The sequence below is a fragment of the Macaca mulatta genome, chromosome 13 (genome assembly GCF_049350105.2).
Source record: "Macaca mulatta isolate MMU2019108-1 chromosome 13, T2T-MMU8v2.0, whole genome shotgun sequence".
Classification (NCBI taxonomy): domain Eukaryota; kingdom Metazoa; phylum Chordata; class Mammalia; order Primates; family Cercopithecidae; genus Macaca; species Macaca mulatta.
Window position 1 is genome coordinate 88,716,064 of NC_133418.1, and position 144,179 is coordinate 88,860,242.

Consider the following 144,179-nt stretch of genomic DNA (forward strand, 5'->3'; position numbering starts at 1 on the left):
CCAGAGGCGGAACCACGCAGGAAGGCCGACATCTAGAAGTCCGAGATGGCTTCTCAGAGTGAGTGCAGAGAGACTCTGACGAAAATCTGGAATCTTCCTTCTCTTCATATTTAATTTTCTAGGGTGGATCTCACCCAAAGAAAATTCTGTACATGAGAAAAATGTTTCTGGAAAGCACTGGTGCAGGCTCTGTCAGGTACGGTTTTTTTGGTAGGCCATATTTCTTAAGTATAACTTTAGTTTTCCTCATACCACAAATTTAGGTATCTCTAGGATCTTATCTACGTGGATGCTCTCTCATTGACTGAAATGTGTTTTTCTAGCCATGAGCAGGGCACAGGTAAAATGGTAGAGGATGAGTGACGATTTTGCAATTATTGGAAACAGATGTGCACACATATTTTGATATCGTTGGAAGTATTTCTTCAGTGTAAATTCCTAGAAGAGAGATTGCTGGGTTCAGATGCAAACGAATACTCTATGTAGTTTTGTTAGGCATTGCCAAATTCCCCTCCATTAAGATCACATCAGTTTGCATCCTCACTATAAATGTATGAGAGTTCTTGTATCCCCTGCTGCCTCACCAACAGAATGTATTGTCATACTTTTAAATTTTTGCCAATCTGACAGGTAAGAAATGGTATCTCGGTGTGGTTTTCATGGGTATTAGTCTTGTTATGAGGAGGATCATTTTTTCATGTGTCAAACAGCCATTTGCACAATGTGTGTGTGTGTGTGTGTGTGTGTGTATGAATTGTGTTGTTTTTTGCCAATTGTGCTGTTGGCTTACCGAAATCCTTTTGTTTTCCTTATTCTCCTGTCAATAGCCACATAACCTGAGGAAGGGAACCTAAACATTACATGCAGGCAGAAGCTCCCAAGTGCTTGATTTGGGTTTGGAACCAGGCTGGTTGCTTAGGAATTAGCTAGGTAATACAGATTAACTATATCTACCTTCAGGTTTCTGATTCAAAATGACCAGGGTGGTCCCAAGATCCTGTGTTTTGAAAAAAATTTTTATTATTATTATTTTCTATTATTATACTTTAAGTTCTAGGGTACATGTGCACAACATGCAGGTTTGTTACATATGTATACATGTGCCATGTTGGTGTGCTGTACCCATTAACTCATCATTTACATTAGGTATATCTCCTAATGCTATCCCTGCCACCTGTCCCCTCCCCACCATAGGCCCCGGTGTGTGATGTTCCCCTTCCTGTGTCCAAGTGTTCTCATTGTTCAATTCCCACCTATGAGTGAGAACATGCGGTGTTTGGTTTTCTGTTCTTGTGATAATTTGCTGAGAATGATGATCCTGTGTTTTTAGCAACTAATCCTGGTGGTTTTGGTGCCCAGCCATGTGTGGGAATTATTGATAAGACTGCATTTCCTGTAAGAACACCAGCTTCAGGGTCCCTAACTGGGAAGAGAAAGAATGTACTAGAGGAGAATGAGCTAGAGGTGGCTGAGGAAGGCTGTTCATACTTCAGGAATGCATCAGAACATTTTAACTTACTTTTACCTGTCAACTCTGTCCTACCTGGGGAGAATGGAGGTGCTGTTCAATCCATTCCTGATCCTCCAAATGCACTTGGATCTGCATTTGTTATTACTCATTCCTGGAGTCTCATCTTTGCAAATGTATTGCAAATGTGTTATCTTTAATGTTTTCTGGAGGCATATTCACCTTTTGTGTCATTTTGGAAATACTATTGTGAAATTAGCATGACATTGTTAATTAGATAGAACTGATAGTTTGGTCATTTTATGTTCAAAAACAGGAAAGAATAAAAATAAATTCTTATATTTTAGTTAGTATATTACAATCAGGCCTATCATATGGAAACAAAATACTGACATTTAGTTTGTAGAAGCCACTGATTCTTGCCCTCTTATTCTTCATTTTTTCATGAGGTTAAACTGAGGGTGCTGTATGAAAAAAAGATGTACCCCAAAAGCAAAGTCATTTGAATTTGCTTCAAGGAAGTCCTGTAGTTGACCTTGAGAATCTTTTTAGATATGAGAAAATTGAGCTCATAAGGACCTCCAAATTTTGAGTCAAATTCAGCAATATGTAACAAAAGAAGTCTTTAACTTAGGAAGCACTTAGTAAGAGGTGGCCGTGTAAGAAAGGAGGTGTTGCTTTTCTTAACTCATTTCAGAAAGATTATTTTTAATTTCCACTGAATAAAGAACAGGAGGGGATGTGGTTAGGTTCGATGACAGAAAGAGTTTCCTTCTGGGTAGAATTTCTTTTGTGGTTATGAGCTCTCTTTTCCATGCAGGAAGTGGTTTTTAGAGTGTAGAGGCAACTGCAATTTTTCTTCAGGTGATTTAAATGCTGCTTTACCTATACTATGAAAATGTTTGTATTTTCCATTCTACTGTGTGTAAATAATTTACTTGCAATAAAAAAATTTAAAATTCCAGTAAAATTCTGGGAGCTAATAAGTAGAAAATATGGGATAGAAGACCTATAGGGTCTTTGAAATCTTTGATGACCCCAGTGATGTCATGGTGCAAAATAAGATGGAAAATCTTCCTAAAGTGATTCAATTTCTGCCGCAAAGTGAGATTATAAGATGGATTTTAAAAAGGTTATTTTATTTGTAATGAAATTCAATAGAAGTAAAACTATGTATAATATATATAAAGTTTAGTCAAAATCCTTTTCTCAGTTGTTATGTGATTCTCCATGGTGGGACCTAGGACTAGAGTTCACTGGTGGCTCAATTTCTTCAAGTACTGTGTCCCACCTTGCTGAAAAAGTCTGAGTGACGAAGATCCAAGGGTAGCCCATATCTGCTTTGTCTGTTATCTAATAGTTTAGAACAAAAATATGAACCAGTATGGTTTTCTCAGTTGTTTCTTTGAACTAAGAAACATGAAGGGAAGTTGCCAGTTGGTCGTGGAACCTAAGGTCAAAGAGTCAGGATACTGAGTGTTGTAGCAAATTTATGAGCCAGTATAAACCATGACAGCTTAAGAGTCTCTTTAGTGAAAAGCTGACAATGGAACAAGAATCCAGAGAGAAATTGAGAGGCCCCAAGAGAGGGATTATAGGGCTTCCTTGCTGCTAGGTTCTCGAAATCTCCAGAAAATTCTCCACCAGTTCTGAGATCCAAGATGTCTTTTGTATTCTTAAAATACATTTCACTTTTCTTGCAATGTTATTTATTCTCCTTTAGTCAAAGTAACCACACTAATCAGTTATACCCAGACATAAATAATTTTTGCAGAAGTCATCAAGAAGCTTCATCTTACTTCTTCAATGAATGTATTTTTTTGAAATGTAGTATTTATTATTAATGTGAATATTTTAAAGGATATGTTAGTGACATTTTTGGAAAACTGAAAATAAAGTACATTGAATTTTTTTTAAATCAAACCAATCCATTAAAATCAATTTTTATTTTAGGCACTTCAGTATATGCTATGTGCTCTTCTCTAGTTATAATAAGTCATATTCAATGATTAACAGAAGGACGATGACAAACAATTTGATGAAAGGGGAAAAATGCCAATTATCTTGATAATTGTTGAAGTAACCAAGCATTTGATGCAACTTTTAGGTTTCTACGTGTATAAGCAATCCTGCTACTGGGTATCTATCCAAAGGGAAAGAAATCATGATATCAAGAAGATACCTCAGCTGGGCACAGTGGCTCATGCCTGTAATCCCAGCACTTTGGGAGGCCAAGGCAGGCAGATCACTTGAGGTCAGGAGATTGAGGCCATCCTGGTTAACATGGTGAAACCCTGTCTCTACTAAAAATACAAAAATTAGCGGGCGTAGTGGCAGGCACCTGTAGTCCCAGCTGCTTGGGAGGCCGAGCCAGGAGAATCGCTGCAACCCAGGAGGCAGAGGTTTCAGTGAGCCAAGATTGCACCACTGCACGCCAGCTTGGGCAAAAGAGCAAGACTCCATCTCAAAAAGGAGAAGAAGAAAAAAAGAAGTTACCTGTACTCATATGCTTATCACAGCACTATTCACAATAGTAAAGGTATGGAATCAACCTATGTCCCTAAATGGAGGATTAGATACAGAAAATTTGGCATATGTATACCATGGAATAGTACTCAGCCATAAAAAAGAATGAAGTGTCTTCAGCAGCTGTATGGATGGAACTGCAGACTATTATGCTAAGTGAAATAACTCAGAAACCGGAAGTCAAATACCCCATGTTCTCACTTGTAAGTGGGAACACATGGACATACAGAATGGAATAATAGACATTAGCGACTCTAAAATGTGGGATAGTGGGAGTGAGGAAAGGGCTGATAAATTACCTTTGGGTACAATGTTCACTATTCAGGTGATGGATACACAAAAGGCCCAGAATTCACCACTATGCAATGTATGCATGTTAGAAATCTGTACTTGTACCCCCTAAATATATAAAAATTACAGAAAAATTAAAATAAGCTTATATGCACGTAGGTAGCAACTAATTGACCTATACAAGAAATTATTTTGTTTTATGAAATAATGACCACTAGTTGGAGACTGAAATGTGTTTATTTAAAAAGCTTTACTATTAATCTCAATCAAATCTCATCTTCTCCTCAGCTGTTGCCATGGAAGCGGGATGTAAAGGAGGTGGGGGCTGAGGCCTGGTGCTGAGTCCCCTCTCCCCTGAGTCCTTTCCTAGGCATTGACTTCTATGGTGTGGTAGGCAAGATGGAAGCAAGCATATGGGGAGGCAGAAGTGTTTTTACTTGACTGCCCATGTGTGGTGGTTTCATATCTTCCCTTAAGCCAATCTGGTTCCAGCTGAGGATGTTGATAGTGTCTGCTGGCATTAAGGTTTCTAGCCGGATAGTGTGCTTGGTCTTCCCTGGGTGGCATTTATCATTGCCCCAGCCTTCTCTGTCATTGAAACGTTCCCTTAAGGAATAACCATGTCTCCCTTCACTTCTCTAGCAGTACACTTCTTTGGATTAGACATCCTATCTATTGGCTCAGAAACTGCCGGAATATTCTCAGCTCATTTCTGTACTCTATGAAAGTGGAATGCTTTTCCACGTGCTCTGAGGGCTGTGAAGAGCTGGGAAAGGCTGCCTAGGAATGCCAAACCCTTTAATTTCCATTGGCATGGGCTGCTCCAGTGGTCTCTATCCCTTATAAATCTCTAAGCCAGAAATAGGCAGCCTTCTTTATATTCAAGAATGACCTATAAACTTTGAGATAAACCTCTGAAGCACTTACTTCCTCCTCTCCACAATTGGGAAAACAGAGCAAAAAATAACACCAACATACCTTCAGAGTTCCAGAACTCTCTCCTAAGGATCCCTTAGCATGCTTCTCCCTGGGGCATTGCCAGCATGGACCTAGGGGTTCTACAGCTCAGCAAGCCCCCAGCCTGGGAACCAGTTGTCAGTAACTCCATCTTTCTGGAATCTCCAGGCTTCACAAATAATTATCTTGGCTTCTCACAGGGGAAGCATCTCTTATTCCTTTATCTTTTTTTCATAAACACTGTAGTACCCACCTCATCTGGCCCCACGGTTCACTTTTTTTGATGTGGGAATGGGTGGAGGGTTGAACAGTTGGTGGAAATTCTGCACTGGGCCTCTCAACAAGTCCTTCAAGGAGGTGTTGGTCCCAGTTCCAACTGAGAACAACTTCTTGTCATTATGGGATAACTTTTGCCTTTTCTTCAAAACAGCATGCAAAATCTCACTCTACCTATAAATCAGAGACTATATTTGTCCTTAATCCTCAATATTTTATTCAATGCTTTTCAAATAATAGAAACTCAACAAACGTTTGTTAAAGAAGAAAGACAAGAGCAGTTTGAGTAAGTTTAAATCTTATTTTCAAAAAAATTTAAGAAGCTTCTAAGAGGGATGGAAAATTTCTGACAGAAAGGAAGGCTATATAGAGGTTAGGATGGATTTACGAGAAAAAATCTGGTCCAAGTAATCTGACATAATTCTTTGCTGACACTCTCTGATGAAAATTAATGATTGGAAGATGATGTATTAAGATATTGTATGCAATTTAACTCAGGCAAAGTTGTGTATTATATAAAATAGTAGAGAAAAGGGATTTGAGAATCAGTATTAAAGGAAACAGCAAATAAAGAGAAATAAATAGGTTTTATACTGCGCATATAAAGGATGAAGATAGCAACCATTTCAGTTCGTGTCTGTTTGTCTTTTAAAAACTCATCTGACTTTTTATTTGACTGACCTGACCAAATTTACATGTTGTTTTGGAGCCATGGAAACAGAGTCATGATGTGCTATTGAATGAAACCAAATAAATACAGACGGGCTTAGGTGTTAATGAAATTTTTTATGTTTCATATGATTATTTGTGGGATTCACTTGTATAATATAATTACTAGTTCACATTTCCTTTAACGTTTCTCTCGTGATATTTTTTTCAGATGGAGAATCATACTTAGAGTACGGTAGATTTTAGAAAAATTTGTAAAGAAAGAGTTATCAGCTTCTGCTTACTGTAGATACCTATGCCCTTCTAAATTTGGAGAGATACTCACTCCATTTCAGAAGCATTCCCTTCTGAAATTGTCATGTATTGACTCTTCAGTCTCTCCCGGTAGACATGGTAAGCTGCTTAAAGACGACATCCCCTTTGTCTTTGAGTTAGCAGCAATGATCACAGAGTGTAGGACGTAATAGGTACACAATAATAGTTTAATGCATGAATGAATAGTTATCAGGAGCCCCTGCACCAGTCTTACAATCCTAGCCCTGGTATTTCATATACTGGTGTAAAATCTTAGTTACCCAAATGCTCCTGAAATTGCTTGTTTCTCCCTAACCCATGATAAGATTACTCAGTTCTTTGCTGATAGATGACTTCCCAATTTCCATTAGGATTTTCTCTGAAATGCATCTTGCTTGCTGGGGCACTACTAACTTCCAGGCCTTGCCAGTCAATTATCCAGAGACTAAACCTTGCTCCCACAGAGACCTCCATGACTAGCCCGAACTCTCTGGGGTTAAATAACCCTTCAGATCATGTTCCAGCGTTATTAGTGATCCGAAAGTCTAAGCAAGTACTCTTCATTTATTTTCCTCCAATCCTGCCTACATTTATCTAACAACTAGAAAATATTATTCTTTCCTTTTGCCCATTTGGAAGATCCACCAGGAAGAATTTAATAGATATTAGACTGGGGTTCATCCTTTAACAACATAATATTTATTTCTTCACCTCAAGGTTAAGAAGGTTTAATCTTTAGAAAGAACTCTTAGTTTCTGCCTCCTGCAGTACAGTTGGGAAGAGCTTTTAATTCTAATCTGGAAAAGTTAAATGATGGGAATGGGTGCTGGTCATATTTCTTTAAGGATGGGCTAAGGGACTTATGCAGGAAAAAAAAGTCTCATAAAAGTAGGTTAGAGTTCCAAGTGTTGCAGCTCTTTCAACATATGTGATGCTGCTGCCTGGGCACATATCCTTCTGATATCAAAACTGATATTGATGTCAAAGATACAATGTGTTTTTGTGGAGGAGAACAGTGAGTGAGGTTTGGGTAACAGGTGTAGGGATTCAAGTCAGAGGGATAAGAGAATGCCACTTAAGCTGTAGCCCCAGCTTAGTAATAATCTCCTCTGTGTGTGTGTGTGTGTGTGTGTGTGTGTGTATCCATAATTTGAACAGTCCCAGGGTGTGCTGTGGCTTTCTTGGCCCTTCTCTTGAGGTTAAGAGCTGTTGCAGAGCTGCTGGCCTCAGATAATATTCTGACCCGGGAGACAGAGAGGACCTTCTGCTTTCACACCCAGGATCTCATTTGGAGAGTAATGTTCAGTTTTACCCCAACAACATGCTCATTGCTGCGATTTCCAGCACTGTTAATATTAAGGAACTTGTGTTTGGGGGTGGGGTTGAAAAGGGAGGAAAATAATTGGCAGGCTCAATATGCTGATCTTTTCACACACTCCTCTTTTGCTTCCCCTCTGTGGCTGCAGTTGGGTTTGCTTGCTGTCTCCACCGAGCTGACGTGTGATGTCTGCAGCGCGTGTCAAAGCCGCCTCGCACAGGCAGACGCTTTCCCTGCCTTGACATCTCATCCCTCATCCTTACTCAGATCTCGTCAACCTACACGGTCTGCTCCTCCAACAGCTAATAGCGAAATGACTGCGGGGAAGGCAATGACAGCAATCGCTGTTCGGCATTTATTTTACCTTTGATTTTTTGCTGCACATAAAATTCCAGGCCTGAGCTGCAGGGCAGACATAGAGGAGAGTGCAAGGGCTTGGAGGAAGGTGGGACTCTGAAATCTGCCCCTCCTCCCCCTTCAGTACAATGTAATGTAAGCTGAGTGGTCTCTGGCAATGATTTAATGCCTCCTTTGGACATTTGCCGGTTAACATAGCAGGATTGACAGTTGCATTGTGAGTTGTATGTAGTTACTGAGGCTCAGAGGCTGTATATTTCCTTATCCTGCATGTCATTCCTGAGACCTTTTATAAATTCAGAGGCAGGACAGCGAGCTAGGCTCCTACCATCATATGTGTTCTTGCTTCTTTATTGTTCTCAGTACCAAATGACATTCCACAGCACCTGCTCATACTGCTTAGTGCTATATAAGGAAAACCAGATAGGAACACAAGCTGCCCTGCCCTCCAGGAACTTGCAGTTTAAGGCAAATGCCCAGAGACAAATGTTATTTCTGAATCTTTTTCCTGTCTGTTACTTGGCAGCAGCAAGTGATATGGTTTGGCTCTGTGTCCCCACCCAAATCTCATCTTGAATTGTAGCTCCCATAATACCCTTGTGTTATGGGAGGGACCTGGTGGGAGATAATTGAATCATGGGGGCAGTTTCCCCCATACTGTTCTCATGGTAGTGAATAAGTCTCATGAGATCTGATGGTTTTATAAGGGGTTTCCCTTTTTGCTTTGCTCTCATTCTCTCTTGTCTGCCGCCATGTAAGATGTGCCTTTTGCCTTCCACTATGATTGTGAGGCCTCCCCAGCCACATGGAACTACGAGTCCATGAAACTTCTTCTTCTTTATAAATTACCCAGTGTCAGGTATGTCTTTATTAGCAACGTGAAGATGGACTAATACAGCTGGCATAGTGGACATGTTACACAAACTTTATACTCAAGAGCTTCATTCCAGTCCTGTCTTGGTCATTTAATGGCTTTGTGACTTTGGGCAACTCATTTAACCCTTTTGAGTCTCAACTTCTTTATCCGTAAAGCTGGTACAGCAATGAAGCCTGGGTGTAGCTGCCAGATTAGACATAGTATTTAAAAACCAAGCTGGCCTACAGTAAGAGTATAATTTCTGGTAGTTGTTGACATTTTGGAGAGTGAATCTAGTGATATGTGCGTGGACAGCATCACATTTCCCGTGACGTGTATGGATGGATTCAGGGCTCTGAATAAGTACAAAGGAATTATTTTTGAAACCTGTCACTTCACATTACCAGTTCTCTTTTCCTCCTCATCTGTATTTTTTTTCTGTTATTGAACCAATTTATGGAAGTAGCATGGGATTCCTATTAACTTACCCCACATAGATATGACGTTATCTGGATAGGCTAGCCTGAACATAATTTCTCAATTAATTAAATTCTGCTTCTAGGCAATTTGCAGCATAGTGGTCTTTTCATTCATTCCCTTCAACTTGGGGTAGTAATGGATGCAGTTATTGCATTGAGCACTCATGGAGAGTGGTCTACATGGATACCATTTTTCTTTTAACAAATAATGTGCCTTTAAATATAATGTTCTATGGTGCAGTTATGTATGTAATAATTTGTTGATAATTTTTTATTCATATATACTAGGATCATTCATTACAAACTAATTGAAAAACACTGTTACAGATTAAATGACAATTATGTTTGATCCTTTTGTTTAACCAGTTAGTATAAGCATAGCTTATACTGGATCTAGTTCATATGGAATGATTGATAGGTGAGATGAGATTATTTTATATCAAATCTTGTAACCAATCTTGTAACTCCACAGGTCAATTTTCTATTACAGGCTTGGGTAGATGCTCCTGCAAATTTTTTTCTGAGAAGAAAATGATCTTCTTGATGTTGTCTTTTTGTTCCTGCCTTTAGACAATAATCTAACAGTTTCTTATACTCATATAGCTCTTTGTATTTTTCCAAGTCCTTTCTCTTGGATTCCATGATATGGATCCCATTTCTGGTTTCCATCTCCTTACCTCCATATATAAAGATAAATGCCAAATGCCCAATGATGTGAGGGAAAAATGGGGATAATTCTTTGGAATGTTAAGCATTATTCCTTCAGGGCTTGACAATCCAGTGTACTGTGAAAGCATAGGGCCATTTTTGGAAGAAGAGAAAGGAAGATGGAATTTACAGTCTTGGAATCCTTTCAGCATTCCACAGTGTAAAGTGTGTGTGTGTGTGTGTGTGTGTGTGGGTGGGTGGGTGGGTGCCTGGACACACATGTGGGAGGGACTTCTTGGTTACATTAATAATTTACTACATCCTGTGTTATTTGCCATTTGATTTATGAGTTACTACAACAAGATTATAAGCAACTTGAGGTCAAAGAATCTTTTTTAGAGCTTTAGAGGTCTCAAAATGCTTAGCATAGTTCAGGGAAATTGTAAGTATACTGTGGATTCTTGCTGAATGGAATTGAAAGGTACTTTCTGCTTCTCACGCCAACCTAACATTAGATTGCATGAAGTCAGCACAAGGAGAATTGCTCATTATGCCTGCTCTGTGGATAGTAAGGCAAATGCTTACTAGAAGGAGGGTCAATAAGATACAAACAAATTCAGGTTGGAATAAATGGACCATGCCCTTTTTTGATACCTAATGACTCCAAATTACTTTTAGCGATGAAAGCTCATTAACTTTTTCACAAAGTGGTAATGTGAAACCTGTTCCAAAATATGTGAATTGCTTTAAAATAATGTCTCATAGAAGTTAAACTGAAAACAAGAAAAATTCCTGAGACAGAGCTGATATCTGTTGCATGGTAGTACAGAGCCATTTGGGGGCTATTTTAAGAATGGAGACGCTCCAAACCAAAGTCAGGGTTTGGGATAAATGGAACTGGCAGTCACCCATGTATATGCTCAAGAAACACACCGTGCAACTGAGATTTGAGAATTTTTGCCGCAGCCGTACCACTGCTGATGCTAGCCCTTAGTGACTAAAGGGTGCTGATAAGCAAGGTGCTGTAGGAGAAGAGATGGACCAAGAATTTGAAAATAAACACAATAGCTCATTACTAAATATATCATGTCCCTACTTATTGGGTCAAATTCTCCTCTTTGAGCCAGGGATGGTCATGGAAATTCTGGTTTCTCTTGAGGTCAGGTGATTTGTTCATTTGGTGCTTCTTGAGTTTCTCTGAGGTTGTCTGGGATAAGCCTGATCACCTAGTAGGATTTTCTTGAAGCAGTTGTCATGGAGTGAACAATGGACATATGGATTAGTTGCCTGTTTCAGTGGGTTTAGTAGGAAATGGCAACATCATTGATACTTGGTTCTTGGTTCTACCTCTCCTGATGCTTTTCTCATGACTAAATAATGGAAGACTTGCTTTTCTGACACTGTTTACCAACACCTAACTGCCAGGCAGACAGATTCTGCTCTTGTATGAGGAAAGAGTGTAGTTATGGAGGTTGGTGCAAAACAGTAAAATGTGACGTGTTTATGAATAAAAACACATGTTGGCAATGCCATCTCCAGAGTGGGAAAGTTTTATTTTATAATTTCCACAATTCAAAAGACTGGTGATTTTTACTCTAAGTTTTAATTTATTGTGGCTCTACACCTGTTTGTTAAATGCTGACCCTCTGGGAAGTATACTTTGATGCCTCCAGATAGCTATCAACCAGAATTCATAATTTTCTAACTAGAGTCTTAAAACCCCTATATTTATAACAGTCTTATGATGAAACAATATACTGAAGTAATCAAGGACTTTGTGACTTCAGGAATGGGGAATTTCAATGAAGGTTTAGGAATGCTATAAAATAGAGCCCTTTTGTTGGGATCTCTTTATTTGCTTGTTCATCTCTGCACGTGCATTTGGCAAAATTTGCCTCTTTAGCTTAAATATTGTCTCAGCATACATTTAAAAAATTGTGTACTCTTGGACCTCATTATAAATACCAAATTTGGGAGCGGTTTCAAGATGGCCGAATAGGAACAGTTCCAGGCTACAGCTCCCAGCATGACCAACACAGAAGACGGGTGATTTCTGCATTTCCATCTGAGGTACTGGGTTCATCTCACTGGAGCGTGTCAGACAGTGGGTGCAGGACAGTGGGTGCAGCCCACAGAGCAAGAGCCGAATCAGGGTGAGGCATCGCCTCACCTGGGAAGCTCAAAGGGTAAGGGAATTCCCTTTCCTAGCCAAGGGAAACCATGACACACAGCACCTGGAAAATGGGGTCACTCCCACCCTAATACTGTGTTTTCCAAGGGTCTTAGGAAATAGCATGCGATGGGATTATATCCCACACCTGGCTGGGAGGGTCCCATGCCCATAGGGCCTCCCTCATTGATAGCACAGCAGTCTGAGCTCTAACCGCAAGGTGGCAGCGAGGCTGGGGGAGGGGCACCCGCCATTGCTGAGACTTGAGTAGGTAAACAAAGCAGCCTGGAAGCTAGAACTGGGTGGAGCCCAACACAGCTCAAGGAAGCCTGCCTGCCTCTGTAGACTCCACCTCTGGGGACAGGGCATAGCCAAACAAAAGGCAGCAGAAATCTCTGCAGATTTAAATTTCTCTGTCTGACAGCTTTGAAGAGAGTAGTGGTTCTCCCAGCACGGAGTCTGAGATCAGAGAATGGACAGACTCCCTCCTCAAGTGGGTCCCTGACCCCCGAGTAGCCTAACCAGGAGGCACCCCCCAGTAGGGGCAGACTGACACCTCACATGGCTGGGTACCTCTCTGAGATGAAGTTTCCAGAGGAATGATCAGGCAGCAACATTTTCTGTTCAGCAATATTCGCTGTTCTGCAGCCTCCGCTGCTGATACCCAGGCAAACAGGGTCTGGAGTGGACCTCGAGCAAACTCCAACAGACCTGCAGCTTAGGGTCCTGACTGTTAGAAGGAAAACTAACAAACAGAAAGGACATCCACACCAAAACCCCATCTGTACGTCACCATCATCAAAGACCAAAGGTAGATAAAACCACAAAGATGGGGAAAAAACAGAGCAGAAAAGCTGAAAATTCTAAAACTCAGAGCACCTCTCCCCCTCCAAAGGGATACAGCTCCTTGCCAGCAATGGAACAAAGCTAGGTGGAGAATGACTTTGACGAGTTGAGAGAAGAAGGCTTCAGATGATCAAACTTCTCTGAGCTAAAGGAGGAAGTTCGAGCCCATCGCAAAGAAGCTAAAAACCTTGAAAAAAGATTAGACAAATGGCTAACAAGAATAAGTAATGTAGAGAAGTCCTTAAATGACCTGATAGAGCTGAAAACCATGGCATGAGAACTACGTGAAAAATGCACAAGCTTCAGTAACTGATTCGATCAACTGGTAGAAAGGGTATCAGTGATTGAAGATCAAATGAGTGAAATGAAGTGAGAAGAGAAGTTTAGAGAAAAAAGAGCAAAAAGAAATAAACAAAGTCTCCAAGAAATATGGGACTATGTGAAAACACCAAATCTACATCTGATTGGTGTACCTGAAAGTGACGGGGAGAATGGAACCAAGTTGGAAAACACTCTTCAGGATATTATCCAGGAGAACTTCCCCAACCTAGCAAGGCAGGCCAACATTCAAATTCAGGAAATACAGAGAATGCCACGAAGATACTCCTCAAGAAAAGCAACTCCAAGACACATAATTGTCAGATTTACCAAAGTTGAAAGGAAAAAATGTTAAGGGTAGCCAGAGAGAAAGGTAAGGTTACCCACAAAGGGAAGCCCAACAGACTAACAGTGCATCTCTTGGCAGAAACTCTACAAGTCAGAAGAGAGTGGGGGCCAATATTCAACATTCTTAAAGAAAAGAATTTTCAACCCAGAATTTCATATCCAGCCAAACTAAGTTTCATAAGTGAAGGAGAAATAAAATCATTTACAGACAAGCAAATGCTGAGAGATTTTCTCACCACCAGGCCTGCCTTACAAGAGACCCTGAAGGAAGCACTAAACATGGAAAGGAACAACTGGTACCAGCCACTGCAAAAAACATGCCAGAATGTAAAGACTATTGATGCTAGTAAGAAACTGCATCAACTAACAAGCAAAATAACCAGCTAACATCAAAATGACAGGATCAAAATCACACATAACAATATTAACCTTAAATGTAAATGGGCTAAATTCTCCAATTAAAAGACACAGACTGGCAAATTGGATTAGAGTCAAGACCCATCAGTGTGCTATATTCAGGAGACCCATCTCACGTGCAGAGACAGACATAGGCTCAAAATAAAGGGATGGAGGAAGATCTACCAAGCAAATGGAAAACAAAAAAAGGCAGAAGTTGCAATCCTAGTCTTTCATAAAACAGACCTTAAACCATCAAAGATCAAAAGAGACAAAAAAGGCCGTTACATAATGGTAAAGGGATCAATTCAACAAGAAGAGCTAACTATCCTAAATATATATGCACCCAATATAGGAGCACCCAGACACATAAAGCAAGTCCTTAGAGACTTACAAAGACACTTAGACTCCCACACAATAATAATGGGAGAATTTAACACCCCACTGTCAACATTAGACAGATCAACGAGACAGAAAGTTAACAAGGATATCCAGGAAATGAACTCAGCTCTGCACCAAGAGGACCTAATAGACATCTACTGAACTCGCCACCCCAAGTCAACAGAATATACATTCTTCTCAGCACCAGAGCAACTTATTCTAAAACTGACCACATAGTTGGAAGTAAAGCACTCCTCAGCAAATGTAAAAGAATAGAAATTATAACAAACTGTCTGTCAGACCACAGTGCAATCAAACTAGAACTCAGGATTAAGAAACTCACTTAAAACCACTCAACTACATGGAAACTGAACAACCTGCTCCTGAATGACTACTGGGTACATAACGAAATGAAGGCAGAAATAAAGATGTTCTTTGAAACCAATAAGAACAAAGATACAACATACCAGAATCTCTGGGACACATTTAAAGCACTATGTAGAGGGAAATTTATAGCACTGAATGCGCACAAGAGAAAGCAGGAAAGATCTAAAATTGACACCCTAACATCACAATTAAAAGAACTAGAACAGCAAGAGCAAACACATTCAAAAGCTAGCAGAAGGCAAGAAATAACTAAGATTGGAGCAGAACTAAAGGAGATAGAGACACAAAAAACCCTTCAAAAAATCAGTGAATCCAGGAGCTGGTTTCTCGAAAAGATCAACAAAATTGATAGACTGCTAGCAAGACTAATAGAGAAGAAAAGAGAGAAGAATCAAATAGACACAATAAAAAAATGATAAAGGGGATATCACCACTGACCCCACAGAAATACAAACTACCATCAGAGGATACTATCAACATCTCTACGCAAATAACCTAGAAAACCTAGAGGAAATGGATAAACTCTCACAAGACTAAACCAGGAAGAAGTTGAATCCCTGAATAGATCAATAACAGGCTCTGAAATTGAGGCAATAATTAATAGCCTACCAACCAAAAAGAGTCCAGGACCAGAAGGATTCACAGCCGAATTCTACCAGAGGAGGAGCGGGTACCATTCCTTTTGAAACTATTCCAATCAATAGAAAAAGAGGGAATCCTCCCTAACTCATTTTGTGAGGCCAACATCATCCTGATACCAAAGCTGGCAGAGACACAACAAAAAAAGAGAATTTTAGACCAATATCCCTGATGAACATCGATGCAAAAATCCTCAATAAAATACTGGTAAGCCAAATCCAGCAGCACATCAAAAAGCTTATCCACCATGATCAAGTGGGCTTCATTCCTGGAATGCAAGGCTGGTTCAACATACACAAATCAATAAACATAATCCAGCATATAAACAGAACCAAAGAAAAAACCACATGATTATCTCAACAGATGCAGAAAAGGCCTTTGACAAAATTCAGCAGTCCTTCATGCTAAAAACTCTAAATTCGGTATTGATGGAGTGTATCTCAAAATAACAAGAGCTATTTATGACAAACCCATAGCCAATATCATACTGAATGGGCAAAAACTAGAAGCATTCCCTTTGAAAACTGGTACAAGACAGGGATGCGCTCTCTCACCACTCCTATTCAACATAGTGTTGGAAGTTCTGGCCAGGGCAATCAGGCAAGAGAAAGAAATCAAGGGTATTCAATTAGGAAAAGAGGAAGTCAAATTGTCCCTGTTTGCAGATAACATGATTGTATATTTAGAAAACCCCATTGTCTCAGCCCCAAATCTCCTTAAGCTGATAAGCAACTTCAGCAAAGTCTCAGGATACAAAATCAATGTGCAAAAATCACAAGCATTCTTATACACCAATAACAGACAAACAGAGAGCCAAATCATGAGTGAACTCCCATTCACAATTGCTTCAAAGAGAATAAAATACTTAGAAATCTAACTTACAAGGGATGTGAAGGACCTCTTCAAGGAGAACTACAAACCACTGCTCAATGAAATAAAAGAGGACACAAACAAATGGAAGAACATTCCATGCTCATAGATAGGAAGAATCAATATCGTGAAAATGGCCATACTGCCCAAGGTAATTTATAGATTCAATGCCATCCCCATTAAGCTACCAATGACTTTCTTGACAGAATTGGAAAAAACTACTTTAAAGTTCATATGGAACCAAAAAAGATCCCGCATTGCCAAGACAATCCTAAGCCAAAAGAACAAAGCTGGAGGCATCACGCTACCTGACTTCAAACTATACTACAAGGCTACAGTAACCAAAACAGCATGGTACTGGTACCAAACAGAGATATAGACCAATGGAACAGAACAGAGCCCTCAGAAATAATACCACACATCTACAACCATCTGATCTTTGACAAACCTGAGAAAAATAAGAAATGGGGAAAGGATTCCGTGTTTGATAAATGGTGCTGGGAAAACTGGCTAGCCATATGTAGAAAGCTGAAACTGGATCCCTTCCTTACACCCTATACAAAAATTAATTCAAGATGGATTAGAGACTTAAATGTTAGACATTGTGCACATGTACCCTAGAACTTAAAGTATAATAAAAAATTATGTAAAAAAAGTTGGAGAGTCAGCCCAGGGGCCAGGCTGTGTTAAAAAAAAAAAAAGAAAACATTTCCAGCTGGAGTTGGAATATAAATGATAAAAATCAATGAGCAAGAGAGGTGATTCTGACTGGAAAAAGTGCAGGTGATGAAAGAAAAGATATAAGAGTGAGAGAACAGTAGGTGGTGGTGGGCTTAAAAATTTAAAAAGATGGTACCCAATAAAGTACATTTAATTAAAAAAAAATATATATATCTCTCTGAGACCCTCAGGCACTTCTCTCTATGGTTGGCTTGATTCTCCAATTTTACCTTCTACTTTCTAAGGTGGAACCTGAGGTTTTCCCTCCACTCCTTAACTTCACTCCTGTACTTCTAAGTCGAGCTTGTACCCAGACTTTCAGGGCTACTGTACTAGCTTTTGAGCTGCTACAGATGCTACCCTCTCAGATCCCAAAGACCAGGTTTCCCAAATCAGCCGGTGTTTTGACCTGAATGCTTTATTGTCACTGCTTGAATCAACTGAGCTTGGAGTTTGGATGTGATCTCTGTCCCAGTTTCACTAAGCTCCATCATAGCAGGGCCTGGCTCCTTTTCAATGCAGTCTAGCACTTTCAGAAGTTAGCTGGGGAAAGCAGAGGAAGCTTCCAAAGGAATGCTAAAGTGAAAACTTGAGTACAGTTGATAATACCCACACATTTTCTTAGTCTTTAGTTTTCATACCTCCTATTGGGTTTACTTAATGGAGTTTTCTAATTTTTTTCTAGGATTTAATTTGCAGAACAAAATAAGACATTCTTACTCTTCATATTTTTTGAAAAGAATGGAATACAGTGGTTGAATTAAAAGAAAAAAAAAAGAATCATTGTGAAGTAACCCAGCTATTTGAAGATATGTAGCTTTGATTGAAGCCCAGTTTGAAAGAGGATGACTCACTGAGTACTATAAGCAAATCCTATCAGTGGACATTTTATTAATTTTATTCATAAAAAAAGAGTCAATCAGCATCACACCTCAGGGAATATTCATATAAAATCAGATTCAAACATAGATAATTAAAAGGAATTTTAAGAGTAACCTAGCATAATGCCAAAGCAAAGAGCAAAAGCACCTGAGGAGCTATAAGCAGTAATAGAAGCTTAGAGCTTCTTCAGGAAGAAGCTGTGGTTCCCTTGGGGAATGAGACAAAAGGCCAGACATCAGAATCAAGAATAGGTAGATGGGGCTGGGCGAGGTGGCTTACGCCTGTAATCCCAGCACTTTGGGAGGCTGAGGTGGGCAGATCACTTGAGGTCAGGAGTTTGAGACCAGCCTGGACGACATGGTGAAACCCCATCTCTACTAAAAATACAAAAATTAGCCAGACATAATGGCGGGTGCCTGTAATTTTAGCTCCTCAGGAGGCTGAGGCAGGAAAATGGCTTGAACCTGGGAGGCGGACGTTGCAGTGAGCCAAGATGGTGCCACTGCACTGTAGCCTAGGTGATAGAATGAGACTGCCTCTCCAAAAAAAAAAAAAAAAAAAAAAAAAGAGAGATGGATTACAAAATTCCCAAGGACAGATTGAGAAATCAAGAAGAATAAAAGAAAGATATGTGAAAAGTGTTCCAGGTATGTGAGTCCTGCTTGTGTAACTGACTTGGTGGGACCTGTCTGGGGGTTATATGGGAGGGAAGGATTGGAAGCTGCTAAGGGCCAGATGCGGAGAGAGCGGTGAACATGTAGCCAGCAGAGGAATCTTAGACTGCAAGCTGAGAGAGCTGGGTTAACTGACAAGCTGGCAGGACCAGGAGAAAATATAAACATTGGCTGGGCATCAATGTTAGTAGTTAGAGGGGTTGAAAAATGTAGGTTGAAGTTTGGGTGAACTCTGGGGTGAATCCTGAAGGAGCCATACAGAACTCCAAGCATGAACGTCGTGAGTGAAAAGTGGATATACCAGTTCTGTGCACAGATGTGTTTTGAGCATCTACTTTGTAATGTGCACCATATTTGACAATCTGAAGGAATATGCAGAGGTGACTGAAACATATCTCTTGTCCCTAAGTCACTCATGATGATCAAGGTATAGCCCAGCACCTAACAGGCACGTAAGACGTATTTTTTGACTGTCTGTTTTTGTGTCTTGTTCACAGTGGAGTACTGGAAGCAGCCATATAACCAGCCAGTGAGAGCCATTAGTTAGCATCTCTTCCCAATTCCACGTGCAGATTATGTTGGAAGCATTAACCATGGTGCAAGTATTTTCATCACAGAAATCTGCAACACTACAAATCAAGGGCTTTTTCTGCCCTCTACCTCTCTACCCCGGTTCTTAAATTTTTATTAACATACTGACACTGGATCAATTTAATCTATCAGTTAATTTTAACAAATATTAATTGAGCGCTTCATAAATGTAAACTCTATTCTTAGCACTTATCATCTTGTTTTCAAAAGACGTTTTCTCATTTGCAATAACTTGATTATTTAGGTGGTTTGAAGCTTTCCTTATTTAACTGGTGCCATACTTTAGAGTATTGATTTGCTTCCACTGTGCTATAGAATGAGAATGCAAAGCCAACTCAAACTTGTGAGTTTTCTCCCTGGATCTGCAGTGTTAGCGATATGTACAATGGATATACCAGGGAAGACCTTCTAATTCTCTACTAGGGATTCAGCTCCTGATAGGAGTAAACTTACCTTAATAAAGCTGAAAAATAGTGATCTGGTGCTATTCTTTGATTGGCTATTCTCACAATGATGCAGGATGGATGTTTGGGATTATAATTATCTAGGGCATATGGATGACCCTTTTGTTATTTTTCCTATGTAAAGTAGAAGCACTGTTTTTTTTTTTTTCCCCTCCTTGGTAAGCCTATAAGCTGTTCCCTCCGTAAGAATATTCGAACTTGGTCTCAGGCCATCACTTTTGAGGTTAGATGCTCAGGGTCATTTTATATCTACAATTTTAGATACACTAATTCATTAACATTGAGATTACATTGGAAATCACCTCAGTGCTCTGTTAATGCCAATTACCTCTGAAACAGCCAGACTGGAGACAGATAAGAGTCCCCTGATGACTGATTAAAATATGGTATCTTGAAAACTAAGTGTCTAGTTTTGAGTGCAGATTTAGCACAAAGATTTGTTATCTCAATTGATTCAGATTGAATGCTAACATTGGGAAAATTCGCCAGGAATAATGTAACTGTTATACCCTCACAGTAGGAATAAAAAGGAAAAAATTTCACACTTCTGGGGAGTGTTAAAATCAGAGAAAATGGGATTGAAATCTTTTATAATGAGCTTTTAAGTCTTAAAGTCTACCAATAAGAGGACAGAAGTCAAAATAGCAGAACTAAGGAAAATGTAAAAATTGATATGATAGTATCCCTTTAGTCTAATTTTACCATTTGATTTGTGCTTTTAAAATAGTATTACATATAACTCAAAATTTCCATAAGGGAGCAAAAGAGCTTTCTTGCAGTGGGTTCATTTAATTAATTTTGGCCAATATTTCCGTCTCTAGGTGCCTTCCAGAATTTAGATAATGACTTCTTTTTGAGGTATAAAATTGGAAAAGATTTTAAGAGATTAGAAAATGACTGATTTAATAGAACTAATAACACACTCAAAGGTAGACTTTAAACGATCCAAGTCCTATTATGGTTAATGAAAAATTAACATATGGATAATGTTGAGGAATGGAATAAAGAGGTAGGAAAGAAATTTTTGAAATTTTTGTTATTTTAAAAAGCTAAATAAAAGATGATAAAAGTAGGAATTATCTTAGTTCCTGAAGGTTATGTTGATATCAAATACATTTATTTATTTTTAAAAATAATGCTTTATTTTTATATTTTAAATTTAGAAAGGTAAAAAGAACAAAATAAGATAAGCAAAATCATTATTCTCAGAAAAACTCCATGCATTTAAAAAATAAAGTTGTTTGTATATGCATTTGAGTATACACACACAGATACAGGTATTTAATTAAAAAAAACTTTAGTTTTTAAATATACAGTTTTGCTTGATATGTATATGTGTATGTATATATTAGGAAATTCAAACAAGTTTTTGTGGTTTCTGTAAAATGGAAGACTAAGATAATGCAGAATTAAATTTTGATCTGAACCCATAAGAAAGAAAATTAAATCCTTGGTCACCAGAAACAGATACAGGTTTATGAAAACCAGAACTCTAAGATGTTCTGATGTCATACCATTTTATGTTTCCACCATGAGTATGAGTGACCTAGTGTCTCTACTGCCACACTATCATTTGTTGCTATCATACTTTCTATTTTAGTCACTCTTATAGTTGTGTTGTGACATCTCATTGTAATCTTAATTTGCATTTTCCTAATAATGGCTAATCATGTTGAAAATCTTATGTGCTTATTTGTTAGCTCTATATTCTCTTCAGTGAAATGTCTGTTCAAGTCTTTTGCCCATTTTCTAACTGAATTGTTTATTGTTGACTGTTCATAATCCATTTGGGTTAGATTTTGTATAAGATGTAAGTTTAGGTGGCGGTAGTTCATTTTTTTTTTTGCAATGAATGCTAAAAAGCTCCAGCACCATTTGTTGCCTTAATTTTAAACCTTTGTTTAAAAATCAGTTAGGCATATTTGTGTAGGTCTATTTCTGGATTTCTTATTCTCATCTCATTGCTATGTCTATCAGTATGCCAATACCATACAGTCTTAAGCGCCGTAGCTACATAGCAAGACCCAACAGCATGTAGTGATTCCTTCTACTTAATTCTTTTTTTGAAAAATTGTTTTTAGCTATTCTAGGTCTTTTGCCTTTCCACATAAAATTTAAAATAAACTTGTCTATTGTACAAAAGCTCTGCTAGGATTTTAATAGAAATTGCATTGAAATTATAGATCAATTTAGAGAGAATTGATATCTTTGTGGAGTCTTCTAATCAATGAACCACACAACTTCTTTTCATTTATTTAGGTCTTCTTCGATTACTTTGATCAGCATTTTGTGATTTTCAGCATGCAGATTCTGTGCATTTTAAAAAAGATTTATATCCAAGTATTTCATTTTATTTGTAATAGTTAAAAATGGTATTGTGTTTTTAATTTTGGTCTCTGCATTATCATTGTTAATATCATTGTCAAAAGCCCATCTGATGTTCATGTGTTCACTTTTTATTCTGAAACTTTGCTAAACTCATTTAGTACCAAGAGGATTAATTAATTAATTAATTATTATTATTATTATACTTTAAGTTCTAGGGTACATGTGCATAACGTGCAGGTTTGTTACATATGTATACTTGTGCCATGTTGCTGTGCTGCACCCATCAACTCGTCAGCACCCATCAACTCGTCCTTTACATCAGGTATAACTCCCAATGCAATCCCTCCCCCCTCCCCCCTCCCCATGATAGGCCCCAACCCAAATGTCCATCAGTGACAGACTGGATTAAGAAAATGTGGCACATATACACCATGGAATACTATGCAGCCATAAAAAAGGATGAGTTTGTGTCCTTTGTAGGGACATGGATGCAGCTGGAAACCATCATTCTCAGCAAACTATCGCAAGAACAGAAAACCAAACACCGCATGTTCTCACTCATAGGTGGGAACTGAACAATGAGATCACTTGGACTCGGCAAGAGGATTTATTTATTCATTTATTGAATGATTGCTTGAGATTTTCTATGTAGGCCATCATATCATTTGCAAATAGAAAGGGCTTTTTATTTCTTCCTTTTCAATCTATATGCCTGTTATTTTTTATTTTCTTTCATTTTTTTCCTTATGTGCTGGCTAAAAATCTCGGTGATATGTTGAGTAGGAGCAGTGAGAGTAGACATCCTTGATCTTTTCCTAATCTTAGAAAACATTCAATCTTTCACCATTAAGTATGATGTTAGCTGTAGGTTTTTTTCTTAAATGATTTTTATCAAGGTGTGGAAATTCTCCTCTACTTCTGGTTTGCTGAGAGTTTTTGTCATCAGTAGGTATCGGATTTTGTCAAATGCTCTTTCTGCATCCACTGATATGACCATATGTTTTTTCTTTTTATCCTGTGATATGATATATAAAAATGATATTCAAATGATGAAACTGCTTTGCATACCTGGAATAACTCTAACTTGGTCATGGAGCATAATTCTTTTCACACATTTGTGGATTTTATTTGTGAACATTTCATTTTTGCTTTTTATTGATACACAATATTTATACATATTTAACTTTTACATCTGATATTCTGACACAGAATATGATATGTTTGCATCTGACACAGAATATCATATGTAAATGCAAACATATCATACACAAACAATGTGTAATGATCAAATCAGGGTATTTAGTATATTCGTCAACTTAAATATTTATCATTTAATTATGTTGGGAACATTTTAAATGTTCTCTTCTAGTTATTTTTAAATATATAATCTATTGTTGTTAACTGTAGTCACCCTACCAGGCTGTCAAATACTGGAACTGTTTTCTTTAAATATTATTTTTAACTTCGCTTTTTTTTTTCAATCTCGACTCCTTCTTTTCTGCTTATTGGACTCCAAAAATAAAACATTAGATGTTAGGATCTCATCCTATAAGTCCCCAAGGCTCTGGGGTTTTGTTTGTTTATTTGCAGTTAATTTTTTTCTCTGTTGTTCGAATGAGCAATTTCTATTGATTTGACTTCAGTTTCCCTGGTTCTTTTCTCTGTTGTCTTAAATCTGGTATATTTTAACCTTTTTGAAAACTTAGTATTTTTAATTGTGGCTAAATACATGTAAAATTTACCATGTTAACCATTTTTAAGTGTACAGTGAGTAGCATTAAATATATTTAAATTGTTTTGCAACCAATCTCCAGAACTTTTTCATCTTGCGAAGTTGAAATTCTATACCTATTAAACAACAACTTTCTATTTCTCCATTATGGGATGAATTGAGTCACTCCAAAATTTACATGTTGAGGTTCTAACCCCTGTATTTTAGAATATGACTGTAGTTGGAAATAGGGTCTTTAAAGAGATGATTATGTTTAAATGAGGCTGTTAGGGTGGGCCTTAATCCAATTTGACTGGTGTCTTTATAAGAAGAGGTAAATTGGACACAAAAAGAGACATAAGAAATGCATGCATACACACAGAAAAGACCATGTGAGGACACAGCCAGAAGGCAGTCACCTGCAAGCCAAGAAAAGAGGCTTCAGCAGAGAGCAAACCTACCTCCTTGTTCTTTGACTTCTAGCCTCCAGAACTGTGAGAAAATAAATTCTGATATTTAAGCAAGTCAGTTTTTGGTATTTTGTTATGGCAGCCGTAGTAAACTAATATATCGCTTTCTCTAGCCCTTGGCAACCAACTATTCAACTTTCTGTCTCTATGAATTTGACTATTCTAGATACTTCATATTAATGCAATCATATAGTTTTTGTCTTATTGTGACTAGCTTATTTAACTGAACAGAATTTTCTTGAGGTTCATCTGTGTTATTGCATGTGGTCAGAACTTTCTTCTTAAGGCTGAATTATAGTCCATTGTACGTATTACCACTTTTTTTATTCATTCATCTGTTGATGGACAGTTTATCCACTTATACATCCTGCCCCCACATGCATAACCTTCCTCATTAACATACTACATTTGTTATAACAAATGAACCTGTCTTGATGCATCATTATCACCACAAATCCATAATTTACATTGGAGTTACATTTGGTGTTGTACCTTCTATGGGTTTTGACAAATGTATTGTGATACGTATCTACCATTGTAGTATCACACAGAGTAGTATATCTGCCCTAGAAATCCTCTGTGCTCTGCAATTCATCTCTCCCTCTCCCTTAACCCCTGGAAATCACTGATCTTTTTATGTCTCCATAGCTTTGCCTTTTCCAGAATGTCAAATAGTTGGAATCATGCAGTATGTATCCTTCTCAGATTGGCTTTGTTCAGTTGGTAATATGCATTTAAAGTTTCTCCATGTCTTTTCATGGCTTGATAGTTCATATTGTCTAGTGTAAATAAAATTCCATTGTGTATATCACAGTGTTGTATCCATTCTTCTACTGAGAGATATCTTGGTTGCTTCCAAGTTTGGGCAATTATGAATAAAGCTGTTGTAAACACTGGTGTGTGCACTTTTGTGTGAACACAAGTTGTCAACTCCCTTGTGTAAATACTAAGGAGTATGGTTGCTGGATCATATGTGGAGTATCTTCAGTTTTGTAAGAAGCTGTTAAACTGCCTTCAAAGTAGCTGTACAATTTGCATTTTCACGAGCAATGGCTGAGAATTCCTGTTACTGCACATCCTCACCAGCATTTGGTGGTACTGGTATTTCAGATTTTAGCCATTTTAGTAGGTATATAGTAGTGTCTCATTGCTGTTTTAATTTGCAGTTCCCTAATATTGATGAAGTTGAGCATGTTTTCATATGCTTATTTGCCATCTGTATGTCTTTTTTTGGTGAGCTGTCGGTTCAGATGTTTTGCATCCTCACCTTTTTTTTTTCTTTTTGAGACAAGGTCTCACACTCTTCCAGGCAGACAGATAATTGTTCAAGCAATCCATGCACAATTGCCCATTTTTAAATCATGTTGCTTTGTTTTCTTATTGGTGAGTTTTAAATGTTCTTTATATATTTTGGGTAATAATTCTATATCAGGTAAAGGATAAATAATTTTGCAAATATTTTCTTCTAGTCTGTGACTTGTCATCTCATTCTGTTAATAATGTCTTTTGTAGAGCAGATGTTTTCAATTTTAATGAAGTCTAGCTTATCAATTGTTTTGTTCATGGATTGTGCCTTTGGTGTTATATCTAAACAGTCATTGCCATATTCTAAAACATCTAGATTTTCTCCCATGTTATCTTCTACTAGTTGAGTTTTAAAGTTTTGTGTTTTACATTTAGGTTTATGATCAATTTTGAGCTTGTTGCGAAGGATTTAAGGTCTGTGTCTAGATTCATTGAATGTTTAGTTATTGCAGTATCATTTGTTAAAAAGATGATGATAATGATGATGATTATCATTATTTTGAGATGGAGTCTTGCTCTGTCACCTAGGCTGGAGTGCAGTGGCATGATCTCGGCTCACTGCAACCTCTGCCTCCCAGGTTCAAATGATTCTCCTGCCTCAACCTCCCAAGTAGCTGGGATTAGAGGCACAGGCCACCACACCAGGCTAATTTTTGTGTTTTTAGTAGAGACGGGGTTTCACCATGTTGACCAGGGTGGTCTTAAACTCCTAACCTCAGATGATCCTCTTGGCCTATAAAGATTATCTTTTCTCCATTGTATTGCTTTTGCTTCTTTATCAAAGATCAGTTGATTATATGTGGGTCTGTCTTTGTAGTCTCCATTTGGTTTCATTGATCTATTTATTTTTTCACTAATATCATATTGTCTGGATTACTGTAGCTTTGTAGTAAATTTTGAAGTTTTGTAGTGCCAGTCTTCTGACTTTGGTCTTCTTCAATATAGTGTTAGCTATTCTGAGTCTTTTGTCTATCTATATAGAATTTTAAATCAGTTTGTTAATATTTATGAAATAATTGCTGGGATTTTGACTGGGGTTGCACTGACTCTGTAGATAAACTTGGGAAAAACTGATATCTTGACACTGATGAGTCTTCTTATCCATAAATACAAAATGTCTCTCCATTTGTTTAGTTTTAAATTTCTTTCATTAGACTTGTAGTTTTCCAAATATAGATCTTATACATATTTTATTAGGTTTATGTAAATGGCATTGTGTTTTTAATTTCAAACTCCACCTGCTCATTGCTGGTATGTAGGAAAATGATCAGCTGCTGTACATCAGCTTTGTATCCTGCAACCTGGCTGTAATTGTGTATTAGTCCAGATTTTTTTGTGTGAATTCTTTTGAATTTTTCTACATAGACAATTTTGCCAACTGCAAACAAAGAAAGTTTTATTTTTTTCTTCCCTTTCAATATATCTTTTGTTTTCTCTTCTTGTCTTATTACATTGGCTAGGACTTCCATTACAATGTTGAAAATCTGTGATGAGAAGGGACATTCTTGCCTTGTTCCTGATCATAGTGGGAAAAGTTATGTTTCTCACTATTTAGTATGAAGTTAGATGTAGGGTTTTATAAAATTTTTTAAAGACTTTTTTGTCCAGTTGAGAAAGTTCCTCTCTCTTCCTAGTTTGTTGAGAGATTTTTATCATGAGTAGGTATTGAATTTGTCCAATTCTTTTTCCTGTATCTATTGATATGGTTAAGGGAATTTTCTTCTTAGCCTGTTCATTTTATGGATTACCTTGATTGATTTTGGACATTGAACCCCTATTGCATATCTAGGATAAATCCCGTTTGGTTATGTTGTTTAATTCTTTTTATAACTGGTAGGTTTCAATTTGTTAATTTTTTTTCAGGATATTTGCATCTATATTCATGAGACATTTTAGTCTGTAGGTTTTTTTCCTTGTAATATCTTTGTCTGGCTTTGGTATAAGGCTAATGCTGGTCTCATAGAGTGGGTTAGAAAGTATTCCCTTTGCTTCTATCTTCTGGAAGAGATTGTAGAAAATTGGTTTAATTTCTTCCTTAAATGTTTGGTAGAATTCACCAGTTAACCTATCTAGGTCCGGTTCTTTCTGTTTTGGAAGGTTCTATTTACTGATTCAATTTCTTTACTAGATATTGGGCTATTTAAATTGTTTATTTTTTCTTTTGTGAGTTTTGGCAGATTGTGTCTTTCAATAAATTGGTCTATTTCATCTAGGTTATAAAATTTGTGGGCATAGAGTTGTTCAGAATATTTCTTTATTATCCATTTAATGTCCATGGGACTTGTAGTGATGTCCCTCTTTCATCTCTGATATTGGCAATTTGTGTCATCTCTCTTTTTAATCGTAATTAACCTAGCTAGAGGCATATCAATTTTATTGATCATTTCAAAGAATCATCTTTTGTTTTGTTGATTTTTGGTATTAATTTTCTGTTTTCAAATTCACTGAGTTCATGTCCCGTTCTGATAGTGACAATATTGCAGATTCAGTCAACAAACCAGATGACAGTTTGTTCCTGTTCTTGACCTTGAGGTCAGATCTGTCTCCTTTAGATACACGGGTTTACATAAATTATGGCCCCAGGTAGTTTTTAGGTACAGGGGTTTTCAGGCTCCTTTCACAGGTGTTAGAGTCTTATTCCAGTCTCAGCTTTGAACAGTAAGGCTTACATTGATCTGGTATTCATGGAGCACTTCTGTTCCTTTTACTCACTAAGATCCAAAGCAAATGGCTGCCTTTGCTAACTTCTAGTCCAGGAACTCTGCAAATCTGTAGATTCTCTGTCTTTCTGTCTCTCTCTGTCTCGATCTCTCTCTCTCTCTCTCTCTCACACACACACACACACACACACACACACACACACACACACACGACACCAATAGATAAGATACGAGTAGGGATACACATTTATATTTGAACACTATTTTGATCTTTTTCTTTTCTTTTTATCATTTTTTCTTTCTCTGATATATTTTCAGAATTGTGGGGTCTATTTGGTGAAGACTCGAAGTGTGAAATTACAAGACCACATTCATTTGACATCAGTCTCTCTGCAAACCATTCTCTTGACTATTAACTCCTTGAAGGCAAGATGTCTTACTCATCTATAAATCCCTAGCAGCTCTTAGCAGTGTGCGTGGCATCAAGTAGCTACATATGAAATATTTATAAGATTGAGGTTGATTGTCCTTGGTTACTAACTTATCACAGAAAAATTTAAACTTTATTGTTTTCCAAATGAACTTTTTCTTTATTGAGCCCTGTAATTCTATGTTTACCTAAAATTATACTGAAGCAAATATAATTTTATGAAGATAAATTTACTTTTATATTGGCAATCCAAACTCTGATCTTGGCCTTAAATGAATTAAAATGTTTGTTCTAGATTTTTAAGATTTTAAACAAGACTCTGAAAGAATCAATAAAAGTATTAAATAGCACACTTGCAGGGTAAAATTTCATTGTGTGAAGACATAAAACAATATTTGTTTAGAAAATTATTTTGATAAATTGACACTAATCTGTTAGTAGCTAGTGATCAGACTTCTGAAAACCTCAAAAATATGGTAAATATCAATAAACTCATTGAAAGCTAGGCAAAATGCTGTTAAAAAAGGAAAATGATACTTGTGAAGTCATAAACTTTACCCCACATAGAAGACATAGTGCCACTTGCTGTCTAATATTGATTTAAAGCAAATCTAGTTTTAAACTTTAAATATGTGGAGCTTTGTATTTAATAAATCTAAGGAAAAAACAGATTAGAAAAGTTGAGGAAAGGAAAGGTCATAAGACACTTCGACTCTTAAATAATTTGTGATGCATTAATTTGTCTTGAATGAATGAATTATAAAAGTAACATATTTATCAGTGATAGTGTCAGAAAAGAGCAAATACTTCCATTGCAATTATTACTGCAGTGTAGCCTGGAGTGAATTAGAAATTCTCCATATGCTAAGAGTCATGAGGACATGACTATATTAAAATCGAATATACTGTTATGTTTCCCACGAGTGTTATTAACAAATAACCACAAACTTAGTTGTTTAAAACAACAGAAATTTATTCTCTCACAGGTCTGGAAGCCAGAGGTTGGTGGGACCATGCTCCCCCCAGATCCTCTGGAGGAAATTCTCTTCCTTGCCTTTTCCAGCTTCTAATGGCTGTGGGCTTTCTTTGGCAGATCTCTTCACACTCTCTTTTCTTCTGTGTGTCTTTAAATTCCACCTGTTTCTCACTTATAAAGATACTTGTAATGGCATTTGGAGCTCACTCATATTATCTTGGATCTGCTTTTCTCCCTGCTAAGATCTTTAACATAATCACGTCTTTGCCATATAAAGTACTATTCACTCCTTTGTTATGTAAGGTATTATTTGCAGGTTTCAGAAGTTAAGACATTGTATTAGTTTGCTCAGGCTGCCATAACAAAAGACCACAGAATGAGGGTTTAATCATCAGAAATTTATTTTCTCATAGTCCTAAAGGCTAGAAGTTAAAGAACAAAGTGTAGGCAGGTTTGATTTCTTCCGAAGTCTGTCTTCTTGGCTTGCGGATGACCACATTCTTTGCGTGTGAGAACATGTGCTTTGCATATGAGAACATGGTCTTTGCTCTGTGTGTGCATGCATGCCTGATGTTTCTTTGTGTGTCCAAATTTCTTCTTCTTATAAATTTGGATTAGGGCCAGCCCTAACAGCCTCATTTTAACTCAGTCATCTCTTTATTTATTTTTATTTATTTTGAGACAGGGTCTGGCTCTGTCGCCCAAGCTGGAGTACAATGGTGTAAACTTAGCTCACTGCAACTTCTGCCTCCTGGGCTCAAGCAACTCTCCTGCTTTAGCCTTCTGAGTAGCTGGGACTACAGGTGCACACCACTGTGCCTGGCTGATTTTTGTATTTTTAGTAGAGATGGGATTTCACCATGTTGGCCAGGCTGATCTGGAGCTCCTGAGTTCCAGTGATCCATCCGCCTCAGGCGTGAGCCACCCCTCCCAACTCTGTTATCTCTTTAAATACCTTATCTCCAACTGCATTCACATTCTGAGGTACTGGGTCAAGGCTTCACAATATGAATTTTGCCGAGCCACCACTCGGCTCACTGCAAATATGTAACTTTCCATTGAAACCATGAAAATAATATTAAATATAATGTACTAAGCTTTACTCACGAATATAAGCCAGTTGAATACATTTAAGGGGTAGTCTTATAAAAATAGTTAAGATTTCAAAGAAAACAAACTCTATTATAGAGTTTCTGACAATTAACTAGAAAAATCACTTATATGGAATAGTCATTTCTCAATTAGGCAAGATTGAATGTAATGCTAGCATATTGCAAAATTTCATGCTAAAATTTATTTGGGAATATTTTTTAAAACTCTCCCTTTCACTTATGGATTTATAGATAGACTTATGAAGATTACAATAGGAAAGAATTCTTCCTTGTTTAAAGGAAAACATGTAATTTAAATGGAGGCATAATTTATACTATACACTGCAATTGTCTGACTTTAATGAGAAAATAGAGTAAATTTCAATATAGTTTCCTGGGAATCATTCCAGCTCTCAATAATTTGCGGCACTGGGATGCCAGGAAATGACTGTTCATAGAGAGATGGCCAAGAGTCCACATCTATAAACACTAATAGGTTGCTTTCTTGGTAGCATTATCTTTGATTACAAAGAAAGCAAACTAATATTAACATATATATGCCATGTAAATGGCATCCAATAATATTAAAATTACAGTTATAAAAAATCACACCAATTTTACAGAAGATCTTGTACTTTGCTTCAGTCTTGTACTTTGCTTCAGAAGAATCTAAAGCATAGTCATCCACACTTATTTCTGCTCCTCATCTTAAGTTCTTCTGCATCTTCCGTATACAGTACTCATACTTTCTCTTCCATTTCCAATCTCTATGGTTTTTCCATTTACCTTCAGGATTATGGGTGTAAGATTGGGCTTCAAGTACAGCGCCAAGTCACTCAGAATACAGTGTTCCAAAATTCATAATTTCAACATACACTGGATTGAATAGTGTTCCCTGCCTCAAGAAAAAATGTCCACTGGGAACCTCAGAATGTGACCTTATTTGGAAATAGGGTCTTTACAGATGGAATTGCTTAAATTAAGATACAGTTATCCTGGATTAGGACGAATTCAAATTCGATGACTGGTGTTTTTATAAGAGTAAACAGACACAGACATATGGGAGAGACGGCCATGTGAAGTCGGAGGCAGAGATCAGAGTGGTACATCTAAAAGCCAAGTCATACTAAGGTTTGACAGCAATCATCACAAGTCAGAAAAAATAGTAAGCATTCTTCCCTGGAGCCTTTGGAGGGAGCATGGCCCTGACAGCATCGTGATTCAAACTTCTAGCTCCTAAAACTGTGAATCAATACATTTCTCTTTTAAGCCACCCAGTTGGGGTAGTTTCTTATGGCAGTCCTTGGAAACTAATACAGAACATAAGCATGATAATTTGAATCTATGAAGAAAGGGTACTCCAGATAAAATTTATTAGAGAACGAGCCTAGACATTATATATTTAGTACAACACTGAAGTACAAGCGTTCTTTTCACAGCATCTTCATGGGTCACCTAGCCCCACCCAGAGATGGGGAGTTCATTACCTCACAATGACTGACTGTATTTTGGGGCAGCTGTAATTGTTAGAATTTCTGATAGTGACACAAAAATCTGCCTCCTTATACTTCCACTGATGCTGGTTATATCCTTTAAAACTTTTGACTCCTTTGCTTAATGTCATTTAAAATATTTGCAACGTCTTAATCACTCTTTGATTTATTCTTCACTGTGTTCATCAGTTCAGTTTCTTTCATCTTATGAAATAGATTTGAAACCCCTAACAATTACGGTTTTCCTTCCTTGCATACACCTTACTTTGGCAAACATTCTTCTGAGGATCAAATACATTTTTCCTGATGAGGTTTGGTGAGCTCAGTGAAGGACAGGGCTAATTCTTCCTGTAATTTGGGCATAAAATTTTTACCTTGAAGCATAAGGTGAAATTCAAAGTTCTTAACGTGCACTTTATATACTTGATTAATTAATCTTTTATTATACAATTAATACATAAAAATTATTTCTGTAAAAGTTTCATAACAAATATCTAGAATAAAATAAGAGACTCTTTTATTATACTCCGTCTTCCAAAACACTCCTGTTTATAGCTAAGCATTCAACAATTTAGTGCTTCTCTTTCTGATCCTGATTTCATGCATTTACACACATGCACACACACACATATGTATACATGCACATATCTATGCTCTTATAAAAATAGGAAATTGTTTTCTATGTTCTCTACATCTTAGTTTCCTTATCCCTTGCTCAGTTAGATTGTTTACCTTGAACATTTTGAAAACACATGTATTGTTATTGGAATTTTGGTACTAAATTTAAGATTTTAAAATAATTCATGAAATTTTAAAATGTCATCTTTTGTTTTTAATTCTGTGTTAGTCAGTGCTGTTTTAAATTGTAGCTTGTGTCTAACATATCTTTTTCAGTTTTGTGCCTCTTTAATTTGAAAAGGACATTTTCTGTGCCTTTGTCGAGGTCCTGAAAAGAATTTTCACCAAATATGAGTAAGGAAAGTTACCCTATTAGAGATTTACTTCTAAGTAACAAGGCAACATTAATCAACATTATTAGCATATGATTATTTAAGTAGTATTGAATCCAGATGACATGTACTTTGCTGTGTAAACTGAGGCTTCTGAGATAGTGAGATTTTATGTTTGTGAGCTCTGGTCTGTTGGGGAAGTGCAGGAGTACGTTGATTTGTATTCTTCCTTTTTAAAATATGATGCCACAACAAATTGTGAAAAATCTAGTAAGTTTTACAAATCTTTACCTGTGGCTTCCTAGAGTGAAATGAGGAAGAAGGCAAGTCAAAATGTATATCCGGGTGTGGTGGCACATGCCCATAATCCCAGCACTTTGGGAGGCCGAGGTGGGAGGATCATCTGAGGTCAGGAGCTGGAGACCAGCCTGGGCAATATGGTGAAACTCCGGCTCTACTAAAAATACAAAAATTAGCCAGGTGTGTGGTGGGCGCCTGTAATCCCAGCTACTGGGAAGGCTGAGGCAGGAGAATCGTTTGAATCCTGGAGGTGGAGGTTGCAGTAAGCCAAGATTGCACCACTGCACCCCCGCCTGGGCAACAGAGTGAGACTCCATATATACATCCATAGTATTAAATTTTTAGTTTATAAAGAATGGTTTAAAATTTGAAAAAGCAGACATGATCTGTATAGCATAATATTTATGGGAAAGTCTCAGCAGTAATGCCTCGAAGGTTGCTTTTTGAGCCATTACGTGCAGCAATTTGGCTGGGCGCGGTGGCTCACGCCTGCAATTCCAGCACTTTGGGAGGCCGAGGCAGGTGGATCACCTGAGGTCAGGAGTTCGACACCAGCCTGCGTAACATGGCGAAACCCAGTCTCTACTAAAAATACAAAAATTATCCCGGCGTGATGGTGCGCGTCTGTAGTCACAGCTACTTGGGAGGCTGAGGCAGGAGAATGCTTGATCCCGGGAGGGGGAGGTTGTAGTGAGCCGAGATCGTGCCACTGCACTCCAGCCTGGTAACAGAGCAAGACTCTGTCTAAAACACACACACACACACACACACACACACACACACACACACACACACACAAAAGCAGCAATTTTTATCTACCTCCTGAAATGTTTTTTTCATTTTGTTTTGTTTTGAGGAAGGTAAATAATATTTTTATTTGTTACCCCAACAATGAACACCCTCTGCACCCCAAGTTTTGTTGCCCAATTGGTCTATTTTGTAATAGATGGATTTTCTGTATCAGTTGTGGTTCCTGGTTGAAACCAACAGAATCAAATCTTCACTAGGGAACTTACTGGAGAGATACTGTAGGGGAGAGGAATAAAAACAAGAAATGAAGCAGATGATAGGTGGGGGTGATGTCTAAGAAGTTAGGGAGCATAGCAAGCTGTTCAGAGCCAGAATGAGCCTAGCAGAATGCCAATGTTGCTACCACCACTGCTACAACCATGAATAACCTCCGCTGTGCCTCTGCCTGGATGACTCTGGGAGTCTGTGTCTTGAGAACTGTCTTTTGATTGGTGGGGCTTAGATCACGTGCCTACTCCCCAGCTACACCTGGGAGTGTGAGGGAAGAATCTGTTCCTCTTTTCTTTAGTAGTGGGAATAAGAAAACTGGCTGTACTCTAGGGCTACCCCAGCAAAGTACCACAGACAGAGTGCCTTAAGTACACTACTTTCTTATGCTTCTAGAGGATAGAAGATCCCGATCAAGACGTCAGCAGGGCTGGTTCCTTCTCAGGGATGTGAGGGGAGGATCTGATCCACGCCTTTACCCTGAGCTTGCAGATGGCCACCTTCTGCTCCGGTGCCTTCACATGGTCCTTGCTCTGCACGTGTCTGTGTCCCAATTTCCTCTTCTCATAAGGACACCAGTCACATTGGATTAGGGCCTCCCCTGATAACCTCATTTCCACCCAGTTACCTCTTTAAAGATCCTGTCTTCAAATATGTATATATTTTGAGGTACGGGGGGTTAGAACTTTAACTTAGTATTATTATTATTTTATTATTTCGAGACACAGTTTCACTCTGTCACCCAGGCTGGAGTGCAGTGGCACGATCTCAGCTCACTGCGACCTCTACCTCCTGGATTCAAGTGATTCTTGTGCCTCAGCCTCCAGAGGAGCTGGGTTTACAGCCATGCGCCACCACACCCAGCTAGTTTCTGTATTGTTAGTAGAGACAGGGTTTCACCATATTGGCCAGGCTGGTCTTGAACTCCTGACCTCAGGTGATCCACCCACCTCGGCCTCCCAAAGTGCTGGGATTACAGGTATGAGCCACTGTGCCCGGCTTAACATAATAATTTTGTGGGGGAGGGGGAAGACACAATTTAGCCTAAATACTGGCATTTCTCTTTCATTGCCAGTACAGTGTGCAAGAGAGGTGATTCTCCCAGAAAACAAAACAAAACAAAACAAGAAAAACAGAGTGCTCTTACAGAAAGAAATGGATTCTGTGTAGTTAAAAAAAAAAAGGAAGATAAATGTCATTCTGCTGTTTTTTGTAACTATAGTTATGGAAGTTTGTATATATATATTTAAACATAAGCATATACGATGCATATTTTTATACCAGTAAACTGAACATCTGAAGAATAATACCACACCCACATATCACAATATTCAATGTTGGTAAAGGTGCAAGAAAATGAAAATGCTTTTTCTGCTGGTAGGAATGCTGGCTTTTATCCACTTCCCTGTCATTCTACTTTTCTATGCTGTTAAAGTGGAGTTGTATCACTTAAATCTCTCCTCAAGAAAGAATTTGCTATTCAGCTGCAGGGAGTGCAGTCAGCAGACCATTTGTTGCTGCAAATGCTTTCAGGGCTTGCCTCAACTTTCAAGCCAAGGCTACACTCATCTCTGGCAGCCCCCAGTCAATAACTAAGCATGGCAGGGGTGCTAGGCCCTGGTCATTCCTATCCAACAATGGCTTCCTCTACAGGCAATCTTTGCTGCAGAGCTTCCCTTTAGTTTGGCTGAGATTTGGTCAAATCTACATTGTGATCTTGTCCTCCCCAATTTGGTCAAATCTACATTGTGATATTGTCCTCCCCAATCCTACTTCCTCCTCCTTTTATCTTCTCAGGTGTTATCCTCTCAAAAACTTCTTGCACCTCCTAACTTCATCTCTGTGTCTGCATCCCAGAGTGTCCAATACCCTCCCCCACATATTTTTAATAATATTTTTCTTGTTTTTCTACTGTTTTCATTTTTCATGAGTCTTTGCTATTCCAGTTAGGAATGTGCAAACTATTGTACTTTTCAATGATGTAAACCCTGTAGTTTTAATATAATATCTTATTTCTTATTTTATCATCACATCCTTAAGGATGTTATGGAAATTTTGTCATGTATTTTCCTGAAATCTGTTAAATTATATTTATTATTGGCAGTTCACTATCTTCAAGCTGACTTAGGGGTTACTTAATTCAGTGACTCATTTAAGAGTCTAAATAGAAATTTGGATGGGAGTAGAGAGAAATAGGGAGTTATGTCTTTCTGAATATTTATACTATAGAGTATAAAACTAAGTGATTATCAGTGGTCAGGGTCTATCCTATAAATTATGAGCAGAAGAATGTCTGCGGTTAGAAAGAAGAATGAAGCAGATAGAGAAAAAAAAAAAAAAGAAATAAGTTACTGTGAGAAGAGAACTTTTTTTTTTCCTGGTTCCCTGGGAAAGGATTAATGCGCTATTTGGTCCTTCTGGGTTGGAAGATACCCCAGTCCCAGCTGTATTCCTGAGCTAGTCTGAATCCTTTATTCTGGCTTTGGTGCAACCCTTTAGAGGTTTTCCGATAAACTCCCTTGACTTTGCATATATTAGTTTAAATTCTGTTGCTATTATGTGCAACTCAGAAAGTTTTCATCCTCACAACACTTAAAGCATTTTGCATAACATAGTAGGGCATTCAGAAAATTTTAGTAATATATGCATCTTTTTGAATTTTTTAGGTGAGCCTTTTTTCTGTTTCTTCTCATTGGTAACAAAACCTCTTTTATTGTTTGAATTTGTGACACTTTAAGCTGCAGATATATGGTATTGCTAAGCAGTGTCTTCTTCAACCTGTTGTCACTTACACAATATTATGTAGAAAAAGGAATAAGAATTAGAGAGAAAGGAGGAGAAGAAGATGGAAGGTGAGGGAGAGATAGGGTGCTTACTTGCTGTTGCACCACAGAAGAAATTTTCCTACTCACTAACATAATCACTAAAACTAAAAAGAAGTTTTACTTATCTAAAGAGTCCAATTATTGGTTACTCTTTGATAGAGCCAGATTTTAAGTTTACAGCAGGGCAAGGGAACTAGACAGAAACAACTTCCTTGATTAAGCCCTGAATTTGGACTTGTCACCAGAGTTTGAATTGCCAAGGAGGAGGATGAAGATCTTTTATTTGGATGAGATTCCTAGATCATGTGGAAACATGGATTCCTACTTGTAGTCTCCAAATGGGCCCTAATATCCCATGGAGGATACTGAAGGCAAAAATTCAAAGGGTAAAAACTGGTTGATATGAATGACTCCCTTCTAACAATGATGTTTTAATGGCCCACATATACGGACTAAACTTGGGCCTCCAAGAGTAAAAGTGCTTGGTTTGACCTCAGATACCACGAAAGCAACTTCTGCCTGAGACAGCAATCCAGGGTATCATTTCAGGTGTCTCATACTCTTATGCCAACCCAGAGCCTTCATATTGATCCTTGGGGATGACCTCATCTTGCATCTGGACCAGGGAAATTGACTAGAAGTCCATGCTTTGAACATATGTCTTGGAGTCACTTTCCAAGTTTTCTGAGATGGTTCCTCTCCTCAGCAGCAATGTCTTATCCTTTTTAATCTTGTCACTCTCAGGAGTAGGGCACCAGGGTCCTGAAGCTTGGTCTCCTGATCAATTTGTTGCCATTTGGAAATGAGTGAGTTCTGCTTTTTTGCTGTTTTCTACTGTCATTTGTAATGATTCCAGATTTCCTTTCTGATCCTGTAGCCTGTGAAGGGAAAATATAAGACTATAGAGAATACAAATAGTGGTGTTTTCCAAGTATGTGTGCAGACTATATTTCGTCTATTAATTCATGATGATGGTGCCCACAAGGGCCAGACGAATCTTCACATCATCTCCAGGCCCTTTTTACAGCTGATGAAAACAAGATTTTATAAGTAACAAAAAAAGACAGGGCTTTACATATATAGCCTATACAACTTATACTGAAGGGCTCATGAGATTTCTAAAAGAGTTATGTCTCAGTTATTATATTGAAGCTACACAGCTAATGCTGTCACTTGGACATCAGTAGAAAAATGTGTACTTGACAAGATTCTTAAGTATAATGTTTAAGACAAGATAATTGCAAGCAAATCTTACTGATTCTTGATTACCTATGAATGGAAGAGAACAAATAGATGACTTATTCTGGGAAAGAAAAAGTGCAGCATCTTGCAGTGGCAATAGCTCACACAAGCAACAGGAAGTGATGATAGGCACTGGGCTTTGGAGTTTCTATCACCTGGATTTCAATTCCAGTTTGGATCCCTTCAATGGTAACCCCTTTAAATTGGCTATAGTAATACCTATCTCATAAGGTTTTTTCTGGAATTAGATGTGATTATACTTTGTAATATTATATACATCCAAATATTTATAAGATATCCAACATAATGTTTGGTGCCTCATAGACACTCATTTTTTTTCATAAAAATGTATTGAGCACTTACTAAATATATGTACTGTGCTAGGTGTTGGGGATTAAAAGATAGATAAGTCAAAGTTCTTACCTTCAAGAAGGTTATATATTGTAAGGACAATTACAGAGAGAGACATAGGAAATACAGAAGCACAGAGAAGACTCACATAACAAGCCTGGAGATGGAGGTAGGATCAGGAAAATCTCTGTGAATAGATTACATCGGAGCTGAGAATGAACCAGAAAAGAATGAATGAAGATCTGCAATGCACACATTTTCAAGACACTGTGACTTCAATATGTGTGAGTTTTCTTTACCCTTTTCCTTTCTTTTATTCACATTGAATCACCAACACTTACGTTTCTAGTCGATTATTGGTGATTCCAGGGCTCAATTTGTTGGTGACAGAAAAGGAGGAACGAAATATATGGACCATTGTGGGTTCATTATTGTGAGTTAAAATTCCTCAGTTTGGCTCTAAAAAACTGGCCACTTGGAGACTCAGAAAAAAAATACTAGAAAGGCATTAAAAGTGCAAAATATCAGGTGTTATGAAATTAGACTCTGAAAGTATAAACAAGAGGGAAAATTAAGGCAGTATATATTACTGATGTGTCCACGTGTTTTAAATCTTTCTTTCCTGAGGTGTAAGCTGCCTAGCAACAGAGCCTCCACAGGCCCTACTCCCAACAGCTGCTCAGCTCTCCAGCCTGGAGTTGCAGAGATTGGGGTTATAGCTCAGGGGGACCCTAGCTCAGAGCAGTTTAGGGAGCTAAGTCTCTGAAAGTATTAAGACATGCAGGACCCAGAAGGCTTGAGGCAGAGCTTTGGAGTCATTTAACAATGTGGAATTTTGTTGCCAGTTAAATAGTATTTTTTTGTGGACTGGCCTTAGCACTTTACCATCTTTTATATAATAACTTTATGTCTTAGCATTTTATCAGATTTTATAACTTTTTATAACCTTAATCTCAAATAAGATAAGCCCCAAGATGATTACATTGAGAAATGTTATAATCAAATTATTAAGACTTAGACAGATTTGAAACCAGCAATAGAAAAGCAAGAGAAAAACTCAACATACAACGGAACCATCACAGGGCTATCAGAAAGTTTCTCAGCAGAAACCTTGCAGGCCAGGAGAGAGTGGGATGATACATTAAAATGCTGAAAGAAAAAGAACCTTGCCAACCAACAATGCTATACAAAATTGTCCCTGAGAAATGAAGGAGAGGTACTTTCCCAGACAAACAAAAGCTGAGAGAGTTGATTACTGCTAGACCTGCCTTACAAGAAATGCTAAAGTAAGTTATTTGGGTTAAAACAGAAGGATACTAAATAGTAACATGAAAACATATAAAAGGATACAGCTCACTGGTAAAGGTAAGTATATAGTCAAATTCAGAATACTCTAATACTGTAATGGTGGTTCATAAATATCTTAAATTTAGTGTAAAAATGAAAAAGCAGAAGTATTAAACACAACTACAGCTATAGTAACTTGTTAATGGTTACACAATATAAAAGATATAAATTGTGACATCAATAAAATCTGGGGAGTATGGAGAAATAAAAGTGTAGAGTTTATGCAATTGAAGTTAAGTTGTTATAGGCTTAAAACAGACAAATATAAGATGTTTATGTAAGCCTCATGGTAACACCACATACGAAAACAAATGAAAAACAATAAAAACAATCTTGCAGTAGACACACAAAATAAGAAAAGAAATCAGTGTATACCACTATTAAAAAAACCCCATCAAATCACATAGAAAGAATAGGAAGAGGAAACAAGGGAAGTAGAAAAGAGAAAATAATTGATAAAATGTCAATAGTAAGTCCTTACTTATCAATAATTACTTCAAATATAAATGGGTCAAATTCTCCAATCGAAAGAAATAGCATGGATGAATAGATTAAAAAAAAACAATATCCAACACTATGCTTCCTATAAGAGATTCATAAACTGAAAGTGAGTAGAAAAAGGTATTCTATACAAATGGTATCAAAAGGGAGCAGAGGTGGCTATACTTATATCAGACAGAAAAGACTTTAAGTAATAAACCTGTCAAGAAGAAACAAAGAAGGTCATTTTTATAATGACAATGGAGTCAATTCATCAGTAGGATATAACAATTGTAAATATATATGCACTCAACATCAGAGCATCTAAATATATAAAGCAAATATTAACAGAACTGAAGGAAGAAATAGACAGCATCACAATGATGGTAGGGGATTTCAACATACCATTTTTAACAATGGTTAGATCATCCAGGCAGAAAATCAATAAGAAGACAGTGGACTTGAATAACACTAGAAACCAAATGGAGATACACACAGAACATTCTATCCAACAGCAGCAAAATCCACATTCTTAAGCACATGTGGAACATTCTCCAGGATAGACCATGTTCGGCCACAAAACAAGTCTTAGCAATTTGAGAAGGTTGAAATTATATCAAATTTATTTTCTGATCATATTGGTATGAAAATAAAAATCAGTAACAGGAATAATCTTGGAAAATTCACAAATATGTGGAAATTAAACAACATGCTTCTCAAGAGCCAGTGCATCAAAGAGGAACTCAAAAGAGAAACAAAAGAATATCTTGACGTAAGCAAAAATAAAAATACAACATCACAACTTATGAGATGCAGCAAAAGCAGTTCTAAGTCGGAAGTTTACAGTAATAGACACCTATTTATAATCCTTGACAAGGGTGTCAAGAACCCACAATGGGGAAAGGGCAGTCTCTTTGCTAAGTGGCGTTGGGAAAGTTAGATACCTACATGCAAAAGAATAAAATTGGACTCTTATTTCATACATACACAAATATCAACTCAAACTGGAATAAGATTTAAATGTAAGACCTGAAACTGTAAAACTTCTAGAAGAAAACATAGGGAAAAGCTTCTTGCCATAACTACAGGTAATGATTTTTTGGACATGACTCCAAAAGCACAAGAAATGAAAGCAATATTGAACAGGTGGGATTGCATTAAACTAAGGAGCTTCTGTACAGCAAAGAAAACAGTCAATAGAGTGAAGAGTCAATGTATAGAATGGGAGAAAATGTTTGCAAACCATGTATTTGATAAGGGGTTAATACTTGAAACACATAAAAATTCAAAAAACAAAATAACACAACAACACCCCCCCACAATCAACTGATTAAAAAATGAGAAAAGAACCAGAATAGAAATTTCTCCAAGAAAAACATACAAAGAACCAGCAGGAATATGAAAAAGTTCTCGACATCATTAATCAGAGAAATTCAAATCAAAATTGCAAGATATTACCTCATACATGTTAGAATGGCTATTGTAAAAAAGACAAAAGATAACAAATGTTGGTGAGGATGTGGAAAGAAGGGAAGATTTGTACACTGTTGGTGGGTATACCAGTTGGTACAGATATTATGAAGAACAGTATGGAAGTTTCCTCAAAAAAACTTTTACTGAACTATCATATGATTCAGCACTTCCACTTTTGAATATTTATCCAAAGAAAGTGAAATTAGAATCTTGAAGGGATATCTGCATGCCCATGCTCACTGCAGCACTGTTCAGAATAGACAAGATAAGAAAACAACCTAAGTATCTATGGATGCATGAATAGACAAAGAAAATCTGGCGTATATATACAGTGGAATATTATTCAGCTCAAAAAGAGGGAAATGCTGCTATTTGCAGCAACATGGATATACCCACATTATGTTTACTGCAATATTAGATAAAGATAAATGCTGTATGATCTCACTTACATCTGAAATGTAAAAAGGAGAATTCATAAAAGCAGAGAGTAGAATTGTGGTTACCAAGGGTTGGGGGTTGGGGGAAATGGAGAGATATTAATTCAAGGGTGCAAAGTTTCAGTTATGCAGGAGAGGAATAAGTTCTGGAGATCTAATGTACAACATGAGCAACACAGTTAATAATACTGTATTGTATATTTGAAATTTCCTAAGGTGGTAGGTCTTAAGTGTCCTGTTCTCTGCCTCCCACACAAATGGTAACTATGTGAGATAATGGATGTGTTAATTAGTTTAGTTGTAATCATTTCACAGTGCATACATAGAACATAGAACATCATGTACACATACATAGAACATCAATGTACACAATTTTTATTTGACAATTATATTTCAATAAAGCTGGAAAAAATGAAAAAGGATACCTAAAAACTAATAAAGGGGGGTAGTCAACTATGGCAAATATTTTATTCTGGTATAATACAGCAAAATTGATTCAATGGAAATTGAAAAGAATAAAATAAATTTAAATCTGAGACATCATCTTTAAATACTGTAATTTTCAAAGTAATGCCAAAGAAATAATTTCTTACTGATGTCAGAACACTCAGGTATTTGGGGAAAACGCCATTTTAAAAATTATGCTTCTACCATATACTGGTTATGAATTATTCAGTAAATGTATGGGGGCAGCATTGTTTACAACACATTTCCTGCCAACTTCTGTTTTTCATTAAATGTTAACAAAAAACGAACTTGAGGCAGCTTCATAATATAATCAGTAATAGAAGCAGATGGCACTTCTTTGACCCTTCATTTTAGCTTGTAGGCATTTGCAATCAGTTATATGCAAGATATAAGGACAGACAATATGCATTAAAATTAGCCCCATCTTTTTTAGCTGTCAAAAAATAGACTTGGTCATAAAATTTGAGAGTAAAGAACCCAAGAGATCATCCAGTCCAATTCCTGTATTTTATAAGTGAGAAAACTCTTGGTCAGAGAGGTAGTAAATTGACCAGCTCAAGGTCACATAGGTGGTAAACGGGAGCAGGTCTCAGGTACTTGACTTAGTGCCAGAGACTCCTTGCCCTCACTTCCAGTATCAAGGCTGTCTTTTCTATCACGGGAAGTTCGAGTATTTGTATATTATTTAAAATTATAAAACATTTCAGGCATCCTGAAAATGAACAAAAATAATACTCGCGAGTACCTTGCCACCCAGTTCTGTCAAAAGAGAAGACATTGCCATATTTGTCAGATTAAAAAAAAATCATGAGTTTAAGTGTTCTTTAATAGATCAGAAACATTACATTCAATTTACGGTGAAATAGCAGCACATTAGCCATGGATTCATTTGCAATTTTTTAAAAAGTCCATTACATAAATACTCCTAATACCCTCAAAATGATAATAATAATACAAACATTATTACCAATCATAATAAGTAACCATCATTGCTCTTATGATATAGCAGGCACCAATTATTTACATATATTGTATTATTTTATAAAAATTACATTTTTGTTATTGTCCTAGAGTTCAACTCATTTTCTTCTAGACAAACTATTACTCTTTTGTCATTGTTCTTTTTGGTTGAAATAGTAATAGTAAATGTGTCGGATAAGCCTGTTTTTCTCTGGTGAGCCCCAAAACTTCTAGTAGCCTAAATAGTTTCTTCATATAGGAAAAACCAGATGCTTTATTTGTGAGGTGTACACTGCCTTGTTTTTCAGGCTACACAACTTCAAGAGCAGAGCTGGTGCTGGATTTTAGCCTCCACTTTTCTTCCCTGTTGCACACTGTTGTTCAGGGGCAATGCGTGGCAGGTCTGATGCTCAAAAGGAGATGACTCTTCAGTCTGGTGAGTGAATACATTCAAGACATGGCCAATCTAAAATGAGAAATATTGTGAAAACATTTTAATTTGCTTTGGATGGGTTTATTGAACTTATGCTTGAATATTGGTTATATCTGATGTTCTGAAAATTCATGATCAAAGAGAATGAGGAAACCTTGCTGTGAATGAAGGCTAGACTGAGGAGAAGCTGGGAATCCATCCAGGTTTTTCTCCCAGAAATCAAACCTTCCTTGGAAGAGATCCTAAATTGAAGTGATTGGATTTCAAAGCACATTCCTCCACAGAGTAACGTTAGCTGTAAAGCTAAAGTGACAGTAAGAGTGAGTGTAATATGAGGTATAGTACAAAAGTCTCACCCGACTCCAGCTATTTCTACATCATTTTTCTCCATGATCAGAACATTTCCCACAGAGTAAAATAAAGATGGCGACTTTGTCATCCCTAAGCACCACCTCCTCCAGTTTATCTTCCACCCACTTTGTACATCCTACCTTTCCCCAAGCAGATAGAGATCTTTCACATTTCAGAACATTTGTTCATACCACATATTTCCTGGCCTAGCTTTCCTTTTCTTTTTCTATCTGGAAAACCCTTACCAGGTTAAATTTCAGGATATATATCTCAGGAACATAGGTAGTTAAAAATAGGTGCAAATCTAAAGAGAATGAGCAAAAATGTATACTTAGACTATTAGAATTTGAGTGGAATCTCAAAAGCCTAAACTTGAAAAAGGGTCTAGTACATTGTGTGTACTCAAGAAATATTATTTGAGCGAATCAAGTCAATAAGGTACATGTTAATGGTCTTGATGATTTTGCTGGGTTGAAAGATCATCTTCTGTAGCCTTTTATTCACAGGATAGCCCTTGTAAAGAGCTCCATCCACAAGCTGCCACGCTCAGTGCCTTATATGAAAGAAATTCATTGGCCTGTGGAATCACAGATTAAATATGTTACTGGGGAAGTGGTGTACCTGGGAAGAGACTTAGGCATTCATATACCTGACATGTGTTTCTTTACTCCTGTTGCACTCATTTACTCTTGTGTCCTGCCCTGAGTCTGTTTCTTGCTTTAGCATTGCAGCTCCTGGATGAGATTTGGAGTCTGCCCTGGACCCTAACACACTTAGCGGGGGCCTGGGTACACTTGGTTGTGTCTTGCTCTTCTGTGGGGGTGCAGATTCTAGCACTTTCCTATCCAGCCACTAGCTAAGGATCATGCTTCCAAAAACTGGCCACTGGGAATTGTGACACTCCTCCCTCTCCTGCATGGGTTGTTCTTATCCTGCACCACAGTGGCCATGCCCTAGAGTCAGATGCACCTCGGTTGCCTTCCAGCTCCTTTATATCTAAGTTTAGTTGAGGTTCTCAACCTCTTATTTGTAATTAGAGCTAACAATAAATCTTTATGTTGTGAAGATTAAATAATAATGTAGAAAACACACAATATGGTCTACATAGGAGTGATTAATATCTCTTTGACTTGTAAGGATAAGAACACTGGTCCAAAGCCATCTGCGCACTGGCTACTGGAATGGATATTGGTCTACCTCGATTCCGGTTACCACCATTTAGGGGTCAGATCCATTGATGAGTAGGCAGCTCTCCTTGTAGTCTGTGTTCCCTTTGTATTTCTGTTCTCCTTGAGCCAAATTCTAACAAGGAAGGAAAAAGAGGAGCACAGAAGAATCTGCTTGTCTCATAACTTTACCTTGGCCTTGGTATGCCAAAAGAAATTGATTATTTTGGAACCCAGTAATTAAACAGGAAGAATATAAACTGTCAATAATATCAGCAAAGCAATTTATTCAGCAGAATAGGTAATTTAATTAATAAATTGACTTTAAACAAAAGTTTGCCATATGTAAGCCAAAATCTTGCATTTACTGAAAGAAAAGGACAACTTGACTTTATTTTTCAAGCATTTCTAGATAATATTTATAAATGACGTGGAATATGTATTCTTGGAAATAAATTAGGATATTTATCTAGAAATTGTGACATTTACTTATTTACTTATTTATTTATTTTTGAGATAGAGTCTCGGTCTGTCGCCTAGGATGGAGTGCAGTGGCGCGATCTCGGCTCACTGCAACCTCCACCTCCCTGGTTCCAGCGATTCTCCTGCCTCAGCCTCTCGAGTAGCTGGGACTACAGGTGCATGCCACCATGCCCAGCTAATTTTTTTTGTATTTTTAGTAGAGACGTGGTTTCACCGTGTTAGCCAGGATGGTCTCGATCTCCTGACCTTGTGATATGCCCGCCTCGGCCTCCCAAAGTGCTGGGATTACAGGCGTGAACCACCGCGCCTGGCCAAATTGTGACCTTTAAAATGATGCCCAAATTCTGGGGAAATTGCATTTATGTTCAACATATTTCATTGTCTCATTCTAGTCATGTGGTAAAATGGCCATAGATTTTGGAGTCCGATGAACGTGGTTTTGAATTTCACTCTAGTTACTTAATATCATGAGCTTTAATTTTCTCTTAGATGAAATAGCTTTAGTTTCTTTTTTTCAGAGTGTCTGTACAGATTAAATACAATAATGCATGTCAAATGCCTGTGTCATGCCAGAATCAGTTTACATCCTTATCTTTTCCTTCCAAGCCTGTATGGAAGCACACTTATCTTAAATGAACTTAGCGAGAGTACACATCTTCTTGTGTGAAAACTACTCTGCATTTATCTTCTCATACAAGAAATCAATGTAATCTAATATCCTAAAACAGAACTCGACAACTCTCGGATCCTTTCTTCTTTTGGGAAGTGATAGAGGAAGTGAAGTGAGTGAATTTATCGACATGAATAAATGGAAAAAGGGTTGCTACTGAGCATGTGTTATATTATGAGTGTTACTATGAGCATGTGTCATTATTCATTACACAAATAGTTATTGGGCTCCTAGCACAAGTACAGCACTGTTCTAGGTGCAGAGGATACTATAGTGAACATAACAGTCAAGTCCCTGGCCGCATGAAACTTAAGTGCCAGTGAGGGGATACAGAAAATAAATACATCAGTTATAAATACTGCTATAGAGAGTGATCATGATGTTAAAAATAAAGCAAAATAAGAGGGAAAAGAAATGCTGGTATGGATATAGAGTTACTAATTTATATAGCTTTGATAAGGTAATGTTTGAGCAGAAATTTGAAGGGAGTGAAGGAATGTTTGGAGATTAAGGCTAAAACTGTTCCATGCAGAGAAACAGTAAGTTGTAAAAACTCGAGGAAAGAGAGAACATGGACTGTTTAAAAAAAATCCCAAGAAGATTGGTATAATTCAAGCAAAAATGAGAGTTTAAAATATGAGATCAGATAAATAAATTGTAGAGATCAGCTGGAGAACTTTGTACCTACAGTTATTGTACCGTGTACTTAAAAATTTGCTAAGAGGGTAGACCTCATGTTAAGTGTTATGACCACGGTAAAAAAATTAAAATTAAAAAAGGAAGCATGTGTTGGCTGGTTGGCTGTTGTTCCCAGAGGGGCAATTTGTAAATTTGCGGAGGATTTTTGGTTGTCAGAATGATTGGGGTGTGCTATTGTCATAATGAGTGGAGAATAGGGATGCTAAATGTACTGTAATAGGTGGGAAAGTCCTTCACAGTGAAGAATTGTCTTATATCTCATGTAACTTTCAAATATATGGATGAGTATTTGTGTACTGTAGAGATGCTACATGTAATTGTGCAGATGTGGATGGCAGAATCTTTGGAAGCGTCATTGATAGGGATCAGCTGGGAATGGTGGCCCCATGAGATTGCTTTGGGCACAATCTATACAGCTGTAAGTGGAATCCCTGAATGCAGGTGAAAAACTAAAGTTTTCTGAGTCTAGAACCTAACTGTATTTACATATAAACACAAAGGGGTTTTTTTGGTAGCATTTTATAATTACGGAATTTCTTAGCAATGCAACTACTATGCATATAAAAGAAAATGGTATTATTTTCTCAGAAACTTTACTAAGAGTTATTCACAATTTTACAAGTCAGAATCTAATCAGAAATAAATCACATGGTAATTTAAACGAGAAACATTTAATATAATTTATTATTAACTATAACATGGGATTAGAATAATAAGGGACAGATTAGAAGGAAGAGAATCTTAAAGAATACAGGAATGGCAGATATGATTACCACTATCCCTAAGGCTGAGAAAGAACATGCAAATAAGACCCACCCACCCAGGTTGGATGCATGTTGAGAGCCAGTACTTGTTGGAGAGGGCATGGCCATGGCCCATTAGATGGTAAAGAAGTCGTTGGGATTCAGCACTGAAAATCCACCCCTTGGGACGTTAAAAAAAATCAGGTGTTGGGGAAAGCCAGTCATTGGGAAACGTTTCTCAGAAATGATCTACTATAAAAGGAGTGAGAGGGCTGGGTACAGTAGCTTGTCCCTCTGATACCAGCACTTGAGGGGAGCTGAGACAGGAGGATCCTTTAGGCCAGGAGTTTGAGACTAGTCTGAGCAACATAATGAAACCTCCTCTCTACAAAAAATAAAAGAAGTCCTGTGTGGTGGCATACAGCTGTAGTCCTACCAGGTTGGGAGGCTGAGGGAGGACAACTGAGCCCAGCAGTCGGAGGCTGCAGTGAGCTATGATCACATCACTAGAATACAGCCTGGGTGACAGAGTGAGACCCCAGCTTTACACACACACACACACACACGCACACACACACACACACTCACACTGAGGGGTGTGCTGAAGGAACTATTGGCTGCTGGGTGCTGCTGACCAGTATTCGTTGCAGAGCTGGACACTGGAGAAGCGGTCATTCTGCAGGAGTCTGGTACTGGAGGAGCTACAGGCGCTTCAGGAGTTGGGTGATGAAGAAACTGCATGCACTGCAGGATCTGGATCCCAGAGAAGCAGTCATGCTGCACGAAGCACGAAGCTGACACTGAAGAAGCTGCCCATGCTGCAAGAACTATGTGCTGTAAAAGCCAAAACACTATAGGATCTTGCAAAGAGTAGCACAATGGAACCAGGAAGGAAATCCCCTACCTCCCATACCCTCTACTGACATAGGTTAACATTATAAAAAGAAAAAATATTTAAAGGACTCAGCTCTATTTTCATGCAGCAGGCAATGAAGGATAGATTTGGAACTGAAAGGCAATGAACTACTAACTGGCACAACTTTATAGGAAAAATCATGTCACTGATGGCAATCCATTTGTCTATTGCCAGTTTGTCAGTTGCCATTTAAATATGTCTGTATTTGTTTTTGTGGTTCTACATATGGGTGCAACCTTCTGACCACTTTATTTTGTCTTCATTTGTAGTTGTGCTTGAGTATTTTGAAACTGAAATTTATTTTATTACAAAAGTTTTTCTTTTATTCCTCAGGACATTATATTAACATGTTTTGAAATTATATATTTAGTTATGTTGCATAATATGTGTATTAGTCTGTTTTCATGCTGCTGATAAAGACACATCCGAGACCGGGCAATTTATGAAAGAAAGAGATTTATTGGACTTATAGTTCCACATTGCTGGGGAGGCCTCACAATCATGGTGGAAGGCAAGAAGGAGCAAGTCACATCTTACATGGATGGCAACAGGCAAAAAGAGAGCTTATGCAGGGAAACTCCCATTTTTAAAGCCATCAGATCTCGTGAGACTTATTCAGTATTATGAGAACAGCCCAGGAAAGACCTGCCCCCATGATTCAATTACCTCCCACTGGGCCCCTCCCACGACACATGGGAATTGTGGGAGTTACAATTCACAATGAGATTTGCATAGGGACACAACAAAACCATATCAATATGTGCTTTCATTTGATGACAATTAAAACATTTGTTCTATAAAGTTGTGATTGGTTAAATAAGGTTGAGATAGGGGCCATATGTCATTGTTAGGAGTCTTGGTGAGAGGAGAAGCCACTGGAGTGTGTTGAGCAAAGGAATGACATGATGCAAGCTCATGTTTTAAACTGATAACTTTTTAGGGGAAGGGCAACAGTGCAAGCAGAAAGACCAGTCTATTAGCCAGAGTCCTGATAAGAAACAGAAAGTATATTCAACTTTGATTTTAAAGGTAATTCAATAAAGGAGCAACTTACAAATGTGTGGGCAGGTTTTAGAGAACTGCTAAGGGATGTTCAAGTGCCCCAGGAAGAACAGCAACAGATAATTGTTACCGTCCTGGGACTTAAAGGAGAGGGAAAGGAATTTTTGTTACTGGAACAAGAGGCTAACTGAAGCCACAGGGAAGGAACTGGGTGGTGTATCAGAATTGATTTGCTTAGGCAGGAGAATAAATGGCCCAATCTCATCTTCTCCCACTTTATTATCTTCTGTAAGTGTCTCCCATTGGCCAAATCCAACCAGAAACCAGAGGGCAAGTGATCTTGTGTGATGCTGGCCATTGGGGTTAGCCTCCTGGCTAAGACCTCATGGATTAACCTCCCAGGATAGCCTCCTGGGTTAGACCCAGACCAGAGCAGAGAAAGACCTGGAATGGATTTGGATGGAAAGTAAATAGAAAATATAGATTTGGGGCTAGGCTTGGTGGCTCACGCCTGTAATCCCAGCACTTTGGGAGGCCGAGGTGGGAGGATCTCCTGAGGTCAGACATTTGAGACCAGCCTGGCCAACATGGTGAAACCCTGTCTCTACTAAGAATACAAAAATTAGCTGGGCGTGGTGGAAGTTGCCTGTAATCCCAGCTACTCGGGAGGCTGAGGCAGGAGAATTGCTTGAACCGGGGTGGCGGAGGTTGCAGTGAGCTGAGATCATGCCACTGCACTCCAGCCTGGGTGATAGAGTGAAACTCCATCTCCATATTATATATATTTGGTCATATATATATATATATAGTACGATTAATTCTAAAAACAATGGCAGTTACTTCAAAGTCTTTTGGCTGCTATGTTATTGCATATGAGATAACTTAACAATGGGGCTAATTTATTCTAGGACACATTTTTGAAAGGCAACCTCTTTGATCTTACATAGTTATGAAGAAACACTGGAGCAGGTCAAAAGCAATTCTGACTTGCTTATTTCCTGGGATATGCTATACTTCCTGCTTCCTAGGGTCTGTTTTCTCCTCTCCTCCCTTCATTACCCTGGTACCTGTGTTGTAGGTTATTTTTGTAGGGACCTCTAGTACCTGGGAGATGTCTAGGTCTCAATCTTCTTCCATCCACTTCATCAAAAGAATCTCATTACTACAACATGAAAACAAACTAATCTGAAGATGAGATTTCTATCAAGCCACTCAAGACTATCTTGAGAAGCAGTGAGTTCCCACTCATCAGAGGTGTTTGGCTATTAATCTTGGAGCAGATTTAAGTTTTGGATGTGTGGTTGGCCCTATTACTTTTAAAATATCCTCTCCAATGCTGGAACTATGTAATAGTCTGCAGTTGAAGGTGTTTGAAGAATGGCAGCACCCTGCTAAGCTTTGGCTTCTGCTGCTGGGTTCAACTAAAATGGAAAGGAATTGAGGCTGAGAGGAGAAAATGTGAAGAAGGAAAGGTTAGGAGGAAGAAAAGCAAGAAGAGGCATGTTTTATTGCACATTTGAAGTTGTTTTTTATTCATTTCAAGTGTAACTTTTCCTGTTGCAACTACCTTTGGAGTTGGAGCTGCTTGCTCCTCCAGATCAATAGGTTTGAGGGTTGGGAGTGAAACTCATACTTATCATGTATAGATGCTGCATCTTTGCAAAAAAGCTTCAGGTCATCTAAAGCTTGCCCATTCCAGGGTCTGACTGTCATCTGATCTTCTACCTCTTACATCACATTTTCTGGGATATTGTATTCATTTCCAATTGCTACTGGAACAAATTATATTTCTGGAGTTCAGGAGTCTGAAATGCTCTAACTACTAAAATCATGGTGTGGGCGGGACTATGTTCTTTTGGGAGGCTCTATTCAAGAATCCATTTTCTTACATTTTCCAGCTTTTAAAGATTATCTGCCTTCTTTGGATTCTAACCTTTTCCTCTCTCTTCAAAGCCAGCAGGGCAACATCTCTCAATTTCTCTCTTACTCTGACTCTGTCATCATATCTCCTTCTCTGACTCGCAGTCCTGTCTCCCTCTTCTAAGGGCTTTTATGATTACATGGGACCCACCTGGATAATTCAGGATAACCTCTCTGTCTCAAGATCCTTAATCACCCCTACAAAGTCCAATTTTGCCATAGAAGGTAACATAGTCACAGATTCTGTGGATTAGGATGTGGATATATTTGGGGGTGACATTATTCAGCTTATCATAAAAATTGATTCTTATAATCTATTCCGAGGTCAAGGAGAGGACTGAGGTCAGGTGAGGTGGCAATGCTGAGTTACTGTCTCTTGTCTATTGAATTACTGAACTGTTCAGCTACACTATAATTTCATCTCCACCCCACCCCATGCCAACCACCAAGAGCCATCTTAATGAAGTATGCATTTTGGTAGTCATTTGTGCTGTTTATGAACTATTTTTAGCTCTCCTTTTGGACACGTGGAAATATTGCACTTCACTGCCCCCATAGGGCCACATGACACGCTGTGGCTAATGAAATATGAGAAGGAATAACAAATATCCCTTGTGGGTTGAAGTTTGTTTGTTTGTTTGTTTGAGATGCAGTTTCCCTCTTGTTGCCTAGGCTGGAGTCCAATGGCATGACCTTGGCTCACTGCAATCTCTGCCTCCTGGGTTCAAGTGATTCTCCTGCCTCAGCTTCTTGAGTAGCTGGGATTACAGCCACCCAGCACCATGCCTGGCTAATTTTTGTATTTTTAGTAGAGATGGGGTTTCACCATGCTGGCCAGGTTGGTCTTGAACTCCTGACCTCAGGTGATCCGCTGCCTCGGTCTCCCAAATGCTGGGATTATAGGAGTGAGCCACCACACCCGGCCGTGGGCTGAAGTTTTAAGGGCTGGTGCATGATTTGCCACATTCTCCTATTCTTGCCATGGTGAGTGTAGCAGCACACAGAGGAAATCTACCTTGGTCGTGGTCCTTGAATGAGAGTGAATGAAGTACAGTGCCTTTTCCTGTGCTCTAGCTAACCCTCAAAGGACATATAGCCTGCATGAGAAATGAACTCTGTTGTTTTAAGTCATTCAGATCTTGGCATCGTTTTTACCACCTCATGTGTTAGCCTTCCCTGATGCAGGCATCTTCTGTAACAAATCAAATGATGGCTTGTTCCCTACTCCCGTCCTTCCCACCAGGGGCACCATATCCTGATGCTCTGTACATCTAGGAAAACTCCTGGATCCTAAGACAGCCAGGGACCACTTACATCCCAGTTTGGAGGCTGCTATTTATTTACACTTCCATTCACCTTTCCAAAATTTGCAGACTAAGGACCAGAGCAAGCATATCAACCTGATCTGAGAGGAGTACATTCAAAACTATATATTTTAAAGATCACATGACTGGTCCACTCAGCAGCCCCTGTGGATTTCACACATGAAACTCCACTGCTTTTTTTTATCTCTTGGGTATCCCTTCCAATTCTTTCTGTACCTCCTGGTTTCATCATTACTCTGGCAGTTGCTAGAATTTCAGCTCACCCTAAAGACTCTGACCTCTTTCTGCTGACACACAGACACTACCTGCCGGGGCCAAGAATGAGTGTGATGTAATTGTGGCAGCTGAGTCCATCGCTTTTCCTCATGTGCATCGTAAACTGTGGTTTACCAGCCCCTGGCCTCACTGGTAAACTGTGGTTTACCAGCCCCTGGCCTCACTGCTGAAAGCCTACCAATTCCAATAGAACCCAGTAATTCACATCTACTTCTTGGAGGCAGCTGGAATATGCTCGAAATAGTTCCTTGGATCCCATTCATCCATGACCCAGAAAGAACACAGCCTCAATAACAGTGTGAGAATGCATCTCTGATTTAGGAGTGTACTCTGGATTAGGTAAACTCAGTCCCAATAGGGGAGAGGATCTCATGGGGCAAGGTCAGCTCCAACCATGAACCTCTAAATAAATCTAGCCCATCCACACTGTACACCACTGAGGATGGATATGATCCTGTTGATGCAATTTTCCCAAACACCCTCCTTTGCTCTCTCTTTTTTCCAGGTCCCGTTTCCTACCCCAGGATCTCCTTACCTAGGTGATATGTTCAAATACATGTCTCCAATTTTAACCTGAGCCATTTTTCTTAGAATATGAGCTCATGCTGCTCCTCTGGCTCATGTACCTGCAGCTTCTGCCTCCCACGCTCACACTGGGAGATCTGTCCTTGCAGAGACCAGCTCGTGCGATCTCTCTGCCAGTGTATGGACATCAGCTCCTGGAAGTCTCTAAACTTTAACTCTTTCCTCAGTGGTGTCAGAACTGATCAGCGTTCACTAATAGGATACGACAGAATTTCTCAATTTTTTGGGTTAGCTTGACATGCATTCAAGAGTTCAGATGTGTACTAAAGCTTATACTTCGAACTATTAGCTTTTAGAAGCACTCTTTCTCGGAAAATAACCAGGGGGTTCCCCAAAAGGGGCAGGGCAGTGAGACTAATACCCTCTGAGAACATTTAGGTCACGGTGTTCATGTTCTAAATCATATCAGGACAGCCACGATTCTTACAAACTAATGACGAGGAAATTGCCCTGCTTTTCAGTGACTTTCCAGTGTATTCCTCCAGGCAAGTGTATAGAGGTAATCACGAGCAGATGGGAACCTCAGGCCTGATTGTGCATTCCTCATTTATTATAGAGCTCTGTGCAAGGAGAGGAGGAAGTGCGAGTGTGGGGAACGGGCCAGGGTTCATATCCTCATGCTGCTACCCACAAATGGGATAGAATTGCAGTTAGGACACTTGGAAATTGAACAAAGAGAGCTCATCCTCTAATATTAAAATTTGAGGTGATTTTATCACATGTGATGGGATAAAAGAAGGACATTTTGAAGATGTGGTCAGGTAGGAATATTCATATGAGGTCTTCTAGAGCAACTTCTTTAACTGGGAGATTGCCTGAGAACTTTCTAAGAAATAGCAGGATGTCTCAAAATATTGTTTTATTTTTGCCAATTTTTTTCCTGTGAAATTTATCCTACTGAAACTTTCAAAATAGATATAAAAAGAATGGGACTAGATTTTTTCTTCATTTCAGTCAGTTATTGAGACAGAAAACTGAGATTTAAATAATACTAGATTTGTAAAATGCAGAAATTCAGGAGTAATTTTATTAGGCAGGCTCAGACTATGGAGAAAAATATAAAATAATAAAATAAATTTAATTGCTAACTCCTTAATATACTTACTCTTGCTTGGTCTTGTCGTTTGCCTGTACTCCACCAAGCTAACTCCTCTCCCGTATTTTGCAGGTGTTAGTCTAGACTTTTTAAAAAAATTATGGTTATACTGACTCAAGGCCTGCAAAACAGTTCAATTTAAAACACAAAGAAAAGAGAAGATGTGAAGCTGTAGCAGGAGCAGTAACAAAAGGTATTTCCTAACAGTGCAAGTATGATACTGCATTTTATTTTGACTTCAAACAACACATTGAAAATGATCTAATTTCAGTTTACATCTCTTCACTATGCAGGGTGTAACAGAACAAATGAAGATGAGATACTTTATTCTTTGTTAAATGACTGTTTGACTAAATTATACTTCTTTATATTTACAAATAACTTGTGTGTGTGTACGTATGTATGTGTGTGTGCCTATGACATTTCTCTCTCCCCACCACCAAATTACTGTATAAGTTGGATTTTCTATTGATAACGACTTCGGTTCTAATGGAAAGAAGTGCTTGTCTGCTAAACCATGGGATATTAGGATAGCTAAATGAGTAACAGGGATTTGTAGAAAATCAGGAATAGTGGATTCAAATTCCAGCTCTAGTATTAATTGCTGCTAACATTTCACAAGTTACCAAGATCCTTAAACCTCAATTTCTTCATCTGCAAAGTAGAGGTAGTAACATTTCTTATATATGCTCTTCCTAATCCAATTGGTTCAGGCTCTCACTATCTTTCACAAGTTTGTTTTGCACTTGCTCCCCCACCCTTAGAGAACAGCCTTACCATCCTCCTGCCAGCTTCTTCCCAACAAGCTCATTCCCAGCTTGACGACACTGGTGAAACAGGTCCTCCTCCACCTCAGCATCCCACATAAACTTGGTTGTACAAATCTTAGAACCACTCCACAACTTTGCACATTCTTTGATTACAGGAGATTTTCAGACATCCTGCAAGTCTCTACGTGTTTGTCTCCTCCACTGATCCCCACCATCCTGGAGGTTAGGGACCATGCTCTACTCCTTTTTCTCCACGATGCCTAGCAAGGTGCCTGGCACTCAGTGGCACCTGATAAAATGTTTGTAGTCCTTGTCCCAGGGCTGCTGTTGGTTTCTTTGAAAATCACAAGAGAAATAGATATTTACAGAAATAATAGGAATACTTTGAAAAAAATCTTCGTTGCTTCTGAATTTGTTTCTGCTTGTACACCTGTATGGGTGGGTCATGGCAAATCTCACCATCTCTAAGTTTCAGACACATGACTCTGGTGTGTTCATGTAGTTTTTCTTTTCAGGTTAGATAACTCCCAATTCCTGTAGTCATGATTTATAGATCGCATTTTCCAACTCTTTAATCATTTTCATTGCATTTTTCTGGAACTTCTCCAAGTTCTCTATTCAGTTATGTTTCAGGCTCCAAATGACATGGTACTGAAATACTGAGTGAAAGAATTATCTTCATGTTCTTATATTCCATGTCCTTATTTATACATAAGTGCTTTTTCCCTCTAATCAGTCTACAAATATTAATGAGGCACTTATGCAATACCTGGCACTGGGCTTCAAAGTTTTTGGCAGTTTCAAATAACATGATTCTCTCGATGAAACAGGCTTTTCTTTGGTGGTATTACATGAAAATCACTATATTCATAAGCATCTGTATCGTAGTCTAAGTGAAGTGCCTTTCCATGTCAATAAACAATACTGTTATGAGGTTTGGCTTCATGAAATTAATTTAATAGTTCATCTACTACATGCATATGGCAAGTTTACTTCATTCCAAATTGTACTGTAAATTAAAGAAGCAGAAAATGATCAAGCACTTTTTTTGCATTATACACATGCAGTAAGCTCAAATTTTATTCTAATTTATAGATTTTATTCTATTTCAGGTGTACATTATGTTTTCTCTATTGTCCTTGAAAATTTTTCAGTCAATACTAAAATATTAATCACATGTAACTATTTAGACACAGTAAACTGTTTTTTTATTTTAAAAATTATATCTATGTTTATTCATCTATGTTTTTAATTTAATTAATTATTTAAAATTTCAATAGGTGTTTGGGGAACAGGCGGTGTTTGGTTACATGAATAAGCTCTTCTTCAGTGGTGATTCTGAGATTTTTGTGCACCCGTCACCCGAGCAGTGTACACCGTACCCAATGTGTAGTCTGTTATCCTTTACCTACCCTTTCTTCTGAGTCCCCAAAGTCCATTGTATTATTCTTATATCTTTTCTCAACACAGTAAATTTATATCACTATTGTATACTTCCCTTCTTTAAACCCATTTTATATATCTCTTATCTGATTTGATCCTCATATAAACCCTATTGACAAAGAAGGATGGGAATGATCACCATCAACATCCATTTGATTACTCCAAGGTATAAGTAGAGTTTAAGATCGATCATGGTATTACAAGTTAATGGGGAGCTAAGTGCTCTGACCGGGGGTCCAGGTTTTTCCACCAGAGTTTTTCTAGGCTTGAGAAAAAAGAATTGAACCATTACTATTATATAACACTTCTAGAGATTAAAACTTTTCCAGAAGCCAAAATGAGGTTTCAAAAATTGTAAGATATTATAAATATTACTTTAGTGAAAAATATTTTCAACACACATAGACCACTAACACTATATAATGTGATGTAATCACACTACCATCAATGTAATTAAAGGAGTGACAAAAACATTTATTCATAGACTATTATAAGAATTGTGATCTGGTAGAATAGCAAAAAATTAAAAATGTATATCAGTCAAGGTTCTCTAGAGAAAATAACCAATAAACAATCTCTCTATATATCCTATTGATTATTTTTATTAAAATAAAAATAATCCTATAAATAATGGCATTTAGTATAAAAAATTGGCTCACACAATTATGGAGGCTGAGATGTCTCAAGATCTGCAGTCAGTAAGTTGGAGACCCAGAAGAGGCTGTGTGTAGTTCCAGTCTGAGTCTGAAAGTCTGAGAACCAGGAGAGCCAATGGGATTGAGTTCATCTGAAAACAGGCAGCCTTGAGACTAAAAAAGAGCTGATGTTTTAGTCTGAGTCTGGACATCAGAGAAGTCCAAAGTGCCGGCTCGAGCATTCAGGCGTGATTTCCCTCTTACTTTGCCTTTTTGTTCTATTCAGATCTTAAGTTTATTGGATAGGGCCCACATACATTAGGGAGGGCAATCTGCTTTACTCAATCTACTGATTCAAATGTCAATCACATCTTGAAACACTTTCACAGACAGAGCCAGCATAATATTTGACCAAATGTCTGGCACCTTGTGGCCAAGTCCCATTGATATATAAAACCAATCATCACAAGATGCATGATGAACATTGTTTTGATCCTAACAGTGTGCTTCCATACGTCCATGACTGTGTTATAAACTCACTTGGAGGTCATGTAAAAATTCTAATTTTTAGGCCGTCTAAGAATATAAAGTGTTCTTTCTGACCTTTTACCCTGAAAGGCCCTGCTTTTTACTGTATAACCTGATGCCAACTCATTCATTTCTCAAGATAGAGGTCTAAGGAAGTTACAAAATAGTTGACATGAACCAAGTATATTTGTTAATCTGCCACTTTCTAGTGTCATTGTAGAATCAATTCTCTTTGAATTACATAACTTCTTTCAAGCGTTGCATTAAACATATTGAAATATATAAGAAATAAAAGCCAAAATTTAATTGTTGTAGTCAGTTTGTAAAAGATTAAGCTAAATATATATTCCTTTCTCTTGCCTTCTGCGAAATTACTGAAAATTTTGTCCATTTATCTGAGCAAGAATTTTTAAGTTGTATGAAAGAACACTTACATCTCCAGGTTGTTTTAAACATTTAAAAAGTCATCTTATTTTAGAATCCTGAATTGCTGTGTTTTTTAAACAAAAACAAAAGCCAGTTTTATTGTATTATAATTTGCATACCATAAAACTTACCCCACATGTACAATTTAGTGGTTTTTAATATATTCACAAAGTTGTGTAGCCATCGCCACAATACATTTTAAAACATTTTTATCCCTCCAAAAGGAAACTCTATACCTATCATGTCACTCCTTATTTCCCTCAACCCACCCTATTATGTCTTTCTATAGAGAGAGCATCTTCTGAAAATTTTGTATTAATGGAATCATACAATATGTGATCTTTTCTAGCTGGCTTCTTTACGTTAGCATAAAGTTTTCAAGGTTCATTCATGTTTCGGCATGTATAAATACTTCATTATTTTTTCTTGCTGAGTAGCATTCCAATGCATGGCTATACCAAATTTTATTTATCCATTCATCAGTTGATGAACACTTTGGATTGTTTCCAATTTGGGAATATTATACATAATATTTTTATGAACATTTGTGTACTAGTTTTTGAGTAGACATATGTTTTCATTTCCTTTAGGAATATACCTAAAATTGGAATTGCTGAGTCATATGCTAAATCCATGTTTTACACTTCAAGGAACTGCTAAACTGTTTTTCCCAAATGGCCACACCATTTTACATTTTTTGTTATAGCTATGCTAGTGAGTATAAATTGGTATCTCGTTGTGGTTTTGATTTTGGATTTCCTTATTGCTAATGATGTTGAGTATGTCTTCGTGTATTATTGGTTATTTGTATATCTTTTTTTAGAGAGCTGTCTGTTCAAATGCTTTGCCTATTTTTTATTTGGGTTATGTGCCTTTTTACTGCAGAGTGTGAGTTCTTTGTATATTATGGATGCATGTCCTTTGTCAGACATATGATTTGACAAATATTTTCTGCCTTTCATTTTCTTGATGGTGTCATTTGAAGTGCAAAAAGGTTTTTCGTTTGTTTGTTTTAGAGACTGGGTCTCATTTTTTTGCCCATTTGTGGCCCTGAACCCCTGGTCTCAACTGAGCAATCCTCCCACCTCAAAACTCACTAATTGTGATGAAGTCCAACATATTTATTTATTTTCTTTTGTTGTTTGTGCTTTTGGTGTCATAGCAAAACATACATTGTGGGCATGAATTGCTCTACTGTCTGATTCAATTAAATTCGGTCCCCTTTAACAGGGGCAGTCTTTAAGGCCAGTTTTGAGGCTTGTTTTGACACCACAAAGGCCCTTCTTAGATGTCTCTTTCCCTAGTTCTTTTTATTAAATTCACAGTGGTATAAGGTTTAGCTTGTTGCTACCATGGAGCTACCAATCCCTCTTAATTGCTTACAACCAAAATTTCCATTGTTTTAGACATTTTCCTTAGACTTGAACATTCTCATGCTCTGTTCCAAGTAAAGTCAGTCCTTTTAGGGATATCTACAGAGTGCTTTATTCTTGAGACCTTCCTCTCCAGCTGAGAAAAATATGTGCACCACTGCTTTAGAGATGGAGGTGAGAACAGTGGTCTGATATCAGAGTGATGATGCTGCTTTACAAAAGGGATATTGGATTGGAGTGATAGCATCTGGTCTTACTGGTATGGAAACTCTGCCCTGTGAATAAGCTCAGTTGAAGTTGATCAGGGCTCGCTATTCTCATTACAGCATGCCTAGGGGAGGGCTTCCGCCTTATGATCAGGGGTTGAGTTTAGGAAGGGAATCCCAGATCTCTCAGCTAGTCTGGTCTGGATTAGAGCTTCTGCAGCACAGAGCTAGGGAATATAAAAAGGCTGGTGGCTTTTCTCTTTGGGGGAGATACTGTCACCTTAGACTGGGAGCTAAGGGAAGAGGGATTCTTTGTTCTTGGGTGCATCTACCTGTGTCATGCTGGTCTGGTATGGGGAAGAACAGGTTATGGCTCAAATGTTACAGACTCACTGTTCTGATAGAGACTTAATAGATTTTCCCAGTAAATAGTTCACCATGTATTGTATGACATTAGCACTATTTGCAGAGATTCAAAATATTTTTTAAAAAGTAATTTTAGCCGGTTATGGTTGTTACACTGGGGAAAGGGTCATGGAGTCAGCATTCCAGATGATTATCCCCCCAAATTGCTCTTAACTTCAAGAAAAATTAGGAAACTTGATTGGTCTTGGGGAACAAAAGGCTGGAATAGAATTTTGGCTGTCACCCATCCTCCCAGTTTTAAAAACAACAAAATAGAATATCAACCTCATCTCAATGACGAGATGTCAGGTAGGACTTGGAAAAGCTTGCCAAGCTCTACAAGACATCTTCCCACACAAATCTTTTTGCCAATAATCATTGCAAATACATTGTTATTTTTTGTATTATCAGCTTTCTTCACTCATTATGTTATCTGCCTCATTCCTATGGGCATTTTAGTTTGCGTTTCCTGTTAATCAAACATCTTGGCGTTAACTAGAACAGTATGACTTCTTACAGTCTGTTCTGCTTACCAAACAACAGGCGCTAACCTTTTTTTGAACATCATTGCCTGTGTTGATTTTTGCTTCAGCACTTTTTGCTTAATTTCATTTTACCAAAAATAGGTCAACAATGTTTAGTGAGTGCTGTCTTTTGTATTACATAATAGTAAGTAGTCATTCCCTACCATCTCCATTTTTATCTTTTTTTCTTATTTGCCTTGCTATTCTTTTCAGCATCTCTAAGCTTTATGTAAGTGATGTTAGAAGGGCTAATACACACACATACACACATATATAATTTAAAATGATCTTTTAAGTCAGAGAATGCAATATTGGAAACAATGGTTAAACATGATTTCATTTCCTTATCATTTAAAGCTTTCCTTTGAGCGAATATTTCAGAAAATATATAACTAGACACTCTATAGAATTTAATTGTAATACTGCATATATAAACATTTTTTATTGAATATTTTTGAAAAGGGTATTTTTTTTCCTTTGATCTACCTTCTAAGTTACTCAACTGCAAAATGTGCTTTTTATCTCCAACAACATTTTTTCATTCTTTAAAAACATTCTGTTGCAAACAAGGAAAGGATCAATATGCTTGGTACACAGAAAGGATGCAGTAGGTTCATTTATATGAAAAATAGTTTTCATCTGCTTTTTCTGTCTCATCCTAGTTGCATCCATATAAATATATGTGATATTTAGGAAATTACCTGTTTGACTCACACCGTGGCAAGTCAATGACACACTTACCAGGGATATGACACAACCATTGGCCCAAGGGCCAGAGCCCTGGCTGTCAGTCTTGATGGCTAGAGCATCAAAGACTCCAACCAGAAAAAGGTCTGACTAGGTTTGTGTGGGAGTATAGGGAGCAGGCAGGAATTGCTTGTGGGCAGGACTGGAAATGTTTGAATTAGATTATTCATGGGCCTGAACTTCTCTATCAGGAACATAAAAGGTTCCCAACTTTATGTAGACCATAGACAAACTCCAGGTGTGCTGTTTATGGCTTATGATCCATAGTTTCCACATTATGGAGGAGGTTTAGAGGAGTGTATAACATGGGCTTTAGAATCATCCAGGCATGGTATTAAGCCTACCTATACCATGCACCACTTGTGTGAATTGGGCAGCCTTTCTGAGCTGTAAAGAGGTGATCATGGTAATACCTATCTCAAAGGTTTTTGTGGCAAATTAAACCAAAATATGTAAAAATCATCCTGTACAGTTGCAAGAAAATAGTAATGTCTATAAAGAGCTGCTCTTATGATAATTATCAGTCATTTAAGTCAGTAGTTTCTAATGCTTTTTTAGCACTCATATCTTTTACAAGTACAATAATACCCTATTGGTAAATGTTTTGTAATATGCAGAAATTCTCAAATGTGTCTGTGTATGGAAAAAACACTCAGCGAATTTGATTTGCCTCTCCTTCCTCAATCCAGTTGAGAATTGCTGGCCTAATCAAAATCCTAATAGTTCTTTCCTTAGGCTTCCGGGCTCAGGGAAAGAAAACTGTGGTCCTTTCTGTGGGGGCACATTATTTGCTAGTGAGATTGGGCTTCTCTGGAGAACCTGGAGAGAAAAGGAGCCCCACCTTCTATGATGGAACAAAGCTCAGATATTTCTGCAAGCAAATGGAATGGTGTAGTCTTACAGAGCTGTTCAACACAACTTTCTGCAATGATGTAAATGTTTTATGCCTGCAGTGCATGAAAGCCACTAGCCACATTAGTATTAAGCACTTGAAATGTAGCTAGCATCAGGGAGGAACTGAAATTTGTATTTGAATTATGTTTAGTTAATTTAAATTTAAATAGCTACCTGTGTATTGTGGCTACTATAGTGGACAGTATGGATCTGGGGGAATCTTCTTCTTTGTGTGTGTGTTGTGGGAAAGCATGGAGGGCAGTCTGGATGGTTGATAGAATTTTTTTTCCAGGCTAGTCACTTGCCAGTGGGTTTTAAAAAAGTTCTGAAGGTTGATCTTTGAAAAAGTGAATTTTAAGAAATATTCAAAAGAATTTCAAAAGTACTGATCCTTATAAACCTGTAAGCATAGTTACGCATCTTAACGTAATCATCTGCCCTCAAATAAGAATAGAACTAAATTTATTCCTTTTACATTGACTTGAGTTTCAGATATATTATCTTTGAGAAAAGGATGAAACTCTAGAAATTTCATCCTATTTGCTAACATTTAGAGGAGATAAGTCTTTAATACCATGTTTTCTCTTTTGCCTTGAGAAAACTACGTGCTTTTCTTCAGTGTTCGTTGATGATCTTTCAATCCATTTCAAACAAAGTTTACAGGGATTTTGGAGAAAGGTCCTTGTGCATAGGCTTTTAGGGGAATGGCCATTATGGTTGATTTTCTTCCCATTGTTGAATCCCCTTGAGCATCTAAAGAACAACGTCATCTGAGAAAGGCTGCCCTTTGCGGTCGTTGTTTAGTCATTGGCCAATGGAAGACTTAAGTATCTACCTGACTTTGGCAGCACAAGTCTTCAATCTCATCTGAATTCTACTGTTCTTTGATTTCATCAAAAGGCATATTTGCATATGGACTGATAAGGCACCTTGGCACCAGGATCCTAGATTTCATACAGGCACAGATTTGGCACAGGCCTGATGAAAACTCAATTATGATTTATGTCTATGCAACAGAGTTTCCTATTGATTACCTGCCAGAATCATGATAAAGCAACATTAGGCATGAAGCCAATCTTTTCCAGCCATCATCTTTCCTCAGGTTTTCATTCTATGCCCTTGCTGGAGTTTTCTGAACATTTGTGAACAATAAGAGTTCAAAAAAATGATCATCGGATATGCAGATTTGTTTGCAATAAAGAATCCTCTTCCTACTACTTAAGTTTAGTTTGTATTTACCTTCCAATTATTTGAGATTTACCCAGCACTTGCTTATGTGCATCAGAGTCCTATAAGTTTTATAAGGTGTAGAAGAAATGGAAAACAAGACAGTTTTGGGGGAACTTTCTTATGATAATCTGGAGGAAACAAGCTGTCAGGAGATGAAGATACTAGTCCAAGAAGCAATTGCCTTCTAATATTGATGTGTTGATCAAATTGAGCAAAATGATCAGAGTGAGGTGAAATGAGACTGAGAGGCTTCTTTGTTATAATTTTTAATTGAGGAAGGGCATAAAAAAAGGAATCACAGTTGAGTAGAGAGGATATGAAATGAGAGTCATTAAGGGGGTGCCTAGGGAAATCTAGCTTCCTTGATAATCAGTCTCCTGTTGAGATGGTGAGCATTACTCCTCATAATTAAAAATAATATCTTTATTTAAACTGTCTGTCTTTAAAACACCTACATTAGCATTAGCTGACTGTGTGCCAATTTCTGTTCTAAGTACTGTATATATATATATACACACATATATATAAAAAATAAATAAGTATATATAAATATATATTTAAATACTTCTCTATATAGAGAGATAGACATATCTATATATCTATATATATCTACATATAGAGGCATTTAAATCTATATATACACAGACATATGTGTGTATATATACATATATGGATATCTACATATCTAGATATATCTATATAGATAAATCCATCTCTCTCTATATAGATACATGTAGATAGATATAGATGTATATAGATAGATATAGAGAGATATATAGATATATCTCTATATAGATATATATGTAGAGAGACAGCCATTTACATCTCACAAGATCCCCAGGAGGTAAATTCTATTATTTCCATTTTGAAGATGAATTAGGTACAGATCAGAGATGATAAAAGACTTATTGAAAGTTCCAGTGCTAATAGGAAGTGGTGCTGGAATTTGAACCCAGGCCTCGTGGCTCCAGTTTTTCTGCCTCAGTCATAACCCCATACAACCTCTCATCTGTGGAAAAGAAAAGAAGGGCACATATCACGTTCATATCAGCTCCTAAAGGAGTGACAGAGCTATCCCTTTCTTGTGGTGGGGAGCAGAGGGGTCATTGTTCTTTGTTCTTTAGTTTCAGGATCACCTGTTGTTGGATGGCAAGGTCTCATCACTGCTTAAAGCGGTCAGTTCTGAAGAATCTTTTTTCCATCTTGCAGAATAGGGCAGTTGGCATTGTGTTGTGGGTTTCATTTTCAAAAAAAAATATGTTGAAGTCTTAAACCCAGTATCTCAGAATATGACCTTATTTTTAAACAGGGCCTTTATGGAGATAATCAGGTTACTTTGTTATGGCAGCCCTAGGGAATCAATAGAGGTTGAGAGTGGTTTTTGAGTGCGTGAAGTGGCCTCTTATTAGCTGAGGACTATTTAAACTCTCAAGAGGGTACCTCATTTCCAATATCAGCAGAAAGTGGAATAACTTCAACCCTCTGCAGTGAGGTTAATGAGGTATCACATGAAACAAAAATCTCACGTGACCACTTGGAAATGTATACAATTGAAAACGTTTTTCAAGTTTATCACTACCTCAAAAAACTTACCTAAAAATATAATTTACGTCAGAATCCGAGCTACGTCGTTGCATTAGGCAAGGTTGTTAGATGCTAGGGAAGATTGTTTTCCTCCAGATCTATTCAAGGACCACTCTCACCAACTTTCCTGCCATTATTCACACTACAGGGACAGCCCCATCTGATTAAATGAGCAGTTTAATTTATTCTATATTCTAAAAGGACAATACCTATTCCAAGTTATAGCCTTTCATTATTGGACAATGGCCCTAAATTGTATGCCAGGTATTTGATTGTCAAATTACAAGTTTAGTTTTCATAGGCCAATGTTTTGTATGAGGAGCAGAAAGCACAAAGCAAAGCTTACTCTTTTATAGCCGGCTGCTATCCTCTTTATTCCCTTCTAGAGAAACACACTGGAAATATCACATTGTTGCTGAATTTATTGACAGTTCCTTGGTCTTGATTCTTGTGTACAAGATTTGGCTGCTTGAAGAGTATGTGCGTAATCTAGACAGAGCCCCAGGTTTAGATGTTTTCATAAAACTGACCCTATTATGATTCTGCTGGGAGCAGAGCCAGTAGAAATAGTCTTTTGACACAGCAGACCATTGTCTTTGGGGTTACAAAGGATTGTGTGTAGGTTTCCCTCTTTCAGACTTGGTTCTTAATGATCTGGTTGAGCTAACTTCAACCCCTCCCTCTTCTGGTATTGAGAAAAGTAGCACATTCTTTTTTCCATGAATATTATGGTTCTATTATTTTAAACAAGGAGTGACCTCAATAGGCCTCTGACCCTGCTGGCCAATTATTGTCCAAAAGAAAGGCCACTGATAAGCCTTTTTGCCTTTTCTTTTTTTCTTTTTCCAAACAAGTGATTGTCTTTGTTAGATATTCTCATCTTTTAGCTGGCTTATAAATAACTAACAATCCCATACAACTTATTGCTATTTCCTTGATGTGCATTTCATAATGGCTTATCTTGAGACACACAATAGAAAATATTCTGCTCAAAGATAGTGATATTTTCAGTGCTATGTTGATTTTTATTTTGGCCAAAGCAGTGTCTAATTACCTTTGGCTTATTCGGGCTAATACTTGGGCATACTAAATGGGCATATTATTTGGGCCTACTAAATGGAATAGAACTTTGGGGCCTCCACTACTGTTTATCTGGGTCTGCAGTAGGTTCACAATAACTTTCTAAACATAATCCTAAGTAGTCTGTCTGCTCACCTCATGGGGGTTGGCCCAGCTGTCCATTGGATATGTGCCTTTATGAACTCCTCAGCTTCTGTAAGAGGATGGAACCCTAGCCCAGCTCTCGGTCTGTTCAGATAGTGGAGAACGGACTCAATGGCACAGGGAATAGCCATTCTCAATGCATTTGTCACATTTAATAACAAGTTTGTCACCAAAATAATGTTGATCAAAAGCTAAGAGGAACAATATTAAGAGAAGATTGCTAAGTTTTATCTGCCTCCATATATTCTAAATTATATAGCTAGATCAAAGCTGATCATTGGAAGCTGGAACACTGCTTTGGTTGTATTAGTCATTTCTGTCTTTCCTTCTTTCCAGAAACACATCCTTTCCCTGTACAGTGCTTGAGCACGTGCTGCCAGTCTACCTCAAGAATCACCTTAATAATCAGCCCTGTGGATCTTGTATGAACAGGGAGGAAGCTGTGGTGATTGTTCATTATGTCACCCACTTATGATGATCTCAAGGAGAGTTTTTGTCTGGTCTGGGTACCAAGAATAATTAGACTTCCTTGGGAAATTTGGATTGTTAGTGTATCATGGTTACTATGAATTGTATAACTGATAAGATTTCTCTTTTCATGTTGGCTGCCGGAAAATTTAGGGCCGGATTTATGGCCCACCCATTGGACATATGTGGGCTATTGTAATATGCATTTTTAGATTCATTTCTGGCTCTGTTTCATCTCTACTTTTGTTTTACTTTCTTCTCTTGCCCCACTTTTAACTGATGCTATTGGGTCATCTTCTACGTGTCTTATTCTCGTCTACTTCAAATATTTTTGGGCTAGATCAAAGTATAAAATAAACACATGTACATAAATGAAATAATCTCAAATAGGGCTTTGAAGTGAATGCTGCTTCTATTGGAGAAGGAAACAATAGGGGCTTCCAGATGCAGGGAACAACATGAAAATCATATAAAGGAAGAGTAAATGGTTTTGACAAGGGATCTGATAGAAAAAAATCTTCCTTATCATAGTTAAGGTGATATAGCAAAGCAACTCAACTGAGTTCTTTAAAATAGAACATGGGAAAAAGGAGCATTGTATAAAAATGAAATTGATTTTAATGTCTCAGCCTGATACATTTTATTTCAGGTATGAATTTGTGAAAATATTTTCATTGATTTACATTTGAGTGAAACCTAGAAGATCTCTGGAAATAAATCATTGCAATAAGAAAATCATATTAGTATCTTTTTGCTTAATACATCTTTATATTATTTAAATGTTTCAGAAAGAGTTAAATGACAGAATTCTTTCAATTTTATTCATGCCTTCCAGGGGGGTCATGCCTATATCCATTTGAAAAACAAATGTGGAAAAACTCTATACCTTATTATAAGAATAGATATAAATTGGGAATTCAGGGGAATAAGGATGGCAAAAATTCAAATAATTCAAAGATAAACATTATGCCTACCTTATTTACCTAGAAATATTTTATTTTCAAGGCTCTATTTTCATTGATTAGTTCCATGAAGTTAGGGGTTTATGTCAAATTGGTCACCACTGTATCCTAAGTATTCAACCTATTGACCAGCATGTGGTAGAAAATCAGTATGTATTTGTTGAATGAATGAATGAATTAAATGAACATGAGGTGTAGACTATATTTTTATAATCAAGATGAAATTGATTTGACTTTGCAGAGGTAATGACAAGGACTGATATCCTATTCGAAGAATGAAAGTTAAGATAAAATGGCCCTTAGAGTCAATATCCCAAATTACTAGTTTTATAGATAATTTGAAAATTTACCTCCACAGCATGAAAGTAAATGCCAAGATGACTGTTTTATTGAAAAACGGTCTTCCTTTTGGTGCTAGAATAATAAATACTGGTGCTAGGAGGACATGAAAGACCATCAGCTCCTTCCCTTGGAGGTGAGGGGCCAATGATTGAGAGGTGTTATCCTTTGACCAAAATCATCTATCCCCTCATTTCCACAAAAGCTGTGTGGCACGGTGGTTATGCACACTCACTCTGGAGATAGTCCCTGCTAGAAGTCTGGCTCATCTGTAAGATGAGAATAACAGTTCCTATTTCATAGAGTTGTTTGGAGAATATGATAAAATAATGAATGCAAAGTATTTAGAATAGTGAATAGTATTAATTAAATCAAGAATTCCAAACTATGGCCAAGTTATGTTATTAGAAAGTGAGGCATAACTAGCTTAAGAGTTCGAAGCCAACTTCCCATATTACAATTACTCAAACTAATGGATTGTGTCATCCTCTAAAATACCTAGACAGAGTGTCACATGCACATCATTCCCTACCTTTCATATAGTGGCCCTTATGAAGACAGAGTCTGCCTGCGTGGTTAGTAGGCACTAAAAAAGGTCTGTTCATTTTACTTGAGTAATTATCAATAATATCCTTCAATGAAATTAATGTAGTATTCTGGGATCAAGACATTGTATATGCAGATGCCTTTAATGATTAATCCAGGTATTGAAACTATGAATCTTTTGCCCTTACTCAACTGTTTCAGAGGGGAATAATTTAGCCACATTGGCTATTTGTCTATATCAGTGTTTTTCAGTCTTGGCAGTTTTGACATTTTGGGCTGGATATACTTTTATTGTGTGAGGTTGCACTGTGTATTATAGGAGGTTTAGCAGCATCCCTAATTTCTACCACTAGATATCAGGAACACCTGCCTTCCTCACCAGTTGTAACAATAAAAAGTATGTTTAGAAATTGCTACATGTTTCCCAGAGAGCAAAATCATCCCCAGTTAGGACCACTGGGATAGATTTATATCAAATAGTACTGCTCTTCATTATATTGTATAATAAATCTCTTGACTATACTTTGAAATGAGATCATAGAGTCTTCTTTCTGAGGCAATTAAAAACAGAATGGTAATTCTCAGTTCTGGAATGGTCAGAGAGTTTGGTCAAATTACCTTTTGAAGTATCTCTGCATTCTCTGGATTGAAGACACAGAAGCCCTGCATGCCTCCTTGGGGCAGCCGGTCTCCTTGCCTGCATGAATAAATACTTAACCCACAATCTCCACTTTTGTCTTTCCATGATGTATTATCAAAGGACATTTTAGTCAAATTACCGGTGAATATACAAATTTTAAGTCAAAATTACTGGTGAATAGTCACAAATCTTGCCTCCTTTAAAATGTTTTTATTTTGTTTATGAGTTTCCAATTTACCCAGGTTTCTTTATCAATCCCAGCTGCACAAACATTATGAGTCACTTCTAGGTCTATTAACTGTATAGCAGGACAGGAGGTTTGCAGGGACAGTGGCCATACACACATCTCAGAGCCTCTCTGCACATTAGCAGTGGCTATTACTCATGGCGCTTGGAACTTATTCTAGCATGGCTGCTATAGCAGACTCTAAGCACCCACTCCCACTCTCTCTAGCTGCCCCACCCCACAGACAATCAGAGCATTGTTCAGAACAATCCCAGAGCTGTTCAAAGAGCATTGCCCAGGGCCCAAGCGTTGCTGTTTATTTGTGGCACTAGATCAAGAATGATATGGCAGTAGCTTTTTGGATGTGTTTAGGAAAGATTTGTACTAACAGCACCTGAGGCTCTGGCCCTTCCTCACAGCCTTCTACTGTCACTGAAAACAATGCCACATGGATTTGAGGAGTATGGATGTGTTCTGGGAAAACATGCATCAGGAATGCACCCAAGCTCATAGTGGCCCCGGGGTTTGTTGGCACACCCTTTAGTCCTTCCCTGTTTCAGGTGTACGTCACAGCATATGTGAGGAAAAGTCAAGGTTGTCCATGCTTTGTTAGGTGCCTGTTGGGCTTATTGGTCAGGGTGGGAATGGGGAATCAAGACAGAAGATGAAGCAGCTAAGAAAGCTCTAGAAGAACAAGATGTTTCCTGTCTCTACAAAGTGCCCCCCAGCTCCATCCAAAAAAAGTTTGAATGAAGACTCTTCCTAAATTCTGGTCAAACTTTAATAATTTTAAACATGTGCAATGTGAATGAATTAAAATAAATCATACTTAAGTAGTGTGGTGCAAAAGGATCCAAATTCAGAATATCTATAACTTCACAAAAATGGAAAAATACTAGCGACAAAGAAGACTGGCTAAAGGAAGGGCCAACAATAAATGAACTCATAACCTTTTGCTAGGCTTGTGTTTCTGAGTTAAACACAGATAAAGCAGAACTGTGAACAAGATTTAGAAAGAACTCACAAAACAGGGCTCCCTCTTATTTAAACATTCTTTTAGCACTAAGTTTATATGGAGCATGGAAGAAAATTTATTTTGAACATAGTGACTCGTGTTGGCACAGTGTTTTTATTGACTATTATTCCAAGCTATGGCTTTTATATTTTCCCATTCTCTTTGATATTTAATGAGTACATTTTAAAGAACATTTTTCCTATTTTATAGTCAGAGTACTAGCTCTAACAACTGAAAATTTGTAAAACTGTGCAATATAGCCCTTCCAACATGGTTCCATCAGTTATACGCCAATAAATAACAGTGATTTCAAGGATGATTAATCATAATCATTATAAAGCACTTTGGCCAAGCCAACATCTGTTTCCATGGATACGGCAGCCGGCCATCACAGTTCTGTAATTTATATGTTTTAGTTATTGTTCCCAGATGACTAAGAGGACCATTCTACACAACATGACCTTTTAACTTTAGGCCCCAGTGGGTTCTGTGGTTTGCTTGCAGCCTGGAGTCCTTTTGAGAAATTTTTGTTGAAAATGTGTGGAGATCTGAGGAAATGAAACAGAATTTCAAAGGTCTTCCCATCTTTGTTTCCTCCAAGAGGCAATGTGAAGAAAAGGACAGTGGTGACAATGTCAGTGACAAGTAACTAATAGTGCTGATGATATTATCAGGAAATCAGAGATCTAAAGAACTCACAAGGCACTGGGGAGGCTGAGGAGCAGAAGTGGAAAGGTGGTTCACACCCAGGTCTCCTGACTTTCAGGCATTAGCTCATCTTTTCTTCAATTATTTTAGACAAATATATTTTATTTTCTTTATTGAATGAAGACTTATTGAACCTTGCTATCTGCCAAGCTCTCACTTCAATGCTGACAAGTTACTGGAAAGTCAATGGGAAGTCAAAATCTGTCCTTGTACCTGCTCACGTGGCTGAGACAGAGGCTAGTCACTAAGCTCACATTAAGCGAGTAATCACACATGCCAATGGACGGTTAAGCTGTGACAAGTGTTGAGTAGGTGTGATCTATCGTACCCCGAGGGCCTGTCACTGAGTATTAGGCCTACTTCCAGAGATAAGAACAGACTTCTTTGGGGCAGTGTCACCTGAACTGAGATCTGAGGAAGAAATTAACTATGTGAAAATCAGAGAAAAAAGCATGTCAGGGATCAACATGTGCAAATGCCTCATGGCAAGAGGAAGCAAGGTGAGTACTAACACTAAAAGGTGTGATAGGAGTATAGAAATCTGGGACACGGTGGTTACATAGGATCTGTGTAGCCCATAGTGAAAACATCCTGTCTCTGCAGTAGTTCCAGTGAGAACTGACCTGCAGCAGCCTCGCTTGATTGGGTTGTATCAGAATCAGAAACAGTAGGTGGAGACTAGTGTTTAAAATCTCTTTCTAGGTTGGAAGATAGAAACACGCTTTGCTTTGATAATTTAATTTTCTAAACGCCTCCTATAATTTGTTTCACCAATTTATTCTGTGAATGCTAGATCCTATGGACAAGACCTGAGGGTGTTCAGGTCTTGTCTGTCACTGACTCGTCTGGTTTCAAATACTGCAGGCTCATCGTCTGGGACTTTGGTCTCTTACCTGCAGAGCAGAGAGGCTATGCAGTGTTTTGCTGTTGTGGGGCTGAAAGAACCAGTGTAGTATGACCTTTTTCTTTCTGTATATAGGATTCAAAAATTATTTTTTACTGTATTGGATGTATAAGAAACCACAAATGAAGTGCACCCACCTTCATTAATTTTTTATGCTGTGAACCACATTACCATATATTCAACAGTGAAAAAAACCACATATTTATTATCTCACAGCTTTTCTGCGTCAGGAGTCTACAAAATTGGGTCCTCTGCAGGGCTTCTATCAAGGTGTTCATCAAGGCTACATTCTCATCTGGAGGCTCAACTGGGGTTCTGGAGGCTCTGCTACTTCAAACTCAGTAAGGTGGTTGGAATAATTCACTTTCTTGTGGCTATAAGACTTACAGCAACTTGCTTCTTCAAAGCCAGCAAGGAAAACAAAACCCTAGAGAAAGTTGGCTAGCAAGATGGATTCTTATATAACATAATGTAATCACAGGAGTGACATCCTATTACCCTTGTCATATTTTATTGGTCACAGATCCTTCCCATACTCAAAGCGAGTAAATAGTACAAGGCTGTGAATACCAAGAGGCAGGGGTCATAGAGCCAGTCTGTCTGCCATACTCTCCATGCCCTGACTTTACAGACACATACACAAATGTCTAGGCAAGACCTGGGTGTTTTTTGTGCTCTCCCTTACTCATTGTGCCAGAGAGATTCCTGCACATGGTTTGGTTGCCACCTAAGAGGAATGTGAAAGTTCAATAGTAATTGAAAATGCTGGTGCAGTGCATTTCCCAGACCCACATCTTCTGCCTTACTTTTAGGTTTCACATGCTGTTCTCAGCAATCACCTGTCATATGAGCAGTCTTGCATTTTCATCACGGTTAAACACTGCATCTCTTAATAGGTAAAATTACAACTTGCCCTGGTTCCTCTCTTCTGAGGCAGGTGGTCTCAATATGCTTTCCCTAGAGCACCATCTGTCCATCGTCTTCCCCCTGTGGTCATCGGGTGGTCATCTGTCTTCTCCTGACTAACTAGACAAGCTCCTGTCCTCAATCCATCAGTGGGAACAGCAGTACTATTTTAGTATCTGTCACAACAGGTGAATGGAGAAAAACCAGTCTCATGTCATGCCCCAGTATAATTTATCTTTTCTGGAATGTCATGTAAGTAAAGCCACATAGTAAGAATTCCTTTGAGTCTGGCTTCTCCTCTACCCCCACTTAGTATAATGCCCTTGTGGCTTATTCAAATTGTCACATGTCAATAGTTTGTTCATTTTAATTGCTAACTAATATTTTATTTTACTGATGTACCACATTTTGTTTTTTCATTAAGTAGTTGAGGTGTTTCCAGTTTGGGGCAATTATCAATAAAGCTGCTTCCAAGTTTATATGCATGTTTTTGTATAGACATGTCATTAGTTCTCTTGGATAAATGATTGTTAAATAATAACCAACAAAGTGATATTTCGGAGGTCCAGTAATGCACTACCACATACCAGAAATATTCATGGCATGTTGAGGAGATGGCATTTTGAGGGATGCTATAAGAGATGGCTAGAATGTTGGTATATGCCTTTTCAAATATGTGTATACTTAGGATTTTTCAATGTGTGCAACTTGAGAAAAATAACCTATAGGGTTTCTTGGGCTACATTAATTTCCCTCTGTTTCCCTGAAGTAGAATTAGACCAAGGGGTAGAGGTAATTGCTCATGGTCTAATCTTTGACTAGACAGATTAATTTCAAGGCCATATTTCTTTTCTAAACTGCTCTCTATAGACTTGTAGATTTATTGCTGCTCTGTCTCTGGTGCTGAACCCTCTGGTATATTTTACCCCTCTTCAGTGAAGGCTCCTCACTGAAGATGCCGAGGCTTTCTAGAAAACCTTCCACTAGATGCTATTGTCTCATTCTCTGTTGCTTGTATGGACTGGAAGTCTTCCATTAGAATAATTGATATAATAAAGCTCTACTATTTATCTCCATGTCTCCTTTACTTTAGCAGTACAAACTTGAATATGCTATGTTCTTTTTGGTTCCACCCTTTTGCCCACGTAACCCCCTTTCCTGTGCTTTCCTATTTTTTTCCCCAATGGATGGACCCTCTTCTTCCTTTGTAAAGTAAAGCTTTTACATTTGTGTAGTGCTCTGAACATGCTGCTTGACAAATTCATTACAGTAATTTACACAAATCACATATTCATGGATTTTCGCTTTCCAGGTAGAACCTGTGTCTTACTTAATTCTTTGTGTCTCAAGGGCCTAGCCTAGTTCCTTGTGGAATTAATGACAAATGGATCACCAACTGTTGCAGGTGATGGGGAAATAGAATGCTGTCCTGGGATTTTCCCTAGTTCACCTGCTTCCCATAGAGGGGATCAGCAAAAGGTGGGTATACTGACACCAAGGAAGGTACAGGGAGCCTGGTTGTAAAGGGAGGAGTAGGGCAATGGCTGAGTCTTACTGAGGCCATGATGGGGCCATCTGACTCTCATGGGGTGTGATAAAGAAGCAAGCAATTTGAGACAGGTAATGGTTGTATGAACCAATGTCTGTGTGGACACACAGACAGGTGGAGGTCAGCAGACAGGGCCAAATCCTGAGCTTAGCTAGAGGTGAGGAAGGGAACGCTAGACCAAGAGAGTCGTCAAGTCCTAGATTATGGCCTTTGGCATCATTTTATCTTCTCATAAGAAAGAAAAGACTCAGCAGAAATAACGTTTTAACCAAGGTGTTGCATTATTTAATTGACCAGAAATGCTGGCCCCAGGGCTAATATCTGATTTCTAGTTAGTTTTCTTATTTCACCATGGAGTGCTAGACTAAGGAGGGAGGTTTCATGGTGCATTAAGGAAGACAGGAAAAAAAAAAAGAAAGGGGAGGGGTGCTCGAAGTAGTATTATAAGAACCTGAATTATAAACCAGGCCCATTTCAAACTTTTTTTTTTTTTTTTTGAGACAGGATCTCACTCTGTTGCCCAGGCTGAAGTAGTAGTGCGATCATGACTCACTGCAGCCTTGACCTTCTGGGCTCAAGTAATGTTCCTGCTGCAGCCTCCCAGGTAGCTGGGACTACAGGCATGTGCCACCATGCTGGTTAATGTGGTTTTTTGTTTTGTTTTGTTTTTTGTAAGGACAGGTTTTCACTGTGTTGCCCAGGCTGGTCTCCAACTCCTGGACTCAAGTGATCCACCCACTTTGGCCCCCAGAATGCTGGGATTAGAGACATGAGCCACTATGTGTGGCCCCATTTCAAACTTTTATTTCGGTGAGGCATGATGGTGTCTACTGCTGTGAACAGAACATTTCTATGTTTTCAAATGTGACTCCTGGGCAGACAGTTGTACTTAGGCTGCTCTTCACGCTATCACTCCACACAGGAGGCAAGTTCTTTGCTTCATATTTTTATGCAACACTGGAAGACTTGCTAGACATAATACATTGTGCAGGACTTTTTGGAGGCTGGAGATCTTACTCTGGCACCTCTTTGAGCCTGTGGAGGTATGCAACCCACCATGACACAAATTCCTGCAAAGACTGAGCTGCTGACAATGCTGTCATCTCTTTATGTCAAGGTCATAGAGGCTTTCTTCACTCAGGTTTCCTTACTAGTGATCTTGGGGATGCAAAGGGAAACAATAATTAGTCACGTTTTTCACCAATCAGGGTATCTCAAAATGAAAAGTACTGAAAGAGTAAGTGAGGTATAAATGATACAGCCATTTTGTAGAGTGATTTGGAAGTTTCAAAACAAATTAACAAACAGGAAAAGTACACATGTGTTTTACTTCTGTGTTCTAAAGAAACTCTTCTTTCTAAAAAAAGGTATTTTTATTTTTATTTTTTAATCTGCTGAAGAAACTCTTCTAATGCATGAGTGGGTCTTCACAAAGCTGCTTCTCGTTCAGTAGTGTTTGTGAAAGTAAATCTTTGAAAACACCTAAATGAAAACAATAATAAAATATCCTAAGAGAATAAATATCATAGAGTTTGTTCATACACTGCAATGCAATCCAGTGGTAAAAAGGAATGAATACAACCTCTCCGCCTAAATCTGGATGGATCTCAAAAACTTACTATTAAGTGAAAATATCACAGAACAATATGATTTCATGGTGCAGTGTTTAAATGTTAAAAATCAACACAAAAGTAACAGTATGTAGCATTTATGGATACTTTATTATATATAGCATATATGCTATATATAATATAAATACTATACTTATTTATAGTATTTATGGATATGCATATGTATCAAAGTATCAAAATGGACTGGAAGGTTAAATAGCAAACCACTGGTAAGAGTTGCTTCCAAGAAGAAGGGAAGAAACCTGGTTAGAGGGTAGGTGAGAAAGAGGGCTTTAATTTGATTTAGAATGTTGATTTAAAAAAACCCATATTTAAAAAATGTTAACATATCATCGTGTGTGTGTGTGTGAGTGTGTGAGAGAGAGAGAGAGAGAGAGAGAGAGGAACAGATTTTTTATTTTATTCTTTGAGTTTTTTTTAAAGTTCTCAAAAAATATCATTGACAAAGTAAATCACCATTACTTAACAAATGGAGAAATTTGAAACATTTTAGAGCAACCTTCCTGTGTGTGGTGTAAGTGATAGCTGAGCCTAAAAGGGTTTCAGAGGGTTAGGTTCCACAGAATGTGTGATAAGGCATGCAAGGGTATATAATATGGGGTTATAAATGGATAGCAGCATCCAGAAATGACTCCTTAGCAAACCCATTCAAATAAACTTGGAACTGCAAAATGTTTTAAAACAATGTGCCCAAAGTAGATTTTAAGTAAAAATTTGCTGAATTGGATATGCACAATTATTGTGGCTAATTGCATTTTTAGTAGAATTATGGAAAAGCAGTGTGACAGTGTGTGTGACAGAAATCACCTTTTTGAAGGTTTTTCTGCTGTTCAGATGTGTGGCCATAGAACAAAAGTCTTAGTGAGCTAGAAGAGAACCACTTCAATTTTGAAAGCAAGGGCTGGATTTACTAAAGTAAACACTTCCATTCACTGATGTTCAGAAAGCTAGACCCCTTGCTGCTATGATTGCCAGAGTAAAAAATGTCCAAAGACACTGTTGGAAATCTTTGATTTCTTTTCAACTGAAATGATTGAGATAGTTAAACTATGCTATGATCATAGATTTCTGTATCCCAGAAACCTGTTACTGTTGAACATCATCAAAGCTAAGTTTCATTAGTAAATTATTCTGTTTATTAGTAGTGATTTTGTGTGTGATTTTGTATGCAGTGTACCTAACAGGTACAGAATTTGCTGTACAGTAATGTATTAAATAAATACTTCCCATATAGGAAACTGGATTAGTCTCTTACTTATTTTCCAACTACCTCTTTTTCCCCTGCAATCCATCCCTCACTCTGATTCCAGATTAAACCTCTCAAGAAATGTCTGATGTTATCAGTGCTTTTCTTGGAAGCATTCAAGAATATCTCACTTTCTACTGAATTAAGAACAAAACATTTAAAAAATTTGTGTTGTTTATTGAGATCAGTGGTTTTCAAACATTTGTTTTTTATAATTGTAGTAAAATAAACATAAAATTTACCATCTTAACCATTTTGAAGTATGCGGTTCATTGACATTAAGAACATTCACATTACTGTGCAATCTTCACCACCATCCCTCTTCAGAACTCTTTTCATTTTGGAAAATGAAAACTCTGAATCCCGTAAACAACTTATTCTCCCTTCCCTACAGTTTGTGACAACCACCATTCTACTTCTGTCTCTATGAATTTGTCTACTCTATGAATTTGTCTAGGTATCTCATAAAAGTGAAATCATACAATAGACATCTTTTTGTGACTGGCAGTTTTACTGTGACATAAAATACAACACACACACACACACACTAGGTTAGCCTTACACAGTCTCCAGCCTTGGAAATGACACTTGAGGACTGTATGTAAAGGCCTTCCCTGTTCTGTAGAGAATATGGGGACTGAAGAACAAACTTCATCAGTTTATGCCAATGTTCTTCCCTAATTTTATTCTCCAGCATTTTACAGCATGATGAGCCAAGTGCTTTACCTTTGGGCTGGCTACCATTTGCTCATTCTTTCCCCCTGCCTGTCATACTGAGAGGTGACAATGTGCTAGCAGCCCTCACTCTCAGTGCCTCCTCAGCCTCCGGCCTCTGCGTCCACTCTGGCAACGCTTGAGGAGCCCCTCAGCCCGCCATGGCACTGTGGGAGCCCCTCTCTGGGCTGGCTGCTACACATTACAAGAATTCTCCCAAAATTCATGGCTTCCATGAAATCTTATTCCACTTAAGGGAAGCACTTTATACTTCTTGTATAGCATTTGAAGAATGAGTTATCTGTGTAATATTTATGGGCTTTTGAGTATTAGTTTATTCTTCTTCATTCCATTATAAGCTTGTCAAGGGCTGTACTTATGACATATTTTGTCCTGTATAGTGACTTGCAAATGTTAGAAGCTTAGTTAATATTTAATTATTACCTGACAGAGTACACATTTGTTATGGAATAGTTTACCCCAATCAATTAAAATCAACTATTAACCACCTTGAACTCAATTGTCCCTTTTTTTTTAATTTTTATTTTTTGAGTCGGAGTCTGGCTCTGTTGCCCAGGCTGGAGTGTGGTAGTGCAATCTCGGCTCACTGCAAGCTCCGCCTCCTGGGTTCATGCCATTCTCCCGCCTCAGCCTCCAGAGTAGCTGGGACTACAGGCGTCTGCCACCACCGCCGACTAATTTTTTGTATTTTTAGTAGAGAGGGGTTTCACCATGTTAGCCAGGATGGTCTCGATCTCCTGACCTCGTGATCCGTCCACCTCGCCCCCCTTAAAGTGCTAGGATTACAGGCGTGAATCACCTCCCCCGGCCAATTGTCAACTGTTTAATTGTCTTATCAAATTAAAAACTAAGCAAGTGGCTGGGCGTGGTGGCTCAAGCCTGTAATCCCAGCACTTTGGGAGGCCGAGACAGGTGGATCATGAGGTCAGGAGATCGAGACCGTCCTGGCTAACATGGTGAAACCCCATCTCTACTAAAAAAATACAAAAAACTAGCCGGGCGAGGTGGCGGGCACCTGTAGTCCCAGCTACTCGGGAGGCTGAGGCAGGAGAATGGCATAAACCCGGGAGGTGGAGCTTGCAGTGAGCTGAGATCTGACTACTGCACTCCAGCCTGGGCGACAGAGTGAGACTCCGTCTCAAAAAACAAAACAAAACAAAACAAAAACAAACAAACAAAACTAAGCAAGTGACTTTATAATTTGAGACCTGTGTTAATATGGTAACTTTCTTGGAAAAGGCTCTGGTGCAAAAGTGTACTCATTTTCTTGTGGTCATCTATGGAGACCAATTCAATAGCATGGTAAAACCAGAGTTGGATGACCTCCAAGAGCTCTTGTTGGATGGAATTCTACCAATTTCCTTGGGAGAAAAGGGATTTTTTTCTTTTTTTCTGGTCACTGTTTCCAACTCTACAAAACAAGGGATATTTTCCAGAGGAGTTTTGTACAGGATCTGATTTGCGGTGGGAAAATTACACAGTATCAGGATGGCATGTCTGGATAAGCAGGCATGGTGCAGGGTGACTAGACCTTAGGAGTCAAGTCCTTAGAATACTTCAAGGCACTCACTCTTTGTCTGAATTATATATAACTTGGATTTCTATTTTATTTTTAAATTTATTTTAAATACTCGGGTATTCTTTGCCTTGTTCCATAACTCATTTTAAATTGCTAATGACAAACACATATATCAAAACAATGAGATGTAAATAGGAGAGAAAAAACAGTGTTAAAATTAGAGCAAATATAAGTGTGAGTCAGAGGAGAGATAAGACTGGGATTGGGAGATGGAAGGAAGGAGAAGATCATAAGACCCATACATATTCTTATTGGATGGGTCTTCCTAGTTGTTAGAGATGAACAGGAAATTGGACTCTACCTTTTCTGGCAGTCAAAGTGAAAACAAAAGTTGGCCTGGAACATCGTTTTAATGTCCAGGGAGGATAATCATACCAATTTTGGTGAGAAACAAATACTTCATTAGATTAAAATCTAAACAAATTGCTAACCTGGAACTTCCCCTAAGGGCAGCGGATGACATTCTCCAAAACACCACAAGCAGTGGTGTGACTCTAGCATCATTCCTCAGTAAGTAACAGAAACAAGTCCCATCTCAAAGGCCAATATTGTTCAGGCTGAATATGTCCTTTTCTGAGGCGTTAGCTTGATTCCAGGGTAAAATCTGAAATGCTAAAAAAAAAAAAAAAAAAAAAAAAAAATGGAAAGACTATCTCCCAAAAGGGCCTCCATTAATATCTTCTTCCAGCAGGCTTTGGATATGAAGTAGAAAGCACAGAGCTCATGCTTGCATTTTTTACGAGAGATTCTTCATTATTAATTGAGGGTACATTATTAATTATTAATTGACTCTTAGTCACATAGCATGCTGCATTATTCTTATCTTTAGCATCTCCACCAACATAACTTCTGTCCTCAGAAAATATCTATTTAATGCCCACAGTGATAAGCACATGGTCAATGATTAAACATGAGTTGAACAAACAGTTGAAAATAAGCCCCAAGTTTATTTTTCTCTGGAAGTTGACCATTAAGTAAGCACCAAAGATGTCTTCAGAGATAAGCAGAATTTTTCATAATCAAGTGCACACACATGAAATACCTTGTTTGGCAGCTGAGGGGAAAATGGTTTTAAGAATTGTATCCAGGGGCTGGGCGCGGTGGCTCACGCCTGTAATCCCAGCACTTTGGGAGGCAAAGGTGGGCAGATCACTAGGTCAGGAGTTTGAGACCAGCCTGACCAACATGATGAAACCCCTCTCTACTAAAAATATAAAAATTAGCTAGGTGTGATGGCACACACCTGTAATCCCAGCTACTCAGGAGGCTAAGGCAGCAGAATCTCTTGAACCCAGGAGGTGGAAGTTGCAGTGAGCCGAGATTGCGCCACTGCACTCCAGCCTGGGCGACAGAGCAAGACTCTGTCTCAAAAAAAAAAAAAAAAAAAAAATGTATCCAGGAAGTGGAACTTCAGAAAGTTTTAAAATGACAGGATGAAAGGATGGTCAGAAAATGAATTCTTGACAAAGAGCAGTGTTTAGGAGAAATCTTTTATGGAAAGCAAGTGTAATCTTCTTATTTCAAAAAGTCAAGGCCCACAAAAATGATAAAAATGGACATTTCTACAAATTTTATCTCATTTTATCCAGAAATTGTCCCACCTAGTAAAGATTATTATATGATTGTGTACAGAAAGCATTTGAGAGTAGCTGTAGAAAGATTCTAATATCACAGAGCCAAGACTAAGAATGTTTTCTGACTCAAATCCAGACCTTTAAGAGGTTTCTTCCCTGCTCTCAAGTCTGCCAAAGACATATCTAAAACCTGATAAATACTAGACAGGGAAGAGAGGATCCAGCACTTCTTGGCTCTCTTCTTCCTCACCACCGTATCCAGCTACATCCTTTTTGTTTCGAAGTTCCTTCTCATCTTGTTTTCCCTTCGTGCCAATCCATAAAAGTAGAGCATAGGGTCGGGCACGGTGGCTCATGCCTGTAATCCCAGCACTTTGGGAGGCCAAGGAGGGTGAATCATGAGGTCAGGAGTTCGAGACCAGCCTGGTCATTACGGTGAAACCCTGTCTCTACTAAAAATACAAAAATTAGCCGGGCATGGTGGCGCGTGCCTGTAGTCCCAGCTACTTGGGAGCCTGAGGCAGAAGAATCTCTTGAACCCGGGAGGTGGGAATTGCAGCGAGCCAAGATTGTACCACTGCACTCCAGCCTGGGCAACAGAGTGAGACACTGTCTTAAGAAAACAACAACAGCAAAAAAGTAGAGCATAGGATAGAACATCTAGTGGATATTGGTACTTATGGATTCTTAAATTTGGGAAACTAGGTTAAAAAAAAACCACTGCACATTCTCAGAGGAACGTTACAACAGTTCTTGATAAAGTTAGAACAAAATAATTCTTATTCGATATGTCAGTTAAGAATTGGGTTCAGCTGTAAGTACCAAATACTAGAAATAGTTGTAGCTTAAGCAAGACAGAAGTTTACTCTCTCTCATGTGTAGTGGACATCTAGGGGCAAACCATTCAAAGCTGGTACAGCACATCCATGGAGTCATCAGGTTCGAAGATCCTCTCAGCTCCATCAGTTCTAACACTAGCTACCAGTCATTGTGTCAACCTCATGAACTGAGACGGTTCTTAAAATTCCAGCCATTATACCCAGTGCAGGTTGACAACAGGGGAAACTGAGGAAGGCTGAAAGTCTACTCATGCCTTCTTTTTAAGAGAGGTATAAAGAGGGGTCCAGTGGGTCATAAAAATCTTTGGGTTATATCATATTACCCTGAGCTTAGCCACAAGACTGCAGGGGATACCGTTCCTGGTGTCATGTGCCCCACTAAAAACAGGGGGCTCTGCCCCTGAGGAAGAAATGGAGGATGGATATGGGTAGCCGATGAGCTATGGATACATAATTTGGAACACATAATTATAATTAGAATTTCTAGTTTCTGATGATTATAGGTTTAGGAGATATTTTTCCAACTTAGTTTTCTCACTTAGCCTCCTCTTCTTGGGTTGCACCTACTCTTGACCTCAAATCTATGTAAGTCTCATCTCATATGTTCTTATAGGAAAAAAATAAAAGAAAAATAAATTGACATCTCATTTATTTTGTTCACCCTAATTATAGTTGATTAAAACTCAACATGCTTATAATACATTTTACCACTAAATATAGTGGCATCTGTTGCTTTCCTATTAATACTTTTTTTTTTTTCACATTGATAGTCTTCACTATTTACTTGTATTTTGAAAACTAAGGAGTATTTTTGACCTCATGTGAATTTATATCATTGTTTTTGGCAAGATTTTTGTATACATTAAAACTACTTTCAAATCCCTCATGCCAAATTTAATTATGTTTAATTTGGAATCACTTTTAATGAAAGGTGATCAGGAAGACAGTCACTTAGTTATTTTCAGTTTCTAAATTTTTCTCCGTGGCACAAGATTCCTGATCCTTTTGAAGTTAGACATAAAAGATAACTACATCCCACAAATCACAAGGTAGATTAGGAAACATTTTGAAGTTCCCTCTCCCTTCATTCCTCTTTCTTGCTAAAAATAGACTCCTTCCTTTAGAATTCCTTCCACACTCTTCCTCCTAAAAGAAGGCTTACTCACTGAGCATGACACTTTTTTTACAGATGCATAAACCTCTAGAATTTTCCACCACCTGTCAAAAGCATTTAACTCTATCCATTTGTTATTCTTTAAAAGTTATTGCTGAAAAAAATTTAGTTTTGAACAAAGGCAAAATGAAACACTTAGAATTTCTCAAGTTTAACGCAACAGTCTCATGTTTGCGTATTTTCTTCTAGTATCATCTTTCATCTAATCTAAGATGTATCATTATTTTATCACCACTAAGAAAAAGCTCTTCCAATTAAAACGCAAGTCTATATTGATTGTAAGATGTACCCTTATTTCATAGCTGTTGACGTGTTAAAAACATGCCTTGTAGAATTGAGAAAATGTGGTATATTTCTACACAAATAGATGTTTTCACAGTTACATTCATAGAGCACATACTTCTCTGTATTCTTTTTTTACTCAAACTGTAAGCCATAAATATTTTCTGTATTTCTACATTTACTTTATAATGATTATTTTAATGACTACACAGTTTTCCATCAAGTTGATGTACTACAATTTACTAAATCATTTTGCTATTGTTGTGTGTTTACAGTATTTCTAGGTTTTTGACAATAAATATTTTATGCATGTAGATTTTTAAATATTGTTGAATAATTTATTTCTTAATTCCCAGGAGAAGAATTTTTTGAATCAAAATTCTTGAAAATTTATGTGGTTCTGGGAATTTACCTATTGCTGTCTAAAAATGGTTGTACCAATTTCCAGTACCAACCAGCAGTAAATGAGTATTCAGATTCCACAGGAACTACCCCCAAAGTTGTGAGCTATTTAAAAATCTCAGCCTTTTTCTTATTTTAAAATGCTTCATAAATGTTGCTTCAATTTATACGAACTAGTAAGAGTGAATATTTTTTCCTTGTGCTTATTTATTAAATTTTGCCTTATTAAGGTTTATTTACCAACCACATATTGTTTTAGTTTCTATTACTTCCTTCCATTATTACTTGTCACTGGGAGTTTTAAAAATAGTTGCCTTGCTAGTGTGACAGAAAAAAAATCTAACCTTTATTTTAAGCTCCAAGATTGTGGTAGTGGCAGAGTGGGGTGTTGTGAAAGAGAGGTGCTGTGACCCCTGATTTAGTGGGAAAACTGGGAATTTCCTAAATCTGCATTTCTAGCATGTTTATATGGGGTCCAGTGGCTTTGTTTTCTGTTGTCTTTGAAAAACATAGGGTGATAACTGTAGAGAGCCACTGTAGAATGAAGATTCTAGTGTTAGGTCTATTGCATTTTTAAAGCAGCTTTATTAAGGTATGATTGATATTAAAAACCTGCACATATTTTAATGTGTACAATTTAATGAGTGTGGACATATGCATAAATCCAAGACCTTATTACCACAATCCAAGCAATGAACATATTCATCATCTTCAACATTTTATATGTGTCCCTTTTTTTATATGTGTCCCCTTTTTTTTGGTGATAGGAGCAATACCATATTCCCATGTAGTGCCACAAGAACACTGCTACTAAGATACCATTAAGAAGGTAGAAACGGGGCCAGGCGTGGTAGCTCATGCCTGTAATCCCAGCACTTTGGAAGGCCGAGGCAGGTAGATCATCTGAGCTCAGGATCTCGAGACCACCCTGGGCAACATGGTGAAACCCTGTCTCTAGTAAAATAGAAAAATATTTAGCGGGGCATGGTGGCACGCACCTGTAGTCCCAGCTACAGACCCCTTAATTTTGGCCAGTGAGACCCACTTCAGACTTGTAGATATCAAAATTGTAAGATAATAAATTTGTGCCTTTTAAGGCCTTAGTTTGTGGTAATTTGCTACAGCAGCAAGAAGAGACAGAGAAGACACTTATTGCAGAACATTTAGAAAATATAGACAAGACAAAAGAGGAAAATAAAAATCACTCATATTTTTTGCTAGCTCTGTCTTCTAAGACAGCCCAGAAACTGTGACCACCCAACAGCAACAAACACACGGGCCCTCAGATCTTGGTACAGAAAGTGAAAAATAGTGCATTTACAGTGGAGATACCTGGCAGATCTCATCTCACCCATGTGATCATGGTTAACATCACGGCTGATAAGTCATGTTGATGTCTTGTATCCCCTGATCTGGCGCACTGAGAAAGACACTTCACCTGCATGATATCCATCTCAAAAACCTATAGTCCCAGTCTAATAATGTGAAAAGCCTATAATCCCAGTCTAATAATGAGAAAAAAAATCAGATAGACCCAAACAGAGGGCCAGTTTACAAAATATCTGACCAGTAACTTCTCAAAATGATTATAGCCATGATAAACAAAGAAAGTCTTAAAAATTGTCATAGACAAGAGGAGGTCAAGGAGACATGACTACTAAGTGCAGTGCAGGATCCTGGAGTAGACAAAGAATATCAAGTGGAAAAACTGGTGAAATCCAAATAGTCTGGAGTTTAGTTATTAAAGAGATAATACTATCAATCTCTTAGTTTTAACAGATGCATTATAGTTACATAGGATGTTCACATTAGGGGAAATTACGTGAAAGCAATATGGGAACTTCTCTCTACTACCTTTGCAACTTTTCTGTAAATCTAAAATTATTCCCCCCCCTCAATTCACATAATCCCATCACTCAAAATTACTATTATTTTATTAAAATGCTGTCTAACTCTATAATTTTTGTTAAGCTGCTTTTTTACTTGTCAATATGTTAGGACATTATTCCACTGTTAGAGCTGCTAAGAGACATCTACCTCTTTCTGGTCACAGTGGCCCTTTAAATTTCTGCAGCTGGAAACCATCATGCTCAGCAAACTATCTCAAGAACAGAAAACCAAATACCGAATGTTCTCACTCATAGGTGAGCATTGAATAATGAGATCACTTGGACACAGGAAGGGGGACATCACACACCGGGTCCTATTGTGGGGAGGGGGGTGGGGAGAGTGGGGAGGGATAGCATTAGGAGATATACCTAATGTAAATGACGAGGTAATGGGTGCAGCACACCAACATGGCACATGTATACATATGTAACAAACCTGCACGTTGTGCACATGTACCCTAGAACTTAAAGTATAATAATAAAAAAAAAAGAAAGAGAGAAGACATATGTTTGTAACACAGCTAACCTGTGCAAATGGAGTGCTGATCTTCTCTTGGATTCCTTGTGAGAGCCACCTCAACAGGGGACAGACCGCAGACTTACTTGCATCTTCTTCTGTTTTCAAGCTCACAAAGCCTCTCTATCATAAGTTTATCCACATTTTAAAATATTTTATTATAATCCAACAATCATTGGCCTGATATGAACAGGAATGAGCATGTATTCTCCAGCCTTAATTTGTAGTTTATGCAGAAGTACCTACTATATACAGTATGGTCCCCCTTGTTCACAATTTCACTTCCTGAAGTTTCTGTTACCTGTGGTATGATATGATATTTTGAGAGAGAGACCATATTAATATAACTTTTATTACAGAATATTGTTGTAAAAAAAATTTCTCTAACTAATTAAAGTGAGACAGTGATTGGTTGGCTGAACAGTAGATTGTACTGGCTGTATGACATGTACCATACTGTGGGAGGCAGGCTCTATCTAACCTTGGTTTGGTGTAAACGTCACTCTACTTGTGAAAGAGACATGCTTTCACAAAGATTTCAAGAGCTTTAGTGTTCATTACACTTTAATATGCTTTCCACTCTGCACAATTGTGCCCCTCCTAATACTCATAGAACAAGAAAGGCACAAGGAGAGATCCCTCTGGCTTTAACACAAGAAGTGCATTGTCTTCCTTTAAAATATATGCCACACATAGATTTGACATTGCACTTTGAAGGAAAACAAAAATCCAAAAAACTATTTCCTACTTGCCACCTGCTAAATGTTTTATGTGCATTATCTTATTTAATTCTCAAAGCAATCCTCTGAGGTAGGAGATATTCTTTTTTTTATGGGTCAGATTCTCTTTTTTATTTTTAAATAATTTCAGATGATAAGATCCTAATTAATTAGATTAAGATCATAAGAAAATGCAAAGCTAGTACAGAGAGATCCTTTACTCAGTTTCACCCAAAGATTATATCTTTCATAAATATAGAGCAGTAATATCAGTAAATTGACATGGTACAATGTGTATGTGTATTTTTTTTTTTTTTTTTTTTTTGAGACGGAGTCTCGCTCTGTCGCCCAGGCTGGAGTGCAGTGGCCGGATCTCAGCTCACTGCAAGCTCCGCCTCCCGGGTTTACGCCATTCTCTTGCCTCAGCCTCCCGAGTAGCTGGGACTACAGGCGCCCGCCACCTCGCCCGGCTAGTTTTTTGTATTTTTTAGTAGAGACGGGGTTTCACTGTGTTAGCCAAGATGGTCTCGATCTCCTGACCTCGTGATCCGCCCGTCTCGGCCTCCCAAAGTGCTGGGATTACAGGCTTGAGCCACCGCGCCCGGCGTGTATGTGTATTTCTATGCCATGTTATCATGTATAGATTCCTGTAACAATTCTCTGTGTCCCGACCCAAATCTCATGTTGAATTGTAATCTCCATTGTTGGGGAAGGACCTGGTGGGAGGTGATTGGATCATGGGAGCAGAGTTCCCCCTTGATATTCTCATAATAGTGAGTTCTCATGAGATCTGATTGTTTGAAAGTGTGTGGCACTTCCCCCTTTGCTTTCTCTCTGTCCCTCTCTGCCATGTGAAGGAGTTTGCTTCTCCTTCACCCTTTCACCATGCTTGTAAGTTTCGCCTCCCAGTTATGCTTTCTGTACAGCCTGTGGAACTGTGAGTCAATTAAACCTCTTTTATTCATAAATTACCCAGTCTCAGGTAGTTCTTCATAGCAATGTGAGAATGAACTAATACAGATTTTTTGATATTTTACTGTTAAGTTTGAAAGTTCTTTACTTTTTTAGATGAGTCCTCAGAAATGTGGCTAGTAAATCTTTTTCCCAATCTGTAGCTTGTCTTTTAATCCCCTTCACGGAGTTCTTCACACAGAAAAACTCTGTGTGAAGTTTAACTTTTTAACTTTTAATTTTTATAAAGTACTATTTATTGATCTTTTATGAATCTTGATTTTGTAGACCAGGGTTTAGCTTATCTGACAGGCAGAATAGGGAGAAGTGTGTCTACTCCATCCTGTTCAGAACCAGAAGTACTCATAAAATTTGTGGTTTTTTTATTTTTTATTTTTGAGATGGAGTCTTGCTCTATCACCCAGGTTGGAGTGCAGTGGCACAATATCGGGTCACTGCAACCTCTGCCACCCAGGTTCATGTGATTCTCCTGCCTTAGTCTTCCGAGTAGCTGAGACTACAGGCATGTGCCACCACACCTGGCTATATTTTTGTATTTTTAGTAGAGACGGGGTTTTGCCGTGTTGGCCAGGCTGGTCTCAAACTCCTGACCTCAAGTGATCCTCCCGCCTCAGTGTCTCAAAGTGCTGGGATTACAGGTGTGAGCCACCACATCCGGCCTAAAATTTGTTTTTTATAGGAGATATTCTCATCCCCATTTTATGCATATAGAGAACAGTTAAGAAACTTGTCTGAGAACACAGTAAATGGCAGAGCCAACTTTCGACTTTCAGCCCAGGCAGGCCAGATCTATCCATAATATTTGACCGTTGTACAATGTTGTCTCCTCGAGGCACAGTTACTTAAGTAGGTAGTCTGGGGAGAAATCACAGAGCTTACTCTACAGAAAGTGGTTATTGTGGTACAGCAACGACAGCTAGGATAAAACCTTTTTGCAATTGCCTTGTGTTACTGAGCCATTTTAGTTGAAGGAGTTAATGTCAAATAGGTAGCAGGAAAGTGCAAGAAAGAATTAACTAGAAAGTTCTCTGCCATTCTGAAGGGTCATTCTTACTCTAATATTAACATCCATATGATTGTGTGCACAAATATCATCATTTTTGATGACATTATAATATTATAGCATCACACCAATGTAATAACCCTAAAAGTTTTGTAAGGAGAGTGTGGCAACGCCTGTAAAATGCTTTATAAACTGTAAAATACTATGCAAATATGATGCTTCCTAATATATTTGTAAAGTTAGCATTCTTTTTATACCACTATTCATATGTATCCAGATAGTTAATGCTAAAACTAAACAAAACTGAGACGTAATTTTCTCTTACCTTTGTTTCTGTCTTGCACATTCCTTTGTGAGTAGAAATAAATTACAACTGAAAATAGAAATGCATTTATTAGCACCTGGTACCATTGTTCCAAAAGAAAGATATTTTCTCCACGATGGCAAACCTTCCCCAAACTCAGTATATACAATTGAATTTGCATGTTAAAAATGTGTGCAGCATTTTTTATAATTAAAGATAAGATTAATCTGTGTGTTGAAATAGTCTCCAACAACAACTTGAAACACTTTTGTGTTAATTTTGCTGAAAACAGGGTGAGGGTAATGGGTAATTATTTTCTGCTGACACTCTTTCCTATTAGATCGAATGTGCGTTTTGGGACTGAGCTGTCAGTTTTGATTTCAGCCTAGTTTTCATGTATAGTTGGTGCAGTGAGATTATTTTCCCATTATTGTTTAATATGTGCTTTTATGAGAGTAGAAGTAATTTTTGGCCATCCTGTCAATCATTTCTGCATAGTTTGGACATACATATGAGAAATATATAGAGAGAGACTTGAGTCATCTGTTTCAAACAGTCTAACTTGTTTACTTATATAAAAGCCTTTATTTTGTGCTCTTTGTTAGAACTAACCATAATTTAAGTTAAATAATTGAATGAAAATCTATATAGTGCTAATGTCATGGACATGAATCATTTTATCTGTTTATACAAATGAATTCGTTCATTCAGTTTTAATGCCATGCTCCCTTTGTATATTGCACTGACTGAGTGGTATTTATCTAGGTAGCTTGGAATATAATGTCAGCTGACCTAATCTTTTTTTAACCTTCTTAAAAATTTGAGCATTTTGGATCATGTGAAGAAATTCTGATTAATGTAATTATTAATAAGGAAAGCCTTCTGTTTTTATTCTATACACTGATGGTTTAATAACACTGTTTTGTATTTATTATTCATTCTTCAAACATTTATTGTGTGCCTGCTTTATATAATTACCCTGTTAGGTGGAAAGACTGGTACTAAGATCTATAACACAAGATCTCTGAGCTCCAGGCCCCAACAATTCAATTGCCTGTAAAGGTGTGTTTGTAATGGACACTGGGCTTAACACCTAGATGATGGGTTGATCTGTGCAGCTCATCACCATGGCACACATTTACCTATGTAACAAACCTACACATCCTGCCCACGTACCCTAGAACTTAAAATAAAAGTAGAAGAAAAGAAAATGTATGTTTAGGTTTTATTTGATAAATTTCAGGGAACACTAAATATTTTTGATCAGAGGCACTTTTATTAGCATGGCATTTTAGAGGATGGAATTGGCTGTGGTATATGGGCTATACAATTTAGATTATAGGCTGTTACATCTGGTGCTAGGATAGTGCAGTACTACTGGGGGTAAATTAAGATGCTGGCATTTAGATGGATAGGACAAAATTGGAACAGATGCAGCTGAGAAGGAGAGTATAAACATCCTGGCAGCTGCCTGGCTAACTCTGAAGGTTTGCATGAGTGAATGGATGAATTACTTTAGAGACATAATCACGTTGAGGAGAGTCTCTGGGTTGACATGAAGGTGGTAGTCGAAGAGCAACTTGAATTTTGGAGTTAGTGGATATTCGGTAGGCAGATGGGCATACAAACTGAGACATGGAAAGAGGATGGGGAGGAGATACAGTTTCTGGAATCCATTTTTTATATAAAGAAGTTGGAATTCAGTATCTATCAGAGTTGATAGGATTCACTAAGGCAGTTGCTTTCAAACATTGTTGACTATGACCCATATTAAGAAATATATTTTACATCATTACTCAGTATAGGTATGTGTATGAATATTTTCACAATATATATTCATATACATTTATATATAATTTTCATGTAAGCTATGTTTTTCCCCAAATTTGCCCTCATTACATTTAATGCACTCATAATTTTTCATTCCATTTTTTTAAAAATTAATTTTTCATTGTTTTTTATTTAAAAAAGAAGTGCTAGGCCGGGCGCGGTGGCTTAAGCCTGTAATCCCAGCACTTTGGGAGGCCGAGGCGGGTGGATCACGAGGTCAGGAGATCGAGACCATCCTGGCTAACATGGTGAAACCCTGTCTCTACTAAAAATTCAAAAAACTAGCCGGGCGCGGTGGCGGGCGCCTGTAGTCCCAGCTACTCGGAGGCTGAGGCGGGAGAATGGCGTGAACCCGGGAGGCGGAGCTTGCAGTGAGCCGAGATCGCGCCACTGCACTCCAGCCTGGGTGACAGAGTGAGACTCCGTCTCAAAAAAAAAATAAATAAAATAAAAAAATAAAAAAAATAAAAAAGAAGTGCTAGTCAAGACCTAATTAGTTGATTTCACAATCTACTGAACAGTCATGACCTGCAGCTGACAACCACGATGCTGTGGATTCAGTACTGTATTCTTCCTTGTTGTCACACCTCTGCACTCAGAAGAGAAAGGAGGGCCAGCTGGAAATTGAGCTGGCGACAAGGCATCCCTCTACCTGGTGCTCCCTACTTACTTGGAATTGAACTCAGAAGAGGTAACAGCACTTGCTTAAGGATAAGTCTTCTGATTTTTCAGGATTCAGGATGTGTAGAGTGTGGCTCTGTTTTCTATGTGACAAAAAGAAGACAAAGAAAGAAGTAAAATCTAAACGGGCAAGGAAGGAATGAAGGAAAATTCATTTTGATCTTATGTCTTCAACTTTCTTCATATATATGTGATGTCAAATTCTTGGTGGTTAAACCGTTTTAAGGTCAACAGAGTTGCTAGAGATTGTAAATGTATTCTTATGCCGAGGACAGGAGGATTGAGGTGTGGTGTATAGATTTCTAGTTGTGTGTATGTGTGTATATTGTGCACTTCTATGTGTATGTGTACTTGTGTATTTATATGTGTATGTGTTTGTGTGTGTTTACTATGTGCCATTTTATTACTTTATTTTAGGCAAATAGTTTTACTTTCCTGACTTTCAGTTTACACAGGTTCTCTGACATACCTGCCTCAGACTATACCATCTTCTACCCCTCCATGTTGGAATCAACAATTCCCCTCTGAGAAACTCTCCCTAATTCATTAAATGTTTATATTCCTGGTTTGTCTTTTTTCTCCCACAAATTCTGTCATCATTCTTGGTAACATCACTATTCACATAGACAAAGCACTCCCATGCCCTTCCCTCTACCCCAGATTGTCCTTTGATGATCTTGCTTCCACTTTACGTCATCCAGTTACTACCATAGTCACATTTATTCTTTCTTTATGAAACCTCCACATTCTTTGAATCAACCTCACTCTTAGCTGGTCATCTAGGATCTTATTTCAGTTTTGAAAATAGAAATTATTGGTAGAGAGCTTCAACCTATCTTCTCACTGCATTTTCCAGCCTACCCACATTTTTGCCCATGTGCTCTGTCTTCCTCCTGTCATAATGGGCAAACTGTTATTGCAATTACCTAAGTCCCTCCTAGTACACTGGACCCATGTTCTCTCATCGGCACAAGTGAATTACAACTATGATTATATTTTCCTCAACATAAACTCTTGCCCCCTATGCTAGATTACTTACATGAACACACAAACATACTGAAAAATCTTCAATCTCAAAAAATTTCATTTTCTTAAATAGAGTGGTCAATTCTTGCTGTCTTGATTTCTTAATCTCCTGCTCTCCCCTTAATTCTCTTCTGTCAGGCTTTCTTCCCTACTCCTACCCTGAAACTGTTCTTGGCAGTATTACATTGACCTCTATTAAAACCCACTGGTTGATTCTAAGTTGTCTCCTTACTCAAATTACAACAGACACGTCATTAGTTATTACCTTCTCCTGGAAGTGCTTTCTTCACTTGGTTTCTGGATTGCATGATGTCCTGTTGCTCTTCTCCCATGCTGGATACCCTTTGTCAGGCTGTTGGTGGGACTTTTCTCTTCTCCAGACCTCTAAACAGTGGAATACCTTAGGACTCAGTCCTTGGACCTCTTCTCTAAATCCTATTTTGGGTTGTTTTACTAATCCTTTGACTTTACTTGTCAATTAAATGTCGATGACACTAACATTTATATTTCTAGACTAAACTTCTTCCCTTAGTTCACCATCTATATTTATCTTTAGATTTTCATTAGTCATCTCAAACTTAGCATGTCTAAAGAAGTGCTCTTTACTCCTGTCCTCTTCTACTTGCCTTTCCCTCAGTTTTACCCATTCTGTTACTGGCAGCATCATAAATGAAATGATGGGGCCTAAGCTCCAGAAATTAAGGGGCTCAGGCCTAAGAACTAGGAGTCCTCATTTATTTATCCTTTCCCCTAATATCTCATGTCCAGTCTGCCAGAAAAATCTTGATAGCAATATTTCCAAAATCTGTCCTGAATTCAATCATGTTTCAGCATCTCCCTAGCAATGGTAGTCTAAGACATCATCATCTCTCAACTGGACCACTGCTAGAGTCAGATCGCCTCCCTGCTTCTGCTCTTAGCTCTTTCAAGCCCAGTTATTCATGCAGCAGGCAGAGCCAGAGGAAGTCACTTCCCTCATTTAAGGCTTCTCATCATAATTAGAATAAATTCCAAAACAAATTTCCATGATGATGCTAGCCCTACAGGATCCTCATTTCTTACTAACCTTTCCTCAGTCCATCTGCTGTTCCTCAAACACAAGAAGCTTGTTTGAGGCCTTAACACTGAGTTTTTTTCTCTCACGGTGGCAAATTTCCTCCAGATCTTTATTTCTTTCAGGTCTCTGTCAAAAGGTCATCTCCTCAGAAAGGTCTTTTCTCTGATCTCCACATTTAAGTGGCATCCTCTTCCACCACCTGCCATTGTTCTTTCTTCTTACTTTTACTCTCGTTTCTTTGCATATACAGTTGCTGCAACTATAAGACACATTATTAATTATTTTGTGTTCTCCTTAATCCCTACACCAACTCCCCGCCCAGAAAATAAGCTCCATAAAGCAAGAGCTTTATCTGCCTCTTTCATCTGCATGTGCAGCACCTAGAAAAGTGATGTCTGGCACAAAAAGTTGCTCACATATTTAAAAAATGTAAACAAATTAATTTTAAAAGGAGAATAGTAAGACATCCAAGTCTTGTCATAGTTTGATCTCTCCATAAGGCCTTTCCATGTTTGCTTATTTTAAAAGAGGACTCCTTTCTGATAATGCCCAGAGCATCTCATTAATTCGACCTCATGTAAAGTGCACTCCCCAAGGCCAGTCTTATACCTAAATCCCTTTGTAGTTGTTTGAGAAAAGACTTTTTTTTGTTAAAAAACAAAAACAAAAACAAAAACAAAAACAAAACACCCAAAAACTATGCTTTATTATTATTGTTTTGTTCTTTATTTATACTTTCTATTATTTTTATTTACTTTAAAAAAAATTTTTAACTGTTATTTAAGGTTCAGGGTTGTACAGGTTTGTTAGATGGTAAACTTGTGTCGTGGGGGTCTCATGTACAGATTATTTCATCACCCAGATACTAAGAATAGTAAGTATTTCTCTGATCCTCTCCCTCCTCCCATCCTCTACCCTCAAGTAGATCCCAGTGTCTGTTGTTCCCCTCTTTGTGTCCATGTGTTCTCATTGTTTAGTTACCACTTATAAGTGATAGCATGCAATACTTGATTTTCTGTTCCTGTGTTAGTTTGCTTGGGATAATGTCCTCCAGCTCAACCCATATGACTGCAAAGGACATGTTCTCATTCTTTTTTATGGCTGGATAGTATTCTATGGTGTATATATATACACCACATTTTAAAAATTCAGTCTACTGTTCTTAAAATATAATAAAAAAATCAGTCTGCTGTTAATGGGCATTTAGATTGATTCTATCTCTTTGCTATTGTGAATAGTGCTGTGATGAACATGGGCATACATGTGTCTTTATGGTAAAATGATTTATATTCCTTTGGGTATATACCCAATAATGGGATTGCTAGGGTCAAATGGTAATTCTGTTTTAAGTTCTTTGAGGAACTGCCATACCACTTTCTACGATGGTTAAACTAATTTGCACTCCCTACTAGCAGTGTTTCTTTTTTCCCCCATACCCCTGGCAACCTCACCAGCATGTTATTTTTCGACTTAACAGTAGCCATTCTGACTGGTGTATAATAGTAACTCATTGTGGTCTTGATCTGCATTTTTCTAATGAATAGTGGTGTTGAGCATTTTTTCTTGATTGATTAAAAATGCATGGTATTCCAAGATGAATTGCAGCAAAAAAATACAGGTTCTTCCCCTGTTATTGAGTTCTGTCACTGAGTGGCCTGAGAGTGTAAAAGCCTTGCTGGCAGGAGTAGTAGATAAAACAACCAGAAGGCAAACAGATACGGTTTTTAATCCAACTATTATTAATAAACAGCAGTAGGAATGTGGGTGAGTCACCTAATATCATAATTCTTGGTGCTCAAATTTCCTTTTTAGAATTGGGGATGGTATTGGAGGCTTGATGAGATCTCTGGCACCTTCCTGCTCTAATATTATACAGTTCGTCTCTTGACCAATACTCTCCAAAATGAGACTTAGACATAGTTGTCAGGTACTTTATTCAGCGACTTCGTGTGTGATATCAGCATGAACTAATTTAATCCCTGTGAAATATTTAGTTTCTTCTGAGAGAGGACAATCTGTAGTCACATGGAGCAATCCTGTGCTGCTGGTACCCAGAGCTGTCTGATAAATGGGTAAGCAGTGTGCTGGAGCCAGAGCCCAAGAGCCAGTCAGGAGCGGTGCTTCCCGATCATTGTTCACTCATGTCACCCTGCGCTGGTGGCTTGAAATTTGCCATGGAGGGAATATTTACACCACAAAAGTGCTACAAATCAGAGCTTCTTTTTCCTCCACCCTCAAGGGCCAGTTACTGAATATTTACCAGCACATCAGTAGATAAATGTGAATGGGTAGTGAAGCTCATCACCACCACTAGAATAATTAAAGGATGTCTTTGATTCATAGTGGTATGTGGCACCATCGTAGTGCGTGGAAACTCACACCTACTGGCAACAATAAGCACTGTGGACTAATTAGAGCGGGGAGGGTGGGAGGAGAGCCAGGGTTGAAAAAATAACTGTTAGGTACTATGCTCACTATCTGGGTGACAGGATCATTTGTATTCCAAACCTCAGCATCATGCAATATACCCATGTAAAAAACCTGCACATGTACACCCCGAATCTAAAATAAAAGTTGAAATTATATAAAAAAAGAAACTCACATGTACAAGAACTGCCACCACCACTACCAACCTCTTAACAAACTTGATTAAGAAGTTACCCATTCAGATACATACACCATGGAATACTACTTAGCTATAAAAATGAATGAAATAATATCTTTTGCAGCAACTTGGGTGGAGATGGAGGCCATTATTCTAAGTGAAGTAACTCAGGAATGGAAAAATCAAATATTGTATGTTCTCACTTATAAGTGGAAACTAAGCTATGAGGACGCAAAAACATAAGAGTGATATAATGGACTTTGGGGACGCAGAGGGGGTATGTTGGGAGGTGGGTGAGGAAGAAAAGGCTATGTATTGGGTACAGTGTACACCACTGCTCACATGACAGGTAGGATAAAATCTCAGAAATCATTGCTGAATAACTGATCTATGTAACCCAAAACCACCTGTACCCCCAAAACTATTGAATGTTTAAAAATTACCTATTCAGGCACAGCAATAAGGACATTTTGTTTGTTTGTTTTTGAGATAAGGTTTCACTCTGTTGCCTAGCCTGGAATGCAGTGGCATGATCATAGCTCACTGCAGCCTCTACCTCTGGGCTCAAGTGATCCTCTCACCCCAGCCTCCCAAATAGCTGGGACTACAAGTGTGGACCACCACACCTGGCTAGAGTTTTATTTTTATAGAGACAGGGTCTCATTATATTGTTCAAATAAGGACTCTGAGTGATCTATTTAATACTGACAAAAGCTCATGAAGTTACTATTACGCTATCATTTTTATAAGAAGGGAAACAGAAATGGCGACAGGTAAAATAACGTATCCACAATTATGCAACTAGTAAGTGACAGAACCTGGACTCATGCTAGGCTTTCTCTGATTCTACTCATAATACACATAGCAGATTCATATTTATACCAGTGTGCATTTGTGGGTTTAAAATATTTGTTTTCTTCACCGTGGTAATTGTTTATCTCCTTTTTTTTACAAAGTGCAAAAATGTGATAAATTCGACTATAATGCCAGAGATTTGTTTGTTCTTGGAAACATTTAAAAAACTCCCTTAGGACTATTTCAGAAATAGGATCTCATCTGAGTCAAAATGAGAGAGGCACAGTGGTATGGAAGACGCACACATTTATGTTCTTAGAAAGCATTATCTCTTCTTGCTAGCAAAGTAGCTGAAAATGAAACTGCTTAACCTAAGACAGAGCACTCTGCCCTCCAAATAAATTGCTTCTGAAAAAAAGTGGTGCATAATCTTTAATTTAACATTCCAAATCTACAGAGAAAAAGTTACTAGTGCTGCATTAGGTTTAGAGGAAAGTGTCTGTTAGCTCTCAGAGCATGCTAAGGAAGCTAATCTCGGGGTGGGAGGAAAGTCACAAGGAGTGACGACTCGGCCTTTGATCCACTACTCATATGGCATTCTCAGCAGGATTATGGGAATGACTTTTAAAAAGCATGTTGGAGCTGGAAACATTCATAAATTTCCAAATTTGAGTATCTAATCAGAGGAGAGGAAAATTAAACTTTTCTCCATTTACTTCAGTTCAAAGCTCCCTTTTCTAAATTTTCCTCGAATAAGAGACTTCAAAAATGACAGTTACTGGAAAAAAAATGAAAGCTGCTAAAAGAGCCTCCAGTAGGCCAAGAAGGGGAAAAGAGAATAGCTGGGATGTAACTATCTCAGTTCAAGCATATTGATCAACTCCGCCTCCCAGGAGATTTGGTTGCAGTGGATGGCAAGGGGTTTGGGAAATTAGGTCCGGGGTCTCCACCAGGTAGCAGCACTGGGACCAGCTGTAACACATGTGTCTAAGGGTTTGTAAGAAAAAAAAATATGCGGCCGAGCGCGGTGGCTCAAGCCTGTAATCCCAGCACTTTGGGCGGCCGAGGCGGGCGGATCACGAGGTCAGGAGATCGAGACCATCCTGGCTCACACAGTGAAACCCCATCTCTACTAAAAATACAAAAAATTAGCCGGGCGTGGCGGCGGGCGCCTGTAGTCCCAGCTACTCGGGAGCCTGAGGCAGGAGAATGGCGTGAACCTGGGAGGCGGAGCTTGCAGTGAGCCGAGATGGCGCCACCACACTCCAGCCTGGGTGACAGAGCCAGACTCCATCTCAAAAAAAAAAAAAAAAAAGAAAAGAAAAAAAAGAAAAAGAAATTAAATATGCTAGTTAATCAAGCAGTTGTTCTATGGGAAATATTCCTCATCTGTCTATACCTCTATGCAAGATAAAGGAGAGCTATTTTCAGTGTGACCTTGAGTTATTGATGGATTATGTTTGCTTGTCCAGACAACAAACTTTTGAGAATCACTAGTCTGTGGTTTTCAACTCAAGCCTCATGTTAGAATCACTGGAAGCCTCAAAAAGGGTAGGACAGCATGTCACCTACTTTAGACCAAAATCTTGGGGTGAAGCTGGAACATTAATGCTTCTTGTTTTTTTTGAGACGGAGTCTCGCTCAGTCGCCCAGGCTGGAGTGCAGTGGCGCAATCTTGGCTCACTGCAAGCTCCGCCTCCCAGGTTCACGCCATCCTCCTGCCTCAGCCTCCAGAGTAGCTGGGACTGCAGGCGCCCGCCACCACACCCGGCTTTTTGTATTTTTAGTAGAGATGGGGTTTCACCGTGTTAGCCAGGATGGTCTCGATCTCCTGACTTGATCCACCTGCCTCGGCCTCCCAAAGTGCTGGGACCACAGGCGTGAGTCACTGCACCCGGCCATGAATGCTTCTTTATAAGTTCTCTGGGTGATGCTCAGGTACAGTCAGGGCTAAAAGCCATTGATCTAGATTCACCTTTTCATTTTACAGGTGGAGAAATTTAGCTTCAGAGACGTGACTAGTGCAAAGTTACATTTAATTTAGTTCAGTTGGGCGCGGTGGCTCATGCCAGTAATCCCAGCATCTTGGGAGGCAGAGGTGGGCGGATCACTTGAAGTGAGGAGTTTGCGACCTCATACTAAAAATACAAAAATTAGCCAGGCGTGGTTGTGGACGCCCCTAACCAGGAGGCTGAGGCAGGAGACTCACTTGAACCAGGTGGTGGAGGTTGCAGTGAGTGGAGAATGCACCACTGCACTCCAGCCTGGGCCACAGAGCGAGACTCCTTTTCAATAAAAGTAGTAATAATAATAATAATAATAATAATGATGTAGTTCAATTCAGCAAATGTTTCTTCAATCCTAACTATAAGTTGGACAGGGGTTAGAAGCTGAGGGATGTAGAAAACAGGGCATTGCTTCCATGGAAAGGAGTAGGTCTGTGCTTCCCCAGCATGGCATTTCCTGCACTCTTTGCAGGCCTCATGGGGCTCCTTAGTATGTTTTCATTATTTCAAAAATCCTATAGGATATTTCTTGTTCACCTTTAATAAACTTGCGTAGACTAATCATGTGATCTAATTTGTTTGCTATTAGAATTCTATTAATTAGATCGAAATACTCGCCCCAGATGTGATGGTATTAGGATACGGGCCCTTTGAAAAGTGATTAGGGCATGATGGTGAAGTTCTCAAGAATGGAGACAGGAGAGAGTGTGTTTGTTCTCCTTCTCTGTCATGTGAAGATGCAAAAGGCAGCTGTGCACAAGCCAGGAAGCACGCCCTGGCCGGACACTGGCTCTGCCAGCACCTTGACGTTGGTCACCCCAGCCTCCAGAACTGTGAGAAATCAGCATTTGTTGTTTAAGCCACCAGCCTACAGTATTTTGTGATCGCAACCCAAACTGACAAAGACATGAGATATGTGGTAGCTCTGGTGTTCTCATAATAACGAGAAGCTCTGATTCTGGAAGCAGATATGATGTCGTGGTTATAAGCATTGACTTCTAGAATCAAACTGCCTGGTCAAGTCCTGAATCCTCTACTGACTAGTTGTTTGTTGGTGGTCAAATAATTTTATTTCTCTGTGCCTCAGTTTCCTCATATGTAAATGGGGTGATGATAACTCTTTAGGCATAAGTTGTTGAAAATACCTGTAAAATGCCATCAGGAAAATAAAACACTATACATGTCAGCTATTGTTACTAGTGTGTATTCATTTCTTCATTTTCTTCCATAAGTTTTTACTAATCTTTGACTCTAATGCTAGGGAATGCATCAGAATGCCCATCACTGTACATTTCTAACCTTCGACTCTGATAATTATCAATGTGAGCTAGAAAAAAAATAAGCCATGAATTTTATTTCTCCTCTTTGTTGAAAGCTATTAATTAATTGGAGTGGTCAGGACTTTGCACCCCTGAGGTGGAACAGGGCAGTGGTTGGGAAGGAAGGGAAATTTGGAAAGAAAAGCAGTGGATTCAGTAACAATGAAAGTGAATGGCCTTTCCTTACTTTAAAGAAATGTTTGCTAATAAACAACTCTAACATATTATAATTAGCATAAATGAAAACCCTTGCAATAGATTACCTCTGTCATTGTCATGCACAATTGGGAAAATTATGAAAATAATAATTATCATTTGGATTGTTGCAATTAGAAAGCTGCAAAGAAAGGAAACCTGGAAAGAGGATTAACAAGAAGTGAATCATTTTGAGCAGGATTTGTGTTTGTTGATCCTTTTTAAATTTGACATTAAAAGCAAAAAATATGCAGAATATCCTAATCTCAAGTATATCTCATCAATAATTAGATCATATCTTCGTGGTAAGAAAATATAGTTTCTGGTAAGAAAATCTTTTATGTGTTGTGCTCTGCATGTTGTGCATCTGTCTAGGAAAAACTGAATTCTGTCTTACACACACACACACACACACACACACAGAGAACCCATGGATTACAGTAACCTTTATAGCCTTTTCTTTATCTGAATGCCGTTGATAATCTGTAAAAACTATATGCCCGATTTCTAGGAAAATATTTTTCTAGATGTGTCTAGATGCATGTGCATGGTTTTGCATGCATCTATAGACTATTTTGGGTTACAATAAACCATGAAGCTTCATCTACCAAAGTTTGTGATTCCCGAACTCAGATTTACCAAAATGAACGAAAAAGGCGGAGGTGGGAAAGGGGTGGTAGTAGTGGTGGTGGATATTTCAGGATCCTCCAGTTCCTCTCAATATCTGAGGCAGGTGGCTTAAAGGTGCTGCTTCTTTTAGTTAGCAAGAGATGCTCTTCTGAACCATCCCTCTTTCCCCCAAAAGTAATCTGTTGGAACTTCATGAAAGCTGAAGAAGTAGTCACTGCTTAATTATGTAGAGGGAATTTTGGAGTGAATTCTCTAGAAATATAACTTTAGTTAGTCTTGGATAACTTGGTGATTCAATACAAGCTGCCGAAGTCAAACTTGGAAATGCCTCAGGCAGCAATGGCTACGTAATTTGTGGTGCATCCCACAAATGAAAATGCTGGGCCTCCTGTTCAGAAAGTATCTAGAATTTCAAGATAGTAAAAGAAGAGTATTAAACCATGTGTGGGGCCCTTGTAAGCACGGGATCCCGTGTAACCACATAGGTCATTCACCCATGAAGCTGAGCACAGGAGATATAGAGACATTGAGAGTCTCAGTAACTAACACAAAATCAAAGCTTGCTTAGAAAGAAAGAGAGGATTGGTTTTATTTTTGGTGGGAGAGCAGAGGCAGGAAACAGAAGGAAGATGATGGGAGAGAATTTGTGAAGTTCTGTCTTATAAATAATGCTTTTCTTTCCTTCACATTTTCCTGGTGGGGCTGAACCTGGAAATTCAATGTGGGGTCACAGCAGTTTATTGCCTTTTCTCACGCATATAGCGCAAGTTAACAGGAACTTGTCAGCTGTCTTCCTGGGGTGGAAAGCCCATGGCAAGGGGGTCAGGTAGGCGAACTGGCCACTGTGTGTGCCCTCCATTCCTACCCCATCCTCCTACGCTAGGCAAGCATAACAAGGGGTGGCTGCCCCACTGATGCTGAGAAAAATGCCCAGGGAAGACGTCCTGTGAGACTGGGAGCAACAGGGAACTTGGATAGTGTGACTGGAATAGCTGAGTCCAGACTGCAGCACCAGAAGTGTATTCTGCCCTAAGGCAACTCCCCAGCACCTCCAGTCTCTGAAGAAACCCAAGATAGGGCCAAAGCCACTGCCTAAAGGAATAAAAGAAGTGCTCCCAAGGAAAAAAAGATGAAATATTTCTAAATAAGAATGATAACTGAAGTAATAGGCCTTTCCAGAGAAAGCAGAGCTAATGAAACAGAATATGAATGTAAAATGGTCCTAAATGAACATTCTCAGAGAGATAAGGGGGAGTTTTTGAAAGCATGCAGCAGGAAAAAAGAAGAATTAATTTAAAGATTTGACTTGAAAACATAACTTTTAGATAAAAAATTAGAGGAACAGTTGAAATTGCAGAATGCATACAGCTGAGACACAAATCAGTGAACTGAAAGGTTGGGTCACAAAGCTACCTGGAAGATACTGGGAAGGGAAACTATCAGGAAGAGTTGGAACCCATGAGAAGTGTTGAGAGTCATGAAACACAGAAAGAAATGTGTCAAAATCCATAAAATAGAATTCTCAGAAAGTGAAAAAGGACCAACAGAGGAAGAAATATGAACAAGAACTTCTCAGGATTAAAGAAAGATAAGAGCTCAGGATTAAAAGGCTGATAGTGTACTAAACAAGACTGTGAAAAACAAAAATGAATATCCATACAGTTTATAGCAAAATTTAAGAGCATAAAAACAAAGAGAAAATTTTTAAAGCTTCTAGGTCAAAAGAAAAGACCCTAAGAAATGCCAGAATATGTCAGGCTTCTCAACATTTAACACCGAATAATGTCTTCAGAGTTTTAACGGAAAAACCCACCCAAACTAACTACCATTTTAATAAAGAAATTCTTAAACCTACAAAGTTTAATGAAGTTTCTCACTCAAAGATCCTATTTGAAAGGAACAAGATCTTGTCCTTTTCAGGGACATGGAGAGCTGGAGGCCATTATCCGCAGCAAACTAATGGAGGAACAGAAAAATCAAGCAACACATGTTTTTGCTTACAAGAGGGAGCTGAATGATGAGAACACATGGACAAATGGTAGGGAACAACACACACTGTGGACTGTGTGGGGGCTGGGGGAGGGAGAGCATCAAGGAGAATAGCTGATGGATGCTGGGCTTAATATCTAGGTGATGGGTTGATCTGTGCAGCAAACCACCATGGCACACGTTTACCTGTGTAACAAGCCTGCACATTCTGCACATGTACCCCGGAACTTAAAATAAAGTTGAAGGAAAAAAAAGAAAAGAGCCTATTTGAAATGCTCCTGGGAGACATGGTCTGCTGAAAAGCAAGATCAATGTCTTAGTCCACTTTGGTTGCTATAACAAAGTACCATAGACTGAATGGCTTATAAACAATATACACTTATTTCTTATTGTTCTGGAGGCTGGAAGGCTGAGATTAGGGTGCCAGTATTGTCGGGATCTGATAACGGCCCTCTTCTGGGTTGCACTGAGAGCTTCCTCTTGTACATGCATATGGAGGAAGGGGCTTCCTAGCTCTCTGGAGTCCTTATAAGAGCATTAATCCTATTCATGAGTGCTCCACACTCATAACTTAATCACCTCCCAAAGGCCCAACCTCCTAATCACATCACCTTGGGGAAGAAAATGTCAACATGTAAATTTTGGGGAAATACAAACATTCAGTCCATTGTAATCAATTTGGATGGAGAAATGGATATGGGAAATAAAACTTTTATGAAGAAGCTGATCAAGCTTATTAATGTCTGAAGGAGATATGATTTTTAAAAAGCTGTATCATTTTACCAATAAAGAATCAACATGCTAGATAATACTACCCGTGAAAGGGCAAAAGTGATTTAAGGAAATATATGCTCAAGTTTTTTACTTGTTTGGGAGACACGGATATCAATAAACTTAAACACAGAGAAAAGTATGCATAAGAATGGGACTTAACAAATTAAGAATAATCTGTGGAAGGAAAAAAAGCAAAATATATAATATTCAAGTGGCAGAAAAAAATTTGATCTAAATAAGAGTTTCTTCTATGTCATGGAAGTTAAAACACAGACTTACAGCTGAATACACCTGGGTCTAAATACTGATTGTGCCACTTATCACTGTGTGACAACAAGCAATTAAACCCTGTGGATCTTGGTTTCATCTCCGTAAAACTGGAATGATAATTCCTACCGTGAAGGATTTAAGTGGGGGTGCAGTAAAATACTATTCTTACTGTGCTTAGTGCTATGCCAAGGAATTGTAAATGCTCAATAAATGACAGCCAGCCCAGTTTAGGTTCATATTTCTGGTGCTAACCTAACTCTGCCCTGGTTTGGAATCAAGGACACAGATTAATGCTGAGATTTTTTTCCCCCCAAGATATCCTGGCCCCACAACTTAGAGTGGCTACCTTTCAGTTTCTTTAATTGTAACATGGCACTAAAATTGCCACTATTTCATAAGTTTACTGGGACGATTAAATAATATATATGAAGTACTTAGGACCTATTAAGTGCTTTACATGTTACTTACTATGATGATTTTCATGCTTAGTCTTATACTGAAGTCTCCAGAACACACCATTTGCCCCTTAGAAAATTCCCTCAATATGAGAGTACAGATGTAACCAATCTTAAAACATTTAAGGCATAATGGCAGTGAACCACTCTAGAACATTTGCCTAGTCTCTTTGACATGGAAGTCATTCATCAAAGAAACAACTGCAAGGTCCAACTCTGTGAAGAAGCATTCTTGGTCTTGAACTTTGGCATATACTTTGTTGGACAGAGGAATAAAATAGCTTTAAGAAAGATGGTTACCAGCTGGTTATTACTTTCAAATTCCAAGATGTCTGTCTTGCAAAGCACACAATAGCATACTAGGATTCTCACCAATTGCATACTTTGGTAAAATAGTATTGTATAGGTGTGATATTTACATGCTACTCTTCATGAATTAAAAATATTTGTACAGACTTACAGTCAGTAAACATGTGCTTTTTGTACATTTGACAGGAATAGTTATTCCATATCTCCTCTCATGAAGACACAAGATATAACCTTGTAGTTAATGTGAGTTTTAAATCTATCCTGACCTGGTTTTATGTTTCACTTCATGGATTGCCAAGTCATTCAACTTTAATATACCTCTGAATCCTTATACTGCGTGCTGCACTGTGATGCTGCTGACAGAACCTATATCATAGAATTATTTTAAGGATTAAATGAGATTAGGTATGTAAAATGCCAGAAGTGGAGAAGTGCTCAGTAATTGTTGGTGCTGATTGCAATTAAGATGATGATAATGATGATTATGGAGTGGAGGAGGGTATGCGTTCTATGGCTGTGAGGACTATTCCCCTCTAGCCTCCCTCCCATTCCCGCAAAGTTAAAAATACGATGTTGAAATTAAGTCTAACTAGCTTAATAAATGAATGTAAATAAACAAAATGCTTAAGAGCACAATGTAGCATATTTGTTTCTCTCTTGCCTCTAATAATGATTCACATAAATAATTTCGACTTCACACTACTGAGAGATTAGGGTAGGTCTTTTTTCTGCTTTTAGATTGGATGAGATGTTGTATCCAGGGGCACAATACACCAGCAAGAATGACGATCATGTTTCTTATGAGACCTGGAACACACCCCTTTTTTCACCATTTCTTTGATGAAAAGTGGCCCCATTGTAATTTTCATGTAAGATTTATTAAATTGTCACAGAGAGTCATACATATTCTAGCAGAAGATACTAATGACAATTCTAAAGATGCATTCCTTTGTAACTTTCAGGCTGTAATAGACTAGAAACCAATGCCTGACATGAAGATATGGAGACAGAGTCATGTGTCACTAAAAGTGAAGTTGCAGATTCATTTTGGTGTGTTCCTTAACACTTTATTGTATAAAGTGACTCTGAATGGTGAAATGGTACTCAGTGTACTTGGCTGGAGGCATCTTTACAAAAATACTGAAAGTAAAAAGGAGCCAGTGTCTGAAGAAATAATGGGTAGACAAAAATGCCTAGGCAATAGTCAGAGCCCAAAATAACCAGTCACATCAGCTCAGAGTACTTAGCCAGAAGGGTTGCCTGACCAAACAGAGAGGATAATCAAGTATTTACAAGCGGGCAAGACTGGAAGGCATCCCACACCCATGATATGTTCTCATGAAGAAAAAGATTGTTAAAACAGACAATATATAATTGAGTGTTTACCACATGCCAGGCCTTTGAATAATTGGTTTACATTTATTGATTCATGTACTCCTCATAATCTTATGAATCTTTTCAAATTTTATTGTCATTTTATAGATAAGGAAACTGAGACTCAGAAGGCTAAGTGGCTTTCCAAAGTCACACATCTCAGAGATGAAAGTGCTGGAATTTGAGCCCAGGAGATCTAGTTCTATAGCTGGGAGAAAGGAAGGCATCATTCACAGCTTATGGGCAGGTGGTATGGTGGTGGTGGGCGAGGTCCCAGGGCCCTTGTGCTTAACCACTATACTACACTGTCTTTAGCTGATGTAATGTAAACAGGCCTGTTTTGTAAGTCCCCTGAAGGAAATAAATGTCTTGTGGAAGATTTTATAATATCTGAGACATAGGAGCACACAGCTCTGCTTTGAATTCCCAATAGTGTTGTCATATGCCCTAGTTTGTCCAAGACAGCCCTGGTTTATGCCTGTTGTCAAGGCATAATCAATAATAGCTCTCTAAAAAGTGTCCCAATTTGGAAGATAAAGTATATAGTCACCCTTACATAGACAGCCAAATGGTTAATCTCTGGGTAAGACTAAACCCACTTGAAGGCCCTTGAAGCACTGGGCTAATGATTTCTTATATCCACAAGAGATGAATGGGGTTGAGGAGAACTTGTTCTGTAATAGGAATACTAAGGAAGTAACACCCCTCACACCCAGAAAAAAAGGAAAACAGAGAAACCAAAGAGAAAACAGCAGGATCCACAAACTAGGCAGCATAATTAGATTTAGTAAAAACTACTCCAAAGAGGGCATTTTTATTGAGCTTACGCTGCCAAAGGCAACAGCTAGGATAAAAGACTGATTTCCTCAGAGAAAATTTGAGGTGAATTCCAATCATGTCTGGATTGCTTTAATATCCATCCAGGCATTGGAATCCAGCCCTAAATATTAGGAACTGTGTGACATGCAGCGGAGTTAATTTAGTAGAATTTGTTCACAGCTTATTGTAGTCAACATGAATCCATTTTGCCAATATCAATATGTCAGCTTTCTGAGGGAGTTCACGCATGGGGTTGGTCATCAATGAATGAGTGCATAGCAGCTATTAAATTAATGAATTGGTGATTAAATTACCTCTCGTAGGGGAGCTAGTCCTTTCTTAGCTATATGTGTCCTCTGCATTTTTTCTGAAGTACATGTTGGGTTTTGTCTTTTCATAGTTAAAACAACTACAACTACACACATGATGACATGGAGCCCTCTCCAATATCAGTGGACCATGGTATAATGCATACATCTCAGCCGTTCTTAGTCAGTCTTCTGAAGGCTGGACCAGAGAAGGCTGGAAGCCACAAACTTCCTCATGTAACTTGCCACAGTGAGGGTGGCAACATTTCTCTGCAGGCCCACTAAAAATGCTCAGTGTTTGCAAAATATGGGGATACTAAATGTGAGAATCATAGTCAGTCAGTCTAGAAGTTTTTGGTGAATGCATTCTTGTTGGTCACAAGTTCTTAAGGTCAGAGCAAAAACTTGTGTTTTTGGGATATTCTCAAGAACATGAGAGGAGAGGGAAGCCAGGATGGACCTTGGTGTTGGCTACACATGAAACTTCAACAAAATATAGTTCCTATAAATAAGTCTCACTATGTAATGAAAGTAAGAAAAGAATAATGTACTCAGTGAAATATAAAGTGTTGGGGTTTGATCACAAAAACTGGGTTTCTATTGTTAATATAGCAGAATGGGGTTTTTTATGGGATATACAGCAATGGAAAGACACCAACTCTTGATGAAGTGGAGTTGTAGAATGTTCCTCAGTTGGGGTTTGTCTGATGTTTTCTCATGATTAGACTGTAGCTATGAGTTTAGGGAAAGAATACTGCAGAAGTAAAGTCCCTTCTCATCACATCATATCAAGAAGTACATGATATCAACATGACTTATTACTGGTAATGCTGTCACCTTGATTACTTGGTTGAGGTGGTGAATGCCAGATTTCTCCACTGAAATGCTGCTATTTTTTCCCCTAACACACTCTATTCTTTAGAGGCAAGTCTCTAAGTCCAGTTCACATTCAAGAGGAGGGGAATAAAGAAAGTGCCACCTCCTAGACAAAGTTATATCAAAAGATTTGTAATCCCCTAATTATAAGCTATTTGGATAGAGCTTTTGGACATCAAGAAAAAAGCCTCCAAATGCCTGGAGAAAGTATTATTCAGTATCAATATGTTAACTCTCAGAGGGTGTTCACATGTGGAGGTGTTAGAATTAATGTCTTTATAATGACCAGGTAGGCAGTTTCTTAGAAAGCTATAGAAATCCAGTCAAGTATCTCAATTTATGTTTCACTAAGTTTGATTATGCTTTATTTCCTATCCAACTTGCCATTGGTAAAATTGGTACTGAGATAAATAGATTTTTGTGCTATTAATGCACACCAAGAGTGTAATTGAAGAATACTTGAAATAATTGCTACTATACTGGCTCAAAATTGTGAATCAGAAACCTCTGGGAAACTTTCATTTAACCTGAGCTGTTTTTAAGCCTATTGCTTCCGCCACCATTTTCAATGGAATTTTATCCTTCCATTTTTTTTGGTTGTTTTTTTGCAGGTAATCTTTGTGAAAACGTCATAGAAAACCAGGTGCAGAGTGTAGCTGTACTTATTCCTGCAAACCAAATGCCTCTCTGTAGTGACGTGGGATTTGTTATTCTCTTTTCTTTGTCTTCAAAGGCATTTAGGTCCCATCTGCACATGGGACTGTGCTAGGTCTTAGACAAGCAATTTAGTGGTAACAAATTCTACCCTCTGGGGACTTCCATCTATTTTGGTCAGGCGAATCTGATGGCTATAATGAACAACCCCCGAATCTCAGTGGGTTAACACAATACAGCCTCATTTCTCATTCACTTCATAGTTCAGTAAGGGTCAGCAAGGGCTGTGGTCTTTGCAGCCATCTGGGGACAGAGGCTCTATCTATCTAGTGCCTTCTCCCTCCCATAGGACCTCAGAGGCCTCCACTGAAACTCCTAACTTCAGTCAGCAGACAAGAGAAAAGGAGGGAGTACACAGGAGGAGGTTTTAGAGGCCAGATCTGGAATTTATGCTCCTATCTAACTATAATGGGCTGGAAAGTTTGGTCTGTCTGTGTACCAGGGAGGAAAAATCATAAATAAAACAGGATTTTATGAACACACAGCTGTCTTTCCCATTCCCCATACCTGCCATCAGAGACATATCCTTACCTTAAACAACATAGTTACCCTATAGCACTGCTTTTTATTTTTTGTCTAGAGATTATTTCATTGGTGAAGTTGGTGCTGAGATAAAAGCATTTTTGTCCTTTTAATATATACCACAGTATAGTTCCAAAATTATTGAAATAATTATTTCTATACTTTCCCAATATTAGCTTGTACATCTTTCTGGTAGGCATATGGCATAGCTGGGATTTGGTCAATTATCAAGAGTGTTTACGGGTTCAGTTGAAGTCAAACATTTATTCTGTCATGGTAGATAATTAGGGAACCCAGAGTAATGTATTTGAATACTGCCTCTGGGTATTTGGAAGCTTTCTTCTTGCTGTCTGAAAGCTCCATCCAAATAGCTTATAATTAGGGGATTACAAATTCTTTGATACAGCTTTGTCCAGGAGGTAGAGTTTTATTTTCCTCCTCTTGAGTGTGGGCTAGACTCAGTGATCTGCTTTAAAGAATAGATAAGGAAAAAGAAAAAGAATAGTAGCTCTTCAGTGGAGGAATCTGGAAGATACAACTTTAATCAAGTGGTCAAGATGACAATATCACCAATAATGAGTCATTATCAGTAACAAGTCATTTTGATATCATATATTTGGTATGATGTGATAGGGGTACTTCATCTCTGTGGTATTCTTTCCTCAAACCCACAAGCTTAGTTTAATCATAAGAAAACATCCAACAAACCCCAACTGAGGGTTATTCTACAAAATATCTGACAAACACTCCTCAAAAGTGTCAAAATTGTGAAAGTCAAGGAAAGACTGAGAAACTGTCACAGATTGGAGGAGACTAAAGAGACACGATGACTAAATGTAATGTAGGATCCTGGATTGGGTTCTGGCACAGAAAAATGACATTAGGGAATAAACTGGAAGAATCTGAATGTGTTAGTCAAGGTCTTCCAGAGAAACAGAACCGATATAATATTTATGTGTCTAAAATGGGAATTCACTCAATGCTATTATGGGGGCTGAGAAGACCCACAATCTGCTGTCTGCAAGCTGGGGAACCGGGAAAGCTGGTGGTGTAATTCAATCTGAGTCCAAAAGCCTGAGAACCAGGGAGCAGATGGTATAAGTCTTGGTCCAAGTCTGAAGGGCTGAGAACTAAAGGGTTGGGAGTGCAGAAGTCTAAGTCTCGGTTTGAATTCAAAAGCCCTGAGAACCAGGAGCATCTACATCTGAGGGCAGGAGAAGATGAATGTCCCAGCTCAACAAGAAAGAGAATTTGCCCTCCCTCTACCTTTTGGTTCTATTGGAGCCCTGGGTGGATTGGATGGCCATCCACATTGGTGAAGACAATCTCTTTTACTCAGTTGAATCTACTGATTCGAATGCTAATCTCTTGCGGAAACACCCTCACAGACACACCCAGAAGCAATGTTTTACGAGCTATCTGGGTATCTCTGAGCCTAGTCAAGTTGATGTATAAAATTAGTCATCACATTGAATGAAGCCTATAGATGAGTTTATAGTATTGTATCAAGGTTGGGGAATCTTGGTGAAGGATATATGAAAACTCTGCATTATTCTTGAAAATTTTCCATATATCTAGTATTACTTCATTAATAATAGTTAAAACCAAAATAAAACAAGATGAAATTTTAAAAAAATGAGGTGATAGCCTCAGGGAGGAAACAAAATTAACGATGGAAACAGAATTTCAAGGGTAAAAGAGACATTTTACATTATCCCAATTTACCAACTCATTTTTGCAGAAAAGGAAAATAAGGCTCAGAGAGGCAAATCAAACAGCTACACATTTTAGAGGAAATAAATAGTACTTGCATCAAAATGAAGGGCTGATAATTCCTAATCTAATATTCTTGCCCTAAATTATTGTTGAGCTATTATTAGGTTGGCGAGAAGTAATTGAGCTTTGTGCCATTAAAGGTAATGGCAAAAATCGCTGTTACTTTTGCACCAACCTAAAATTTTGGGGGAGGGGTGAGAGGAGAGATGTAGCAATAACACAATAATAAACAGAATCCATCATTTATGTAGCATGTACTAGGACTATTAATCCTATTTTTTTTTTTTTCTGGCAAATCTCTAGTCTGTTATCTATAATCTCTCCCCAATACTGCATACACCCACCTACACTGATTTGTAGATAAGTAGAATGAGATTCAGGCAAATTAAGTAACCTGTCAATGTTTCACGGCCAATAATTTTAAAAATCCGTATTGAAACTCAAATCTTTCTAATACCAAAGGTCAAGCCCTTTCCATTACATTATGGTGCTTCCTTCTCGGACTAGAAGAGTAGTAAAGCCCATGGAGATGAGGGAAGAAATATCTAGAAGCTGTCAGGTGGGTGGGTGGCAATGATCTGTTTTAAAATATTTCTTGGGGTACCAGAATTGTAATCTGTGCCCCTAAATTTCAGGAAAGAAATTAGTTACTAAGCAAGTGAGTGAGCCTGAGGCAAAATGGGTTGGTTGCTTGTAATTTTAGGGGCTCTTCTTTGAGAAAAGGATCAAATGGCTTATTTGATCCCTTTGAGTAGCTTTTAGTATGATCAAAATATTTGGTTAAGGGGTATGTTAATCTGGTGAGAGAGCAATACTCTATCCTTCAACCCTTGATGTATATCATAACATTAACCATTGACTACACCCTTCCTCTGTGTCTGGTGCAGTGATATATTACATTTATTATTTCTACTTCATACATTGGAAGGGAGCTATTATCTCAATTTCACAAAAGAAATGACTGTTGCCCTTTTACCTGTCCCTGCCAACATGCCAAATATAAAACAAATACAATTTATACAAAGAAGTTAATATAAAAACGTGTGCATATTAAAAAACATTTTCAAAGGCAGACATTTCTAATAGAGTTCCCTCAACAATCATTTCATACATCGTGCTGCCATTTCCAGGCATTCTCTAATGAAACTTCTATTAAATTTGGGGACTAGTCAACAACTTGTTTAATTGTTGGAAACTTAGTTTCTAGAGATAGACATATCAGGAAAGCAATGAACTGCAGTTCAGCTTGCAAAATTCTTCTCTCTTCCATTCCTCACTCAGTCTCCTCTTGATGTTGAGGTTGTAGCTCCTGGTTCTCTTAGTATCTGTGGGTGTCCAGTCCCACCCACCTCCGTGGTCCCTGGTGATATGAAGGGGCCTCACAGAGTAACACGGAGGCAGTGTCTTTTACGATTCCTGAGGAAGGCCCTGGCAACACTTTGCAGGATCCAGGTCTTTGGCCCATCAGCAATTAGTATGTCCCTGACACGTTTCTTTGTCCTTTCCTTATCAACCAGAACTCCATCAGTCATTACTGAAGCCAAATAGAGGCCACGGCTGATTTCCAGACTTTCCTCACCAGGGCTATGATTTTTTTAAAAGAATTCTGAGTCCAGAACCCCTGTTAATTCATGTGTATCTGTAAATGCTTCTCTCCTTATTCGTGTATTAGCTGACAGTGTTTCCCATAGGATTATTTTTATTATTATTTTGTATGACATTCTTTATAATCATATGGCTATCACTGCTTTGTACTACAGGGGAGTCACAGGGGAGGCCTCTCCAAGTCAAGTGCTAAATAGGAATGAAGCAATCTATTCTAATAAAACACAGTTTTTTTCCCTCCCAGTTGAGTGTTCAGTTTGAGTAAATTTCTCGCTGATAACAGTTGATGCAGTGTTTTCAGTATTTTGTTTGCTCCTTTCTACAATTGTAAAAAGAAGCAAACCAAATGAGAGAAATTAAACAAGGCACAACCAAGATGACTGCGTCAGGTACATTAATGAAACTGTCTAATATATGTAAGTTGGAAGTAAGCTCTGAACAGTAGTGGGGCACCTGAATTCTATTTCTTAAGAGTTACAGAGCAAAAAGCAAGGTGCAGTGAAGGAAAAGGAAATAGCTGCCTCTATTTAGTGACCAATATTCTTCTCTATTCTTTATGGTATGGCTCATACTTATGAATGTTAAAAATATAGTATAATCAGCTATAATCAACCAGCATTTATTCAGCTTCTAGTGAGTGCCAGTTGTCATGCTAGGAGTCAAGGAAATCAATTAGACACAGTTACTGCCCTTTTTAGGAGAAGAACCAAGTAAACAGAGAAGTTATTCATCAATACAAGTTTATAAAAACTATAGAGAAGGGAGTAATTCACCAGAGAGGCTAGAATTTGAAGATTGGATAAGATTTTACCTAGAAGAAAGTCAATTGAAGTGCATTTTACATGCAAAAGATACAGCATTATGTGGAGGCATAATGTTGAACCAATATGGTATGTTTAGGAAACTCTAATGAGCTTCTTCTAGCTGCTGGAGGGACAAGGGCCAGGGATGATGGTGGAGGTATGGTAGGAAACATTGTTGAAGAGTTAAGCAGAGACTAAATTATGAGGAGCTGGTTAGAATTCATTAAGCATTCAGTACTTAGTTAGGCACAACGTGTGATACAACAGATATCTTGGACACTGTTGCTGCTCTTAAAGAATTATGAGCAAGCCGAGAAGGGAAACCAACATACGTGAAACAATTAGAACACAATTAAGAACTCAATGATGCATTATTGACTCTAAGTGCAGCTGGAATTCAAAGAAGGTACAGAAATCAATATAGTCTCGAATAATCAAAGAAATAAAGAGAAGGTTGGATTTGAGCTGTCCCGGGAAGAATGGGAAGCCTTGGATCAATAGTTCTTAACTGGGACCAGTACTACTCCCCAGTGGACATTTGAAAATGTGTGGATTTATTTTTAAATGTCACAATGGGAAGGAGGGAGGGTGACTTTAGGCATTCATTGAGCCCATGATGCTAAATGCCTTGCAATGCACAGGAGCTACTCAATGAAAGATTACTTTCTCAAATGTCTCATACCCTATTCAGCAACACTAATTATATAAGTAGAGAGCAGAAAGAGTAGATTCCAAATAGAAATATAAGAATTATAGGTACACATCACTCTTGGTCATTAAAGAGACTTAATTTGATAATACAGAAACCAATTTTATTCCATTTTAAACCTATTAATTTTCTCAGAATCTTTCAGAAATTACATGAGTAAACAGGCTTTTTTTTTTTTTTGGACAGGATTGCAATCAAGTACTATTTGGGGTTAGACAGAGAAGACAAATACGCAAATTGGCAATTTAACTAGAACCTCAGCTTAGCACCTGGCTATTTCATTCCCTCACCAAGCAGCATGCACCCATTCTCCTGCCTCTGTCCATCCACTATGGATTGACTCGAACTCTCTCTCAACTCCACCTGCTCCTGCCACTCTTCTGCTGATGTCACAGCTTCTGCCCACTCTTGGTTTCTGTTTACTGCCTTCTCTGAGAGTCTCAGCTTCTTCCCCCATCAACAACTGCCAAATCTCTATATTTCATATTCAAGTTTCCCAAGAATATATTTCTGATCAGTTTGGCCCATGGGCTTCTTTCCCTGAAGGCCAAAGCCCTGGTACTAGCCCACTTGGTGGGCCACTGGCTGACTTGAAGGTTGCTTGCCTTATACCCTTGAGTCAGGTCCTTCTCCTTTCAGTTAGTTGTGGACAGAAAGATGTGATCATAAGCACAGAGCAGGTGGACCAATGCAAGAGAAACTGGGCCACAGCTCCAGCAACAAGTGCAGTGGCTTTTCAACAATGGCTCTGGCAGAAATAAGAAGGTTCAATGGAAATGGAACTACAGGATCTGCTATTCACAGTCACAATTAAAAAAAAATAAAAAATACTGACCAGGCACGGTGGCTCACGCCTGTAATCCCAGCACTTTGGGAGGCCGAGGTGGGTGGAACATGAGGTCAGGAGATCGAGACCATCCTGGCTAACACGGTAAAACCCCGTCTCTGCTAAAAATACAAAAAAATTAGCCAGGCATGATGGCATGCGCCTGTAGTCCCAGCCATTTGGGAGGCTGAGGCAGCAGAATTGCTTGAACCCAGGAGGCGGAGGTTGCAGTGAGCCAAGATTGTGCCACTGCACTCCAGCCTGGGTGACAAAGCGAGACTCTGCCTCAAAAAAAAAAATCAAATACTAATTTTGGTAAGTACACAGTGTGGAATAAACAAACAACCACTTAGAATACTTGCCATCACATTTATACATATAGATTATGTCATGTTTAAATTCAGGTGGTACTATTTTCAAATATAAAGGTTATGGGCCTACTCTCACTTCAAATTCAGCAACTACAAAATTTAACTCAGATTTCTTTTTTCTTTCTTTCTTTTTTTTTTTTTTTTTTTTGAGACGGAGTCTCACTCAGTCACCCAGGCTGGAGTGCAGTGGTGCGATCTCAGCTTACTGCAACCTCTCTGCCTCCCGGGTTCAAGCGATTCTCCTGCCTCAGTCTCCTGAGTAGCTGGGAATACAGGCACCCGCTACCACGTCCGAGTAATTTTTGTATTTTTAGTAGAGATGGGGTTTTGTCATGTTGGCCAGACTGGTCTTGAACTCCTGACCTCAGGTGATCCACCCGCCTCAGCCTCCCAGGGGCTGGGATTACAGGTGTGAACCACCGTACCCAGACCTCAGATTTCTTTCAGCACTAAATTACCCTCCCAGCCTTTATTTCCACTCATAGTAATAGAGATTTTATAGGAAGTATAGAACTAATTTGTTAAGGGGAATAGATCTTGGCTGTGAATTGCAAATATTCCAGGCCCTACTTGTTAGAATGCTTCAGGCTCAAGATTGGTGGAGAGAAATAGCTTAGTAATCATATGAAACAAAGTTCATAACATGGTGGTCTGCTAGCCAAACTGGGCCCACAAAAAAGTTTTTCATTTTGGCGAACACTGTGTTTCATACACATTTGAATTAGAATGTACATAGATGGGAGGCATGAAGCAGAGATTTTAAAGCCTCCACCAATCCAGATGTGCCTACTAAAGAAGAAGTCATAGCTGAGTACCAGCTCCCTGGAAAATTGCAGGTGTCACAGCAGAGAAGGGTGGGATGATGAGGTCAGGGGGGCAACTGTTTGTTTGACTTATAATTTAAAATACTTACACTTCACTTATTTTAAGATGGACATGCTCAAAAACCACTGTCTGACACCTACAATCACGTGACTATCTCTTTCACCTGCATGTAGGACTGGTCTAGTGGGAAAAATAAATGTGCACTTAGAAGTCTAATTAAAACACACACTGTCAGCAACACTGCGATGAAAGCCCCATTAAGCATCTTATGAATGCCCAAGAGCACCCCTGCCCACGTTTGGAGTGACACATTTTGGCTCGGCTGGTGACAATTAGGATCAGACCCAGGACACTGGAGGATATGCACTGCATCCCATATGGCCAAGTCTGTAGGTGGATTGTTCCCCTGGTGGCTGAAACTCAATGAAAAAGCTCTGGGTAAGAATTAGACAAAAATGATGGAGAATGCAAATTAGTATACTATGGATGGATCTGCATCATGTATGGCTGCATTATGGATTGGATTCAGCTGTCAGATGGTTATGTATTATTCATGATCAAACTCAGGGTAAAGACACCAGATGGCAAAGGCATATTCATGGTCAGATCATAGTTGTTAGATTAATTATAAATCTACATAAGAATTGGATAATAATAATTTTGACTGCCCTCAAAAGGATACTCTGCAGATCATCTAATCAAAAGTATTTTTATAATAAGATGCATAGGTTATTAGGCGACATTAAACATTTTATGTTGCCATAAGTTACTTTCCAAAAAGACTGTATAGTAACATAACAATTTTTCATATTTCACTAACCTATGGTTTATTTGATATAGCTGGTGGTAACAGTGCCATTTCTTTAAAGGAATTGCAAATGATTTATGCTTAACTAGAATGTCAAGGGTCTGGCAAAACTCTGTTAGACAATAAAAATGTTTTGGTCTGCATTATTACAACTCATCATGTGCAAAAAGACTCCCTGAATCCAGGTTCTATCACTGTGTCATCAGCATCTCTGGATGCTGTCATCTTCCGATTATCCCTCTCTATCCTCCTCCACCTGTATTGTGCTCTGTGTGGCTGACCTTATGAATTGCATCAGTGAGCCCTCTTGTTCTCTGGATTCTATTTGGTTGGCTAATGAAGAGCCTAAATGGGAGGCGGGGGCTGGGCGTGTGACTAGTCCCTTGACTCCCTTCCTGGGATCACCTCAGGCTGGCTTCCTCCATGCCAAAGCCACTGCTAGTGTTGGGGGACCCTTTCCTTGCCTGCCTCTCTGGGCTCTAGAAAGTGAATGAATGGTTGAGGTTTTCTGCCATTACTAGCCCTGGGGTTTACATTATGCTTTGTGGTCTCCCTATATCCTGCCCACATCTTTATAAATAGTCCTTTTATTAAATTCTCCTCAAATACCTATTTTGAGAGTGCCGTCTGTCTGTTTGGCTTTTTTTTTTTTTTTTTTTTTGCTAGAATTCAGACTAAAACATACCCTAAGCGCAGGATCACAGAATCAAAGAATATTTTAGCTGCAAAGGAACATAGAAGATGATCTGTTCAATCCTTCAGATTTTACTGATGATAAAACTGAGGTGGAAACATGTTAAGGAATTAGTCCAAAGTCATCAGCTACTATGTGACAGATCAGGGACTAGAATACAGATCTTTGCATCTCTCAGTGCATTTGCCACAACAGAATCCTCCACAGAAGTTTGAAGACCACAGAACGTTTTCACTGAAGATGTCCATCCAGTTCAGTTAGCCCCAAGGGGTTGGCTCAATGGAGACATCTTCTACATACAACAACTTCTGGTCAGGGTATCAGCAGTAGCTCCAGAAAAGGACTCAGTGAAGAGGCTGGTGATATTTAAAATCTAAAAATCCATAAAAATTTTTTTTGAGCAGTTTCCAAAGATCTTGGCTAAACTTGGCTCCCAGAATTTTACCTTAGTCAGTAGGGATGGCCAAGAGGAATGCATAAGATGGTCTTAGTGCCCAGGTGTTCTCCCTAGACAGATGGAGGGGATGGGCAGGGGAATGGTTGCAATTAGGCGAGACAGGTGTCACTATACAGGCATTAGAGAACAGAGAAAAGGGTAAAATATTAGGTTGATGCAAAAGTACTCACGGTCTTTGCCATTACAATTTCAATGGCAAAAACCGTGATTACTTTTGCATCAACCTAATAATTAGCATGAATGGGATGCTTATGTGCCAGAAACTGCACTGAGGGTTTTACCTTCATTATTTCCTATAATCCCATCCATAACTTTCATTTCACAGATGATCAAATTTAAGCAAAAAGAAGGTATACCGATAGTGAGTGAAAAACCAGCCCCAGAGGAGACCTAGAGTTCTGTACACGTTGAGAACACAGTAATGGTGGCAACAAAGAACATAAAATGTTTATTATTGCTCATCACTGAATAAGATCTGGGGATAAACAAGAAACAAAGATCAAGAAATAAGCACCATGAACTAGAAAGACCTAGTTGCTGTTGTAGTGTTTGTATCCTATGCGATGTGGGGCTGTGGTCCTACGAAAGAAAACAGATGACTAGAATATAATCTGAAAATTTATAGTCTGGAAGGACAAGGTATTGTAGGGACACAGGATAAGGACCAGCAACATCGGCAAGAGAAAGCATGGGATAATGAAGGTTTAGCAGAGAAAGGGAGGTAAGAACTGAAGGTGGAGTTTACAGGATGGGAAATGTGTTTCAGTTAATGTGAAGAGCGTGTGCCCAAATTTGCTGTTCAGGAAACGTTTGGCAAATTAGTTCATTGGGGATAATCGTAGAGGTTAGATGGAAGCCAAAGAGAGTGAGACTGAAAAGCTAAATCAGGGAGTCAGAGACAGTACAAGTGGAGCTTGTAGGTCACGTTAAGGCATTTGGATTTCTTTTTCCTAAGAGTATTAGAGAGACACTGAGAGTTTTAAATAAAGAGACGATGTGACCACATTTTCAGGGGTCACTGACCCTCGGACAGAGATTGACCTCTGCTCTGGTTTCACTGGGTGGATGAAAAGACTGTGCTCTGTTTAGGGTAAGTGTGCAAGACAGCCAGCATGAGGTTGAGCTCACAGAGGCACATGGGTGTTAATTATCACTGGCGGAAAGCCTGGCCCCTCTGGGGATCCCAGTAGTTCTGTCACTGAACAGTGCTTCGCTATTTGTCGGTCTATTTGGCATTCTCTGCCTAGTTCCAAGTAATTTGAATTTACTTTTTTATCTTGCTTTCCTTTAGTCTCTTTGTCCTTATTTAAAGGAGAACCTGAGATGTTGTTCAGCAGACATGAATAACTATTTTCATAGTATAATATTGTAAGTAGTTGCCATCTCTTTTTAACTAATCTCCTCTGTGTTTTGTTTGCTTTTCCTTTTCCCATTCAATAAACTCCAGCCCTGAGCTTCAACAGTGTTTCAGGATCTTTAATGGCCTTGGAAGGACGTGAACAACTTGACCTTGAGTTTGCATCTATTAATAGCTGTGTGGTACAATAAGAACTTGCTGAACTTTAAGACCCACAGCATTCACAGGAAGGATATTTCTAGGCAGGGGGGAGGAAGGAGAGATATTCCTTTGTGAAAATTGAATGGATACAGGACTCAGACTTCAGCTGCCATCTGTATGTGCAATAAACTTTTTAAAGGAGTTACCTAAAATATGCTTACTGAATGAAAAGGTGAAGTGCTTGATTATTCTTTATAACAGTCAAAAGGTTCATGAAATAATGCCTACACTTACATGTGCATTTTAGCCTTTCCTTTTCTTTTCTTTCCTCTTTTATTCCACTCTATTTTAAAAGAAAATGCCAATTACAAACCACTAAATTGATTTCAGAACTCACTAATAATTGAGTTATAACCTGCAGTTTGAGAAGCATTGTTATAGAAGATTTAACAAAATATATTTTTTCTAGCATTCCTACTATATCAAAGAACCTAATTTCACCTGAACTGTGGAGTTGCTAAGTCCTGTCTAATTGATTGGGGTGTCTGAGGATTGGTGAAGATATCTACAGAGATTCTCGCCTCATTAGATGGGTAGCGATATTATTATTGCTTTTTAAAAAAAGCCATGTCTTTATGTGTCTGTGAGATGATAAACTCTTGAATCTCACTGTATTTGGGAAGGGGTTTAGTAGTGTTTGAAGCTCTGTAATGGTTTCTTCCCAACAAGAAATCTATTTTCAGCTCAAACTCTAATCAGCGAGTTACTCTTCTGACCAAAACAAATGACATGGTAGACATAATGCTGATCACCAACTCCAAAATAGCTGCCTAGAATTCAGAATGCTAAGATCAGAGACAACTGCAGGGCTAGGCACATCAGAAAAAGTGTCATTTTTGTGTGTTCTGATGTAATTGAAAGCATGCATTTTTTTCAGAGTCTATTGAAGGGACCAATTGCACTTAGAATTGTCATTAAGTATATCTTAGTCCTGGAAACAAGTGGAGGGACAGAGACTTGACAGTTTTCCGTGTGCTGTGATGGAAATTTAAAAAATTTTTAAGTGCTAGCTGGCGTGGAATAAAACCATGGAAATGATGTAAGCCTGAAAAAATAATCACAACAGTAAAGGCAAGAAATGACTGAACTCTCCACCCCAAAACAACAGAATATACACTCTTCTTATCACCACATGGCACTTACTCTAAAACTGTTAATCAGAATTAAAACACTCTTCAGCAAATGCAAAGGAGTTGAAATCATAAAGAAGAAAGACATCTTCTCTTAGTGGTTCTGGGGTAAGAGGTTTCCCCCAATTCTTTGGTGAGGGAAAAATTAAAAATTGATTTCAGAGATTCAAAATGTATGTTGTTTGTTAATTACGATCATACTTCAACTAAATGAGTGGTTGACTACACAGCTTTCCTTCCAGACTGTGATCTTAGTCATTCTCATCAAATGATTTGTGTAGGGTTCATAAGTCATGTCTATGACTCAAATAAAAATAGTCAATTCCATTCTTAACTGATTCTGTCCTTGCTCTACATATCACTAACGAATGTAGTTTTTGCTGTCATTCAGATAATATCATTTTCAGAAAATGTTTTCCTTTCCTTAGGACTTGAGTTATTGGAAGTCCAACAAAAATTGTCAGAATGGAAACTAACAAATGAATCGTCTTCCTGCTTATTCTCTGCAACATTTTGAAGTAGACCATGCTTGTTTGTCAAATCTACTTGCTGTCTCTCTGTAGGAATCTCTTTCCTTTCAATATTACCTTCTTCAGGAGCCCAGTTCTTCAAAGATTCTTTCTCTGATTTCTGGCCGTTGACTTCTCTTTCCTGACAAAAGCATACCTCTATGTGTTGTAATGTCTCAGACCGAGAGAAAATGTCCTAAGAATTTACTAAAATGTTAATAAATTAAGGAGAATACCTCTCCTGAAAAACATTTTCACCTTAACTGACTCCTATGCTCTAACCCACAGGCTAGACATAATTAGGTTTATGCTTTCATTTTTTAACCTAGTTGAAGGATCTCAGGCTCAAGAAAATTAACTAGTCCTGGTTCCTCCACAGAAGGACTATTCTACCTGCCAGATTTTCCAGAATCTTGATCCATAATTGAGATATTGTTTTTCTTGAGGGAAAGGTGGCAAGGTTGTTTTCTGAGCTTTAAAGTTATCCACAGAGGGACGGAGTGGCCAAGGTAGTTGATGAGAAGCAGGTACAGTCCATGGCTCTCACAGAGAAGAATGAAAACAGCGAGTGAATTCAGCACCTTTAACTGAAATATCCAGGTTCTCGCATTGAGACTGACTAGGTAGATGGCTCCACCCATGAATAATGAAGAAAAGCAGAGTGGGGCGATGGCCCATCTGGGAGTGGTGTGGAGCCAAAGGAACCCTCACCCCCAGCCAAGGGACGCAGTGAGTGATTGTGCAGCCCTGCCAGGGGAAACCAGCCTTCTTCCACAGATGTTTGCACCCCCTGGATCAGGAGATCCCCTTGTGAGCCCATGCCAACAGAGCCTTGGGTCAGATACACAAAGCTGAGCAGTCTCAGCAGAGCAGTCGCTCAGGCTCACACAGAAACTCAGGAGTTTTACAGACTCCAGCCCTGGGAATCCTGGCAAGGTGGAAGAGCCATTCCTATACTCCCCTAGGAAGGGGGCTGTATCCAGGGAGCCAAGCAGCATCATTTTTGTGGGACCTACTTCCACAACACCTCACAATTTAAGACCCACTGGCTTGGAATTCCAGCCAGCTAGCACAACAGACTGGAGACTGCCTGAGATGGACAAGTTCCCAGGGGAGGGGCCGCCATCATTTCTGCAGTTAGGTCGACTCAGCCATTCTAGCCAGTTGAGGAGTCCAGGTGGTCTGGACGAGCCGGAATCCCCCACAATGCAGCACAGCTGTTATGCCAGATAGCAGCCAGACTGCTTTTAAAAGTGGGACCCGAATCCATCTTTTCTCACTGGGATGGGCCTACCAGTGGGAATTTCAGGACTCCAGCCAGAGAGATATATGGAAAGAACTCTGATCTTTCCCTGAGATGAAGACCCAAAGGGGAGTGGCAGCCTCCATTTCTGCAGTTTAGTCAAATAAGAAGTTTTAGCCTCCTGGCTCCAGGGATGCTAGGTGGTCCTGACAAGGATGAGTTCCCCACAACACAGCACAGCTGTGCCAAAGTGTCAGACCACTTAAATAAGTTATCAGACTGCTTATTTAAGTGGGATCCCAATCCATCCCTCCTCACTGGGAGGGTCGTCCCTGTGAGAATTTCAGCAGCTCCAGCCAGGGTTATACAGATAGAACTGTGATCGCTTCCTGGGATGGAGCCACTGGAGGAAAGGGCAGCCGATGTCTCTGTGGCCTTTCCAGCCTGGTGGCTCTGGAGAGTTCAGGTGGTCTGGATGGGGAAGGGTTAACCCCAGTGTAGAGCATCTGCTCTAGCAAAAAGCAGCCAAACTGCTTCTTTAAGCAGGTTCCTGACCCCATCGTCCCTTCTGACTGGGTAACACTTCCCAACAGTGGCCTCCAGACTCCTCCTACAGGAGTGTCTGGGCTGGCAACAGGTCAGTACCCACCCTGGGATGGAGGTCCCAGAGGAAGAAGCAGGCTGGCATCTTTGCTGTTTCACAGTCTTTACTCGTGATACCTCTAAGTAAGGGAAAAACCAAGGTGTAAGGAACATGGCTGTGCTGCAGTCAAGCAGGATAGGCCGAGGTAAACATCCTGTGTGACTCAGGGAGTTTGCAGCACAGGTGCGCAATTCTGTGTATAATGTAAACACAGCTATATAGCCATAACATGGGAAGGCTATCATCACTTGGCTTTATGCCACTATTGTCTATAAAAGGTATAGTTGCCCTGCTGACACTATACAGGTGTGCTTGTGCCCCAGGGAAAGAGAGAGAGAGCGAGCAAGCCAGAGCTGTCCGTCTTTGCAGATGGAAAACGGAGCCAGGACATAGCTTGGCTTGCTTGTGTCCAGAGGGAAACAGTTGAGTTGCTGACCCTGAAGGGAGACCCGGAGAGTTATGGTAAAGCATTTAATTCAACAAGAAAATCTAACTATCCTAAATATATGTGAACCCAATATAGGAGCACCCATATTCATAAAGTAAGTTCTCTGAGGCCTACAAAGAGACTTAGACTCACACACAATAATAGTTGGACACTTTAAAACCTCACTGTCATTATTAGATCATTGAGACAGAAAATTAATGAAGATATTCAGGACCTGAATGCAGCTCTGGATCAAGCGAAGCTGAGAGATGTCTACAGAACTCTCCACCCCAAAACAACAGAATATACATTCTTCTTATCACCACATGGCACTTACTCTAAAACTGTTAATCAGAATTAAAACACTCTTCAGCAAATGCAAAGGAGCTGAAATAATAAGAAACCATCTCTCAGACCACAGTCCATTCAAATTAGAACTCAAGACTAAGAAATTCACTCAAAACCACACAATTGCATAGAAATTGAGCAACCTTCTCCTGAATGACTCCTGGGTAAATAACAAAATGAAGGCAGAAATCAAGAAGTTCTTTGAAACCAATGAGAAAAGAGACAACATACCAGAATCTCTGGGATACAGCTAAAGCAGTGTTAAGAGGGAAATTTATAGCACGAAATGCCCAATCAGAAAGCTGGAATGATCTCAAATCGATGCCCTAACATCACAATTAAAATAACTAGAGAAGCAAGAGCAAACAAACCACAAAGCTGGCAGAAGACAAGAAATAACCGAGATCAGAGCAGAACTGAAGGAGATAGAGACACAAACACCCTTCAAAAAAATCAACAAATCTAAGAGCTGGTTTTTTGAAAAAATTAATAAAATAGACTGCTAGCTAGACTAATAAAGAAAAAAGAAGAGTCAAATAGGCACAATCAGAAATGATAAGAGGGATATCACCACTGATTCCACAGATGTGCAAACAACCACCAGAGAATACCAAACACCTTTATGCATATAAACTAGAAAATCTAGAAGAAATGGATAAATTCCTGGATGCATACACCTCCCAAGACTGATCCAGGGAGAAATTGAATCCCCAAATAGACCAGTAATGAGTTCTGAAATTGAGGCAGTAATAAACAGCCTACCAATGAAAGAAAAAAAAAAAAAAAGCCCGTGACCAGGCAGATTTACAGCTGAATTCTACCAGAGGTACAAAGAACTGGTGTCGTTTCTACTGAAACTATTCCAAAAATAATTGGGTAAATATTGCAGGGCTGATTTCACAAATAAAACATATTTCTGCTTAGAGAGGCAGAGAGAAAAAGAGTATTTCTCCAATTCTTATAATGGAAAACAAAGCCAGACAACTTGCAAATTCATGACTTTTCTTGAATCTGCCAGAGAACTGGCCACAGGGTAACTACCTGTCCCAAAATATAAGAAAGGATTGACCACTTCAGGGAGAAACAAATGAACAATGACTTGCCCAGTGTAAACACAAGTAGACATTGGTAAGAAGAGACCCACTGGGGTGATTAGAGAATTGGCAGAGGCTGAATATGCAGTGATGAAGCCCCTAGGGACCACAGAAATTGGGTGAATCCACAATATCTTCAGACTTTGTCTCCATAAACCCTACTGAGCACTTGCAGAAGAGGTTGGAGAGAGTCCTAAGAAAGTGCCCTTCAAGGTGAAGTTATGAGAAGAGAAAAGCAGCTGCTGGAGGAGGGCTACAGAATCCTATGTGGTCCTTTCTCATTAATCTCTCTTCTGAAACAAAACCATCAGTCTGTACGGTGAAGGGCAACAGTTGTTTATTGTACACTGGAAAAATCCATTATAGCTGTGGGAAGAGAATGGTGGTGGGAAGACTGCATTCCTGGGGCATGATCAGGTATAAGGAATATGCTGGGCCCATAACAGCCAAGGAGAAGTATCCCTGAGACGCTTAGACTCTGCTGAGAGTTCCTAGAGGCAATGACACCCAGTAGCAATGAGCACACCTAGTCCTCAGATGCTGGTTTCTAAATACTAATCTTCAATTAAAGAATCAATGGTTAGTTTCCTGGAGAAGTGGTCCATTCCAGTGCTAGAATAGGAAAAATACAGGATGACCCTAGATATAAAGCAAAGAAGTTAAAAAAAAAAAAAAGTAAATAGTTAAGTTTATGTCTAAATGACACAAGAGCCCAAAGAGTTCCCATTGGCTAAATCTGCAATAATTTGAGCAACAAAATAATGTTCATATTGGATTATAACCCAAAACAAAATAAATATCCTTATATTAACAAATAGCTGAATAAATATATCAATGGGGGAGTAGGGACATAATTTCCTTATAGAAGAATTCTAAATAATAAATATTAAAGGCATGAGGAGAGTAGCAAAATTACCATTAGAATGAGTAAAAATCAAATGAAATATTGCCATAGTTGAGATCCACTAATGGGTGCTAAAAATCAGTAGATGAAAGTTTGAGGGAAATAGAACATTTGTAGGGTCCCAAAGTATCTTCCTCTGAAGATACAATACTTACAAAGGGAAAAGTAGTGACTTTACAGTGGAGAAACCTGGGGACACCACCTTAACCAAAGAAACTCCAGTAATATGTATCAATGTCATATAATCCCCAATAGGATTCACTGAAGGGGGTTCATCTTCTCTATGATGTTCTTCCAAACAGTGCATTGCCTCAGTCTAATCATAACACATTTCTTAACATCTCTAACCATATAAAATGTATCTCTAAGCATATGGCAAGCTATTTGAAGATAAGGATGTCACATGTGTTTGTTTTTCTTCATTTTTAGTCCTTCTAAAAGGAAGATAAGGAGTAGAATCAAGGTCTTGAAAAGGAAGAACAAATGCTAGCCATAGATGCTCACATAATAACTGCTACTGAATATCATATGTAGCTTTAAGCTTCCTTGTTCTCAAGGCAAGAAGAGAATCGGAAGAAATAAATAACAAATGTTGTAAGAGGGAACGTTTATCATACTTACATATTTTTGGTACCACTCAAAAAATGTATTTTTCAGAAGAGAAAAGTCACCTATAATCCCATTCCTAGTACATTGTTTACACTTCAATGTTCATTCTAGTCTTTTCTGAATATATTTTTATACATGTGATCACAATGTAGATGTTATTTTGTATCGATTTAAAAATGACTCTTGTGTTATAAACATTTTCCAGCTTTTAAATACTCTTCAAAATTATCACTTTAATACCAGTATAATACTCTGTCATGTAGAAATACTATAACTTACTTATGCATTATCCCGTTGTTAGACATTTAGGCACTTAATGTGTCTAGGTACTAAGATGTTTTTTATGTGGGGACTCCAAAAGGGGACGTGGAATGATAAAAAATAAAATGTCATTGATACAGTTTTATAAAACGCAGAAGAAAATTTCATGTGAACATTTCTCATTAACATTCTCTCTACGAGGTAAGGTGAGGGCAGGGTCTAAAATATAATCCAGAGATGTGAATTTATGAAAGGCTCAGCTACTGTAGAACTGATATCTAGTGTTGTCTATCTTTTAATGTATTTTATTGTTCAGTATCAAACCTTAAACCTACAGAGCTACACAGCTGAGCTACATAACTGAAGCTCAGTAAATACATGTTGATGCAAACATACTTCCATCTCTGTACCTGCCTTTGCTTTGGAGGAAAATCAACCTCAAAACCATGTTATTGCTCAGCTTTGATGTCAGAGGCATGTGGTGGTAAGAAACAAAGTACTTACATACAACAAGGGGAATACTGGAATGTCTTTGGTGTTAGAAAGAAAGCAAAAACATAAAGAGAGCAAAAACATAAAGAAAGTAAGCAACTCTCAGCAGCTACAAACCACAACAAATAAAAATATATTTAGTAGTGGATCAAGTAATATTCGTCAAGAAACCAAACTTTTTAACTTCTCCTCTCAAAACTAAAAGAAAAATCAGCAACATTTTCAATGTCTTCAAGTTGATTTGTAGGTAATTTAAATTTATTTTATTGTTGGGCTATGAGAAACTCACTCAGGACTAACAACAACAAGAAAAATTCTTCATAAAAGTATCAAGCTGTCTAAAGGACTAGGTATCTACTGATTTATATAAACTACATTTTTGAACACACTGAAACTGAGTTCGCCAAAGAGTTGTCAGTATTCACTGGATATGTTTCCTTTTTAATATCTTATTTTTTATTCTTAATTATGTTATTCATAATTAGATTGATGATTTGTAAAGAATACTGAAAACATTTTCATTTTTTGTAAATATTTTCACTTATAAATTCTTTAGTCATGAAATTATATTTTTCCATTTTTTGAAGTTTTTGTTTTCTAATTCCTAGAATTCAGCTGTTACTTAGCTCAGAATTTATACTTCCTTACTATTGTAAATTCCAAGATGATATGATAACATCTTGGATATTCTGTAGTTTCAATGTAGTTTATTATAGTAAACTAAAAAGCTTCTGCACAGCAAAGGAAACAACTAACAGAGTGAAGAGACAACCTGTAAAATGGGAGATAATATTTGAAAACTATTCATTTAACAAGGCACTGATATCCAGAATGTACAGGGAACTTAAACAACTCAACAGTAAAGCAATAATAACAAAAATAATCCCATTCAAAAGTGGACAAAGGATCGGAATAGACATTTATTAAAATAAGAGATACACATGGTCAACAGGCTTATGAAAAAATACTTAACATTACTAATCATTAGGGAAAAGGACATCAAAACCACAATGAGATGCTATTTTACCTCAGTTTAAATGGCTACTATAAAAAAGATAAAAAAATAACAAATGCTGGCAAGGATGTGGGATAAAATGAACTCTCACACACTGTTGATGGAAATGTAAATTTGTACTACCATTATGGAAAACAGTATAGAAATTTCTCAAAAAAACAAAAAATGGAACTACCATATGATCCAGCAATCCTACTTCTGGGTATTTATCCAAAGGAAAGGAGATCAGTATATCAAAGGGATGCTTGTATCACCATGTTTATTGCAACACTATTCAGAATAGCCAAGATATGGAGTCAACCTATGTGTCAATCAATGGATGAATGGATAAAGAATTTGTGGTATATATATATATGCAATAGAATACTTCAGCCATGGAAAGAATGAAATCCTGTTATTTGCAGCAATGTGGATGGAACTGAAGGTCATTATGTTAAGTGAAATAAGCCAGGCACAGAAAGACAAATATCTCATGATTCCCACTCATTTGTGGGAGCTAAAATGTTTACCTTATAGTGGTAGAGAGTAAAATTATAGCTCCCAGGGACTGGGAAGGATGTGGGGACTGGAGACATGAAGACAGGTTGGTGAATGGGTACAAACATATAGTTATATAGAAGGAATAATTTCTAGTGTTTGATAGCACAATAGGGTTAACAACAATATATTATGTATTTCAAAATAGCTAGAAGATTTGAAACATTCTTAACACAAATAATAAATGTTTGAGGTGATAGATATCCTGAATATCCTGATTTGATTATTACACATTGTACATATGTATCAAAATATCATATGTATACCATAAATATGTACAAATATTTTGTATCAATATAAATTTTTGAAAATGAAGGACATATTCTACTAATCTGCAGTAACAAGGTATTGAAGAAACTTGACATTTTGCTAATGGTATGCCCTAAATTGTTTAGAAAGCCCCTAATTCATGAACTAGGAAACATTTATCCAGGCTCCTGGCTTTCTACCAAATCACATGTGTATCATGAATCGCGCATAACCTGTGCCTATTCTTACACTCTAAGAAAGCTCACTTACCAACGAAGTGATTTGCTCCCGATGGTTTTGCCATGCAAGATTCAAATTAATGCCTTAGAAATGTGATAAATTATTACTTGTCATAGACCTTTCCAGTGGGTTTCAAACTGTCAAAATAACAAATGTGAAAAAGATGTGATCATCATAGTAATAATGTGTTTTGTGGAGCACTGTGTTTTTTGAGTTCCAGGATTCCTCTGAAGTGTTTCTAAGGTCATTGTGAGAGTAGAGTTCTCCATCGCTGGTTGAATCCAGGCAGATCAGTCTTTATTTGTGGTGTGTGTTTAGCCTTTACAAAATATGTCATTTAAAGAAAGTATTCTGCTATTAAGAAATAATTTAAAAACCAATAATTTGGAAGCATATAGGTTTTGGTGTGAGAAAAACCTGTCATAACCTGGTTTGAACATTTAGCTCTTGTGTAACTACAGACTGGTTACTTTACCTCTCTAAATCTTCTTTTACTAAAGTGAGAAAAAGAGATTATAATAGAACTGTTTTTATAGAGTGGTTGTGAGAAAATATGAGATAATTAATAAAAATTGTTTAACCTAGCATCTGATACATAGTAAATAAATAATAAATATTAACTACTGTAATGATTTTCATTCAATGTTAAAAGTAACCGAATTGATTTAATGATTAGTTGAATTAGTATATTTGTAGATTTTATTTTGAGTCAGCAATGAATGTATTTTATCTCATTCAGTCTTTACAACAACATGCTGAAGTCAGTGTATTCTTATTCCATAGAGGAGAAAGCTGAGACCTGGGCAGGTGGGTAAGCCGCAGTGTCTATGTATCTATATGCAGCAGAATAGAATTTTGAACTTGGGTGTCATGAGTACAAGTATAATATTCTTTTTATTAAACTATTTTCTCCAGAGTCAACAGGGAGCATGTTGATCATGATTTATATTACTTAGATTTTTAGATCTATAGATTTTGTAGTTTTGCAGAGAAGTCACCTTATTTAATAATTACACAGTGTCTTCTGAGTGTCAGTATTAATGTGATTATATAAGGAATCTGTAGACTTTTGGAAGGCCTTTGTTTCAGGTGCTCTCTGATTACTTACTCCCTGGACTCCAGAGGATTATTGTTTGCTACATTAATCAATGTAGCCTTGAGGAGCAAAAGAAAGCTTCTTGTCACCTCACCTTTTGGATACTTTTGCATTACTTTCCTAAAATCATTTCTGTAGGTTAATGACATCAAAAAGCATTCTGTACTGGATAAAGTTAGCTTCTTCTGAGAAATATTCCATTACAGCAAATCATACCAAGTAAGCCTTTTTTTCTATATTGCCAAAAACCACAAAAGACTTATTTTTCCAGGTATGAAAATATTTTATAATTAGCACATCAGACTCTCCCAATCATTGAGAAGGGCAACATAGAATCACTTCATTAGGAATTTTCCTCTGCTTACTGAACTGGCATGAATTTGGAACATTATTTATTTGCTTGAATTTCTTTTTCTTTCTTTTTCTTTTTTGAGACAAAGTCTTGCTCTGTCCCCCAGGCTGGAATGCGGTGGCATGATCTCGGCTCACTGCAACCTCTACCTGCAACGTCTGCTTCCTAGATTCAAGCAATTCTCATGCCTCAGTCTCCTGAGTAGCTGGGACCATAGGTGTAAGCCACCAAGCCCAGCTAATTTTTATATTTTTAGTACAGACGGGGTTTCACCATGTTGGCCAGGCTGGTCTCAAACGCCTGGTCTGAAGTGATCCTCCCGTCTCTGCCTCCCAAAGTGATGGGATTACAGGCGTGAGCCACCACACCTGGCCTTGAATTTCCATTTTAATATATCCCAGTAAAATATCAATGGAATAGTTGTCCTTACTCTTCTTAGTTTCTATAATATTGTTTGCTGTTCATGAAACATCATTTTGTGTTTGACACTTTACACAGATTGCTTCACTAAACATTGATTACAATCCAGTAAGGTAGGTCTTATTCTATTTTAAAGACGAGGAAACTGAAGCAAAGGGAATTAAAACTGCTCATTTAAAGTTTCACTACCTGCAAATGAAGAAACTGGAATTGTTTCTCAGGTTTTGTTAACTCTGAAGCTAACGCTCCTTCTTGGCATAAATGCAAGTAGACCCAAATCTCAAACAATTCCAGGAATGGTGTCCATGTTCACTGGCATATAGGAAAACCCTAGTTAGACTGCAGTGGAAATTAATTTGATAAATATGGTTATAGCTAATATTTATTGAAGGCTTATCATGTGCTAGGCATTGTATAGCACTTAAAAAATATTAGCTAACTTAGTACCCACAAAAACACTTTAGGTAAATATGTTTTTATACCCAAATTACAGATGAAGAAACAGAGGTGTACATGATTAAGAAACTGACTAAGTGAAGGAGCCTAGGTTTTGACCAAAGTCCTCCTCTTCATCCCTAGATAATGCAGTGATTTGGGGTCTGGTCATTGCCTTACTTATTGTTAATAGTATCTTTTCAGGTTTGGATTCTATGCCACATTTTGGATGCTGATAGAAATTGTGTATGGATTTAGTCTAGGTGGATTGATGTCTAATTTCTCATCCAAGTTTGTTACGCTCGTATTTGCTGGAAGTAAGGAAGAATGTCTTCCTTACTAATTCTCTGTTAATCCAGTAGATTTGCACATAGGTTGTAAATAACACTTATTTTTAGCATAGAAAAAAATACATTTTCTATCATTTAAAACAAATAATCTAGATTTTATTTTTAGAAATATATATTATTTTCCAGGTACTTTTCATTTTATGTATTATTTAAAAGTTTTAAAAATCTCTCTATGAGAACAGCTTGTTTTACATTTCAAAACAGTTGTCATAAGTTTTTAAAACCAAAAAAAATATTGCTAAAGTTCTATCTTATAGGCCAATTTTTAACTACCTTCTAAATGTTACTTTTTATTCTCCTTCATTTGGGGTCATTTAAACAATGTAAATATCTTTTGTTTATGCATTAAATATTGTGCTAGGTATTTTTAAATAAACTTTTAAGTACATGGTCCATTTTACATTTCCATTGTACTTATGGCCGTCTTCATTTGGGGATCAATATGGCATCAACAGAGAACAGATTATAGGACAAACAACTCGTAAAGGCATCTCTGTTGCTAAGCTGGCCACTTTCTGTATTATCCCTCCTCCTGTGACTTAAGTTCCATTTACAACAAATGTGACACATGGGAGGAGCCATGCACAGCCTGGAGCAATGCATGTTCCCCAGATGTGAGTGGGAAGTCTCGGTGTGTATGTGTTGCTATGGTGAGCCTTAGACAGCCCTGCAAGGGAGGGATCAGGGTTTCCGGCTGCAGGGCCAGAGTGGAGATTATGCACACAACACAAGCAGAGGCTCTGGAGTCCCCTCTTCTTAGGTCTGACATGACAACTTATCCTCTACTGAGAGTAACTGTGAGATAGACAGCATTGAGACACTATCAGTATCACACAGAGGTGCTGTTCAATATTGTACCCAGACAGCAGGCTGAGACTGGGCCATCTTGTTTACTATTCTGTCTCCTTCCTAAAACATCCTGTCTTTCAAATCTATTCCTAATGATCAAGGGAGGCAAGGCAAGGCTCTTGTTTAAATAAAAATATCACAATGATAATAATAATAATAACTTTCAGTTATATGATATGTCTATAAGTTGTGCCAGGCATGATTCTAACTGATTTATACATATTGTCTTATTTAATCTTCAATACAACATATGACATATGGGGAAATAGAAAAGCAAGAAAGGCAGTAGCTGCTCAAGGCACACAGTGAGTAGGGGAGAGGCTGGATTTGCAAGAGGACAGGCTTCCTCTGAACTCTGTCCTCAACAATTACACCATATTGTATCACATGTTAATCTATTGACGTGAATGGAATGCATTAAAATCAGTTCATGATGTTTCTAATTGTAAAAGGACAACCTAACATTAATAGGATCTAGTTTGTTATTATAGATGCAGTAATTCATTCCTCCATTTAGCAAATTTTTATTGAGCTCTTGCTGTGCACTTGTCACTGTGTGAGGCATAGAATGGTGGAAAATAGACAGGATCCTTGACTTCATTCAATTCTTTTGAGAAAAAAACCTCTAAAGGAGCAATTACTGGAGAGTAAGCATGTTATGTGATATGATGAGGATGCTCCAGTGAACAGATGATCTAACCATGGTTATGTATCAGAGAAGGCTTCATTGAGGAGGTGACATTTCCACTGAGACCTGAAGGGTGAGTAGAAGTTCATTAGTCAAAGTGCATGAGATAAGGTGTTTCTAGGTTCAGGTAGCAGGAGATAGTGGGAGGTTGGTTACAGGACAGACAGAACCATCTGGGGCCTGCAGATTGCAGCTGAGTATACAGAAAGAGCAGTAGTGTGTCTGAATACCTAAGCAGACTTATGGACAGCTTTGTTCAAACATTTTCTCTTTTGCTCGAAGGCATAGGAAACCCATATGAAAGTCTTAAAAACTGAGGAGTCACATGATTAGATTTGTATTTCTTTATTTTATTTTATACTTTATTTTATTTTACTTTAAGTTCGGGGTTGTATGTACAGAATGTGCAGGTGTGTTGCATAGGTATATATTGGCCATGGTGGCTTGCTACACCTGTCAACCCATCCTCTAGGTTTTAAGCCCTGTGTGTATTAGGTGTTTGTCCTAATCTCTCCCTCCTCTTTCCCTGCCACCGACAGGCCCTAGTGTGTGTTGTTCCCATGCCTGTGTCCATATGTTCTCATTGTTCAACTCCCACTTATGAGTGAGAACATGCAGTGTTTGGTTTTCTGTTCCTGTGTTAGTTTGCTGAGAAGGATGGCTTCCAGCCTCATCCATGTTCCTGCAAAGGACATGATCTCATTCTTTTTATGGCTGCGTAGTATTCCATGGTGTATATGTACCACATTTTCTTTATCCAGTCTATCATTGATGGGAATTCAGGTTGGTTCCACGTCTTTGCTGTTGTAATAGTGCTGCAATAAACATATGTGTACATGTGTCTTTATAGTAGAATGATTTATACTCCTTTGGGTATATAGCCAGTAAATGAATTGCTAGGTCAAATGGCGTTTCTGGTTTTGATCCTTGAAGAATCGCCACACTGTCTTCCACAATGGTTGAACTAATTTACAATCCCACTGACAGTATAAAAGCGCTCCTATTTCTCCACAGCCTTGCCAGCATCTATTGTTTCCTGACTTTTTAATAATGGCCATTCTTACTGGCATGAGATGGTATCTCATAGTGCTTTTGATTTGCATTTCTCTAATGATGAGTGATGATGAGCTTTTCTCATATTTTTTTTGGCTGCATACATGTCTTATTTTGAGAAGTGTCTATTCATACCATTTGCCCACTTTTTGATGAAGTTTTTTTTTTTTTTTCCTGTAAATATGTTTAAGTACCTTGTACATTCTGGCTATTAGACCTTTGTCAGATGGGTAGATTGCAACATTTTTCTCCCATTCTGTAGGTTGCCTGTTCACACTGATGCCAGTTTCTTTTGCTTTCCAGAAGCCCTTTAGTTTAATTAGATCCCATTTGTCAATTTTGGGTTTTGATGCAATTGCTTTTTGTGTTTTAGTTTTTGAAGTCTTTGCCCATGCCTGTGTCCTGAATGGTGTTGGCTACGTTTTCGTCTAGGGTTTTTATGGTTTTGGGTTTTACATCTAAGTCTTTAATTCATCTTGAGTTAATTTTTGTATAGGGTGTAAGGAAGGGGTTCAGTTTCAGTTTTCTGCATATGGCTAGCCAGTTTTTCCAGTACCATTTATTAAATAGGGAATCCTATCCCCATTGCTTGCTTTTGTCAGGTTTGTTGAAGATCAGATTGTTGTAGGTGTGTGGTGTTATTTTCGAGGTCTCTATTCTGTTCCCTTGGTCTATAAATCTGTTTCGGTATCAGTACAATGCTGTTTTGGTTACTGTAGCCTTGTAGTATAGTTTGAAGTCAGGTAGCGTGATGCCTTCAGCTTTGTTCTTTTTGCTTAGGATTGTCCTGGCTATACGGGCTCTTCTTTGCTTCCATAAATTTAAATTAAATTTAAAGTAGTTTTTCCTAATTTTGTGAAGAAAGTCAATGGTAATTTAATGGGAATAGTATTGAATCTATTAATCACTTTGGGCAGTATAGCCATTTTCACGATACTGATTCTTCCTATCCATGAGCATAGAATATTTTTCCATTTGTTTGTGTCCTCCCTTATTTCCTTGAGCAGTGGTTTGTAATTCTCCTTGAAGAGGTCCTTCATGTCCCTTGTAAGCTGTCCCCCTAGGTATTTTATTCTCTTTATGGCAATTGCGAATGGGAGTTCATTCATGATTTGGCTGTTTGCTTGTCTATTATTGGTGTATAGGAAATGCTTGGGATTTTTGCACATTGATTTCGTATGCTGAGACTTGCTGAAGTTGCTTATCAGCTTAAGGAGTTTTTGGACTGAAATGATGGTATATTCTAAATACACAATCATGTCATCTACAACAGACAATTTGACTTCCTCACTTCCTATTTGAATACACTTTATTTCTTTCTCTTGCCTGATTGCCCTGACCAGAACTTCCAATACTATGTTGAATAGGAGTGGTGAGAGAGGGCATCCTTCTCTTGTGCCAGTTTTCAAAGGGAATGCTTCCAACTTTTGCCCAATCAGTATGATATTGGCTATGAGTTTGTCCTAAATAGCTCTTATTATTTTGAGATATGTTCCATCAACATCTAGTTTATTGACAGTTTTTAACATGGAGGGATGTTGAATGTTATTGAAGGCCTTCTCTGCATCTATGGAGATAATAATGTAGTTTTTGTCGTTGGTTCTGTTTATGTGATGGATTATGTTTATTGATTTGTGTATGTCGAACCAGCTTTGTATCCCAGAGATGAAGCCAACTTGATCGTGGTGGATAAGCTTTTTGATGTGCTGCTGGATTTGGTTTGCCAGTATTTTACTGAGGATTTTCGCATCGATATTCATCAGGGATATTGTCTGAAGTTTTCTTTTTTTGTTGTGTCTCTGCCAGGTTTTGGAATCAGGATGATGCTGGCCTCATATCATGAGTTAGGGAGGATTCCCTCTTTTTCAGTTGTTTAGAATAGTTTCAGAAGAAATGGTACCAGCTCCTCTTTGTACCTCTGGTAGAAGTTGTCTGTGAATCCATCTGGCCCTGGGCTTTTTTTGGTTGGTAGGCTGCTAATTAACTGCCTCAATTTCAGAACTTGTTATTGGTCTATTTAGGTATTCAACTTCTTCCTGGTTTAGTCTTGGGAGGATGTATGTGTCCAGGAATTTATCTGTTTCTTCTAGATTTTCTAGTTTATTTGCATAGAGGTGTTTATAGTATTCTCTGATGGCAGTTTTTATTTCTGTGGGATTAGTGATGATATCCCCTTTATCATTTTTTATTGTGTCTATTTGATTCTTCTCTCTTTTTTCTTTATTAGTCTAGCTAGTGGTCTGTTTTGTTATTATTATTATCATTACTTAAAAAAACAGCTCCTGGATTCACTGATTTTTTTGAAGGGTTTTTTTGTGTTTTTATCTCCTTCAGTTCTGCTCTGATCTTAGTTATTTCTTGTTTTCTGCTAGCTTTTGAATTTGTTTGCTCTTGTTTCTCTAGTTCTTTTAATTGTGATGTTTGGGTGTCGATTTGAGATCTTTCCAGCTTTCTGATATGGGCATTTTAGTGCTGTAAATTTCCCTCTACACACTGCTTTAGCTGTGTCCCAGAGATTCTGGTATATTGTTTCTTTGTTCTCATTGGTTTTAAAGAACTTCTTGATTTTTGCCTTAATTTTGTTATTTACCCAGGAGTCATTCAGGAGCATGTTGTTCAATTTCCATGGAGTTGTGTGGTTTTGAGCGAGTTTCTTAATTGTGAGTCCTAATTTGATTGCACTGTGGTCTGAGAGTCTGTGTTTTCATGATTTCAGTTCTTTTGCATTTGCTGAGGAGTGTTTTACTTCCAGTTATGTTGTCAATATTAGAATAAGTGCCATGTTGCACTAAGACGAATGCATATTCTGTTGATTTGGGGTGGAGAGTCTGTAGATGTCTATTAGGTCCACGTGATCCAGAGCTGAGTTCAAGTTCTGAATATCCTTGTTGATTTTCTGTGTTGTTGATCTGTCTAATATCGACAGTGGAGTGTCCCACTATTATTGTGTGAGAGTCTAAGTCTCTTTGTAGGTCTCTAAGAACTTGTTTTATGAATCTGGGTGCTCCAGTATTGGGTGCATATATATTTAGGATAGTTAGCTCTTCTGGTTCCTTTGATCCCTTTACCACTATGTAATGCCCTTCTTTGTCTTTTTTGATCTTTGTTAGTTTAAAATCTGTTTTATCAGAGAGTAGGATTGCAACCCCTGCTTTTTTTTTTTTTTTTTTTTTGGCTTTCCATTTGCTTGGTAAGTGTTCCTCCATTCCTTTATTTTGTGCCTATATGTGTGTTTGCTTGTGAGACGGGTCTCCTGATTACAGCACACCGATTGGTCTTGATTCTATCCAATTTGCTACTCTGTGTCTTTTATTGGGGCATTTTGCTCATTTACATTAAAGGTCGATATTGTTAAGTAACTATGAATTTGATTTTGTCATTATGATGCTAGCTGGTTATTTTGCACACTAGTTGATGCAGTTTCTTCAAAGTGTCATTGGTCTTTACATTTTGGTGTGTTTTTGCAGTGGCTGGTCCAGTTTTTCCTTTCCACATTATTGCTTCCTTCAGGAGCTCTTGTAAGGAGGCCTGGTGATGACAAAATCCCTCAGCATTTGCTTGTCTGGAAAGGATTTTATTTCTCCTTTGCTTATGAAGCTTAGTTTGGCTGGATATGAAATTGTGGGTTGAAAATTCTTTTCTTTAAGAATCTTGAATATTGGTCCCCAAGCTCTTCTGTCTTGTAGGGTTTCTGCTGAGAGATTCACTGTTAGTCTAATGGGCTTCCCTTTGTAGGTGACATGGCCTTTCTGTCTGGCTTTATGTGTCTTGGAGTTGATCTGCTCATGTAGTATCTTAGTGGTGTTCTTTGTATTTCCTGAAATTGAATGTTGGCCTGTGTTTCTAGGTTTGGGAAGTCCTCCTGGATAACATCTTGAAGTGTGTTTTCCAACTTGGTTCCATTCTCCCTGCCACTTTCAGGTACACCAGTCAATCGTAGGTTTGGTCTTTTCACATAGTCCCATATTTCTTGGAGGCTTTGTTTGTTCCTTTTCATTCTTTTTTCTCTAACCTTATCTGCATGTCTTATTTAAGTAAGGTGGTTCTCAATCTCTGATATCCTTTCTTCTGCTTGATCAGTTTGGCTATTGATATTTGTGTGTACTTCACGAAGTTCTCGAGCTGTGTTTATCAGCTCCATCAAGTCATTTATGTTCCTCTCTAAACTCGTTATTCTAGTTAGCGTTCCTGTAACCTTTTATCAAGGTTCTGAGCTTCCTTGCATTGGGTTAGAACATGCTCCTGTAGCTCAGAAGAGTTTATTACCTATCTTCTGAAGCCTACTTCTGTCAATTAGTCAGTCTCATTCTTTGTTCAGTTTTGCGCCCTTGCTGGAGAGGAGTTGTGATCATTTGGAGAAGAGGCTTTCTGGCTTTTGGAATTTTCAGTGTTTTTGTGCTGGTTTTTCCTCATCTTTGTGGATTTATCTACCTTCGATCTTTGAGACTGATGATCTTTGGATGGGGTATTTGTAGGGGGATCTGTTTTGTTGATGTCGTTGTTTTCATTGCTTTCTGTTTGTTCGTTTTTCTTCCAACAGTCAGGCCCCTCTTCTTCAGGTCTACTGCAGTTTGCTGGAGGTCCACTCCAGACCCCGTTTGCCTGGGTATCACCAGTGGAGGCTGCAGAACAGCAAAGACTGCAGCCTACTCCTTTCTCTGGGAGCTTTGTCCCAGAGGGGAACTGACTTGATGCCAGCTGGAGCTATCCTGTGTGAGGTGTCTGTTGACCCCTGTTGGGAGGTGTCTCCCAGTCAGGAGGCATGGGGGTCAAGGACCCACTTGAGGAATCAGTATGTCCCTTAGCAGAGCTAGTGCACTGTGCTGGGAGAATCCCCCTTGTCGGGATCTGCAGCTCTCTTCAGAGCCTGCAGGAAGGAAAGATTAAATCTGCTGAAGTTTTGACAGCAGCTGCCCTTCCCCCCAGGTGCTCTGGTCCCAGGGAGATGAGAGTTTTATCTGTAAGCCTCTGACTGGGGCTGGTGCCTTTCTTTCAGAGATGCCTTGCCCAGTGAGGAGGAATCTAGAGAGGTAGTCTGGCCACAGCTGCTTTGCTGCACTGTGGTGAATTCCGCCCAGTCCAAACCTCCCAGTGTACTTAGCACTGTCAGGGGAAAATAGCCTACTAAAGCCTCAGTAATGGTGGATACCCCTCCTTCTACCAAGCTGGATCATCCCAGGTCAACTCCAGACTGCTGTGCTGTCTGCGAGAATTTCAAGCCAGTGGTTCTTAGCTTGCTGGGCTCCATGGGAGTGGGACCTGCTGAGTCCCATTGAGGCTGGTTGGCTCCCTGGCTTCAACCCCCTTTACAGAGAAGTGGACGGTTCTCCTGTCTCTCTGGAGTTCTAGGCACCGCTGGAGTACAAAAAACTCCTGTAGTTAGCTCAGTGCCTGCCCAAACAGCTGCCCAGTTTTGTGCTTGAAACCCAGGGCCCTGGTGGCGCAGGCTCACCAGGGAATCTCCTGATCTGCGGATTGCAAAAATCTATGGGAAAAGCCTAGTACCTGGGGTTGGTAGCACAGTCCCTCACCTCTTTCCTTGGCTAGATTTGTATTTCCAAAGGAATATTCTGGTTTAGCGGAGTGGTTCATGCCTTGTAATACCAGCACTTTGAAAGCCTGAGGTGGGTGGATCACTTGAGGCCAGGAGTTCCAGACCACCCTGCCCAACATGGTGAAACCCTGTCTCTACTAAAAATACAAAAATTAGCTGGGGGTGATAGCACATGCCTGTAATCCCAGCTACTCAAGAGGCTGAGGCATGAGAGTTGCTTGAACCTGGGAGGTGAAGGTTGCAATGAACAGAGATCGCGCCACTGCACTCTAGTCTGGGTGACAGAGCGAGACTAGGTCTCTAAAACAAGCAGACAAACAAACACCAACAATGAAAAAGAAGGAATATTCTGGCTTCTATGTAGAGATTAGATTGAAAGTTTGTGTGTGTAAAGGGGAAGTCTGGAGGCAGGGAGACCAGTTAGAAGACTGTAATTTAAAAATAATGGTGGAGATGGACAGAATTAAACAGACTTAGGAAATATGTAAAAGGTAGGAGCAGTAAGACTTCTTGATTGATTAGATTCAAGGATGAGTGGCTAGGGGCGAGACATTTCTGGCTTCAGCAGAGGGGAAGAGATCATGGCATTTACTGAGACAGAGAATGCTGGAAGTGTGCATAGGCTCTGGAGGAGAGGTTAAGACAACACCATTATCTCGTATGTGTTGAGTTTTAGGTGACTTAAAGACATGCACATGGAGTTGGTAAGAACCTGGAATAGTGCACACAATGAATAGCAGGTGATCAGTAAATACTGCTGAGTCGAATAAATGTATGATAGACAGTGGGGTATATGTTTTTGGAGCTCAAAGTCAGACTTGTAGAGATAGAGATAAAGATTTCTAAAATGTTAGCATAGAGATAAGAATTGGAGCCAAGGCAGTACTGAGATGTGGGAGTGTGAAGAGTGTGAAGAGCAGAAGGCTTGGGACTGAGCCTTTAGTAGTGCCAACATTTGAGAAATGGCCAAAGGAAGAAGAGGTTGTTAAGGAGGCTGAGAAGTAGCCAGAGAGGTAGGAGGATATCATGAGAGTGCTGCGTCATGGAAGCCAAGGGAATAGGCTATTTTCAGAGGCGAACGTGTCAAATGCCTCAAACAGATCATGCAGCACGAGGACTGAAAAATGTCTTTTGTATTTAGAAATAAGGAAGTCATCCATGACTTGGTCACACTGGAAAGGGACAAGGGCTAAAGCCAGATGGAAGTGGGCTAAGGAATAAGTAAAGACTGAGAAAATGAAGTCAGCAAATATGGACAAATAACGTGTAAGACAATATTGGCTGTGAATGGAAGAAAAGATGCCAAAAAATAAGATAAGTAAAATAATACTACAATTCTTTCTTTTTCTTTCCTTTTTCTCTTCCTGAATCTCAGTACCAAAGCCTCTGGGTGGGCTCAAACAAGAAAAATCTGCACATGGAAGTCTGGCCTGGTGTGAGATGTTGGTGCCCAAGCAGGGTAAGGAGTGCATCTGTCACACATTCAATTAATATTCCTGTGTGTAACTAATCAGCCCTCATCACCACCATCCACTCCTCTCTGTGGATGCCCTCCTCATATGCCATACTAGGTTTACCATCACACATGGACACCCTCCTCTTCACTGTGCTCAAACTTGGACACACCACTTGTATACATTGATGCCCTCTTCCCCTGAGGCCCTATGCTCCACGTGTAGCCTTCCCTAGTGCAGATGCTGCTCATCCCGCCTAGGTTCTGACATTTCTCACCAAGCCCCTTCTCTGAATGGGCAGAGTCCTCACCCAGCCCAT